At 41.4% G+C, this 118,405-nt stretch overlaps 4 protein-coding genes and 5 non-coding genes across 9 annotated transcripts; 2 read left to right on the top strand and 7 right to left on the bottom strand.

Moving 5' to 3' along the window:
* The first annotated feature begins 12,892 nt into the window (after positions 1 to 12,892).
* LOC128738327 (coiled-coil domain-containing protein 102A) lies at positions 12,893 to 27,385 on the top strand. The gene is made up of 6 exons (XM_053833376.1): positions 12,893 to 13,392; positions 17,031 to 17,141; positions 23,599 to 24,381; positions 24,442 to 24,651; positions 24,718 to 24,992; positions 26,632 to 27,385. Exons 1-6 carry the CDS (start codon positions 13,297 to 13,299, stop codon positions 26,693 to 26,695), a joined length of 1,539 nt encoding a protein of 512 aa, XP_053689351.1. The 5' UTR covers positions 12,893 to 13,296; the 3' UTR covers positions 26,696 to 27,385.
* LOC128738328 (lysozyme-like) lies at positions 15,394 to 16,310 on the bottom strand. Its single transcript, XM_053833377.1, has 2 exons — positions 16,001 to 16,310; positions 15,394 to 15,929 (listed from the first exon to the last, which is right to left on the bottom strand). The coding sequence occupies exons 1-2, from the start codon at positions 16,308 to 16,310 to the stop codon at positions 15,799 to 15,801; spliced, it is 441 nt and encodes a 146-aa protein (XP_053689352.1). The 3' UTR covers positions 15,394 to 15,798.
* A 94-nt stretch (positions 27,386 to 27,479) lies between the features above and the next one.
* On the bottom strand, positions 27,480 to 38,853 carry LOC128738326 (collagen alpha-1(III) chain). Its single transcript, XM_053833375.1, has 11 exons — positions 38,770 to 38,853; positions 38,233 to 38,582; positions 33,427 to 33,527; positions 33,252 to 33,352; positions 33,096 to 33,197; positions 29,934 to 33,038; positions 29,227 to 29,885; positions 28,971 to 29,170; positions 28,785 to 28,910; positions 28,558 to 28,631; positions 27,480 to 28,496 (listed from the first exon to the last, which is right to left on the bottom strand). Exons 2-11 carry the CDS (start codon positions 38,308 to 38,310, stop codon positions 27,730 to 27,732), a joined length of 5,313 nt encoding a protein of 1,770 aa, XP_053689350.1. The 5' UTR covers positions 38,311 to 38,582; positions 38,770 to 38,853; the 3' UTR covers positions 27,480 to 27,729.
* Positions 38,082 to 38,154, bottom strand: Trnav-aac (transfer RNA valine (anticodon AAC)). The gene has a single exon. It is a non-coding gene; the product is annotated as a tRNA-Val (tRNA).
* An 8,027-nt stretch (positions 38,854 to 46,880) lies between the features above and the next one.
* On the top strand, positions 46,881 to 46,953 carry Trnav-uac (transfer RNA valine (anticodon UAC)). The gene has a single exon. It is a non-coding gene; the product is annotated as a tRNA-Val (tRNA).
* Positions 46,954 to 53,165: 6,212 nt separating this feature from the next.
* Positions 53,166 to 53,238, bottom strand: Trnav-uac (transfer RNA valine (anticodon UAC)). Its single transcript has one exon. It is a non-coding gene; the product is annotated as a tRNA-Val (tRNA).
* A 5,537-nt stretch (positions 53,239 to 58,775) lies between these two features.
* On the bottom strand, positions 58,776 to 58,894 carry LOC128738990 (5S ribosomal RNA). The gene has a single exon (XR_008412137.1). It is a non-coding gene; the product is annotated as a 5S ribosomal RNA (ribosomal RNA).
* Positions 58,895 to 60,172: 1,278 nt separating this feature from the next.
* On the bottom strand, positions 60,173 to 96,826 carry LOC128736538 (oocyte zinc finger protein XlCOF22). Its single transcript, XM_053831021.1, has 5 exons — positions 96,778 to 96,826; positions 61,602 to 62,657; positions 61,369 to 61,541; positions 60,450 to 61,073; positions 60,173 to 60,198 (listed from the first exon to the last, which is right to left on the bottom strand). Exons 2-5 carry the CDS (start codon positions 62,633 to 62,635, stop codon positions 60,173 to 60,175), a joined length of 1,857 nt encoding a protein of 618 aa, XP_053686996.1. The 5' UTR covers positions 62,636 to 62,657; positions 96,778 to 96,826.
* Positions 96,827 to 102,748: 5,922 nt separating this feature from the next.
* Trnav-uac (transfer RNA valine (anticodon UAC)) lies at positions 102,749 to 102,821 on the bottom strand. The gene has a single exon. It is a non-coding gene; the product is annotated as a tRNA-Val (tRNA).
* Between the last annotated feature and the right edge of the window lie 15,584 nt (positions 102,822 to 118,405).

Below are 118,405 nucleotides of genomic sequence, written 5' to 3'. Positions count from 1 at the left end.
CACCCCGGGTCATGCTGTTTCAAGCAGTCGTCTCCATTCAACTCCATCTTGGGCCACTCGTCGCCAATTTCACAGTCTCAGAAGTCGCAAATCATTTTCGACCTGGTCGACCCATCTTGCACTTTGAGCCTCCCTGTTCCTGACACTGGTGCAGTTGTTAAAGAGAACTGTTTTCGTCGCACTGTAGCCTACTGACTTTCACCACCTGAAAATGGCAATCTCTCCAAATAGGGCTTGCAGCCCATGATTCATAGTCTCCGCCACTCTTCGCTTTTAGTTGGTACACCGCCATATATCGTCCGCAGTACTTTCCCGCTCGAACATGGCAAGGGCGCGTACCGTCCGCGGGAAGCACACGCTTGTTTCCTTTGAGGCTCTTTCTTTCATGTATTTTGTCTTCAACGCATTTATGTTTAACCCACTCCTCTTAGACGTCGCTTTCATCGGATCACACTCTCTAGTTGGATGCCGTCATATTGTCTCAACCTTCACCGTGTCTGAATGGAATTCGAAAGTATCGCCGAGATGCACACGAAACACATCACTCGATCCAAAGCTCTGATCAGTTGTAGAAAATCGTGTTCGTGCATTATCTGCCATAGCTGGTCTTGATCGACTGTATAGTATGTTGCTTTGAAATCAATAAAGATGTGATGCGTGAACACGTTGTACTCTCAACATTTCTGCAAAATCTGTGGGATGTTAACATCTGGACCGTAATTGCGGGGGCTCTCATGAAACCCGCCTGGTATTTCCCTACAAAACGTTGTACTATCGGTGACAGCCGGAGTAACAAGATGAATGAAATTTTTTTTGGAAGGCACCCCCTAGGCCCCCTCCAGGGAAATTTCCTAGCTACGCCAATGCCAGTGAAACTTTTTATTTTATTAGGCCAGTGAAAAAAAAAGAATCAATCCAAAGTTTTAATCGCCGTCATCATAACTCCATACCGTACGGACTACAGGAAGCACCATTTGTGCTTTAGGTAAAGAAATAGAAAAATCATCTTTTATTATCTTCAAATACACCATAATAACTCTTTTTAGGACCAGCAATGAACTCCATTAGGACTGTTTCAAACGGTTGAGGCTAATATGTTGTTTTCCAGGTATAGTGTTTTACTGGATATTTCAGCAAAAAAAACAGAAGTAAATACGTTTCGACAGAGGAAAGCGGCAATATAGTAGACCGACAGGAATCAAAAGTTAGTACATATTTTTCCTGACCGGTAGAGTGGCAGGTGCGGAACAAGCGTAGCATCCAGATGATCAGACAAACCAGTTCGAACATCCTGCCACACGTACAAACAAAAAGCAGGTTCTGGAACTGCCAACGATGGCTGATTCGTGTCGGGAATTGAGGATTACACTTTCGGTACCTTCAGTCGAATAATTCAAAATGACATCCTATGTAACACCAGCTAGACCAGTGATGGCCAAACTGCGGCTCTTGAATTTGGCCTTTGCGGCCCGCGAACTGGTTTGATAGATGGCGGACGGATACTATAGGTTGAATTTATTAATGTCAGAAGTCATTTAGGGCCGCGGATCTATTGGGGAGATCTGATTTAGCCCGCAATATGCTTGTACCGTGGCCACCACTGAGCTAGACCATCGTCAAACTATTTCCGTCAGCACACACTGGAGCACAATAGACTTCTAAAACCGATCAGAGTCACAATTAGCAACTCCGAGACTTTGAAATATTTCAATCGTAAAATCTACTTCTACCAGCAGTTATGACGTCCTACTTGATCGGAAGATTTCGGCCGGCCTTTAAACTACCCCGAAACTACGGCATATCCAACGAACGAACGAAGTGAGTATTTAATTTTTGTCGTATTTCAATGTTTATTCAATTTTGTTCATTTCAGTCGTCTGTTATTCAAGTTGCTGACACACTACGAACGGACATAACGAAAACATCGCTCACAGTCGATGGTATTTATTATGTGGTTAATCCAGGATTTGTTGAGCAAAAAGTCTTCATCTCAAAAACTAGAATGGAACGTAACACGCTTCCGATGCTGGTTCCAAAAATTTAGCGTACCGATTTGACCACAATGATATTTCAGCTGGGAATTAACGATTTCCTGCAGTTTGATTTTATGGATGCTCCGCTAGTTGAATTACTGTTGCCTGCTTCAGACCTATTGCACTCTTTATCTGCATTAGACAACGAAAGACAGCCGGCATGATTAGATTGCCGTATGACAGACTTTCCCTTAGAACCGAACATATATAAAATGCTAATTATGTCGGTTGTACCAACCTGTTCTGATGAAATTGATCAGAAACCAATTGTTAAATCACTTGACGGAGATCACCTTTGCTTGCCGTTTATAACAGTTGAAATAACAATATTTTCAATGCATGGTGCACGGTGGAGAATCTTATCCTGTAGTTAATTGGCATCATGGATAGGCTTAAGTTAGACGTGTTGTCTGCAGTCAAGAATACGGCATATGTCCAGAAAACTATTTCCAGGATTATCGATTTTCCCATCCGTACAGGATTCTGCTGCATAATGCCCCCGGGAGATGTTTCCAATTTATTCGAAGTCCCAATAACCGATGATCGTCATTGGATGTGCCATCATGATAAGGATTTTTAGAGTAGTGGCTACACGGGCTCGACAACTTTGAGGTAAATATTGGTATGTGTTAGTTTAGCACACGTCTAAAACCGCTTCTCATCCCAAATAGGATAACGTGAAGTCTATGCCACACTCGATTAATGTTCAGGCAGTTCAAACTAATAGGTAGCCAGTGGTTTCACTTCAGTATATTCCAGCTAAATATGCCAGATCTGACCGGCTCTGCTGCAGGCTGAACATCGCAAATTGTGGTTTTAGCCGCGGATGAATCTATACTCGGAATGCAGGTAACCACAGTCAGCAAACCTACACTGCAGAGCCACACCAAAAACGTACGTAAAATTCCTGTTAAAATTATAGTAATCTACGATATATATGTATAGACATAACCGATTGTTTGTTATTTGGATTGTGAAATAATGAGAAATCCGTCTAATTTATTTATATATTACCGTTCACATTATGCTTACTTCGAAAGAATCATATGAATCTTTTGCAATAATTGAATGTGGTGCATCTGCAAGTATACTTGAAAGTTTCTCTGCAAGTATACCTGCAGGTGCACCACATTCATTTATTGCAAAAGATTCGTTTGATTCATTCGGAGTAAGTATAACGTGAATGATCATAAAAACTATAAAATTTATAGTTGAGATGACTACGTTCATGGTTATTTCAACAATAGTTAATAACGTCATTTTTACCACGAAATTGTCACGACAACCAACTCGTCCCGCTCATTGCGTGTTTAAGATGACTATTTTCTTGTCAGCAATATCATACAAAACCTGGTCATGATAACAAAACCATTGTCATGATGACAATTGTATAGTTTTAAATTATAGTTGTCCCAACCATACATGGTCATTTTTACCATAAAATTGTCACTGCAACCAGCTAGTTCCGTTTATTTTTTTGTCCAGGATGACTATTTTTTTGTCAGTAAAACTATACAAAAAGTGGTTAAGATAACTAAAGCATTGTAATGATGACAATTTTATGGTATACAGATTATAGTTATACCTACTACGCGTGGTCAACCGTACCATGCGTCCATTGTTCAAGCTTATAGTCGAAATAACCATGAAAATGTTGTCTAGACCAGTTTTCCCAGTCTGTTGAAAACCACCATACTTTTCTGGTCAAGCTTACCCCTAAAATGGTAGAATTTACCATGAAATTTTTCTGTGTGTATGAAAAACCGCACCACAGCTGTTCACGCTCGACTGAATCGTACGCTGCCCCGGAATCCACAAAAATATGATAGGTTGTACTCCCGACACATCTAGATGACATGCCAAAGAGTAAAAATTTGATCCGTAGTAGCACGGGCCTTCAAAAGCCCACCTGGTACTACCCTACGAACTCTCCAGCCACCGGGGATAGACGACGTAACAAAATCTGTTGGTGGTTTTGACCAGCGTTATGCTGCGGGAATTACAGCAATCTATCCGATCGCCCTTTCTGTAGATGGGACAAACCACACCCTCAATCCACTCATCCGGCAGCTCTCTCCCAAACTCCTGAAACCATCCAGTGATGTGTCGTTGCTGGCGGTTCTTGGCCATTCCTGCAGAGTTCCACCGGGAGTTGCTCCTTTCCGGTTCTAGCTCTGCTCGATCTCTGTCCCACCTCTGCCACTTTCACCGCTATTATGGCGCGTAAAAAGCTGGAAAGTCTTTGTTAATGCCTTCAACGCCCAATACTACTCTATGTGCTCTCTGGTCAGTTTTGAATTGCTGAAAATCGCATATCGTACGCACTTACTGTTCAATAAGCGTTAAACATGTAAGTGACATTGTTCAAGGTTTTACCTAAGAGTCAATTCCAAGGCGTCGGACATTCAGCACATTGTGCCATGGCACTTCAAAGATATCAAGCGGCACATCTCCGGTTCAATTTTACATATGAAATGGGAGCACCGCCAGGTGTCAAAATCATCTCGCACGGTTGCCAGATCGATAAGATTATAACGAATTTAACAAATCTTGCAGTTCGGCACTTGTACCGAAATCGGCATAGTTCGGCTCGTTTCAAGTCGTCTAACATAAAAACGGCTGTGCCGAGGTCATCTATCTATACCTATAAAGAAGGATTTCTGTCTGTCTGTCTGTATGTTCCTTATAGAATCGAAAACTACTGAACCAATCGGCATGAAAGTATGCATCTAGAGGTTTTTTGGGGCCAGGAAAGGTTTTAGTGATGGTTAGAAACCCCTCCCCCCACTAAGAGGGGGGGCTCCCATACAAATGAAACACAAATTTCTGTATAACTCGACAACTAATCAAGCAAATAGAACAAAATTTGGCATGAGGGTGTTTTCGGTGACAAGAATTTATTCTATGGTAAATTGAGACCCCTGCCCTCTTTATAAGGGGAATTATAATTCCTCTCCTCTTTAAAAGGGGGGGCTTCCATACAAATTTCCTCATAACTCGAGAACTAAAAAATGAAACCAGATTTGGCAGGTGAAAGTTTTCTAGGGCAAGAATATTTTCTATAGTACATTAGGACCCCTCCTCACTTTAAGAGGGGGGGCTCCTGTACCAAAGAAACACAATTTTCTTCATAACTCGAGAAGTAATTAAGCAAATGGAACCAAATTTGGCATGTGGGTGTTTTTGGAGACAAAAATTTTTTCTATGATGAATTGGGACCCCTCCCCGTTTTAGGAGGGGGGGATCCTATACAAATGAAATACAAATTTCCTCATAACTGAAGAACTAATCAAGCAAATGGAACAAAGTTTGGCATGTGAAAGTTTTTGAGGGCAAGAATATTTTCTATGGTGAATAAGGACCCCTCCCCACTTTAAGAGGGGGGGCTCCTATACAAACGAAATACAAATTTCCTCATAACTCTAGAACTAATCAAGCAAATGGAACCAAATTTATCATGTGGGTGTTTTTGTAGGCAAGAATATTTTCTATGGTATATTTTCTATGGATTTCCCCACTTTAAGAGGGGGGGGGGGCTCCTATACAAATGAAAAACAAATTTCCTCATAACTCGAGAGCTAATCAAGCAAATGGAACCAAATTTGACATTTAAGTGGTTTTGGACGCAAGATTTTTTTCTATGGTGAATTGAGACCCCTCTCTTCTTTAGAAAGCGAGTTATGGCCCATCTCCTCTTTAAGAGGGTGGGCTTCCATACAAATGAAATGCAAATTTCCTCTTATCTCGGGAACTAATCAATCAAATGGAACCAAATTTGGCATGTGGGAGATTTTGGAGTCTTGAATTTATTTTACGATAGTTAGAGACCTCACCCCTGTGGTAGGGGGATATGGACTCTCATACAAATAAAACAGAAATTTTTGCGAAACTCAAAAACTAATCGAACTCGAGAAATTCGAGACTCTTCCATAAAACATTAGTCAATACAAGACCACAAAAACTATCTATAGTAACACTAGATCATTCAGGACAAGACGGTCGCGAGTGTTGCCGGTGACCCGCCGTCGGAAGCGCCTTCCACTGGGGGGCTTGCAAAACTCGAGATTGTGACAAAGATCATCCGAGATTCATGATTTATGTACAGCACAGGTTAATTTGTGGCAATACGAAGTTTGTCGGGTCAGCTAGTTTCCAATAAAGTAAATTTGAGAATTAAGCTTAGTAGTTACCTGAAAAGAAAACAGCACGAGAAAAAACCCTAAAAAATTGTTTTTTTGAGCCTTTGCTGGCCTAGTTTTAGTCTATATTTTTTCAGCTGCATATCCCGCTTTATCAAAACAGTATCGGGATGAAATTATCGATTTATCATAATATCGACGTCGTAAGTATCGATGAAATATATCGAAATATCGGCCTTCGAGTATCGATATCGCGGGTATCGATACGGTATCGCCCAATCCTATTTTGCTCATGCTTACCGCTAGATGGACACTAAAGCCCCACGTGGCATATTTAGAGTAAACTCTAAGGCTGATACAGATTACACGTCATAATTTCTTGCCCGTTGTTGTTGACGGTTGATAACGGTTAATCTGAATCGGCCTTTTTGGGTGGACCGATCAGATTGCAATGCAGTTTGATCGTCGAGTGTGTTTAACACAAGGGGTCGGACACTCAGCACATTGTACCGGGGCACTCCAGAGATATCAAGCGGCACACCTTTTATTCAAGTTTACATATGAAATGGGAGCACTGCCAGTTGTCAAAATCATCTCGCACGGTTGCCAGATCTATCAGATTATAACGAATTTAACAAAACTTGCAGTTCGGCACTTTCGGTACAGCATCGGCACAGTTCGGCTCGTTTCAAGTCGACTAACATAAAAAAGGCTGCGCCGAGTGACTGACCTCTTGGCACGAGCACGGTTTTCCGGACAAAGCTGGAATCACACGGACCATCGGCAACGGCGAACATCGGCAACGTATCGTAACGGAACGTCAGTGATGGTCGCTTGCATTTTCCGCCCCATCGACAGACAACCATACTTTTGCAGCCAACATCTCTTACTTACTTACTTATTCAGCCGAGAGCCGGAGTGGGTCTTGCCGTATCAAGAATTCCTCTCCATTGTACTCGGTCCTGGGCTACTCGCCGCCAATTCGTTGTGTCTCGACACACGCAAGTCGGCTTCAACCTGGTTGAGCCATCGTGCACGTTGAGCCCCTCTATTCCTGGCGCCGGTGGGATTTTTGAAGAGAACGGATTTCACTACACAGTCGACCGGCATCCTTGCGACGTGGCCGGTCCACCGTAGTCTCCGAACTTTCGCCAGGTGTATGATGGGAAACTCTCCAGGCAGGTTCTGCCTGTAGCTCGTGATTCATATGTCTCCGCCACTCTCCGCTTTCCGTTTGCACTCCGCTAAAAATAGTCCGCAACACCTTTCGTTCAAAAACGGCAAGTGCACGTATGTCTTCCGTAAGCAAAGTTACTGTTTCAAGTCCTTAGAGGACTACCGGTTTTATTAGCGTTTTGTATACCGTCAGCTTTGTGCGGCGGCGTATGCTCCTAGATCGAAACGTCTTGCGGAGGGAAAAGTAGGCTCGATTTCCAGCTTGAATGCGTCGTTGGATCTCCTCACTCGTATTATTGTCGGCGGTGACCAGAGATCCCAAATATGCGCACTCATCAACCACTTCCAGTTCATCGCCTTAATAAGTCACTGTCCGTAGGAGGTAAACGTTACTTTCTCGGGAGCCTCTTCCTACCATATATTTGGTTTTCGACGCATTAATTTGTAACCCTATCCCCCAAGCCTCCTGTCGTGAACCGAAACGACTGACTTGCGTTCATCCGCCAGTGCTCTTACTGCTGCTAACCAGTGAGCGGAAGGGTCCGCGCCGCTGGTGGGTATCAGCCACCTTTTACTGCGGTGCTTTCGAAACCTTCGGTATTGCTACCGGTTGTCCTTTCTGCTACTAGTGGATCTCCGCTCCTGTTGCTGCGGCAGTACCTTTCAGTCCGAAAGGCGTTCATCTGCCCAGCTATCGGTTTAGCTACCGATTCTCCTTTCAGCCATATGGTCCAAGGTGGGATGAGCCTCCAGATGTTATCTCTCCAAAGTTCGTCACAAGAATGAGCATTCATATGGATGACGTCCGTTTATATAGCATCGTCTCCTGCTGCTATATCGCCGTTGAGGTGCTCATCGAAGAACTGCTTCCACCTGTCGAGCACCTCGAGCTCGTTTGTGATTAGATCCCCTCCCTCCCCAGATAACACAAAATCGTAATAGAAAGTTCATAATAAATCGTTTTCATGTCAATTTCACATTGGAATTGTATAATAATTAGAGTATGTCAAATCGAAGTGAACAATAAGTTGTTTTGCAGTCGTGCGTGCCTTCATATACAATTCATGACTGTGAGTTATAAAGCAGTATAGACGATTGCAATATTTGATTATATCTTAATCATATATTCAGGAGTATTTAGCTGCGTGTTATAAAAACTACGCAAAAAAGAATTACAAATAATTGTCAAAGCTTTCGCACGTATATCGCCTCCACTTTGGTATATATATGTTCTTATATGGCGTGAAATATAACTTTTTCGTTCAGATATGATTTCGCATATCTCAGTTGCAATCGAGATATACAAACCAAATGGTTTACTGGGTCGTCCCTACACATGTCAGGTTTTGGTGTGTGGGCCTTGCGAGTTTGGTTCACCTTCTCGTAAAACTTGCGGGTGTCATTAGCCCGGAATAGTTGTTCCAGCTCCTCACGATCTCTGTCTTCCTTCTGGCGCTTTTTCCTCCTCAGGATCGCGGTCAACTCATTCCTCGCTCGTCGACACTTGGCCATTCATCCAGCTTCATCCAGTATGAGCGCGTAGTTTTCGGCAGTTCGTGGGTTGTCTAGTTGTCGAATGTTTAGCCGAGGAGGACGACTTTGTCGCGAGGTATAAACCGTCGACAGTTTTAAGCGCAGCACCTTAGCGTGAGCGAAAATAAAATAGCATTTCATCACTTCGTGTCACTCGACTGCCAGCAGCTTGATTTGGGCCCGCTGTCATATTTTGAGCCCACCCAGTAAACCATTTGGTTTGTATATCTCAATTACAACTGAGATATTCGAAATCATATCTGAATGAAAAAGTTATATTTCACGCCATATGAGAACATATATGTACCAAAGTGGAGGCCATATACATGCGAAAATTTTGACAACTATTTGTAATTCTATTTTGCGTAGTTTTTATAACACGCAACTAAATACTCCTGAATATATGATTAAGATACAATCAAATATTGCAATCGTCTATACTGCTTTATAATTCACAGTAATGAATTGTATTTGAAGACACGCAAGGCTGCAAAACAACTTATTGTTCACTTCGGTTTGACATACTCTAATCATTATACAATTCCAATGTGAAATTGACATGAAAACGATTTAATGTGCACTTTCTATTACGATTTTGTGTTATCTGGCAGGGCATGCTGTCGCTGACGTCCACTGCAGCTCGATATAGGGATGTCGATGGGGTGGAATTTTCAATGTGATGCGCATTCAGACGCGTCCGGAACGTCCCATCACGGAACGTCAAGGCACTCGTGTGAATGCGCTCATTGAAAATCACCAAATATATGTCGACTAACATTTGAAAAGGGCGAATAAGCCAACTGTCAAACTGGACGAATGAAAGATCATTTTCCTATGCTGCTCCAGCAAAAAATAACGCTCGCTCGGTCTGTTTGACGTTTAGCTTATCCGCTTATTTATTAGCTTATTATTAGCTATTATTAGCTTATGTTGGTCGACATACTATATTAACAATACTTGACAATAGTTCACTTCGCAAAATCCCATATATATGGGATAACACCCTCCTGCGGACGCAAAAGTAACACCCTCTTGCGGACAAAAAGGTGACTAAAAGCTTTTGTCGAAAGTTGAAGAAAAAGCCTTTTTTGAAGAAAAAGGTGCGGCCCAGATAACACAAGATCGTAATAGAAAGTTCACATTAAATTGTATGCATGTCAATTTTACGTTGGAATTGCATAATGATTAGAGTAAACAAAAAATTGCTTTGCAGTCGTGCGTGTCCTCATATACAACTCATGACTGTTAATTATAAAGCAGTACAGATGATTGCAATATTAAGTTATATCTTAATCATATATTCAGGAGTATTAAGTTGCGTGTTACAAAAACCGCTGTATAAAATGCAAGACAGAATTACAAATAATTGTAAAAAATTTCGGACGTATATTGCCTCCACTTTGGTACGTATACGTTCTTATGCGGTGTGATATAACTTCTTCGTTCAGATATTGTCAATTGCAAGGAAAATTGCACCATCCAAAGTGCGATATCGTTCATAAAAGTGCTATTTTGCATTAAATCGTTTCGGTATCTTCGGCGCACTCTTTCGTTATCTTCCAAGCAATAAGTGCGCCGAAGATACCGAAACGATTTAATGCAAAATAGCGCTTTTATGAGCGATATCGCACTTTGGATGGTACAATTTTCCTTGCAATTGACAATATTGCTGATTGCAAGGAAAATTGTACCATTCAAAGTGCGATATCGCTCATAAAAGTGCTATTTTACCACAGACAAACAGACGAGACACTCGCGATAATTCCATCGTCCAATCAAAAACCACTCATTTTTCAAAAAAGCATGTTTCGCAACATGGCCACACCGCGCCGCGCGATTGTTGCTTTGAGTTTTCCGTATAAAAACCATTCAAATGTACAAAACCCTACAGCATAAAACCCTGCAAATGCAAGCTACTCCGCAACATGCATAACAGAGGGTGCTAGTCTGCAAGCAAAATGTGCAGGACGATGGATTTTAAAGGATTTTCTTCTAAGTGTCATGTCAGTTCGTCAGTGATTTTACTTTAAATCGTTTGGGTATCTTCGGCGCACTTTTTCGTTACATTCCAAGCAATAAGTGCGCCGAAGAGACCGAAACGATTTAAGTTAAAATAGCACTTTTAACAGCGATTTCGCACAAATGAATTAGAGGGTCTAATGCTGACCAATATACCCTATTTGTGGATATTATTGTATAGAGCTTGCTAATCTGCAGTTGTGTTGGTGGTTTGTTTTCCCCCAGTTTGAAAAACGTCATGGAAAAACCAACAGCAGCAGCAACAAATCGCGTGTACGTATACGCGGGATAGTGTGCGTACGGTAGCTGTCAGCAATCTCAATGAAGTATTCCACCACGCACACATATAAAGATTTTTTGACATTAGCTGAGGCCCTCGCTGAGGCTGTTTGCAGTAGGAGTAATATCAACAACATCAAATTCCAAACTCCCGGATCCTCTCCTCCACTCTTTGCTCCCCTCTCACTCCTACATAAGCGATCCTCAGCAAATGTCATTCTCGTTGGTGACGAAACCGCAAATTACTTCATTTGTGGAAAAAGGTTGTGGATCCTGAATGCGCAAACGCCATCACTTCGTGAAGCATCTAGGATTGGGCAAAATTCCCGAAAGTATCGATAATTGAATATCAATATCAAATCCGCCGCTTTATCGATACCGTCGATATATCGCTCGTGAAGCATCGATATTAGATTTATCGATACTATTTAAGGCGGCATTCTGGGATTAGGAAATGCTACTCAAAAAAAGGGATTCATAAAAATTAATCAATAAAAAACATGTTGAGCAAAGAGAGGGCCCCCAAAACACGCACGCAACACATCACTCGCTCCAGAACAACTCTATTTCGGACACGTCGCTTTGTACGGAAAACCGCACCACAGCTGTTCACGCCCGACTGAATCGTATGCTGCCCCGGAATCCACAAAAATATGATGGGTTGTACTCCCGACACATCTAGATGACATGCTGAAGAGTAAAAATTTGATCCGTATTAGCACGGGCCTTCAAAAGCCAACCTGGTACTACCCTACGAACTCTCCAGCCACCGGGGATAGATGACGTAACAAAATCTGTTGGTGACTTTGACCAGCGTTATGCTGCGGTAATTGCAGCAATCTATCCGATCCCCCTTTCTGTAGATGGGACAAACCACACCCTCAATCCACTCATCCGGCAGCTCTCTCCCAAACCCCTGAAACCATCCAGTGATGTGTCGTTGCTGGCGGTTCTTGGCCATTCCTGCAGAGTTCCGCCGGGAGTTGCTCCTTTCCAGTTCTAGCTCTGCTCGATCTCTGTCCCACCTTTGCCACTTTCACCGCTATTATGGCGCGTAAAAAACTGGAAAATCTTTATGCCTTCAACGCCCAATACTACTCTATGTGCTCTCTGGTCAGTTTTGAATTGCTGAAAATCGCATATCGTACGCACTTACTGTTCAATAAGCGTTAAACACGTAAGTGACATTGTTCAAGGTTTTGCATAAGAGTCAATTCCAAGGGGTCGGACACTCAGCACATTGCACAGCACGGTTGCCAGATCGATAAGATTATAACGAATTTAACAAATCTTGCAGTTCGGCACTTGTACCGAAATCGACACAGTTCGGCTCGTTTCTAGTCGTCTAACATAAAAACGGCTGTGTCGAGGTCATTTCTAATAAAGTAAATTTGAGAATTAAGCTTAGAAGCTACCCGAAAAGAAAACAGTGCGAGAAAAAATCCTAAAAATTTTGTTTTTTTGAGCATTTCCTGACCTAGTTTTAGTCTATATTTTTTCAGCTGCATATCCCGCTTTATCAGAACAGTATCGGGATGAAATTATCGATTTAGCATAATATCGACGTCGTAAGCATCGATGAAATATATCGAAATTTCGGCCTTCGAGTATCGATATCGCGGGTATCGATACGGTATCGCCCAATCCTAGAAGCATCAGAAAAAAGGAAACGTCAAAACTCAAAACAAAATTCAATTCACGCAAAAATGGCAGCTTTTCGTGTTGTAGAATGAAACGGTAAATTTGTTCGCTTTATTAAGAGTTGTTTTCGAATATTTCCTCAACTGAACGGTACCGAATCGGGGTTAAATCGTGCGTGTGCAATTGTGGCAATCAATATCTGTGAAAAATTGTGGTTCATACTGTCTGGCTAGTTTGTGGTTCTAAATTTAGTTGGTGCGTATTGGGTGCAGCAACAAACAGCAAGCAACAATCTTTCCGCAGACTCCGGAAGCATTGAAGATCTCTTGTGCAAAGAAATATGAATAAAAATCGATAAAAATTACACGGTTTTATTGCTCGTCAGAAACTAAGCTTATGCACAGTTATGAGATATGAATGTGAAATAAAGTGATTTATGTGTTAGCTGTTAGGATTGAAGTGTAGCGATTAACAGAATGTCTCAAAGCGCTCCAAGAAGACATCCACCAGCCGGTGGCAATCCAGAAGTGATGTCGGCGAAGTTCGGTGACACCGAGTGGGAAGCTCGAGAGGTAAGATATGTGATTTCTATAGTGTTTGTAAAATGATTGATATTTTACCTTCATTATGTCGTCGTCGGTAATTAGAGTAATAAAACGAATCTTTTTGCACGAGAATAAAACTACCTTGCAGGCGGCACATATCGCATAGATAATTACGCTCTTCGATATAGTTTACGTTCTCCTTGTCTTGAACACTATTTCTATTTGCACTTAAACAGCATAAGGATTGTACTATCTTTGTCAACCTTTTCCACATTCGATTGCATTAGTTTGCATACCAAAGTTACCGATTCGCTTCGTGTTCAACCGACAGGCAAAAACTATCCGGTTTCAACTTTTTTATCTTTCAAACTGCCAGAGGAAATTTGCTTTTAGCCGTAACATTCATTCTTTCGATTCTCAAAAATATAAATGTTCACATCATCAGTTGAAATATACATCGAATATTTTCCTGCGGCAAGGTCTCCCACCGCGCGCATCCCATGTGTTCACTGACCACGCGAGGCTCAAAAGAAGCAGCAAACGATCATGATTATATTTCCGAGTTTATTTGCTGTTTTTGTCAATAGACTTTTAGTGTCATTTTTATTGTTACGAATACCGACTGTTAGGTACCTACGGAAAAACGACACACCAGAGACGGATGAACCGCGGGTCGGTAATTGCTTGTGACAATCGATGGTAGAGAGCATCCCTGTCCGTTGGTTTATTCATTGTACATTTTTGAGACAACTCTAAAAACTATCTTTTTAAGCAATACTGATCGAAATTGGGTGAGTTCATATTTTTCTCTTGTGATTACCGAATAAATAAGCTTCATAGTTTGCACTTTGACAAATCCGGTAGCGGTTTACCGTCGCACTTGTTGATCCATCCGTACCAAGCACGGAAACCGTGACGTTTGAAGATCTTTTTAGCACATCCGGCTGCCTTCGTTATGTTGTCCGTTATAAGTGCTACAAATTTAGAAAGTTTTTTTTATTACAAACAAACTGTTGCAATAAAAATTGTTTTAAACTTACCCGAGCAATTTATCTTGCACTCGTTAGTACTACTCTTGTTTTTATCCTGTGGATCGCACCAGTAGCGGTCGTTAATCTGAAACAAACCCCAGTCGGTCGAACCGTTCCGGTTGTGGTTCCTCTTGGAGGTGTTCATTGCGCTTTCATTTTGAATCAGACAAACCCCTGATAAATTTCACAGATAAAATTAATAGAGGGGTAATTTTCTGCTTGTCTGAATAAACGTACAATTTACCAAATCCTCCTTGCTGAAGCCCTGATCCAGTAGTGCCTTCGCCAATGAACAAGTATCAAACTTTTTCGCTTCGGTTGGGCCCATAAAGTTCATTACAGTCGCAATCAGGACGAAAACAGTAACTCTACTAATGCACTTCATGGCTATGGATCTAAGCTTCTGCTCGGCTAACGGTGAACTGCTTCCGTAGAAAGCACTTCGGGCGAGTTATATGCGATTTCTTATCTATCTATGCGCTGAGCGAGCGAGTCCTTTAGGCAAGTCGGTGATTTTTCTTGGCATGCGCAGGGTGAAAGCATCGATTGTCGATCTATTACGAGCTTTTAAACTACTTTTATTTAGCTGATTAAACTAGATTCAAATTATTCAAAACGTTTTCACTTTTAAAGTAAATGATGTTAGTTAATTTGGATCAAACTAATGAAATTTGACGTATTGGCAGAACATATTCCTTCCACCCTACCAACGAGCGTGCAAGCTCCAAACGAACTGTGCCGGCAGGTGATTCCCCTTTCACATCGCTATGCCAAGGCATTAATCGGAGTTTTTTTTTCTTTTTGGGGCTGGTTTGCTTGCTGCTTTGATGAGCGAACAACAAGGGAAACCCTGTCAGCTAGTAGGTCTGCAATCTCAGTCTGGCAGGCCAGGCCAGCCCGCTACTACGAGACGAAAAGAAATGTAAACGAGGGCACTGTACAATGGGACACACACGAGGAAAGTTGCTCTTTCTTTTTCGGAAAGGTAAACATGCAAACCCGATAAGCGTTCTGGCGTTTGACTAGTAAAACGGAAGTTTATTGAAAAACTAAGTTGATTCGTCATTCTTAAATTGTGCATTATTTTTAGAAAAGCGTTTGCCATACCGAATACTACCGAATTTCGATATTTTAAAAAACTTATTCATTGGAAACAATAAAATTTTGCCTTGATTTGCGCTTTTATACCGGTAAAATGCATGGAACATGAACAAATATGATCTACCGATTATATTAAAATTTTAAAGCGATTAGCTCGGCTAAAACACGCATTTTAATTTATTCCGCTTTGGCATTCATCCATGATATACACAAAAAAAATTAACCTGGAAAATACAGTTGAATTATAAGATGTAAAATGGATTGTTTATGGACAACTGATGAAAAAAAAACGAATTTTTTTTTAACACGACCAAAGATCCTTGACTCCACTCTGGCATTTGGCCTTCCATCCATACCAGGCCGAGTATCCATGTCGGGCGAAGATCTTTTTGGCGCAGTTTACCGCCGCGGTAATATCGTCGGTCATCAGAGCTGCAAGCAAAACATTCTCTTGTCAATTGGACTACGATCTATCAACTAGAGCCATCAAGAACAATTCTCACCGGAGCAAGCGACGCCGCAATCGTTCGAGGCCGATTTGTACCCGGGAGTACTGCACCAGTATTTGTTGTTGATCTGGAACAGACCATAATCTCGGGAACCATTGGTGTTCAGATTGGTGGCGGTAGTGCTCAGCGAACTTTCGGCCTTGGCCAGACAAACGAAGTTGTTCACCTTTGCCTTGTCGAAACCATACTTAGTACGCAGCAAGCGTGCCAGCTCACATTCGCCGAAGACCTTGGCGTGTGTCTGGGCGGGAAACATAACGGCCAGGGCGGCAATAATGGCTGCTAAAGTGATGAACCTACTCATGGTGAATGATCCTACGCGGGTTAACAGCACGTACTGATTTGCTTGGTAGAGATTCGGTACTTTTAAAGGAGTTCACAGGAAAGGTGTTCTACGACAGCTGTATTTGATCAATTGTCCATGGTTTCACGGGTGGTTTTTGAGTTTCATTGGAATTTTATCATACGAACTCACAGGACGTGTTGCAGTTATGTTCTACACAATCTACTGATATATTTACAAGTATATTTATGTGTCATGTGCTTTATTGATTCACCTGTTTTTTCTTGTTAATTATTTTAGTAAGCTGTTTGTTACGATAATAGGTTCAAATGTCAACTCAAGTGTTGTTTTCTGTTTTGTTTACAAGGTACAGCAATATCCGTTAGATAACAAACTTTCCAAAAAATACAATTGATCAAAATAAGTCAGGTCAAAGACAACTAGAAATCTACGCAAATAGGCAATCGCTTGATGTATTGCGGAGTTTCCACCTATTTAGAGTCCCACGCGAAAATTATTAGCGTGGTTATTTTCTACGTTTATCACACATGTTTGCAATTTAGCAATTTGAACCATCAGTTTTTCGTTATTGCCTCCCCACTGCACCCCTCCTTGCTTGACAAGCATAGTTTCAGTGTATTTAGTAGGTACAGGATAATTATTATTAAAAAACGTATTTGCGTAGGACTCGTAAAATTGCTGCAAGGTACAATATTTATTTTTGTTGTTTTCTCATTTCAGTCACAGCGCTTACGCGAGCTTGAGGAGGCTCGTGCCCGAGCTGCTCAAATGGAGAAGACTATGAAATGGTGGTCGGATTGCACTGCAAACTGGAGAGAAAAGTGGAGCAAGGTAAGTAGGATCATAAAATGTTAAAACATTATTAGCATGACCATAGGGCTGAATGGCATCGCCGTGATTGATCTGAGCTGTGCAGTTGTTAAAGAGCGCCACACAGCGGATATCGTTTTGGGATAATCGCTCATTATCAATGTCCAGTAATGTACTAGTTTCGGCTTCGAATAAATCAATATTGGGACTCAGCGTATCCAATGCAACCTACGTTCATGGGGGACACCCTGTTTGATTCATGTGGCCATCTCCATCACCCACCTTCACAATGAACGAAGTTGAAAGAAAAAACTCAAAACAGCCGCTAAATGTTTAAATGACGTAATTTTCAATTCGTTTGTGATTATCACCACTTTTGACTATAGCGCTGTCGGATGACCTTGTAACTTTTTCCACCTTCCAGTGAAATTGTAGAAGAACAACGTTTTCTTGACACATGGCCTAAATGGCCATAGCAGCCATGGCGAGCTCCAAATAATTGACTTTTGTAGAGAACATGCTATCCACGCTCTTTCACCTCTCACAGGTTACAATCAGCGTCGTCTCGACCGAATTTTCATGAAGCCTTTCAAAAATTCTTACCATGAACACTGGAATGTTCGGATATGAAAAAATGTAGGAATACAGCCTACAGATTACGACCTAACTACAGGATTTAGACAAAATGATCGGGACAGGCAAAATTTTGACGAAATTGAAACGGCCATAACTTCTACCAAATAAGACATTTTTAGATGAAACCAATTACATTCGACGGGGAAATTTTTCTAAAAAAGTTTCAAGATTCGCAGTAGCCAGGTCGGACAGGAAACCGTCGGTGTCTTGTGCACGTGTAGGCATAAAATAGACCCTACAGTGGTTCATAGCCTCTTATTCAGCAACTCCTATTCCTACCTCCTCGTGGTACCAGCCGGGATTCGAGCAACTTTGGTGGAGATCGGGTAACCAACCCCGGTGGAAGCAAAGGTGGTATGCTGACAGGAAAGGAGGGCTCTTTCGAGCTTCGTTGACCCTCCGGTGAAACAGGGGTTGGTGTAGCAGGCTTTGCAAGCCGTTACCACGAAAAAAACTAAAGCACGGAACGAAGAACAAATAAATTCTTACTGGAACAATCGGAATAAACCCACGCGACGAAAAAGGACTATGGATTGGAAACTCGAGACGTGAAACTACCGATCTCTCAACTTCTAAGGGAGCACTCGAGTGCTTTCCGACATATTGAAGAGCCGCAAGTTCGACGTCGTGCGTTGCAGAAGGTGTGCTGGAAGAGCTCAATGGTACGTACGTTCAGAGATGGACATAGCATCTACCAGAGCTGCGGCAACACACACGATCTGGATACAGCTTTCATAGTGATGGGCGAGATGCGACAACGGGTGATTGGTTTGCGGCCAATCCTCGAACGCCAACCTCCAATCAATCCTCGAATGTGCAGGTTGAGAATCAAGGCCGATTCTTCAATATAAGCATCGTCAACGTGCACTGCCCTCACCTCAGAAGTACCGATAACGACAAGGATGAATTCTTCGACAAGGATGCGCAATTGATGAGTGAATACGACCGCTGCCTAAAACATGATATCAAGATCGTCATCGGGGATTTCAATGCTCAGGTCGGCTAACAGGAGGAATACAAACCGGTGATTGGAAGGTTCAGTGCACACCAGCGGACCAATGAAATGGGCCTCAGACTTATCGACTTGGCCGCCTCCAAGAACATAGCGGTACGTAGTACCTTTTTCCAGCACAGAATCCACCACAAGTACACCTGGTCACCAAATCAGACAGAATCACAGATCGACCACGTTTTGATCGACAGTCGACGCTTCTCAGACATTATCGACGTCAGATCCTATCGAAGCGCTAACTTTGACTCGGACCACTACCTAGTGATGGTTAAGATGCGTCCAAGATATTCCGTTGTGAACAAAATTCGGTACCGACGTCAGCCTCGGTTAGATCTCGTGCGGCTGAAGCAGCCAGCCGTCGCAGCTAACTACGCGCATTCACTCGAAGCTGCGCTGCCGGAAGAAGACGAGCTGGACGAAGCCCCTCTCGAGGACTGTTGGAACACTTTCAAAACAGCCATCAGCAGTGTAGCGGAGAGCTCCATCGGGCATGTGGCCCGGAATCAGTGGAACGATTGGTTTGACGATGAATGCAGGAGGGTGATGGATGAGCAGCAGCCGGCCAAGATGCGCAGTGCCACACATCAGAACGTGGAAAGACACAAACAGAAGAAGATGCAGCGAAACCAAATCTTTCGGGTGAAAAAGCACTATCGTTCTCAGGAAACGCGAAAGTTCTACCAGAAACTGAACGGATCCCGCAAAGGCTTTGTGCCGCGAGCCGAAATGTGTCGGGATAAGACTAGCAGTATTCTGACGGACGATCGTGAGGTGACCGATAGGTGGAAGCAGCACTTCGACGAACACCTGAATGGCGCCCAGGCGGAGAACCATGGCAGCGGGGAAAGCGATTTCGACGGTGCAACCACCGGGGAAGAGGTGGCAGCCCCAACAACGATAGGCGAAGTTAAGGAGGCCATCATGCAGCTAAAGAACAACAAGTCAGCTGGAAAAGATGGCATCGGAGCGGAGCTTATTAAAATAGGACCAGAAAAGCTGGCCGTTTGTCTGCACCGACTAATTGTTAGAATTTGGGATACGGAACAGCTACCGGAGGAGTGGAAAGATGGGGTTATCTGCCCCATCAAGTTGGCGACAAGTTGGACTGTGAGAACTATCGAGCGATCACCGTTCTCAATGCCGCCTATAAAGTGCTATCCCAAATCATTTTCCGCGGTAAATCCTCAAATATTTACACTGCGGCAAATCCTCCAAAAGGGCCGTGAATACAGAGTTTCAACGCATCATTTGTTCGTTGACTTTAAGGCCGCATATGATACCATCGACCGGAAAGAGCTATGGAAAATCATGGATGTGAACAGCTACCCCAGGAAGCTCATCAAACTGATTAAATCTACGATGGATGGTACACAGTGCTGTGTTTGGATTTCGGGTGGATTGTCAAATTCATTCGAATCACACAGAGGGCTTCGATCAAGGTGATGGTCTTTTATGCCTGCTGTGTTCAACATAGCGCTACAAGGTGTTATGAACCGAGCGGATATCAATACGCGGGGCACGATATTCAACAAATCTAATCAATTCGTCTGCTTTGCCGATGACATGGATATTATCGGCAGAACATCTGTGGCGGTGGCTGAACAGTACACCGGACTAAAGCGCAAAGCAGAAAAGATTGGGTTAAAGGTAAATACGTCTAAAACAAAGTACATGCTGGCCAGCGGAATCGAGGCTGAACGACACCGCTTGGGCAGTAGTATATTGATCGACGGCGATGAGTTTGAGGTAGTCGATGAATTTGTCTACCTTGGCTCACTGGTAACGGCGAACAATAATACCAGCCGTGAGATTCGGAGGCGTATTATCAGCGGAAGTCGTGCTTACTATGGGCTTCACAAGCAATTGCGGTCGAGCAGACTAAGTCCCCGTACAAAGTGCCCCCTGTACAAGACGCTTATTAGACCGGTTGTTCTCTACGGGCATGAAACATGGACATGGGCATGAAACATGGAGTTTTCGAACGACGAGCGCTAAGAAGAATCCTCGGCGGCGTACATGAAAACGGAGTATGGAGGCGAAGGATGAACCATGAACTCGCACAGCTCTATGGCGAACCCAGTATCCAGAAGGTGGCTATAGCTGGACGAATACGATGGGCAGGGCATGTTGCAAGAATGCCGGACAACTACACTGCAAAGATGGTGTTCGCCTCAAATCCGGTAGGAACAAGACGACCAGAAGCGCAGCGAGCAAGATGGTGAAACCAGGTGGAACGAGATCTGGCGGAGAGTACTCGGTGTTCGAGGAATTGGATAGCGGTAGCCCTCAACCGAGTTACATGGAGAAACTTTGTTCAACAGGCTTTGTCCTAGGACGGCAAGCCACCTAATGACGGACAACTACCCTGCAAAGATGGTGTTTGTTTTAAATCGGGTAGAAACTAGTCGACCTGGAGCGCAGCGAGCAAAATGATTAAGTGAAGCGAGATCTGGCGGAGAGCACTCGGTGTCCAAGGAATTAGAGAGAGGTAACCCACAATCGAGTTAACTGAAAAAACCTGGTTCAACAGGCTTTGACTAAGGACGGCAAGCCACGTAACTAACTAGTCACTGTCTGTGGGAGGCAGACGTTGTTTTCTCTGGAGCCTCTTCGTACCATATATTTAGTTTTTGACGAATCAATAGTAATGATGTCATGGTCATCAACGAAGGCTAGGAGTTGGATACTTTTTCTGGAGATCGTTCCTCTCGCTTCAATGCTCGCTCACCGGATTACACCTTTAATAGTTGGTGTTGAATAACATATAGGACAGTCCATCCCGTTACCGCAACGCTTTGCGCGATTTGAAAGGACCCCAAGGTGCCCGCAAAACATGCACATAGCACATCCCTCGCCCCAGGGCTGCTTTGATCAGCCGTGTTAGTTTGTTCGAAAATGCCGTCTTCGTGCAAGCTCTGCCATAGCTGTTTGCGCTCGACTGTATCGTATGTTGCTCTGAAATCCCCGAAAATTGACGCGTGCGCACGTTATATTCCCGACATTTCTGAAGGATGGAAAGAGGAGTCGAAGAGTAAAAATTGGATGCGTAGTAACACGGGCCCCGGACCCCACAACGCCCGCCTGATGCTGCCCCCACGAAATCTCTTGCTATTGTGGATAGACGATGTAGCAAGATCTAGGATAAAACCTTGTAGCCGGCGCTGATCAGCGTAATGCCGCGATAATTATAGCAATCGAGCCAATTGCCTTTTTTATAGATGGGATAAACCACACCTCCACCCATTCCGCTGGTAGCTTCTTCTTCTGTGCCCAAATAATTAAAATTGACTAGTGAAGTACCGAAGTTAGTGGTTCATTGCCATTTTTGTAGAGTTCTGGCGGGACTCGGTCCTTCCCGGCGATTTTATTGTTCTTCAGATGACCGATTTCTCGCCGGATCTATTCCCGGAGCTGCTAAGTTGAGTCCGATTCAACGTACCACCAAAGCATACTCGATGAGCTGATTTCTTTAGGCTTCCATTGCACCGCCTCAGTTCGCTCAAACCAATCCGATTGACGTATGTTGTCGTGTATTTAATGCTGTTTTTGATGATTATAATTTTAATGTTACTCGGACTACTTTCAAACTAATTCAAGAATAAGTAATTATTAAGAACTGTCTGTACGAAATTTCAAAGACTAGTATATCTTCTATATAAAGATCGGGAGCCGGGGACTGTTATCGATTGGTCGGTTAAACGATAAGGCTCCTCCAGCGCAACGTTAATATAGTTTTTCAAAACATTTTTGATCTCTAAATAATTGACAGGTAGAATCTTGAAATTGATTGTAAATAGTAAAAAGTAAATTCTTGATGATACTTGCCGTTTTCGCAGCCGGCTGTAAATGTACAAGACAATTGTTTGAACATACGTAACCTTTAGGTCAACTTAAATGATATTGAGGGTTAATGATGTCATCGCCTCAAGGGCAATTATCTACTGAAAGGCGACGCTTTGAGTCGCTCTTCAGCTGTTATTCCTTCTCTGTCTTTTTTTACCATTTCGGAATTCTGATACGATTTAAATTCTATATAATTATCACAGGAAATGCTTCTGAAGCAATATTAGCCCTGGTCAAATGTTCGTTCATAATAAATTATCTTGTATTTTATCATATCTTCTTCAATGTTTAATTGCACTTGTTTGGTATTGTCTCAGCTATTATCAATAAAAATAAAAGGGCAACCGTACCTAGATAATATTACGAAAAAATAACTTCCAGGCTAAAAAAAATCACATTGGCCTAACAATTATTATTTACTAAAGCAGAACGGATTTCGTGTTTCATGTGGGCAACTGTTGCGCCCAACTGGTATCACCGGGTACTCGTACGGTGCGGTTGTCCCGTATGAATCAGTCTCATGCGGACCAAGCGACAGTGAACTCATACCTAATCTTAACGTGGTGCACTGAAACCATCAGTTTCGCAATCAGTATTGATTTAATAACAATGCGTAGCTGCTTCGAAAGAGTTCTCCAAGAGCTGGAAAAGGACACGGAAGACCTGCTGGCTGCGTTGGAGGTATGGCGACAGTTTTGACAATAAATGTACTGCCACAGTATCGTTGTGTTTATATTTAAAAGCAGTTTCAAGCTTTACCCGTGGCATTGGGTCTTGGCAAAGTTAAAATTTCACGTAAATCTACTTCACTTTATGTGTGATGATTGACCAAATAGTTAAAACCATATTAAAATAAATTGACTAAAATAAACTCTAAAGAAAGTTAAGTGATTTACCATTAAATTCTGTTCAATTAACTAGTATTATTGCTTTGAAGTTGACAAAGATTAGCCATCTAAAGATTCTTTAAATTCTGTCTGACTCCAGGTCCGCACCGAGCGCAATAAAGCCCGCGAGGAATCGAAACAGCTGCGCAGCAGCCTCGAGGCCGCCATAAAAGAGTCTAACTCATACAAGCGAGAAAAATGCGAGCTGGAAATTCAAATCAGCCAGCTGAAGAAGGAGATGGAAAAGGTTCACATGCTAATGATGAAGCACGCCGGTCAGTTCAACAAGGCCAGCTTGGACGCGGCGGACGAACCGGAGCGGGACGGTCGGGATAACAATTGCTCACCGGATATTTCCTCCGATGGGTTGAAAAATGTCAACAGCGAGGATGGACTGGTTACGAAAATGGGCAGTAACAATCAGCAGGATGATAGCGGACAGGATGATTTGGACGTCGAAGAGTACATTTTGCAGGGAGGTGCCATGCCAAAACATTCCGTAGAGTTTAAGGACAAGGGCGACCCGCACGCCGAGGAGAGAAGACTGATCCAGCAGCTGTCGAAGGATGACTACGATGAAGATTATCTGCTGCAAAAGATCTCTATGCTGCAGCTGCGGCTGGATGATGCCCAAAAGACTATTCAGATTGAGCGCGAGGAGAAAAACAGTATTCACAAGAATTTCGAAAAATTTAGACAGGATATGCAAGAGCTCAGGGATAAGTGCGAGGAGTTGCGTGCCGCCAAGCAGGATGCCGTCAGGGAACTGCTTACGCTGCAGGAACAGCATCGGGTTGAGATGAGAATTACCAACAATTCACTGCAGGAGGAGGTAGCCGCCCGGGAAACCCTTGAAAGGCGACTGTGTGAGTTGCGAACAGAGGTACGTTTATTTACCTACGTTTCATTTAGGGTCAACTTTGTAAAATTGAGATTGTTTCAGCTGGAACGTATGCAAGCGGAAAATGCAGCCGAATGGGGTAAGCGTGAACGGCTCGAAACCGAAAAGCTCAATCTCGAGCGCGAAAATAAGAAACTTCGAGCAGAATGTAATGATTTACAGGAACGTTTGGAAAGAAAAGGACGCCCCCCGATGAGCAACAGTGATACAGAGTTTCGAGCCATGCAGCAAGAACTGCTGGATAAAAATAAGGTATTCTAATCGGTGGTTAATAGTCGTTTGTTTCTTTATCTTTGATGGAGAATATTTGATATTTAGGAAATTAGTGACATTCGCCACTCGCATAGTAAGATGAAGAAAATGCTCTCTGAAGCCAACACGGAGCTTGGCCATGCCGTTCGCCGTGCCGAGCAATACGAAACTGAAGTTAAGCGGCTTCGATCACGTGTTGAAGAACTGAAGCGCGAGCTAGCTGGTGCCGAGGATGAACTTGACTCCGCATGCAATCATGTTCGACGGTTGCAACGTACCAATGAAGAGCTTACCGGACAAACGGAAGGGCTTCAGGTGCAAATACAGCATTTACAGACCAGGTGAGTGATGTTTTCTTTTCGAGCAAGACTAACCTAGCTTATGTGCGCGGGGTAATGTTTTACATAATTGAGTTACTAATTAAAACACACTACGCATTGGACGCTGCTGATGTGCACCAACTAACCGCTCCTAACTAGTCCGAAAAACCTGCAAGATCTAAACAACTACAAAGCTTCTAACAAAACCAACTACTCCTCCAACTCCAACAACTACAAGCCAAACATCAACGATCTGAAGCAGCTGTTCGATAACTCGCGTCACTACAATGAACGTCAGCTGCAATACAGCAAGGCTCGGTCGGCGACCGAAACCCAACCTTCCTTTCTGTCGGGATCCTACTACGATGCCAAACCAAGCTACATTGCGGCCGATTCTCCGTTCGATGTAAAAGATAAATCTCTGAACAATATGTTCGATTTCGAACGTGCCAAGCAAAAGTTCGATAACATTTCCCGTTCCGCTGGACCGACATCGAACGGTTCCAAGCGATCCTCTTCCGGTGGTCAAAAACAGTCCAATAGTTCCGTCGCCAGTGGCGGAGTCAGCTCCGGTATTCCCAAGAGACAAACCGGTTCCCTAGCGGCTACCGGCGGAGCATTGAGCTTCGAGTGTAACAATTTCACTGACATCGGACCGACGGTTCGATCCGATCCGGATGGAATTCCTCCGGCGCTGAGCGGTAAACAGGCGAGTATCGTCAACGAAACGATTCAGTTCTTCGATGGTGATGTTGGCTCAGGGGGTTGTGCAGGTGGAGGTGGTGCTCCATCCGGTAATGGTGGTGGTGGTGGTGGTAGCGGAGGGCACAAGTTGAATATCACCAAGATTAACAATGTCAACCTGGACGGGCTGAAAGTGTCCGAGGATGATGAGGTAGGTGGGCATGTGAGAGTAGGTAGTATACGGAACGCTTGTTGATTTGGTTTTGATCTATTGCTTCGATCAGGTATCGGTTTGCACGGTGTTTTATACTGCGTGTCAAATATATTTTGATAGTTTTGTTTTTGTAAAATTCTTACTGGCATGGATTCTGAATAGTACAGATCAATTATTCTGATGTTTAGTCTTAAATCACAGCTTTTTTTGATTTTTAAACTTATTACATTCCCATAGTCTCCATAGACTCGATTTTTCGAACGTAAAAAATGTTTTACTATTTTCATAAGCTGGGCGATCCACAGAACAAACCAAGCTATTATAGCTATTATAAAAGGAACGTTATACAAACTTAATAAGCGTTGTTTCGCAACAACATGTTTGACAACTTGCCTATGTTGATTCTGTTAAGGGTTTATATACAGTTAGATTTTTCGAAAAATATTCATGTTTACTCTTGTATCCCTTTCCGACCGGCACGTTTAGAACATGTATTCATAAAACACTATTTTACTAGATATTTACTCTTTAATTTAAATTGCTTGTATTTTAGAATGGTTATCGGACATTTTTTTCATTTCATTTTTACTATGTTTATTATTTTAATTTCACTTATTATCAAACGCTAACACAAAACTGCAATATGATGTATCAGCATGAAGGAATGTTAGAATGTTGGGTGAATCTTTAATTTAGGGTAAGGAAAGGAAACTTAAATAGTTTCTAAACATTGCCTCTGTTTTTTTACACTTTCATTCGCAGACTCCGTAATTACGGATCGACCAGTCTTCTGTCAGCAAACGATGACAACAGTGACAATGACTGATCGAGTAGAATTCGAGCAATCTCGACCGATGTACAATCGATACATGTTAAAACTGTCGAATTATGTATTGCGTCAAATTTCGGACAAAGTGTAAACTAAATATTCTTTAAGTAGATTTTATTCTACCGACACAAAAAAGAACACTTTTCTGCTGCTTTTATTTTTTATGCATTTATACTACATTATGCATATCCATATGAAGTGTATTATAGTCAATAGTTCGTAGCATTTATTCGTGTTTCGGTAGTCGTGATTCGTATTACACAATATATTGAAGTACCACATTATTTTTAGCGGTCTCATTGCCCGCCACACTTGCATCACTTCCATTCATGGTATTAAATAATAATAGAAAACCAGAACAGGCTTTGCATAATGTTTACAAACAAGGGTACGTGTAAGAAACCAGGTTCAGGATAATCGAAACATTAACCAGTTTCCAGTGATAAGTATTATCTCATCAACCATAATAAGCGAGCAACATTCAAACATGTGAACGAAAGTCAAAATCAAACGCACCAGAGAAAGTTATTAATCAGACTTGCACACGGAAATCCGGATCGAAAACCGCGACAGTCACCACTGTACCAGTTTTGATTTTTTAAAAATTTGTTGATTGTTTCGAGAGTTTAGAGAGTGAAAGTTTATCTATTCAAAAAACCTAACAATGATAAGGATGAGCAAAAAAAAAGGAACAAATGCTGGAAAGTACGGTTTCGATGGGACATTCTTTAATCCGAAAGCTCCGAAGTTGGAATTGGAAAATATCTTTATTTCACTATTTTTGTAAGGCACTAACTTAGTAGTTTTGGTACAGAGAAACATTTAGAACACGTGGCTTGACTATTGCTTACTAATCTGACTAACGGCGTGCAGCACTGACATGTACAAATGTTTGGGACGCTTTGGCGTGTGATTATTGGCAGTTGTTAAAGTTTCTGTTCAGTTAAAACAGCTTATTTAAAATGGCAGTTATATTGGGTGTTTTCTTGGTTTTTTCGCTTAGACTCTACGGTATTAAGTAATTAGTTAGTCTAACATTTACCATTCGTAGGTGGTTTCGGCCTGCAGATTTTGCTGCGCCCGGTCGCTCCGTAGACAATATTACAGGAGAAGGTAAAGTAACCACAGGTTGACGACTTGGTGTAGTAGGTTGATTCGTAATTTTTGCCTGGTATGGCTGGTACTTTACTATTTTCATCGATGCCGGTAACCTGCTTGGTTACAGAAATATAACTATCGGGATTGGGTTGCTCACTTTCCTGTGTTAGTCGATTTCCTGTAGAATCCGCATGTTTCGAGGGCAGGTAGCGGGTGTGATACTTTGGCGTAGAAGTCGTTACTTGTGCGCTTTGCGTTGTCAACTCGCTAGCGCCGTTCGACTTTTGACCGATTATATTGTTGAAACCCTCCGGAGGTTTCTCACCAGGTGTTGCGTGGACGGTTGTCTTTCCGTTCTGCGTCTGTACGAGACGGAACTTGTCTAAATTTTGCACGGCAGCCACCTGCTTCTGGCCTGGTGTGTTCTGCGAGAACGTTTTTCCATTGCCGTTGTTGATGTTGTAGTTTCGATTTGGCCGAAGAGTTGTAGTTACCGTTGAAGATGGAACCGTCGGTGGTGGCATTTCTACGATGGTGGTTTTCTTATCATCATCATCGCTGGATGTCTTCCGTGACTTCGCCTCGATTCCCGGAGGAACTGACTCAGTAGTTTCATAATCTTCCTCCTCGTATTCCTCGTCCTCTTCTTCATATTCGATTTCCTCTTCTGGCTTAGGAAGTATATTGTGGAAGTCGGTAACTGAAAGAGTTCGAGTAATCTAATATCATTTCAGTTATCAATAAAATTCGTTGTAAGTTACCTTGACTCTGTTGGGAAGTTCTTAATCGCAAACCATTCTGATCCAAAACATCTGATTCTCGTCTTACCGCAACTCTGAGCGTTTGTATCGCATTGTGATGTGTATGTGTGCAACGGAGAAGGAGAGAAATATTTGATTTTTATGTTTATATGAGTGCTATGTTAGAGTCATGCATGTTAATGTATCCTAAATGTTATAAATCTCCAACGCGAGACTAATACTCGTACCCGTTGTTGGTTTTTCCGAACAATCCAATTGATTGGAACAGTTGTTTGCCCTTCTCTCGATAGCGAGACACTTGCTCCTTGGTGCCCGAAGCAGATTGGGCCGCTCCGTGATAAGAGATCCCGAACCTAAAGAGATCACAAATTATTTTATACTTTTGAAGGCAGGTAGAACATTAGGAATCCTACTTGAAGTTTCCGCTGATTTGCGATTGACTTTGACCAGAATGTGTCCCAGATTGCGCAGACGCCTGACCGCCTCCGTTGAATATGTTCAGCTGGGTGTTGTCTTCACTCTGTGGACGGAATCCGATTTGCGCTTGTGAGGATGTCTGACCTGGACCACTCGACTGGGCATCGGCCAATCCACCCTTTTCGTTTGCTACGACCTGCAATTATATGTAGGTGTTTTATTAACAGTCCAGTTATTTCCTCTAGCCCTTACCTCGGATTGACTTTCATGACCTAGTCCTCCACTTTGTGATGTAGCTGAAGTTCCTCCCGTTTTCGAATTGACCTGAACTTGCGATTGAGATTTGCCAATTCCACCGGTACCTTGGGCGGAGCTAAGAGCACCTTCTTTGCCGCCGGACACTTGTGCCTGAGCCGATCGATCACTATCACTGGTTTGAGCGCTTGCACTAAACGATCCTGTTCCGGTGTATGTGCCGGAAACTTGAGTCTGCGCTGTGCCTCCATTTTTACGCCCTTGGGCGCTGGCAATCACTTCGCCGTTGGTCACTGACGATTCAGCTTGGGAAAAGGAATCATCGTCTTCTTCCGCTACCCGAATACTTGCTGGTTCCAATACTCCTGTTGTCCCATCGACAACCCCCCCTCCTTGTGCTATTGTGCTGGGATATTGATCAACTGTAACCGGCCGCTGTCCTGGAGGATAATATTGCCCCGTTCCTGCTCCAGTTACGCCGGATCCGCTAGGGTATTGTCCCGTACTCACCCCACCAGTTCCTACTCCTGGATATTGGCCTCCTTCAGTGCTACCTGGATAATGAGTACCATGTGGATATTGTCCTCCACTAACACTTCCAGTACCTGTTGGCAGATGTCCTGTGCTGGATGGATACTGGCCACTACCTGTCGCTGCTGGGTATTTTCCTTCGCCGACTCCTTGATACTGTCCAGTACCGGCACCTGGATATTGTCCAACACCGGTTTCTGCTGGATACTGACCAGCACCTGTTCCTCCTAAAGGTTGTCCAGTTCCAACACCTCCGGGATACTGTCCTGCACCTGCTCCAACCCCTCCTGGATATTGGCCAGCACTGGCTCCTCCGGGATATTGACCAGTGCCAGTTACTCCTGTATGCTGTCCAACGCCTACAGCTCCTGGATGCTGCACGCCACCTGTTCCTGGAGTTTGGCCAGTACCGGCTCCTGCTGGATATTGTCCAGTACCAACTGCTCCTGGATATTGACCAGCCCCTGCTCCTCCTGGATATTGTCCAACGCCTGTTCCAGCTGGATACTGTCCAGCACCGGCTCCAGGATACTGCCCGGCACCCGCCCCTGGATATCGTCCAACGCCTGTTCCTGCTGGATATTGTCCAACGCCTGTTCCTGCTGGATATTGTCCAGTACCGGCTCCGGGATACTGTCCGGCACCAGCCCCTGGAACTTGTCCAGCGCCAGCCCCTGCTGGATATTGTCCAGTACCGGCTCCTCCTGGATACTGTCCAGTGCCGGTCCCTCCCGGATATTGCCCAGCACCGGCGCCTGTTGGATATTGTCCAGCACCTGCTCCTCCTGGATATTGTCCAGTGCCAATTCCTTCTGGATACTGTCCGGCACCAGCGCCTCCTGGATACTGTCCACCACCGGCGCCACCTGGATACTGTCCAGCGCCGGCCCCTCCTGGATACTGTCCAGCACCAGCTCCTGGATATTGTCCAGCACCGGCACCTCCTGGGTACTGTCCAGCACCGACGCCTCCTAGATACTGTCCAGTGCCGGCCCCTCCTGGATATTGCCCAGTACCGGTCGCTCCTGGATATTGTCCAGTACCAGCTCCTGGATATTGCCCAGTACCGGCGCCTCCTGGATACTGTCCAGCGCCGGCCCCTCCTGGATATTGTCCAGCACCTACGCCTCCTGGATACTGTCCAGCACCTGCCCCCCCAGGGTACTGACCCACACCTGCTCCTCCTAGAGCTTGACCAGCACCTGGTCGGCCAGGAAGTTGACCTGTACCAGGACCTCCGGGATACTGCGCAACACCTGTGCCTCCTGGATACTGACCAGCAGCTATTCCTCCGGTAGATGGTCCAGGACCCACTGCTCCTGGATACTGGCCAGTGCCTACTCCGCCTGGATATTGTCCTTGGACGCCTGGCAATTGACCCGTTACTGTTCCTCCTGGATACCGACCAGTTCCAATGCCGGCAGGTATTTGATATTGACCTGGTCCAGCCGCCCCTGGTTGTTGACTAGTTCCCACTGGATATCTAACTTCCCCCGCACCACTTGGATACGGTCTACCATCAACGCTTCCAGTTTGTGCCACTCCGGTTTGTCCGCCAGTCCATTGTCCGACACCACCGGGTACACCAATTTGTCCTGGTTGTCCGGGAAATCCTGGCCCCAGTTGTGGGAAATATTGTTGGCCAACCCCTGCCGTATGGATTTGTTGTGGAACGCCAGCTGCGCCGGAAACCGGTAAATGATGAACTGTTTGGTGTGGCCCTCCCGTGCCTACCAGTACGGTCAATCCACCAGGATGAGCATACACCGTTTGCTTTGGTGGTCCAGTTCCATCCGGTGGTCCTGGAATAATTTGAACAGGTCCGCGACCATCTAGCCTACTGTCCGATCCAATCACCGTTTGTTTCGGGCTTCCGGTACCAACTAAAACGGTAAGTCCTCCGGTAGGGTTAACTACAGTGTGGTCATGCCCGGGAAGGGTTACCGAATGACCGCCGGTATGATAGATGGTTGATTGTGCTGTTCCAGGACCAAAGCTGCTCAGTGGGGGACCAACCACGTGTGGTTGCGGTCCCCCTGTTGTGTGCCCAGGTCCATAATAAGCTGTACCCGGGAAACCTGGTGCTCCTGGTACTCCGGGTGTGTCACCAGGTCTACCTCCGCCGTTAATCTCGCGGTCCCGCTCTAACCCAGGTCTACCGGCAACCGCTGGGACACCAGGTCCCCCAATATGACCTGGAAGGCCACCAGGTCTTCCACCTGCATCACCATTGCCACCTGGACCTCCTTGTAGCCCTGGTTTGGCAATAGTTCCGGGTACGCTAGCTGGGCCAATTCCTCCAGGCCTTCCAGTATCTGGTCCACGAATATGGCCGTTACTTGTTCCAGGTGCACTCACTCCTGGAACACCAGGTCCTTCAAAGCCACCAGGAGCTCCTGGTGTTCCTGGTACATAACGACCGTCACTCGTCCCAGGTACACCAATTCCTGGAACAGTTGGTCTTCCAAAAGTGTCCTGAGCTCCTGGTGTTCCGGGTACATAACGACCATCACTTGTTCCAGGCACAATTCCTGGAACAGAAGGTCTTCCAGGAGTACCTGTAACGCCTGGTGTACCTGGTGCATACCGTCCATCATATCCAGGTCGACCATCAGGACCAATCGGTCTGCCAAGTGAATCTACCTGTCCAGGCTGGCTAGGCCCCGTTGCTGGTCTGCCATTGATGCCTTGGTCGACGATTGGTCGACCATATAAATCGGTAGTTCTATCATGAGTATCAGTTGGTCTGCCACCTGGACCTAATGGTCGCCCAAAAGAATCAAATTTGCCTGGTACATAGTCAGTAGGTCTGCCATCTACGCCCAGTGGTCTTCCGTACGCATCTACTGCGCCAGTTGGTTGCATACCACCTCCTTCAACAGGTCGTCCATCGCCAGGTCTACCGCCATACTCTTCTCTAGCTCTTCCTGCGCCAGGTCTACCATAAGAATCACCAGGTCCCGTAAATGTATCACCAGGACGACCGGTTGGTCCCGTTCCAGGCCGGCTAGATGTATCTGCTCCTCCTCCCCTACCGCCAGCATCACCAGGTATTTGACCAATACCTCCAGCAGGGCGTAGTACTCCCGGTTGTCCAAATTTATCGAACCTATCACTGCCTGGTCTAAACCCATCCGTTCCAGGACGATAATCCCTACCTACGTCAGATGCACCGGTACCCGGTACCCGACCGTCGTAACCATCAGGAAGCCGCAATCTATCACCAGGATGCTGACCACCGCCACCGTCGGGTGCTCTTAATGGGTCAGGTCGAGAATCTACCAATAGTTTAGCCCTTATTATAGTTTCAGAAAATAACCTTATATCAAGCTTACCATATACATAACTTCCACCGTCAATCCCGCCCACTCCTATGCAGGACGTACAGTCTCCTCCCATAGATTGACTTTGTGCCTGACCCATGCCATTAGTACCCACTAAAATATGATGCTGTAATATTTGACACTGAAGTTACAACAGTTAATTCTTACCGACAATAGCTCTGGACCCATGCTGGGTCGCTTCAGCTTCCGCTTTACCATCCTGACTATCCCCGAAATGTAAATACTGTGATTGTGTTTGACCACGAAACCTAAAAAAAGAATTGATTAGTTGTTTACTACTGCGATGATGAAGTCCCGCCCAGCCGATGAAGGAAAAACTTACGTTCCTCGCAGACCGTTGTTTCTCTTAACCCTACTAAGTGGACTATCTTGTAGCGTTACATCCGAATCCGGTACCGCCACGTTATCTGCTACTGGATCAATCTGGAAAATACAATTGATAATCATTGTGATTTCTTGTTCGTGCGGAAAATGGGATGCATTTTTTGAAATTTAATATTCCCTATTAAGTTTGGAATAAGAACTATTATTAGTTTGACATTTTTAAAATATTTGTACGAGTTTTTGGCCTACCGGCCCCAGAATTCCAGGAAACGTGAAACGGCGACGAAAATTCGTGGAAATTTTTTTGAAAAACTTTTGCGTACTGATATTTTTCTAGATTGCTGACAGTTGCTGTTCTTGCATTTTCTTAACAAAATTTTTGTTCTACAATAATTGGTTCAAGAGTTAAGAACTTATGAAATAAGCGATGTCCAAGAAAATGCTGATCATGGAAATTTTTAAATATATTTTTCATTGATTGATTCTATAAACTATGCTTGTATACAAAATTCCATGAAGTTCTGTGACAGCTCAAACCTGTGCGACAATTTTGAAAAATCATCGTTTCTATTAATTCAATGGATAACGTAGAGAAGCATTTTGTGCATACTAAAACGAACATATTAACATACTATTGATGAATGCCTTCTAACTGCAAAAAATTATCATTTTGTTAGGACTCTTGAATTGAAATGAAAACATGTCAAATCCAATCTCCTCGGGTGTTCCCCAAGGGTCATATTTTGGACCTTAATTATTTCTTCATTTCATATGTACACGATTTTTTTATTCTCAATAGAAAAGTATCAATCTATGCGGACGACGTAACGATACTTAAAATTGAAAAATGAACAAGATTCCAAGTATTGTCAAACTCTAAATAAAATTGAAAGTTATGTAAATGGTGGCGATTGGAGGAACTTGTTTGTTCGCTGAATATCAGTATTCAGTAAATTCATGAAAAATGGTTAAAATGCTCAAATTTTATTTAAATTACAAATTCAATACTTTTTTTTCAGAAAATTTTAAATCCGTTTTTTTTTATTTGGCGCTCAGGTGTCCGAGAACGTGAGATACGGTTCCATCGAAGCGCGTGCCGAGCAAAATAGCTAAGTCGTTCGACCCGCTCAGTTAATAATGCAACGATTGTGGCAGAATTCTGCTTATAAGCAGCTTAGCTGGTATGACTCGTTTCTCATGGGAGCTCGAGATCTGGAGCAAACTGGGAAGTGAATTATGTGAAATTACTGCATAATATGAGGAGACGTGCCGCATTGAGTGACCTGGTCACGTTCAAGTTGCATGGCTTATCGGGTCTGTCTCGACGAGCCTGTGGACGCTGTATCGGCAAATCGAGGGTTGCGCCATTGAAGGAGTTGAGTGTAGAAGAGTCTCCGGTCCGGAGATGACGACTCCGATACTTGAGCTGTGTGCTGCAGATTTGTAAGCAGCGCAATTTGAAATAGGGCGCGAAGCCTTGCGAAGATTCTTAAATCGATCCCGGGCATCAAATGCATATTGGTAGAAAGCCACAAGCTCCGTCCAGGGGTGTTCAACCAGTAAAATAAACTATGGTGAAACGGTTCTGTGTTGAAATCCGATTTTGACTGTGCGATTTGTGGACGTCTCGGACGGAATTTGTGTTGTCATCTATTTCATAATTACAAATGAAATATGAAATGAAATATGAATAATGAAAAGAATGAAAAGACTTTCTGATGAAATTTTACCTAAACTCTAAATCGATGCATTCAACTTGATTGATCAAGATTGCCGAGACCGGTCTTACGATAATAGAAATGATATTAGAAAATATAAAAAATTAACGAGCTTGTCAGGTTTGTGCAATGCGCTGACTAAACTATGCGCAGCTGACAATTTAGTTGGATCTCACGCGGCAAGTAACTCACCAGTGATGATAACTTTTTTCGCTAATGTTCAAAAAGCCTTTTTATATCTCGTCAGTGGATCTTCAACCGATGGCAACTTCTAATCAATAAATTACGAGTTTCTCTAACGAACCACAGCGACACAAGGTCAAACAAGGAACAGATCAATAACGAAACGGTCTTTGGTGAATGGTCTTAATGAAAAAAAAAATAATTTTCAACCTCATTTATCGTTTGCATTTGTGCGATCAAATTTTATTTGTAGTTAATAAAGTCATCCTAGGGGTTCAAAAACATAATATGAAAATCTACCTGACTCACAAACTAATATAAGGACTGTTATCAACATTACTAGCAATACGAGAAGATATTATTGATACAGTTACCTCCGTGGCTAAAGGTGTTTACTCTGCAATATTGGAATCGACGACCACTTTCTCGAAATAAAACAGCAGTAGCAGAAACGATTTGCGGACGAAATGAAGAAAGTTGCTGCAAATTGTCGTAAAATATTCAGTAGACGTCGATGGAACCGAACTTACATCTGAGTTGTAAGTATTTCAGTCCTAGATTCCGCTGCATCTAATCGACATTGAAATAGCAACGATTAGCGACGTATTGATGTATGTTCTGTTCAGTATTATTCGCTAGCCAACTAAAAATCATCAAACATTATTTACAATCAGCTATACGACAGAATGTGGCTGATTCAGTACACGAACGATTAATTTCAATAGTTAAATAGCATTATTGTATTGGAAACGCTGCTCAAATATGCAAGCGCAGTTCAAGGGATTTCTCGAAACGGTTGGTCTGATGAAAGTCCTGGTCACACACATGTTTGGTGCTACGTTCTGAATTTTAGGTCGAGCTTCGATGTTGAGTTTTGTTGATGCAAACCTCAAGTATTTACGAATGGAGATTTTTTTAAAAAATTGTTCCCATCACAAAAATCTTATTGTGAAAACAAGATGGTATGGAAAAATCTCTTACCAACATATTTGGTAATTTTGGTGATACGCCGAAAAGAGACTACGTGGATCCTGTTTTGACTCTAGTCGAAATCTGATCGTCGGCAAATTTTCCTACTGAGATGCTTTACTGTAGCAAACAGCCGGAATCTTACAAGTACATCGATTTTTTTTCGTCCCGACCCCAAAAATTTAAAGCATGTATTGTAAATATATTAGTTAAATTACTGTTATGGGAATATTGCCGAATGGAATCCGAGATCCGGCTATTTCAACTCCAAGCAATCCCTTATTCGTTTGAATCTAAATCATGTTGATGTCCTGAAAGTAAACAATCTTGATCATTGTAACCTACTCATCATTCTAGTATCAACTTGAACTAAATGTTCTAAAAGCAAACTGTTATAGCGAAGTATGTGACCAGATTATGCCATAATAATTTGTTTGAAACTGAAATTTTTTTTTGTGTTCGATGGACTATTCGTGTGACGTGTGATGAAAATTCTCAAATTGAAGAATCGTTCATGTCCAAAGTCTAGCAACGGTCTTATGCAAAAATTAATATTGGGTGTTTAGTTTGCTGCTTGCAGTTCTTTATTTACTTTCGATTATACTACTTCGGCCAACAGAAAAGCAGAGCAGCTAGAAAACTAGCAAGATGGAGAACACGCTTGGTAATTGATGAGCTTTCAACGGGCATAATTTTTTTTACTGGCTGTCCACATATTAGTTGAAAGACAATTATAATTTTAAATCAATCTGTCACAATATCATGAAAAAATCTTCGATATGTGATCTCACTGTCAATTGCCAGAGCATGTGTAATTATAGCCTGATGGTCCAACCAAAACAATAGTACTAAATATTCATAAGAAGTTTAATTGCATGAAAACAAACGAACCAAAATTATAACATTTTCTTTCCCTATCAGTATATTTACACTGCTTATGCAATACCAGTTGGTTGACGTAGTTTCATGTTCTCTGCTAATGCTTGCTTTAAAAACTGTGCATTCTTGAGAGAAACTTTTCGCAATTTTCTGGTGCACCTCCGTTCAATCAATCATTAAAAAGTAAGCTCAAAATAATTTTGTAGTGTTTTAATATTCATCTCAGCTTGGCTAGGTTATTTTGGTTAAAGACAACAATCACCCGCGTAGCAGAGAAGAAAAAACTCGTCAGTTCAAACAATTCTTCAATTTCCGAATCTCGCGTTTACTTTTGCACTGTAAATTTAGCATTCCAAGTGCAGCCGGTTGGTTCGACAAATAACATCGATTACTGTCCGGGAGATAATCCAACTTTCATAAATAAAAATAAATTTCATGGTCATTTCCAAAATTTTTCCTTTCCACCTTTCTTTTCTTCCACAGCCATCGATCACAAACGTGTGCGGGCTTGAAACACAAACATCCGTGCGGCCGAAGTCAAGTCGCTTCCGTGACCTATTTTATGCGCGAAATACTGTGTAAATTCATTCTAATCCACGCTCGCTCGACCAGCAGCGAACGTGTAATCTGTGCAGCCTTTCCGGCTTATCATGTTCATTCCCAATTTGTGATTTGTAGAAAGGAGTGCGCCAATCAGACGAGCGAAGCACGCCGTTCTGCAACACACTCTAGTTTCGCATCACCGAAACGAGGCTATAGGGTAATGGAGTAGAAATTCTTCTTCGTCACTTTACTATTTATTTAGAAAAAGTCTTTCAAATATTCAATGAAAAGAACCTCTTATCACGGTTTAAAAAGGAATTTTTGCATCTAACTTTAAAACTATAAGCTAAAAAAAGTATTCTGTTTCCGCCCGGGATCGAACCGGGGGCCTTCCGCGTGTTAGGCGGATGTGATAACCACTACACCACGGAAACAGCGATGGTTAACGTGAGATTTTTGATTAAGTGTTCATTAGAGTTGTAACATAAACCACCTGCTGGAAAAGGACTTACATTTTTGAAATCCGCTCTTCTAACCGTCACGCACAGTGCAACGAAAAGCGCCCATTTGGCGGGCTGCATTTTCAACATTTTTCTCCACCGGCAGCGCAAATAGAAAAAGTTTTCCGTCTACGATTGACTCCGCTCAAGATCCGCCAGCACTTGAAACAATTTTTTGTACTTTATTTATTTGCTTATATAACATCCATCTTTCCGTGTCATAGCTCGTTTTATTCCAGTCAACTATCACAATTTTCAGCACTTCTAGAGTGGATCGGTTTTCCTTTACACTCAGTAACTTCATTCATCTATTATTGCACCCTTTTTCATATCCATCCTGCACTCGACTGCAACCGAAAACACTTGAACAGAGCAAAAAAAAACTTGAAACGTCAGTTGTTTTCCGACCCCAAAGAAGCGGGCTTCCGAACACACGGGCACGATCGAAATCCACTTCTATCGGATGGGGCAGATAGTGGTTTAGCACTCAAAGTTCTACGCTTAATCTGACTTCCCCTCCGGAAAGATTTGTCAGCACCGCAATCGTACCCCGCACTGATGTTGGTGACCACCGCCGTCGCCGCCGCGCACGCCGTCACTGGACTCTCGAGAGCTCCGGAAAACGCAACCGTTCCGGGGAACAGTTCAACCGCAAGTGACGGATGATCTTTGATGTTGCGAATCGAATACTCTACAGCCGCCCTGGTCTTCGTCGTCATCTGGTCCTGTCAGGGAGAACCAGCAGCAGCAGCAAGCTCGATTCGGCTCTGTCGCACGGAGAACTCGAGAGAATTGCCGAGAATGGGGGATGGCGAGTAAATGTTATTAATTGATTGGCGAGATGCTTTTTTTTATTACGCGTGGAAACCGTACAGGAAAAATGTTGAAATAGTTGATTTGATATTTAACCATAGCAGTTATGTGAATTTTTAACAACAAAACCCATTTTCAAGTACCATAAAACCGATGCGTTGCTAAAATCATGATCCTGATAATGAAATTTTGTTCAATAATAATGATTGCTCAAATACTGGTTTTCTCCCATTCATGCAATCACCATAAACCGTGCAGGTGTAACCCGATCGACGGTTTTTCCAACGAGACATCGAATCAATAGATGGCATGACAATTGCAAGGAAAGGTTGTTTATTTTTATCTGAGAGTTCCATGATTGAATTCGTTCAATTGCAGCATCGTGTGTCCATCATTAGATGCTTCGTTTTGAATCTACAATGTGTCTTCAAAACTAGATCGTTTTAGAATATTTAAAAAAATAAGTAGCTAGTAGTTGTCAATTGTACCTTGATGGCGGCTATCTTGCTCGGACCTTTTAAACAATTTGGTGGTTCGTTGTGAATCTACAATGTGTCTTCAAAACTAGGTCGTTTTAGAATGTTTGTTGCAGGGAGGGCTTAACTTGAAATTTCGAATTCCCGTTATTTTTCCGTCTTTGCGGGTTTATAAAGCAAATTTTCCGCTCGAATTTTGTTTTTCAACTGATCGAATGATTTTAAAATTGTTTGATAAGCATTTTTTTGAAAACGTCACAAAGATAATTACTCTATTTTGATAAATATATTCAATGAAAGGAATTTGAACATGCGCATTAAGCAGCACTAGCCACACAATTGTTCTGTACTCTAACAAAGTCGCAAAGTCTGTCGTATAAAAACAGATCAAATTTCGATATCGGAATGTAGCACCTAGACTTTGCTTTGATAAAATTAAAGTAATCAGATTATTCCTAAATTAATACCGGATATATTGGATAGCAATAAAAAGAAAATCGGTTCTCTAATGCATGGCAAATTTATTTGGAGGAGCTAAACTCAAAATTACATTGTTTTCAACGTCTTTGCTTGTCTTTAGATGTAATAGCAACCGATGCTGTGTAGAAGCAGAGAGTTTCGTATCTCCTGTGACCCTTTAATGCCCAAGCTTTTGACGTAGGAATACGTCTTTGTTTACGATACTGGGTAGCACATCGTGAAAACGAATATAGAAGTCTAACGTTTGAATGAAAGATTTACAATGCTAATAACTACTATACTACTGTAACATAACTGTTAATATGTCGTTGGATAGATACAATATTCAGCAATTTTATAGTAACATATTTATACTAATCTTTTATGCACTGTAAAGTTTCAAGGTCAACTTTCGCCAGGTGTTGTGTACGATGGGAATTCTTCATGCAGAGTCTGCAGCTTGTCGTTCATATGCCTACGCCACTCTCCGCTTTCCGTTTGTACTCCGCCAAAAATAATCCGCAGCAGCTTTCGTTCAAGTACGACAGGTGTACATATGTCTTCCGTAAGGAAAGCTACAGTCTCAAGTTCGCAGAGGACTGCCGGACCATTTATGCATCGTCAGCTTTGTGCGGCGGCGTATGCTCCATGATTGAAGCCTCTTGAAGTAGGTCCAACTTCCAGCTTGAATGCGTCGTTGGATCTACTTATGACTTGTATTATTGTCGGCGGTAATTAGAGAACCCAAATATATGAACTCATCTATCACATCCAGTTCATCGTTATTAACAGTCAGTCACTGTCCGTAGGAGCCGAACGTCTTTTCCTACCATATATTTGGTTTTCGACGCATTGATTTGAATCCGATCCTCTGCTTCTGTTTTTAGTCTACGAATTCTTTCGCTATTGGCGATAGATGACGTAACGAAATCTGGGACGGCGTTGATCAGCGTAATGCCGGGGTAATTATAACAATCGAGCCGATCGCCCTTATTATAGATGGGACAAACCACACCTATCAATTACTCCGTCGGTAGCTTTTCCTCCTTTCAAATCCTTGAAATTACGGCTAAATACGGCGGGAAAGTCACGGGTCCGGAAACTGTACACCCACATGCTGACGAAGCCTCATTGTCTCATCATGGATGATGAGACTTACCTCAATGCGGACTTCCGGCAGCTCCCGGGGCTACTGTTCTTCACCGCCCAGCACAGGTTTGATGTTCTGGAGGAAATAAGGAAGCAGAAACTTTCAAAGTTTACCAAGAAATACATGATTTGGCAAGCGATCTGCTCATGTGGCAAACGGAGTGCGTCGTTCGTGACTACCCGCACTTTAACCGGGCAGATTTATTTTAAGGAGTGTCTACAGAAGCGTCTGCTTCCTCGGCTGGTTTGATCTAGCTTCGTGTCACTATTCAAAGGACGTCCTGGAGTGGTACGAAGCCAACGGGGTCACTTTCGTACCCAAGGATATGAACACCCCAAACGCTTAGGCTCATCGAAAAATACTGGGCTATTATGCAGCAGGCAGTGTGGAAGCCTCCCAAGGAGGTCAAATCTGAAGAAGACATGAAGAAAAAGTGAGTTTCCGTACAGACGAAGCCGCAGCTAGATGTTGTACAGAATCTTATGAGTGGAGTTTTATTTGTATTTTGGTCGATTCATCTGACAATTCTACATGGATTTTCTACATGAATATGAAACTTAAATCTAGAACCAAACTATTGCAGCATCCTAGACCGTTGTCAGTCAGTAGATCAGTAGACGCGTCAGTAGATGCGTGAAGAAACGTCTCCAAAGTCAAAAAATTCTTCGACCAGCGTGAAGGTGCGGATGCATGACGTCAGTGATTCATAAAACCCGTACATAGTCCGATGGAATCTGGTTGTCAGTGAATTCGATGGGCGATGCTGTCTACGTGAAGCACGAAAATCAATACGGGACAGCAGAGCCGGGGCATCTATTTCATTGGTAAGCAGCTTGGCCACAAAAGTTGCTTGGTGAATCCTTCGACGACTCTCTAATGTCTACAAATCCAAAAGCTGGTATCGGTATACGTAGCGGGGAAGATTGTGAAGTAGACACCAGGGTAGATGTCTCAGGACGATACGAACAAATCTTCGTTGAAAACGTTCTATTCTGGCTTTCCAACACAGGTTATGATGATTCCAGGGGACTCAGACATTCTCAAGTGTTGGCCAGACCAACGCGCAGTACAATGCCTTGTGATGAACCCAAGTTGTTGCGAAGCTCTAGAGATGACAGCATTATAATGTTGGTTGAACATAAGCTTGTTATTCAACATAACTCCAAGATCGCTGATCTGATCGACGCGTCCGAGAATAGCTCCGTTTATCCGGTAATCAAATGAGATGGACGTATTACATCGGTGGAATGTTATAACCACACATTTTGCAATGCTTATTGTGAGCTTGTTTCTATTACACCAATCAGCTAAGGTGTCCAACAGCGCTTGCAATAGGTAGCAATCAACGATAGATTTCACAACGAAGTAGATCTTTAGATCGTCGGCATATATCAGTGTGCACCCAGAACCAAGCAGAATGTCAATGTCGTAAAGTACAAGGCGAATAGCCAAGGCCCCAGGTTACTGCCTTGCGGAACACCAGAAGTATTACTGAATGCACGTAAAACTGTGGAATCCAGCTTGACACGTAAAGTACGGTTTGTTAGCTATGAGCTCAACCATGAAGTCAATCTGTCAGATACACCGGGTTTAGAGAACTTGTGCAAGAGTATTCGATGATCTACTGTGTCGAAAGCGGCCTTAATATCTATGTACACAGCGTCAATTTAAGTTCCAACTTCTATCTGTGAGTTGCAGGTACTAGTGAAATCCATCAAGTTCGTCGCTACAGAACGACCTGGCATAAAACCATGCTGGTCGACTGATATATAGTTTTCCGTTGCCCAAACGATTCGGTGAAAAGTCGACTTAGAGGCACGGCAAGAGCAGTAGCACAGCGACAGAAAATAATAGCCAGAACTCCATCGGATCCAGGTGAGTAGGAGCTCTTCAATTTCTTTGCACCAGAAATGACCATGTCGGGAGTGATGTCAAAAACGTCCAGATCAACAGCGCCATCGGGGACGCCTGACGCAGCTATTTCAGACTGCGTGGTACATCCCCTGGCGAATACAGAAGAAAAATGATCAGCAAACAATTCGCAAGATACAGTAACAGTTGATGATTCCGTTCCGCCCAAGAACACACTAGAAGGAATAGAAGATCCTTTCCTCTTAGAGTGTACGAATGTCCGAAAACGTTAGGTGCGAGCACACGGTTATGGTATTGGAGTTGAATAAAATAAATGTGCCAAAAGCTTACTAATGGGTTATATTTTAATGTCTGACAGTTTGAAAAGAACCAGTCAACATAGTAATTTTCTACAGCGGTTTTTTCGTGATACAATTTGATGTGGGATACCCTTTGGTAAAGGTGTTAAAGAATTTTAGAATGTATTAAGGAATAAAATAAAATTGTAATGAAAACCATCGAGCAATAAAAGTTTTGTTGTCACTTCTAGGTGAAGGCAAATCGAAGTGGCAAAGTTTAAACTCTCGCCGTCTAGCCATCAAGAACTTACTCTAGACAGAGCTAGAGAATATTTCTCTCCATTAATTAATCGTAGAGTGTAGAGACACCGGTTAGGACAATTGAGAATCTTTCGAAAAGTATCTCTCTTCTTCGGAGTCTAATTGGTGAGTCCAATTGATGATCTGATTGAAACAAATCAATTCCAAAAACTTCAACGCAAATTGATGGTCACATTGTAATTCCCCAAAAAAACACAGACAGTTCAAAATCGGGTCGTACGAACCGTGCCAGCGAGATCAAACCCTCTCGGTTTCGTCATCGATGATTCGTCGGAAAACGCAAAGAGGGACAGTCGAACTTGGGCGAATCACAATCCGTTTATTGCGATACTCCAGTAGGTTTGTGCGTATTTCTTTCAAAAATTTGAATGACAGTGAAGCACACATGCAGCCCGTGTTATCAATTTGCGCCACGCCAGTCATTCAGCGCGCTTTTTTTTCTGTGCTCGAGAATGACAGACGACATTGACCTTTCGGGGGACCGTTTGTCCCGTCTCAACTCGTGGACAGATCAGAATGTTTGAAATTCATTAGTATGATCGGATTTCATTTGATTGTTTTTAGTGAGTATTTGGACATATTTGCTTGCTGCACATGTGAAGCAATTTTCGTTGTTTTTTATTTCCTGCGGGACGGGCTTTAAATCAAAATTGACGATTTGAATTAATCAAACTGTCGCTATGATAGCAAACAGGTAAACAGAAACTTTTTGAGTATGTAATGGACGATCAAAACTTACACACAAATCACTGTTAAACAGAATTTCGGACAAATTTCATCAAACATACGCAAGTTCTCAGCATAATCTGTTGGCACGTCGTAAAGGCTCAATGGATCTCAACATGTGGTTTTTTTCGTAAGATTTCGTAACAACCGAACCGACAGCTGCTTGTTTCAACTGCCAACGTCAGGCTCCCATCATCCATCAGGGCCAGCCATTAATTTAATAATTGATATGAACTAATTAAAACCCATCAATAAAACAAACAGTATTAATTTTCTCACTCTCCGGCGACTGGTTTGCCACGGAACAGTCAACGGCGCAGAAAAGTTCCCGTGCCGCAGCAAAAGCGGGCGGTTCTGGGTACACAATCGAAACCTATGTTCCTTTGGAGGACGACGCAGTGTGTGTGGCGCGTTGTGGGCGGAACGGGGCAATCCATAAAACGATCGTTTTTCACTTCCATATTTAGAGCACTTTTTCCACCAATAATAATTCGACCGGAATGTGTTGGCAGTTGGCACTGATGCTGCCGCCGCGGCTGCTCTGCCTCTATTTGGCATCGGATCGGATGGCGCGGCCCTGGTGGATTTTTAAACCAGACTACGGCCGACCGACAGTGTGCGACGTATGATGGCTGATGGATCTAATCCAATTAAGGGAACTATTACTAAGATCGGGACGTGATTATGTTTTTTTTTGTTTCAATGCTGAACTATGTAGACCCATTGCGTTTTCCAGGCTAAGTGATCGACGGTGACCGCGAGGGGAAACAGAACGATGATCTGAGCAGAGAATTTTTAAGTAAGGGGTGCTTACTTGTGAATGGTTACTTCGGCACTTCGGGGCAATCGGAATTAGTAGCTCATCAACGCTACGATCTGCTTATTGGGTGTCCGTTTTCACACATGTAGATCACTTGAATTGATGCCGATACAAACATAGTGATATATTGGAGTGAAGATTTTTTTATTTACTATATTTTTAAACTTTATAATAATATGTCAGTACTGAAAAAAGTTACTTTACCGAAACTCAAATTAACTGACGTTTAGCTAATTCTAATCTAATCTCATACTAACACAACCAACATGAATTCCAAGGAATCAAGTGGAACCTGAAATAATACCTAATTCCATTCAACTCTGAAATTAAAGGAAAAAAGATAGCGTAGACCTCCCGTATCAAACGCTTACTACATATTTTCAATTTTCAATCGTTGGAAGTATCTTTGCTACTAAAGTTAAGGCCCAGATACAATGCATATGGATTTTACTACGTTGCGGCAATTTGACAGCTATTCCATGGGTTTTCTGTCAAATTGCCGCAACGTAGTAAAATCCGTATCTGGACCTACAGAGTCGTGTGGTTAAACGTTACTGCGAAACTCTGAGTGTCGAACGGAAAGAAAAATGCGGTCAAAATGGATGTTCTATTAGTGATCAGGATCACAAGCGTATCGTGAAAGCGTTTAGGCGGAATACCAATACTTTAATCGGAGATGTGGCCAAAAAGTTGAATCTGTCACGGGCCCGGAAACTGTACACCCAGATGCTGACGAAGCCTCATTGTCTCATCATGCATAATGAGACCTGTCTCAAGGCAGACTTCCGGCAGCTTCAGGGGCTACTGTTCATCGCGTAGCACAAGTTTGATGTTTCGGAGGAAATAAGGAAGCAGAAACTTTCAAAGTTTGCCAAGAAATACATGATTTAGCAAGCGATCTGAGCATGCACCGTCCACGTCCACTGAGAGTGCACCGTTCGTGACTACCGGGACTGTAAACGGGCAAATCTACCTCAAGGAGTGTCTACAGAAGCGTCTGCTTCTTTTGTTGAAGCAACACGAGCGCCCTACAATCTTTTGACCAGATCTAGCTACGTGCCGCTATTCAAAGGATGTCGAAGTCAATGGGGTTATTTTTGTATCCAAGGACATGACCCCCCCCCCCCCCCAAAGCACCGGAACTAAGGCCCATCGAAAAATACTGGGTTATTATGAAGCAGACACTACGGAAGGCTCCCAAGGAGGTCAAATCTGGAAAGGGCATGAAGAAAAAGTGGTTTCCGTACAGAAGAAGCTGCATCCGGATGTTGTACAGAACCCTATGCGTAAGGTGCGAGCATAAGGTTATGGTATTGAATTTGAATGAAATAAATATGCCAAAAACTCACTAATGAGTTATATTTTATTGTCTGGAAGTTTGAAAAGGATTGATCATTTAGGTAATTTTCTACAGCGTTTCTTCCATGGTGCAATTTGATGCGAGACACCCTTTACTTAGAAATTTTCATTCCTGTACCGCATTGAAAGCAAAATTAATTGTATAAAATCCAACAACGACTAACTATAGCACTTTTTAAAGTCATTATTAAGACAAATAATGTATCAATTATTTCGAAATCTTTCAATTAATTCCAAATCGTCCGTATGCTACAAAGACTTCCTTATCTTGACTTACCTATCTGTTAACTATTTCTTGAACAACCGCTACCTTTTGGAAATTATTGAAAAATATAATTTCTAACCTCAAGTCGCCCGTTGCAATACAGACTGCTCGAATGTCAGCAGGTTCCATAGTGTAGCGGTTATCACGTCTGCTTTACACGCAGAAGGTCTCCAGTTCGATCCTGGATGGAACCACTTTTTTGGACGTGCACACATGTTTACTACACAGCTACACTTATGTTTGTCATGTTATGTCAACCCAACATTGCCCTAGCATTGTTTTGGTATATCCAAACATTGGAATGAGTCAAGTTGTGCTTCCACCTATCAGTAAATCGATATCGAATAACATCAATTATTTCGTTCATGAATTGTTATTGAAATGATGGCACTTTACTTCGTCAGTGGTTACATCGCAATACATCGTATCAACCCGATATTTCCGGCAAAAATAGGATGACGGAGGTATTCCATGGGATACAGTATAATTTTTCCGTGTCAGCGCTGTTCCGTTTGGCCGTTTCACGAATTCAGTAAAAAATTGAATTGGCAAGCAGTTGACAAATAACTTTAATCAAACAAAAAACAATATAAGCAACACAGCTCTCTATGCCTATAAAAATGGATTTCTGTCTGTCTGTCCGTATGTTCCTTATAGACTCGGAAACTATTGAACCGAACGGCGTGAAAACTTGCATGCAGGGGTTTTTGGGACCTGGGAAGGATCTTATGATAGTTAGAGTCCCCTTCCCCTTAAAAGCGGAGGCTCCCATACAAATAAAACACAAATTTCTGCATAACTCGAGAACTAATCAAGCAAATGGAACCAAATTTGGCATGTGGGGGTTTTAGGAGGCAGGATTTTTTTCTATGGTGAATTATGACCCCTTCCCCCTTTAAGAGGTGGGGCTTTCGTACAAATGAAATACAAATTTTCTCATACCTCGAGGACTAATCCAGTAAATGGATCCAAATTTGGCATGTGGGTATTTTTGGAGGTAAGAATTTGTTTATTGTGTACTGAGATCCCTTCTCCTTCTAAGGGAAGTTACCTGGTGCTAAAAACCACTCAAAAATCTACGAAATGTGTTATCACCGCCAATCACCAAAGGATGTGTGATTGTGACTTGCTGGTTTAATTTTTTATAGAACTACAAATTAGAAGAAACTGATACACAAGATGCAGGAAGTTGGAAAGTATCTCGATCTCATCTCAGAGACTGTAGATTACAGAGGTGCCGACACACCCAAAATCCGCTAAATTTTGAACCAAAACGGAGAGTTACCTTTATTTATGATGGTACTCCCCGTTTTGTTTCAAAATTTAGCGGATTTTGAGTGTATCGGCACCTCTGTAATCTACAGTCTCTGTAGCTTAGCTGCGCGAATATAATGGAGCCCTAACTAGATCAATGGAAGCCAAATCTGCTATCTAGGGTCAGTTTTGGTCATATCTGGACATATTTGATGGACTCCGGGACCCCTAGGAAAGTCAATAATACAATGTGTTATATGTTTGATAATGAAACCAAGTCCGGAGTTGGTCATTATGGTTCTAGGTACTCAGTTTGGCTTACTTTATTATTTATTTAGGTGGCTTGCCGTCCTAAGACAAAGCCTGCTGAACAAAGTTTCTCGATGTAACTCGGTTGAGGGCTACCGCTCTCCAATTCCTCGGACACCGAGTACTCTCCGTCAGATCTCGCTCCACCTGGTCTAACCATCTTGCTCGCTGCGCTCCTGGTCGTCTTGTTCCTACCAGATTTGAGGCGAACACCATCTTTGCAGGGTAGTTATCCGGCATTCTTGCAACATGTCCTGCCCATCGTATCCGTCCAGCTTTAGCCACCTTCTGGATACTGGGTTCGCCATAAAGCTGTGCGAGTTCATGGTTCATCCTCTGCCTCCATACTCCGTTCTCCTGTATACCGCCGAAGATCGTTCTTAGCACTTAGCATGTTTCATGCCCGTAGAGATCAACCGGTCTAATACGCGTTTTGTACTGGGTGTACTTTGTACGGGGACTTAGTCTGCTCGACCGCAATTGCTTGTGGAGCCCATAGTAAGCACGACTTCCGCTGATACGCCTCCGAATCTCACGGCTGGTATCATTGTCCGCCGTTACCAGTGAGCCAAGGTGGACAAATTCATCAACTTCCTCAAACTCGTCGATCGATATACTACTGCCCAAGCGGTGTCGTTCGGCCTCGGTTCCGCTGGCCAGCATGTACTTTGTTTTAGACGTATTTACCTTTAACCCAATCTTTTCTGCTTCGCGCTTTAGTCTGGTGTACTGTTCAGCCACCGCCACAGATGTTCTGCCGATAATATCCATGTCATCGGCAAAGCAGACGAATTGACTAGATTTGTTGAATATCGTGCCCCGCGTGTTGATATCCGCTCGGTTCATAACACCTTGTAGCGCTATGTTGAACAGCAGGCATGAAAGACCATCACCTTGACGAAGCCCTCTGTGTGATTCGAATGAACTTGACAATCCACCCGAAATCCGAACACAGCACTGTGTACCATCCATCGTAGATTTAATCAGTTTGATGAGCTTCCTGGGGAAGCTACTCTCGTCCATGATTTTCCATAGCTCTTTCCGGTCGATGGTATCATATGCGGCTTTGAAGTCAACGAATAAATGATGCGTGGGAACTCTGTATTCATGGCCCTTTTGGAGGATTTGCCGCAGTGTAAATATTTGATGCATTGTAGGCCGACCTTCGACGAAGCCGGCTTGATAAGTTCCCACAAATCTATTCGCAATTGGTGATAGACGGCGGAAAATGATTTGGGACAGCACTTTATAGGCGGCATTGAAAACGGTGATCGCTCGATAGTTCTCACAGTCCAACTTGTCGCCCTTTTTATAGATCGGGTAGATAACCCCATCTTTCCACTCCTCCGGTAGCTGTTCCGTATCCCAAATTCTAACAATTAGTCGGTGTATATAAACGGCCAGCTTTTCTGGTCTCATTTTAATAGGCTCCGCTCCGATGCCATCTTTTCCAGCTGACTTGCTGTTCTTTAGCTGCATGATGGCCTCCTTAACTTCGCCTATCGTTGGGGTTGGCAGCTCTTCCCCGTTTGCTGCACCGTCGAAATCGCTTTCCCTGCCGCCATGGTTTTCCGCCTAAGCGCCATTCAGGTGTTCGTCGAAGTGCTGCTTCCACCTATCGGTCACCTCACGATCGACCGTCAGAATACTGCCAGTCTTATCCCGACACATTTCGGCCTTTGCGGGATCCGTTCAGTTTCTGGTAGAACTTTCGCGAAAGATTTGGTTCCGCTGCATCGTCTTCTGTTTGTGTCTTTCCACGTTTTGACGCGTGACACTGCGCATCTTGGCCGTCCGCGCAGCGTTCTCCTCATCCATCACCCTCCTACATTAATCGTCAAACCAATCGTTCCGCTGATTCCGGGCCACACGCCCGATGGAGCTCTCCGCTACTCTGCTGATGGCTGTTTTGATAGTGTTCCAACAGTTCTAGAGAGGGGCTTCGTCCAGCTTGTCCTCTTTCGGCAGCGCAGCTTCGAGTGAATGCGCGTAGTTTGCGGCGACGTCTAGCTGCTTCAGCCGCGCGAGATCTAACCGAGGCTAGCGTCGGTACCGAATGTTGTTCACAACGGAGAGTCTTCGGCGCATCTTAACCATCACTAGGTAGTGGTCCGAGTCAACGTTAGCGCGTCGATAGGGTCTGACGTCGATAATGTCTGAGAACTGCCGACTGTCGATCAAAACATGGTCGATCTGTGATTCTGTCTGATTTGGTGACCTCCAGGTGTACTTGTGATGGATTCTGTGCTGGAAAAAGGTACTACGTGCGGCCATATTCTAGGAGGCGGCGAAGTCGATAAGTCTTAGGCCCATTTCATTGGTCCGCTGGTGTGTACTGAACCTTCCAATCACCGGTTTGTATTCCTCCTCCTAGCCGACCTGAGCATTGAAATTCCCGATGACGATCTTGATATCATGTTTTGGGCAACGGTCGTATTCACTCTCCAACTGCGCGTAGAATTCATCCTTGTCGTCATCGGTACTTCTGAAGTGAGGACTGTGCACGTTGATGAAGCTTATATTGAAGAATCGGCCCTTGATTCTCAATCTGCACATTCGAGGATTGATTGGCCACCACCCAACCACCCGTTTCCGCATCTCGCCTATCACTGTGAAACCTGTACCCAGCTCGTGTGTGTTGCCGCAGCTCTGGTATGTCCATCTCTGAACGTACGTACCGTTGAGCTCTTCCAGCACACCTTCTGCAGCGCTACGACGTCCAACTTGCGGCTCTTCAATACGTCGCAGAGCACTCGAGTGCTCCCTTGAAAGTTGAGATATCGGCAGTTCCACGTCCCGAGTTTCCAATCCATAGTCCTTTTTCGTCGTGTGGGTCTATTCCGATTGTTCCAGTAAGAATTTATTTGTTCTTCGTTCCGTGCTTTAGTATTTTACGTGGTGACGGCTTGCAAAGCCTGCTACACCAACCCCCTGTTTCGCCGGATGGCCAACGAAGCTCGAAAGCATACGACCTTGGCTTCCAGCGGGGTTGGTTACCCGATCTCCACCAAAGTTGCTCGTATCCCAGCTGGTACCACGAGGAGGTAGGAATAGGAGTTGTTGAATAAGATGTTTACCAGCCAGTTTGGTTTACATAGAGCTATTTTAAAAGTTTTAGTGTGATGAGTTTTTATTCATCTTCGAAACTGGTTATTTCCTAGGAGTTCCCGGGGTCCCTCATATAGGTCCAGATATGACCAAACCTGACCCTAGATAGCAAATTTGGCTTCCATTGATCTAGTTGCTGAATTCTGGTGTGATTTAAGGTGTCGCATGATAAGTTTTTGTTCGTCGACTAAACTCCATCCCCGCCGTGATTAACCGTTGCTTTAAGATTTTTTACATTTAGTTCTTCGTTTGGCTTTCTCCATACAAAACGACGACCATCTGAGCCAAACATCTTCCCAATAAGATATTATTTTTGCAGATGAGTCCCAATGTAACAGCTTTGACTCAGATGATCGTCGATGGTAAGGGGGTAGATCTATGCTAAAGATGCTGGCAGTTTAGTCTTCATAGATGGCATAATGGATCCAAATGTCTGTTTGAACATTTTAAAGCAAAACTTGAAGTCAAGTGCCAACAAAATGGGATTTAGTCAAAGGTTCAAGTTTTATCAAGACAGTGACTCAAAGCACAAAGCTCTTAAGGCACAAACATGGTTACTTTACAACTGCTCAAAAGTTATTGATACTCCACCACAATCTCGAGACATCAATCCCATTGGAAACCTTTGGGTATATCTCGACAAAAAAATTAGAATTTATTAGATTTCTAACAAAAGCGATCTTAGAAAGCACTTGATGGACGAATGGGACCAAATTTCCACCGAATACACGAAAAAAATCGTAGACAGCATTCAAAACGACTAAAGGCAGTTGCAATGACCAAGGGATACTATACTCAATACTAATACTTGAAATTAAGCCACACCTGCGAAATTAAAACTGTTAATTCGAATCCTGTATGAATATGAATTTGAGTACATTTTTTCCTGCGCTAATTTATAATTTTTTTTCTGGTAAATAAAAACCATTTTTCCAAAACCAGATATCATACCTTAATATTTACTTGTGACATTATGATTTTACACCAATAACAAGTCCCTAAAATTTCTGTTTAACTTTCAAATGTAGAAAGACGAAATCTCCATGTTGGTGTACGAATTCGAGTTTGGATCACTGTATCTTAAGCGTTCGAAGTTTGAATCAGAACGGTATCGGTACGATGATATGTATGGAAGTATGCAAAATATACACGGAAATTTATGCAGCGCAGGAAGAACATGAATTATCGTGTAACAAAAAATATATCACCCATCAGCTTTTACGCAATGTCAATCAACCTGCAATAAATCATCTCGTCAATCAACCCGAAACCTTCTATATGTCAAAAGCGGCAAATGAGCGTTTCATGTTAATTACAAACAACAACAATGTTGCAACGTACATAACAGTTTAGTTACAGACAATTGTCGTCTTATGTCGTAGGAAAAACGATCAAATTAATTTCCATATAATAATGTTTTATGACAAATGAAGGCTACCTGGTGCAGCAGTATCAGCACCAGAAAGGTCAGGAAAATCTTGTCTATCAAGACGCGGTCTATCGTGGATAACATCGCCATCGTCACGATTGATATCGTCACAAAAACAGCTCAATTGTTCGCGTACGTGTACGGAGCTTACCAATAAACAAATGACAATCTAATGTTAGTTTAACCGTTGAATGATCACCGGTAACAAAGAAAAAATCATAAATTATGCTGTATTGTGGTGGGAAAATGTTTTCGTTCAATCGACTGTTCAGATGAAATGATACACAACAAAACAAAAAAAATATTTGGTTCCATCCAGGATCGAACTGGAGACCTTCTGCGTGTAAAGCAGACGTGATAACCGCTACACTATGGAACCCGACGCGAGTGGTAGGCTCTAGAAGCGTACTGTTCGTGCATCATTCAAGTAGCGGCAAACGGTAGAAACTATAAATAGCTCGATAAAGCGCATGCGCACAAAACAAGCACGAACGTCGGTATGTTGATGTTATGCTTGTGTGCGGATCGTAACGTATGTTGGAATAAAGCTACATCTGCTGAGTTCGCTTTACATTCAATTTGCGCTTGATGGCTGTGTTACTATGTGTTACGTGCGCCGAACGGGTGTACAGTGATTTCAGGTTTCTTTGTGAAATGGAAACAGCACGTGTCTTTTTAACTTTCATCAATTATAACCCCTTAATTATATAGGTAGGTACAGTAAGAATCTTCTACAAATCGATTTTCATTTTATTTCATAATCGTAGGGTACAAATATTTAAGTACCTATACACATAGTACAAAATGCCATTCCGTCAAATATTTACGAAGTTACAGTGGTTACACGCACATTTGAGAGCGTGTCAGAGGGGTTGAAGAAAACACGTGAAATTTTGAACGCCTTTATCTCAAAACTGTGTTTATAAAGTCGATGACCAAGATTTCTCGAAAACGGCTAAACCAATCCGCTTCAAGTTTTTACACAAGTTTTCTAAGAATATTTTCAGGAAATTAATCGTAGGTTTTTGTGAACAGATTAATATGTTTTTATTTTATAGCTAATTTAAGACCAAAATTTATGGCAAAAATCTATTTTCTGTATTTGAGAAGCCGCCGTTTTGTCAAAAATTATTATTTCGTCAATTCCTTCTATCAATCTATAGATAATATATCATATTAGGTAACGATTTCGTTTTGATTTTATAATAGACCTCGTTGTGGTCTACAGCCTTTTATCTAACGATTCTTATTCCTACCTCCTCGTGGTACCAGTCCGGTATACAAGCAACTTAAGGGGACATGAACGACTAAAAATTTAGTCGAACCTACACAACGTATTGGAACAAACTTTTTTTTATTTTGTTGGTAGAAGTTTGGCAAAGACTTTTATAACTTTTGAGGTTTGTAAACGAAACACAGCCAGAGAAAAAAGAAACAGAAGACAAAATTTTATTTTTTCAGGCATCTATTTTTCTTTTTTTTCGTTTTTCTTTGGCTGTGTTTCGTTTACAAACCTGAAAAGTTATAAAAGTCTTTGCCAAGCTTCTACCAACAAAATAAAAAAAGTTTGTTCCCATACGTTGTGTAGTTTCTGAGAAAAAGGTACATAAGGTTTGAAAATCGTGGTTTTCTAGGAGCGGCGTTTTATTCCGCCGAAGTTGTTCCACGTCGCACTGGAATGCTTATGTGTATGATCGTTTTTCGGCCACTTCCCGTGGTCGGATTATTACAAATTTAGTATCAAAATAAACGGAAAAGATTGCGGAATCCAAATCTGAAATAAAAAAATTATGATTTTTTCAAAATTTTTAGTCGTTTATGTCCCCTTAATTGAAGATCAGGTAACCAATCCCGTTGGAAACTAAGGTCCTATGCCGACAGCAAAGGACGCACTCATACTTTCACTGAGTGTTGGCTAATAAAGGAATAACTTTGCCAGTCGTGAGCGCTAGGGGTGGACTGGCCCACTGGACATATGCCCGGTGGGCACCCAGTAAACATTTCGTTGTTACACAAAATGAGCTTTTCCAAAATTTTTATTTCAGTTAAACTCTTTCTACGACTCACGAATATTCAATTGCTGGGGCCCCATGATTTATGAAATCATCCGATTTGATGATTGAAAGTTTAGCTTCAACTGCGACTGTTGGGGCCCCGAATTTTAAGCCAAAATTTCTATTTAAATTTAACTTTTTCTACGACTCACGAATGTTCATTTGCTGGAGCCCATGATTCATGAAATCATCTGATTTGATAATTGAAAATTCAGCTTCAAATGGGACTGTTGGGGCCCCGAATTTAAATTTCTGTTTAAATTTAGCTTTTTCTACGACTCACGAATGTTCAATTGCTGGGGCCCATCCGATTTGATGACTGAAAATTCAAATGTAGTTTCTCATATATAAATTCAATTCTCTTTGCAGCTTTATTTTGGACTTGTGATCCAAAACTCCGAAAAATACTTGTTGGAGTCTGCAAATTTAAACCTAAGTTTCCAAGTTAATAATAAACTCATGTCATGTAGCTTGAATGCCTACAAATAGAATTGCCCAAATTGCCAAATTGCTTGGATGAAATGACTCCAAAAAACTAAGCAATTCCTTAGAATTATGAAAGTAAAAATTCTACTTCATGCGAAGTCGCCCTATTGTTTATAAATATTAACTTTTTGGGACCCAAGCTTTATAGAATATTATATGAGCAGGTTGAATACTTGCAAATTTAGGAAAAATTACGGTTTTAGTGGAACTCTTTCTACTGCTTATAAATATTGAATTATTGGGACCCCGTGATTAGAGAAATCATTTTAGTTGAACTGTGGTCCAAGCTCCGAAAATACTTATATAAGCAGCTTAAATTCTGAGAATTTAAAAGTAGAATTTGTATTTCATCCGCAGTTATTTTACTATTCATAAATATTGAACTGTCGGCTTAAGCCTCATACTTAGATTACTTCAGTGGCGATGGTCCGTTATCGATCCAGCGTCGAATGAATTATGGTCCTCCAGTATTTAATCCTGGGCTACCATTCTCCAAACCCCTCGAACACCAACTGAACGTGCATCATCCTCGATAGCGCACATTTCTCAGTTGCGGGGTCTACTCCGAAGTCTACGGCCTCTTCGCCATTCTCTGCTTAAAATAATTTTGGTTACTTACATGTGTCTGCGCTACACTCCATTTTCCATTTTACAAAATTTTACGTTAAAAACCCTAAGTACTCGTCGATTAGCTTCCTTTAACGTCCATGATTCATGTCTGTAAAGGGCCACTGAGAGGATTAGTGTTCTCTAGAGCACCAGTTTTATGCGATTTTGCAAGCTACGGGACTTCAGCTACAAAACGTAATACGTTGAAAGCCTAATTCGCAACAGTAATTAGTCGTTCTATTTTGCGACTTATATCGTCACCTGTCATGAGCTTACCAAAATATCTGAATTCATCTACAATTTCATATCGTTCCCCATTTAGTTCCTCTTCGGCACCAGCACCATTTGGGCTTCCACGCTCCTTGCTTGCCATATACTTCGTTTTGGCAGTGTTAATGGTAAGCCCCAATTTCCCAATTAAATGTCTTAAAGGCTTCTTTCCCTGCTCTACTGCTGATTTCGGTGATATCGACGTCATCCGCAAAATCAAAAAGCATGTAAGGTCCCATCCGCTATTCTGACTCATAATTTTTACTCATCCAGCGTCACACGAATCAACGTCACTAGTTCTGTAGGAAAACCATGTCCTAGCGTTAACTGCCACAGCTCATTTCGTTTGACTGAATCGTATGCCGCTTTAAAATCAACAAAAAGATAATGAGTCTGCTAGTTGTACTCCCGAAACTCGTCAGTTACTAAACGCAGGGTAAATAGCTGATCCATCGTGGACCGACCCTTATGAAAACCAGCTTAGTACTCGCCGACGAAGAACTCCGCTAACGATCTCAGTCTACAACACAGGATAGGAAGAGCACTTTATAGGCAGAATTGAGAAATGTAATTCCTTGATAGGTTTTACTCTCGAGTCGATGTCCGTTTTTAAAATTATGGGAAATGAGGCCAATCAACTCCTCCTCCGATATTTATTTTCCACCCATATCCTGACAATGATGCGGCGAATTGTTTCGAACAGCTGCTCGCTCCTTGCTTTTAAAAGTTCAACCAGGACACCATTCTTTCCAGCAACCTTACCGTTTTTCAGCTCATAGATTGCCTTCATAGCCTCCTCCTGTGTTGGTGGCTCCACAGCTCGGCCGTCGCTCATAATTCTTATCCTGTACCTGCTGATCTTCGTGTTTACTTCTCTATTCAACAGCGTCTGGAAATACTCTTCCACCTGGCTGCTACCGTCGTTTTGTCGGTAAGCAGGTTGTCAGCACTATCATTGCACATCTCAGTCATGGCAAAATTCTTGCACCTGACCGTTTTGTAGAAACTCCGTATGTCGTTGCTGGCGTTCCTCTCCTCTGGACCGGTGAGCACGTGCTCTTCGTACTGGCGTTTTTAGACGGTGGGTTCTTTTTTCCACAGCTCTACCAGGACGAACCAAAAAGATTCATAGAGTCTCTTGGATACCTTGTTTATAGAAGCAGGATTTTTAGAGGAACGTGCTGCTCGAGCCAAAGATGCTGATACCTGAGGATTTTTATAGGAGAATCCAAGAGATGAATCCCAGGGAAAGCTATAACTCGGTACGGGAATCGCCTGCACTATGAAATAAGAACCCTCTGGATTCTAAAAGCAGAAATCCTGGTCTCTCGATTCTTTTCTCTGTTCTGACGTGTAGGCGCAGTAAGCTACACATATATGTTGAACTGTTGAGATCGTATCATTTATGAAATCAGCTTATTTGATACTTGCAATTTTGTAGGTAATTAACCCTTAGAATCTGGGGGTTCGCTGAAGGATGGTCAGTAAAGAATCAAATATTCACGCTGCGGCAGATCCTCCAAAAAGTCCATGAATACAGAATTCAACGCACTATCATTTCATTGATTTCAAAGTTGTGTATGATACCATCGACCGTAAAATCATGACCATTCTAACCTCGCAGGGGACTTTGTCAACGTGATGGTCCCTCATGTGGGCTGTACAACATGCCGCTACAGGATGTTATGAACGAAGTAACACACAGGCACAATCTTCAACAAATCTAGTTTGTTCGTCTGCTTTGCCGATGAACAACATCTGTAGTGGTGGCTGAACAAACTAAAACTCAAAGTAGTGAAGATTGGGTAGAAGAAAAATGCGTCAAGGTTGCACGACATGACTTCCAAAATAGAGCCCATAATTATTCGATGTACTGTCCTTGTAACGCGGATGTCTTTTGAGCAGCTAAAGACCGCCGTTTTTTGTATTAATTTACTGTCATGAGAATACAGCAGACTGGGCCCTTAATCTCAAAGGCCCGGTGGGCCCTTTGGCTCCCAGTCCGCTCTTACCCAGGTTAGCAGCGAGTCATGGCGGTGATTTCACTGCACGGTGGATCGTTGTTTCCTTACCTTAAAAAATAGAAATATTTATTCGCAAGATTTACCTTGAGATTTACGTCAAAAGTAATTCAACACGAATCAAACTGACAACACTGAACACTCTTAACTTTTCAAACGAGTGCTGAATTCAAAATAAGCTTTTCGGTGTGATGATGCCCTCTAGAAAAGCTTCATAAAAATATCCCTTGTTGTCAAATGGAAAGGACTCTGTGAGAAAGTAATGGCATTCAAAATGATTCAAAAGGAAAAATAATCGTTATCCGTGGAACGGTGAATAAAATTTAGAACAGTTTTTGCTGTCTAAATGTATAAATCACAATACAGTTATAATACTGGTTATTGTCATGTCGCTCAATTTCTTACCTTAACCTTAAAAAAAGATTAAAAATAGCCATGGCTTTTTATGTGAAAAAAAATGTGAAATGTGAAAAAAAGGCCAACGACACATGGCGTTCCCAAGCGGTCACCCATCTAAGTACTAACCATGCCCGACGTTGCTTAACTTCGGTGATCGGACGAGAACCGGTGCTTTCAACGTGGTATGGTCGTTGACGAAAGACAGTGGTTTGATTTGTGAATATAAAGTATTTTTATCGATTTTTCCAATACCGTTATAGATAATCGGACTCTTGATTTTGCATATGACTGCAACAGTAAACAGCCTGTGGAAAGTTCTTTTTTCTCAGTAGCGATTTGTTCTCTTTGAGTGCAAAGGCAAAATCTGTATCTTTTGCGCAAAAAATCGGTTCACTGATGACTTTAAATACAAAATCAGTCACTTATTAGGGTAACTCTGATTTGTAACTAAAGTTTTCGTTAGAAATTTTAATGAATTCTGTTAGTAGTCCCAAACTTAAAATTTTATTTCGTTTTAGTTCTTTTCCCTCGCATAAGTTATTTCGAAGAATACAGAAATGCATAATACAGTACAATATTCGTTCGTCATTAACGTAAAATCTTTATTTTAATAAGTCTTGTCAAGTTATATTCTAGTCTACATACAAAATTACACAGTACATTCGGTAGTTAAGTACATTGAAAAATACTCTGCCAATTGCTTTACTACGCTCTTTTGATTGCACTTTTCCCGACCATTGTTGTTCAATAAGAACGGGCGATTCAAATGAATGAACTTATCCTCCCTTTCACTGACACTCTATCGCTACACTCTGCTAACTAACTAAGCTATCGTTATGGCACCATCGTTATCAGCTTGAGAATCTCTCGTCAAGAAGTACACTTAAAACGAAAAAAACTAAAATAAATCAAACTTAAATAGCTACAAAAATGCGTAAAAATGATTAGATTAACTCATTGGTTGGTCTCCGTGGCACAAAAAAGACAATGAAGTAAAATAAGCTAGCCTAAAATGATAACTAAACTACAAACTAAAGTAAAAATTAAAAGACTAGAACGTTCTCGTCCTTTGTAAAATAGAAAAACCTAAAACATAACACGAAAATGAAAAGTTAAACTAAACATTGAAAAATGCTGTTTTCGTCGCCGTTTACAGAAAAACGTTCACTGACTGACACAAAAAGCATCGAAAGCGCTCGAAAAATGTACAGGAAAAAAGCGTTTCCGGATGCTTTCCGCTCGACAAATTTACCTCGCGGAAAAGATTTCCTCTTCTTTTAATTTTTGGTTCAGCTAGCTGTCTTGCAGCTGCTGTGCTGCATTTGAACCTAAACATGGTTGCTCATGCCAGAGTTCTTACAAAATTTACACCTAATACTAAAATACATTTTAAACGATTGATAAATATTTACAGTTTTCGTTCGAGCACCAACACTTTCAAAGCTTCAAAGACAAAAGTAAGGCACATGAGAATTCACAGTTCACAGTCTCGTGTCTTGCCTACAAATCAGACAAAAAACAAGTACTCAAATACTTGCGCGCAGGTGTACCTACACGAGAGTTGCGTGGGACAAATTTTTCCTAAACCTACAAAAGTGTACGTACGGTACAAATGCTTCGATTTGCTCTCGGATTGGCAACCGATTAAGCTCCAATAAATACACCAAATGACAAAAAACAAAAGTTACGGCGGGACTAAGGCATCGAAGAAAGGCTACGCAATGATGGCGTAATTTCTCGAGAACTCAAACCCGCTACTGCTGCAGCCACTGCCTTCACTGCCGGATGATCACTGCCGGATGAGCCCAGCTGGACGCGAGGGTCCTGATGGGGGAGACGATCTTCCGGCCGGCCGTAGTAGCTTTCGTGCGTGCTGGCCGTTGTTCGGATAACGCTGATTCGGTTGTCGGTGGCTGCCTTCTGTTGGGCTGCTGATTTCTTGCAGTTGTCTTCCAAAACTTCCCGTATCTTTGCTCGTACGGCATCCTTCTTCAGCTGCAGCTCGGTTTGCAGGGCCAAATCTAGCGGACTCGATAGGTGCTGCTGCTGCTGCTGCTGCTGTTGCTGCTGATGGTGTTGAAGAGGATGTGAACCGTACCCTAGCGCGTACGGACGATTCTCCAAACTACTGAGCGAACGATCCTTTTCGATCTTCCTCCGGATTTTGGCGTGACTCTGCTTGGGATGTTTGTTGGTTTTGTTCTTCATGCAGGACGAATCTTCGTGCTTGTAGAGGTATGACTTGAGGGCGAATGCTTTCCCACAGCGAGAACAGCAGTGCGGTTTCGTGTTCGAGTGAGTTTGGACGTGCGCCCGAAGATTCGACTTGTCGGCAAATGCCTTCTGGCACACGCTACATTTGAACGGCTTTTCACCTGTCGAGTCGATGGCGGCAGCAATGCGATCCAGATGGTTGAAGAAAAGCAAAAAAAATCAGAGAAGAAAAAAAACATATACATGAGCAGGTTGCTTCTCATTTTCGGCATTTAAATAACGCGGATGATATATATGCACAAGGAAAGTCGGGTGATATTTTTAGATCTCAAAAATATCGGCCAAAAATATTCGCATCACCGTCGCCGTCGTCGTCGTCGTCTGCCGGTCGTCAACACTTCAGCAGAGCAGCGGTTCAGTGTACGCATTTTAAAGCCAAGTGGCGGGCCAACCTACCTGTGTGGGTTCGAATGTGACCTTGCAGCAGCCAAGGACGGGAGAAGCACTTGCCGCAGGTCGGACACTGGCAGCCCTGGTTGTGCGTGCGGACGTGCATGGAGTAGGCCGGCATCGAGACGTACACTTTCGAGCAGTGCGGGCAACGACGAGCTTTCTTGTCCTGCAGCGATCTACAACGGGAAAAATTTCGTTAAAAGAACTAAAACTCATACTATTTGACTGCAACTTACCGATGAGTTTGTCGATGCCTGGCCAAATTGGACGAAGTCGAATACTTTTTACCGCACTCGGGACAACTGTGTACATCGTCTCCGGCCGAACCGATTTCATCGCAGCTGCTGCCGCTGCGTCCACCGCAATCGACCAGGTCGAGATACTCTCGTCCATTAATTCGGCCATGCTCCGCCTGGCAGCTTTCTCTACTGCTGCCTAAACGGTGCCCACCTTCTGCATGATTTCTTTCGAAGCTGCTTCCACTGTTCCACGAGAGGGTTCGTGACTTTTTCCGATCAAACACTTTGTGCGAATAAGAGTAGCTGGAATCTTCCGATTCCTCGGAGGCACATGAGTTTCTTCTGGCCGGAGGCTGTTCCTCGTTCGAAGCTTTATCACAACTGCTGTTCGTACTACTGCTGCTGCTGGTGGTACTGCTGCTACTGTCAGGTCTTGGGGGACTCGTTCCGACACCCACACCATCCAGCGTTCTTATCGTCGATGAGGTGTAATACGTGCGGCCATTCGCTTCGTACGAGTCATCGTCGTAATTTGATTTCTCATTTGCATCTCTTATCTTGTTGATACGCTGTTGCTGTTGCAATTTCAAATTTCGGTTGATCTCCCAATTTGTCTTCCATTTTTTCTTTGTAGCCGAGTATGACTGAGCCGGAATCGGGGACGGAGGCGATAGCATCGGCGGGTTATCTAGATTAGAATTTCGCCCTTCGTCACTATCACCTCGTAGCTGGGTACATTGATAAGAAACTGCGTGCTGATAGTATTCCGCAGTCGGATGATAAGCAGCTGACTCATGTTGTTGCTGGTGCTGCTGCTGCTGCTGTTGCTGATGTTGGTGTTGTAGACTGTAATATTTGATGGCACCAAAATGAACCGGATAGTGACTGGTGTGAAAGTGGTACTGCGGCGACTGATGCTCTGGCGATATTTGTGCTGCCGTGTTCAGCTTACCGGCCGCAATAGACACCTCCGCCAGCTGGGTGAGGTTGTAAAGTTCCTCCGGAACGCTGCTAGGCATTTCCTGAACCATGGCGACCAACAAAACGATCCCCCTAGAACAGAACAAAAATAAGAGAAAAAAATTATAAGCAATTGAAACAGCGTAAAAGCAGATCAACACACGAAGCTCGCCAACGTAAACGATCACGCTGCTTGTGCTGCCGCGGGTTGAGTCGCATCCCGGAACTAGAAGACGACCGTAAACTAATCACCCTCCTTCGCAGCTTACCGTGTAGCCGACGAAGACGTCGACGACGACCGTAAGCTAGCTGGGATGGAATTGCTTTTAGAGGTGAAAATCATCAAAGAAAATTTATGGGTTTCATCTGGCGGCAACCGTTGTCTCTGGCGTTGGCTTTTCCCCCTCTGCACGACGTGTCGTCGGTTGGGTTGCAGTCACGGTTGTATCAACTTATTATTTATAGACTTTCATAAACAACCACTCGCTTGCTCTCTATTCGGGAGAGGTGATTGCTCGACACGGTAGTAGGTAAAAATGGTATTCTAAAAATCAGGAAATGCAACTTTGTTCAAAACTGAACCGAACCAGAATATATGGACTGCAGTCGGTGTACCTATGAATTTTCCACAATTTACAACAGTATTTAATTCGAAAGATAAATTTCGAATAGCAGCTTAAGTGTTTTGGCAAAGCGCAAAAAACACTTGGAACGAATAATTTCTGCTTATTTATAAATGCTGCCGCCGTAAACCTTGCAACAAATTCGAAGTATGTGTTTTAATGATTCCGGTGTTTTCTTGGTTATTATATCGTATTTCATGGGTAGGTTTTATTTCATTCACGTGATATTTTTAATTTGTCACGAAATGATGCATTTTACAATCTCCTGGGCCAAGACCACTGTTGTTGGCGAACAATCTAACATAAAAATGTGAATATTTGTATGTTTCTAATATTTTTTTGAAACGATGGTTCTACAATTGAAGAAGGGACGGTAGGGGAAAGAAATGAAAATTTTGGTGAAGGAGCGGAAGAGCGGAAAGGAAAGGAGGGGGGGGGGTATTAGTAGCTACGCTTGACAAGTAGTCATTTTGACTCCTACCTTTTGTCCAATGCTGGAAGGTACATAAGTCGAAGCAAGCTATAATCTGAGATTATAACCGGATTCGAACCCACAACACCCGCCAGGGCATGTGGTTCGCTGGTGCTTGTACGCTGGTCAAGCTCCTCTATGGTTCAAAGGTACAAGTACCAGTGGGTTCAAATCCGGTTATAATCTCAGATTATAGCTTGTAGAATCATTGTTTCAAAAAAATATTAATATATATGTATGACCGCATTTCAAGGTTAAGACTAAAAACTTGAGATTAGTCTGTATGTTTCTATTTAGGATCTGTGCTCTGGATTTTTTAGATTAGAACATTTTATTGAATCAAGTGGCACCAATTCGATTTATAGTGTATCCCAAAAATTCCAGCAGTCTTTCGACCACAAAACTGGGGTGACATTGCGATTCTCGTTTCGAGTGATTTTGGTTCGTTTCGACCACGTTAAACGAATGGGCGAAACGAACCAAAATCACTCGAAACGAGAATTGCAATGTCACCCCTGATTTTAGTATATTGTAAGAACCCATCATAAGCTTGTTAAAAATCAAAAATCAACTACATTAATCGAAAGTAAACTGAGAAAATACAGTGGGCGTGGACCACCACGCATCGCATTATTCGGGGGACCACTGTATTTTATAACAATTTTCCTAAAAATATTTCTGTTTTTTTAATAATTGAACATCAAAACCATCTGTTCGTCCACTAGAACTTAATCAGGCTGAAGAAATAGAAGTAATTGCTCTATGAGCTGGAAATAGGTTTTCTGCCATACACCCAAAATAATTTTTACATCGAAATTATGGAAAAAGTTATGTGACTATTTTCCATCTAACTTTTCCCGTACTATTTATGTGAATTCATATATACTAATGCGTTTTCGTGAAAATCAGATAGATGTTATTGTATTTTCCAATCATGTTCAACTAAAAGTCACTTAACTCCCTGTAGAGAAATTTACGTGATTTTTCACGTAGAAAGGACGTGTGAATTATTTTGCGTGTGTATTTCTGTGTAAAATCCAGCGATGCGATCAAGCGCCCGTTTTTCAGACAACTTCAACCCACTAAATCGCTAGATAAGATATTTTATCCTAATTTTCTTTTTGCATAGCGATTTCAACGTCCGAATCTTGAATAAAAAATCCCATTAACCAATAGAATTATGAAGAAAATTCCGATTTAATCCACCTGTCGGTGAAAGGAACCTTTGTTATACACATGTCGTTTTTTACACGGGGGTTGCGTGGCGCGTTAAAAGAAAACAGCTTAATGAAACCGCCTTAATTCGAAAAATCTTGAAAAATAAATCACTTTAATTAAGAAAAATCGTCATAAAAATAAACCGGGTTAATTAAAAAATTGTCGCAGAAGCCCGCTTTAATTCAAATTCATCGAAAAAGCTATTTAAAATCCAGATTCACATTATTGCTTATAACTTTTAAACGAAACGGCGAACCGTATAATAATACAATAGTGATTTACAAGGTGATAACCACAGACAAATAGATCTAACACTATCTGTCCCGTCCTTCGCACGGTGTAAGAATCATTTCAAATTAATTGTTGGTTGGTAAAAGGCGCTTTTTAACGAAAGTTTTTGTTGATTTTTTTTCCCAAGAGTTATGTCTATATGATAACTGTAGCCGCAGGTCAAGTCTTTCGGATTATTGGGAACAGTATTCGCGATGAGGAGTTTGAAGATAAGTATATTGGACCGAAAGAAGTAGCGAAAAGATACACCGGTGTGATCTGCTATGCAATATATTTGTTACTAAGCTGCCGACTGCTGAGTGCAGTGGGCTTTTATCGATGGATATGCAAGGAGAAAAGCTACCTGAAGTCATTAATCGATTCGCGCGATCGGTTCTGATAATTATTAATTGAGACGGGAAAGCTGATTTTATGCATTCGTGCAGTTGGTCGTCCCTAAATTACGATATGCTTTAACAATAACCTTCTAACACTGACGAACTGACACGACACTTAGAAGAAAATCCTTTAAAAACCATCGTCCTGCACATTTTGCTTGCACACTAGCACCCTCTGTTATGCATGTAGCGGAGTAGCTTGCATTTGCAGGGTTTTATGTTGTAGGGTTTTGTACATTTGAATGGTTTTATACTAAAAACTCAAAGCAACACTTGCGCGCCGCGGTGTGGTCATGTTGCGAAAAATGCTTTTTTGAAAAATGAGTGGTTTTTGATTGGCCGATGGAATTATCGCGAGTGTCTCGTCGGTTTGTCTGTGCTTTTAATAAGCGTAATAACGAGCAAATCGCAAAGTTCATCTCCGAGACACAGAGGTGTCACACACACACACACACACACACACACACACACACACACACACACACACACACACACACACACACACACACACACACACACACACACACACACACACACACACACACACACACACACACACACACACACACACACACACACACACACACACACACACACACACACACACACACACACACACACACACACACACACACACACACACACACACACACACACACACACACACACACACACACACACACACACACACACACACACACACACACACACACACACACACACACACACACACACACACACACGAATTCCTCTCGATAACGGCAATTGGGTAACGGATATAGTAGGTATGGCGGCGGTACATGTTATGGGCAAGTTACAGGATACAGGAGTTAGTGTCCAACACGTGTGAAGGTTTTGTGATCGCTAAAATTAACGCGATCTTCACATGCAGCTGTTATACACCTCCCAGATGCAAGCACCAAGCAATTTCACCAAATGCAGGATGAACTTACCGCGGCGCTGGCTGGACGTGGTTCGATCATAATAATTGGTGAAGACTTCAACGCTTGGTCAGTCGAAGTAACAATGCAAGAGGGCGTAGCTCAGTATTTTTCGCAAAGACGGACGAGGATATATTATTGACGTAACCTTTTGCAGTCCGCAGAGATTGGTGGCATAAAAGAACTGGAGAGTTTGCGAGGCCTATACCCATAGCGATCATCAGGCGATTCGATATAGCATTGGCCAACCAAACTCAACGGCAATCAGGCGGTCACAAACTTGGGACTTGGGATCTTCCACAAAAGTGGAAGATAAAAGTCTTTAAGAAGGATCTCTTCGTGGAAGCACTACGAAGTACGAACAGTTAGTGGTTCTGCAGTGCTGAACGCGGACGAATTGACAGAGTTGTTAGCGAGGGCATGAGACATTACCATGCCCAGAGAACTGCAACAAAGAAACAATTGGTGTCCTGCTTACTGGTGGAACGTTACGATTAGCACGCTCCGTGCAAGCTGTCTTAGAGCCAGAAGGCTCGTCCAGAGACCAAGAACAGACGAAGACAGAGAAGCCACGCAAAGAAGTGTTCCGAATTGCTAGAGCTGCGCTGAAGCGGGAAATAAAACGCAGCAAATCCCGGTGTGCCCGGACAAGCAAAAAGTAATTGTTGAGGTACTTTTTCCGGAGCATCCACCAACGGTCTGGCCACCCACGCCATACAATGAAGAGGATTTCGTTGGTACTCTTGTCTCCAATGTAGAGCTTTTATCAGTGGCAACAGAGCCAAAGTTCAATAAACCGCCCGAAACGGATGGAATCCCCAATATAACCTTGAACGCGGCAATCCAGTCTTTTCCTGACACGTTCAGAGTGGTGATGCAGAAATATCTGAATGAAAGGATAGATGAAAGATACAAAACCTTTTGTTGATACCAAAATCAGGTAAACCCGCGGGAGATCCAACATCGTATAAGTTTATCTGGTTGTTGGATGCGCTCGGGAAATTTCTGATCAATTTTGAGAGTAGCCGTCGAAAGCGCAATTCGGTTTTCGAAGAGGAAAATCAACAGTAGATCGTATGAATAAACGAGTTTGCTTTACTTTTTCCATAAGGTTTACACAGGAAAAGCAAAGCAAACTGTTTTATTCATACGGCCTAGTAGATACAGTTAGGGTAGTGCTCGAGATAGCTGGAAAAGAGAACGGAATCTAAACAGAATCGGAGGGGTAATCACACCATTGTGCCGTGATAACAATAGAACTAAGAATGCCTTTAACAGCGCTAGTTGCGATGCTATCGAATCTCTACACTGAATGAGAGTTACTACGTGTACAGAATCTGAAGCAGCTATTTCCAAAACCGAGTACTGGTTTATGAGACGAGCGTGGGACCCAAATCTATTAAGGTTACAACATGAGTTCCTCAAGGATAAATTCTTGGTCCAACACTATATGGAATGCAATTTACGACGGGGTACTAACGCTAAAGCTTCTAAAAAGTGTGAATGACGTATCCAGACGTATCCAGGCAAACATGCGTATTCAGATAGAATAATATTATAACTGAACTGTAGTTGTAGCGCACTTTTTCAACACAGATATCAAATTCGCTTAGGTTTAATCGTCTCGCCACAAGGAATTTGCGTTCTGTTGGAATAAGCAACTTTTGTCATTTTTTCTGGCACACTTCCTTAACACAGACATCAAATTGGTCTAGGTTTAATCGCGGTCGTTAGAAATTTTGTTGGGACAAGCACCCCTATTCTGTATTTCGAACGATCCTTTATTTCGTTCGACTTGTTTCGAACGAGATGTTTTGCCCATTTGATTTTGCTGGCGAAAATTTCGTTCGAAAAAACTTTCGTTCGAAATACCAATTCGTTCGAAATATAGAATAGCGGTGAAGGAGACTTTATTACTCTTTCTGGCGCGTACTTCCCAAGCAAAGATATCGAATTGGTCTAGGTTCAATCGCGGTGTTTGTTGCGGTTCCAGTTTGACAATGTTTCATTATTTTCAATTTTTCAATAGTGCGCATATCAATCATTAATTTTCTTTATTAGAGTGAATGCGTAGATTCTCCGATCGATTGGCGCAAAAATATTTAAAATCGATCGGGAAACTGCTAAGCTATTAGCGCTCAAAATGTTTCATTTTTTCGTGACGCTCGCATTTTTAGATTTTTGGGAATACCCCCTATACCAGCTACCTTCCTGACAGACGTAGTCCTACGTCAAGACAGAAAAAATGGGCGAAAGAAAAAAGGAAAACGTAGGGGACACAAAAAGAATACGGGAAAAACGAGAAGGAAAGGAGATAAAAATAGTTGAAACACTACGAAAACTGGAAACGAAAAGAAAAGGGTGCGAGAAGCGAAAAGACTGAAAACGGGAAAGAAAATAACAAAATATCAGTGAAAGACATGAGAAAAAGAGGACTAAAACTTAGAAAAACTGGAATAGGAAACGAAGAAAAACGAAAACGGGAATGAAGCAGAAAACACGCAACATAAAAAGCGAAAAATTAGGTGAAAAGAGGAAATACGGATGGAGAGTGGGAGCAAAAACTAAGAAAACCGTACAAAAAAGGAGAAAAAACGAAACAAAAATAGGACTGGAGAAGAGAAAAGACCGAACTGAGTGTACGCAAACAAGGTTAAAAATATGGTGGAAAATAAGGGGCTGGTACCGAACGGCCGAAACACAAATGGCCGAAATTCAAATGGAAGAATTTCAATAGTCACAGTCACAGAAGGTCGAATCACGAAAGGCCGAATCACGAAAGGCCGAAATTTTTCGAAATGCCTAAATAACTACTCAGTAAAAAACCATGAATTGGCAAGTAGTTAACAGATAACAAATAACTTAATCAAACAAAAAACAAACTACTACTATAAAACAAACAAGACATGCTTTACGAACGCCTTAGTTTAGCGCTTAATAAAAGCGCAACTGCGTCAACAAAATTTTTGCTGCTCATTTTGTGAGCTTTAACACATTTCGAGTAGATTTTTTCGTCTATTTCTTGCCGCGAATTCGGAACATCCCCCTGAAGAATTCTAAGGATGTTCCCCTCTATCGCCTTTTGCTCCACCCGCAGCTCTGTGATGATCCTGGTCATTGACAGGTGATTGGAACCAACAATGGTTGTCCATCGTTGGTGCCATGCTTCCAAGCTGTTTGTGGTCCGCGGTAGCTTGTCAATGACAGGCCTAAAATTTGACCACAGAGTGGGGTGAAACAATGGCCTGTTGTTCCGGTTCCTCCCACTTATGTAAGTGTTCCGAAAATATGTAAATTCTTCAGGCATCGTTCCTTCCATCGCGTCGTACGCCTCCTGTATCCGATTTTGCGGTAGAAATGACAAAGCCTAGAATTTTTATTACATTATAAAAACATCAAATAAAAGTACTTTATCAACAAACCTGCAGCCGTTTTACCACCATGAATATGTCTGCGTTGCTCGAGTAATGTTGTTTTAGTCCTATGCTGCTATGTGCGGTCAACAAAGATGGACACGGCGGGATATTGAATGAAATATTTCGGCCGCTTTAGTAATAGGGCGATAAACTTGTAGTTTACTGCATTCACTTCTTTATGAAAATCCATGACAGTAAGAATAAGATTACAATTATAATATAAGCATATATCTACGAAAGATAATTTTTATACTGGTTTTTACTTAATATTTCTTGATTATAAATACATCTTCATTATAAGGTGCGAGACGTATTTACCGTGTTAGTAGCAAATGTTTCCTAGATGATTCAGGGCGAGACGGCCGTAGGCCGCGAGTGTGCGCCGGTAACCCGCCGTCGAAAGCGCCGGCCACTGCGGGAGGGGGGGTCACTACTACTATTTAGGTGCATGCATTTTCCTAAGTTTACTGTCTATTAGGGATTATCCCTTAGTTAAGTCCGAACGAGCGGCAGTGAGTAAGGACAGCATGTACCCAACGTTTGCGCAGGTTGAAGACTATGAATATTTTTGGTCGAATATGACATTCGGCCATTCGTGTTTCGGCCATTTGTGATTCGACCATTCGTGATTCGACCTTTTATGATTCGGCCATTTGATATATTATGCCATTCGTTATTTCGGCCATTCGTGATTCGGCCATTTGTGTTTCGGTCATTCGTAGGTAATCCGAAAATAAGGTGGTAATCGTGCATCTCAGGGAAGGTGAAAAAGAGACAGCAAACGAAAGTCGAACAATTGAAAATGCGAAAGATTTAAGCTCTCTCAGGGAACGATACGTGGATTGAAAATACTACTACAACACCATTACCAGACTATCTGGAACGAAGTTGGAATCTGGAATCTGAAGTTGGGGCAATTTTAAGTCATTCTTTGTAAGGAAAGGTCCTAACGATTTGCAGTCTTCTGCAAAAACGTGTATTTTGAGTCCTTCAATAATCGCCTAGAACCATATATTCCTGTAAAATGCAACCAATATAAGTTAAGTGTGAAAAACTAATTTTTAAAGAATTTCCAAGGAAAATGCTCTATAGCTCTGCACTAGAGATAGAGATAGAAATGTCATTTCTTTGGCAAAGTTGTTTACTTTCATATTTTCCATAACTTTGCCGAAGAAACCATGTGTCTATATACTAACACAAAAAATGGGCGTGTATCGAGCCTTTCGCGAACGCGAAACACATAAAACGTATGCTTGCCGTACTCTCATTTGGGTGGTTAGGGACAAGCGGAACTCATACAAGTTTATAGTACTCGACTTAAGCTATAAGATGAAGCGCTGATTTCATAAATCTGCTTGCCCCATTTTACCCCATAGGCTCGTAAAGCTATGGAAATTTAAAGCTTGAATATGCGATAACTCAGCAAGCAAGGTCCAAGAGATTTATGGTCTTCTGCAAAAACGTGTATTTTGAGAGCTTCGATAATTGCCTAGACGATTGTATTCTTGTAAAATGCAACTAACAAAAGCTAAGTATGAAAAACCAATTTTTGAAGAAGTTTTAAAGAATATGCCCTATAGTTCAGCATTCGATAAATATAGAAATTTTATTTATTCAGAAAAGTTGCTTGTTTTTACAATATTTACAACTTTGCCAAAGAACCTATGTCTATATTTCCTAAAACGAAAAAGTTATTTTTTATTTTCATTATAGTAAGCAATGACGAACTTTTGACAGTTTTAGATTAAGGGGGATATTCATACGAAAAAGTGTTTAAGACCATAAATGATAAAATGAAAGCAAAAGACACTAGGGAAAAAGTTCCGCTTTTCGCCCTTTTGGACCACTGTGCACTGGGGTGTTCTGCCATCTTTGTGGAATTTACTTTAAAAACATTCTTATTGTGCAACCTGAAATTTCGATGTTTTTAATCTAATCGGCCGGTATTTTTGGCGATAAGCAAATTCCAATTTTGGTTGAAATCGCTGATGGCCGATTCCATTTTTTCCGATTTTCTTGCCCACTTGAGATGGAATGCCCCTTATGAAAAGGGGAACGTATGTTTGTATGTTCCGTCATAACTCTAGAACGCCTGGAGGGTTGTTCATCAAACTTGGCACGCATGTTCCTTGACATAAAAGAATCAGCGCAGGGGGGTTGACAAAAGGAGGAGACAATCTCTTACAAGGGGGAAGGAAGGTTTAAATATGTAAAGAGTTGCGTTGTTCTTACTTTTGGAATGATAGCAGTTGTAAAAGTAGCGGGACGACAAGAACGGATTTTTGAAAGGGGGGAACAGGATGGCCGTTAACAAGGTGACGTTTCAAAAACGTAAAAAAAGGCTTTGTCTCCCTTCATAGGGATTACCTAAAAGAAGCCATATACAAGTGGCTGCGGGACAACAGGAGGGGAGCGGACAAAGGGAGTAAACACATTCAAATGAAGAAAAATGGGGTTATTTCTAGCAATATGAGAATTTTCGTTACATTAACAAATACAAGAGTGACAAAGGGGCTTCGAGCAAGATCGGGCAATCAGCTAGTTTCACAGACAATCGGACTTGAGATTGGTTATGAAATTGGGCTTGAAACTGGATTAAATTACTTATCGCAAAAATACCGGGCGAACAAATTAAATTTATCAGACTTCCAGGTTATACCTTAAGAAATTAGTTTATTTTGAAATATATCTTTTAGAGAAAGTAGGGCACGCCAGTGGTAGCCACCGAGTAATTAAAAATGAATTAGTTCAGCTAATTTTCTGTACATCTGTACACGAAAACCAATTTTGGGAAAATATTCTAAAAGGATTTTATGTAAATTTCACCTATGTAATAGTTATTTCAACGAATTAATTAATTTGTGTTGGTTAGACGGTTAGGATTGGTTGCGGAATTGGCATTGCCCAGATACACCTTCCTGTAAACTGACATTTGGGTTCATTAGCATGACACTTAAAAACAGCACGCTCAGCACAGCATCCCGAATCCATCGGAATCCAGTGGGTGCTACTCCGTTCGTCGCCCGAATGAATTCGAAAAGTTGCTCAACATTGCTTGTAAATGTTTCTTGTTAAAATTTCAACGAAATAAAATTATTCTATCATTGCCTAATAAACCGGAGACGAGATGTTTTCAATTCAAACAACACTAACAGAGCGGACAGGGATGTGGCGGGCGTTGATGATTATGATGACGCCGCCGGCGGAGTGGCCGCGCACTAATTCGCCGATGCTGACGGACACGACAACCTGTAGCCATCTGTTTAGTGTGAACATATGAGAAAAGTGCCGGCGTTTCCCGAAATGCTTCGATGCGCGTGTGTATACAAACACGCTGCTTCTCCGCCCGGCTGTCGCACCCCGGAAAATTTCGTCGAATTTCGACAGTGCGCAGTGCAGGCAGGGTGCGCACCGTACTCGTACACACACCCTGCGGCCGGCATGAGAAAGTCGTAAAGTGGAAATTTATTAGATTATGGGTATGGATGTGAGGGTATGTTGCCCCGGAATACCTCATAAGCCCGAGCAGCCTCACAGCATAGCAGTGATCGACTACTGCTTGCTGCATGGCAGCATGCTTGATCTTGTTTATTTTGATTCTGACCCGATGCGTACAGAGAATAATAAAAACACCGAATCGTTGTCAGTGGGTACACCTCTACAGGAAGCTGGCGAGGGAAATGTGGCGTTTAGTCTAAATATGCTGGCTGGATGGTTTTTTGGAAACTAATTGTACCGCTCACATGCGTCTATGGATGACTTATGAGTGCGGGAGCTTACTTCCGAGAAAAAACAGAAACGGAAGCGTCTTGAGATGAAACAGTTCGGCTGTGGTTTCAGTGTTTTACTTTAGATAAATCACCTTCAAGATGTTTGATAACGTAGTGGAACAATCCTAATTCATCAATGTAGAAGTGAAATGCAAACCATGAAACATTTTTGAATAAATCCATTAAAAAAATTGAGAAATATTACAAAGAATAGTTGCTTAAGAAACAATAGGTTTACATCCGGTAATTGTTTCTTTAAGTAATAGTAAATCGCACGTAATCACGGTCTACAATTGCACTGCCGGCCGAACTATCGTCGGTCGGCTTTCTCTCGGGTTACAGCATCAAATTTTATTTTCCATCATGAAATTAATGTTCCTTCCTTCTTCCTGTTGTTATGGCCGTCACAGTATGAAGCATGAAGGTAAAAATAAACCTGACATTTAGCCGTAAAAAGCTTAAAATAGCACTCAAAGCAAACTGTCAATGATATTAATGTAGACATTTTCGAATCACGAAGCGGAATTTTCAAATGATTTTATTTGACGGTTTGTTGCTTGAGACATCAAGTTTTTGCTACACGGTGGTAAAGTCTGTAGGGAAATAAGATAAAATTGTAACGATAGATAAGAAATTTAAAGTCATTAAGTGAATAAATTTACCACAATTTTTCTCATAGGGTCAAGTTTTTTTTAGTAACAAAAAAGTGTGTTTCGTAATTTTCTAAAATAACTAAATTTTGCAGTACTTAGGTATTTCACAATCGCAGAGTTTCAAATTTCATAACCAATTACCAGAATCACAAAAGCTGACTAATACTTCCTCATGGGAAGCAAGCAAGCGGATCGCTAACAGCCGTTTCCACCCCGAAAACCGCATCGACCAGCTGTGAACTCATGATTAATAGCGTATCGATGGTCGAGCATCGCTAATTGCCTCCCCTCGATATCCCGGCGATCGAAAGAAGAACCAACCTTCCCATGATCCCATGATTTTCATCATTTCCGCTACGGAAAAACGACGCGACGGGAAAACTGAGCAGCCAAAAAGAAAAATGCCAACAGTGAAAAATTCGACATTCCGTCTCCCTTCAACAAGTGGATCCGATCCAATATATATGCCACCGATCTCACGTTCTCTCGGGGTATAGGCAAGTTGCAAAGCACGGCGCAGATCGGAGTCGCAGAGGAAATTTTGCGCGTTGTTTTTCGCAGCCAGTCGGTCCATGCCGGTCCGTCCGGTCCGGTAGCGCACGTCAACGCAGGCGGAAAATAAGGCCAGGCGCGCAACGACCGCGGAAAGGTGAACCAACAACCTGCTGCTGCTGCTGCCGCTTGAGATGGTTGTTGATTTTCGGGAATATTAGGAGAGTTTGTTTGAAGATATTTTCGCACACTTGCTGATCGGACGGGTACAGTGCAGTCAGCTGCGTACTTTTTTCCCTCTTCAACCAGAGCAGCTGTGGGACCGGTTAATGCTTTGGGAAAACTATTCAAGTGATTAGTAGGAAGTGCTCTTTCCATCTTCCATAGAGTAAATTTTGTGGTACACCGCAGGAGTGGGTTGATCCGCACGGCTTGGCAACACTGTTGCAGTCTGTTTTCAAACGAACCCACCGAACCGGTCGAAGTGCGTCATCAGCGCTGTTATTTTAGGTTTTTACAAAAATTGAGCACGTATCAAGTCGAAGCAAAAAAAAACGCTACGGTCAGCGGGGGTAAATTCCGGAAAAATTGTTTACAATAGCTTGGATCTAGTCCAAAAAACTAGCGAAACGTAAACTGACGTAACTATCAAATGGCGCAATTTTGAGGGGTCACTGCGTAGGCGCCGGGGCAGCTATCTTTGTTTGCAGTAACTGTGGCCGACTGTGGATTTCGGAAGCAGTTTGTCTGAGCTCGGAAGCATTTAGAAATTCACTCACTGTTGGAGATCGCCCAAACTTTCGGTTGAGTTTGCATCCAAAATAAGCATTTGGCCAGAATGAACCGGCTGCAAAAACACTAACAGAACCAAAACAGATCTTGGGAATAAAGTTGAGATCATATAGTCGGTTGGTTGGTATTAGTATGAGGTAAAGCAATCAAGCAAAAAAAAAACTCAACCCAAATGGTGTTTACCAGCTTGGGCGATGGGAAAACATTCCCCAATCCATTGAGAGATTGATGGACAAATAATCCATCCATCACGCTTTCAATATCCGCCGGTAGACATCAGGATATCTCCTTCAAAGTCTGCCAGATCTACCGGGAAGCGTAGGCCACCCCCGGGGAATAAATGAATAATTCGATGGAGCAGCAGCACGTGGTGGCCCAATATGGAAGCAACGCTCGCGCGGAACATTTCCTCAATTTGCATCAATTGTCCGCTTTGGTGCGCCCGTGAAAGGTTAACATTTTCAACTGTCACTCATCGCTTTGTTTCACACATTTTCGGCTAACGAGGAAAAACCGAGGCGCAACATACATCATCACTCAACTGATCACAAACTATGTATATTGCTCCCATCAACGTAACGTGCTGTAAGGTTACACGAGATTCGCGCCAAGAATTGTTGTCATTCCTCGTTTTTTTTCTGGGTGGGAAAAAGATTGATGTGGTTCATAATTTTAAATCACGCGCGTTCCTTGTCACCAATCAAAAACAAAAAAAATATAAACACAATGTTGTTGTGATAATGTCTCAGTAATCGTGAAAATATTCATATCTCAAATGCCACTTCACGAAAATTGTCGTTGAAGAGTAAAACGAAATGGATAGACATCGTCGTTTGAAAGTGGTGGGTGGCAAGGAAAACTTCGATTTAGAACGGGAAATAAAAACAGTTTTCGATTCAACCACGGGTGGTTACGATCAGCAGTATGTGATCGTTAATTCCTTATAGCTAGCGAAGTTTGGGTTCGGATAAAAAAACAATAAAAGTATTTACAGCCTTCCAGTATTTGTTTTAGGTTTGAGAGCAAATTGTCAGTAAAAGTTTGTTATAGCGAGTAGCGACATCAGTTTCAATATGATTGATTACAGGGTGAGTCGTAATAACTGTCAGTGTTTGTTGGACGTGTTTAAATAAAAAAAGGGGAGCAGATCAGTCTGGACGCAAGATGATCAAAAAACTGGGAATATTAACCATGAAGCAGTAAACCATGAAGAACATTTTAAAAGATGATCTTCGATTGACTCCTTACAAAAATAAAAGGGTGCACAGTTTAACCGAAAAGCAGAAGGTTGCATGAGTCGAAAGATTTCGGTATGGTGATTGTCGAATTCTGTTTTCGGACAGAAAAATGTTTCTGCTACAAGATAACCACAACCAACAAAATGATCGGATACATGCAGCACATCTTTCCGATATTCCTTAGGACAAATTGGCCGTTCAAAGTTTCCAGAATGTTTCCAGGGTGATGGTATGCGGATGTTAAAATTGAAGCAGGTGTTGAAATCAACACTAAATATCACATTGATAACGTTTTCATTCCAGAACCATTTGCTTCAACACTACAGGCATGCACCATACTACTTTCAACAAGATTCTGCACCGTCTCACTAGACGTAAGCTACACAGCCTTGGTATGAGGACAATTATCCGAATTATATTTCTTCGAAAGGGTGGTGGTCTGTTTCTATGCCTGATTTGAATCTACTTGACTGATTTCTATGCATGGGGTTACATGATAGGCAAACTAGGAAGCACCAAAAGATTGACTGTGGATACTTTCAAGCAACATTTAGAAAAGATTTGGGATGAAATGCCTCAAGATATCGTGCCTGTCAGTTTTTCAACAACAATTCCCAAAATTATTAAAACAATGTTTATGTTAAACGGCGATAAAGCCAATAATACACAAAGGATAATTTTTCAAAAAAAAAAAATATGTTCGTAAATTTCAACTAGTGTTGCCAATCTTACGGGAAGCCGAAAACTGTTCTGCTTTTGATTCTACATCAGTAAGGGGAGAGGAGCTGTTCGGCTCAAAACGCTACACGTTTGACCGCACGTTTAGAATTTTTATCAAACATTTTGACATGCCATTCAGAACAGGTTCTCAGTAACGCTTGGGTTTAGTTACAGCAAAATCTAAAGATACAGGAAGTGCAACACTTGATGGTCTGAGATCTATTGAGGTAAAATCTAATAGATGTTTTGGTAAAATCCCTTTGGTTTTGTCTTTGGGGATTTCTAGTTCCCGGTTATGAGTTTTTTTATAATTATTTTTGATGACTGGTTTCTGGCTTTAATTTCTCGTTTTTAATTTTTATTTTTCAGCTTTTAATAATTAATTTTTTAGCTTCTCATATCTAAGTTTTACTTCATAATTCATAATTTATGATTCAGTTATGAAATAAAGAAGGAAAATGAGGAAGCGTCCAACATAGCTCTAAGCACCCCAAGTCTCTACCTAGCGCCTCCACGTGGCCATACTCGGTAATGCTCTATACTACTGTACAGAGAAAGAGCCGAAAAAAGTTTCAATACTACACATGGGTACCAGAATAAAAAATTAAATTAATTTTTGGAAGCATTGTTGGAAACTCAAATGATGCAACACTATACCATTCGAAGGAGTGCTGGTGAGATTGTTCTAATTTTGTTCATATATACTTCATTATTTATTACTAATGTCCTTATTATTATGTGGAACTAGCTGACCCGACAAACTTCGTATTGCAACAAATTAAACTGTGTTGCTCATAAATCGTGAATCTCGGATGACCTTTGTCACAATCTCGAATTTTGCAAGTTTCTGAGGATAAAATAAAGCGGATAGCATTTAAATATTCGCCATAATTATATAACATTTCGCCGCATACCGTTTTACTCGGTTGACCATAACACGGAATATAGAGTTTCGCGGAATACTATTTCGCGCAAAACCTTACCATTGTACCATTTCACGGAAAATGTTTTCGTGGAAAGTACCATTTCGCAGGAGTTATTCTCTCCTTACTTGCTGTCGCTCGTTCGGACCCAACTGAAAGAAAGTAATAGAGGTCAGTAGACCTAGGAAGATAAATAAACCTAATTGATAGTTTTTGGTGATCTTGTTATTGACTAACGTGTTATTGATTAGTTCTCGAGTTATGAGGAAATTTGTTTTTCATTTGTATAGGAGCCCCCCCCCTAAAGTGGGGAAGGGTCCTAATTCACCATAGAAAAAATTCTTGCCTCCTAAAGCCTTCACATTCCAAATTTGGTTTAATTTTGCTTGATTAGTTCTCGAGTTATGAGGAAATTTGTATGGGAGCTCCCCCCCCCTCCTAAAAAGGTAAGGGGTCTCAATTCACCATAGAAAAAATTATTGTCTCCAAAAACACCCACATGTACAATTTTGTACCATTTGCTTGATTAGTTCTCGAGTTATGCAGAAATTTCTGCTTCATTTGTATGGGAGCCCCTCTCTTCGTGGAGGGAGGGGTCTCTAACCATCATAAGAACCTTCCCTGGCCCCAAAAACCCCTATATGCAAATTTTCACGCCGATCGGTTCAATAGTTTTCGATTCTATAAGGAACATTCGGGCAGGCAGACAGAAATCTATTTTTATAGATATAGATTTGTATGGGAGCCCCCCCCCCTCTTAGTGGGAGGAGGGATCTCTAACCATCATAAGAACCTTCCCTGGCACTAAAAACCCCTGCATGCAAATTTTCACTCCGATCGGTTCAGTAGTTTTCGATTCTATAAGGAACATAGGGCAGATAGAAATCCACGACTGTTTACCATATCCTAAGCTGCCCAACAACTAATCGCAAGCAAGGTAGTGGAAGACCAGCCAAAATTATAGACGCAGAAGGACATCGTTCTCTTTCTCGTTTCTTCAACAACAAGCCCTCTGGTTTGGCTATCAATTAAAATACACCAGACGAATGCTTGAAGAAAATTTTGATCCCGTTTCTACAAAAGCATCATGCAGATAGACAGTACGTGTTTTGGCCGGATAGAGCATCATCGCATTACGACAAAAAATACAATCGCTCCTGAATACCCATTCGATCCCATTTTTACCCAAAAACCACGACCCGACACAGCTGTCTCAGTGCGCCCAATCGAATATTTCTTCGGGTTTTTGAGTTTCTTGGTGTACAAAAGTAACTGGAGAGCCACGAATGGCAAACAGTTGATTGATAGAATCAAGAGATGCATTCGCAAAGTGGACATGACGGCCGTACAACGCTCCTGTTTCGACGTCAAACGAAAGCTTCGCCGAACAGCCGATTACGAACCGTTTTCAAATGTACACTTTTTTTTCAACAATGGATAATGTATCTTTAATTTCGGGAAATCAGATCTTCTTTAAGTATTTTTGTCTTTTTTTTGACAGCTTGAGAAAAAAATTCCAAAATGTTAGTTGCCACCCGTTATAAGGAACATAGGGACAGACAGACAGAAATCCATTTTTATAGGTATAGATATGTGATCATATATGTGGAAGGCAGACTGATGGAGTGGATTGCCAACCAGAATCCTTAAGGCCTGAAGCAAATATGCCACGTCCTTCTCACAAACTAATCATCGCGAGGGTTAAAATCGGTACAGCGAAACTGATTATTACATGTAAGGATCCTAATGTTGGAAGGCGATTCTTATAACCCTGGAATGCGCACAAGTACCTCTGCTTGTAGGTCCTCCCAATCCTTTTTGCCCTTACTTTAATAACATTAGTGTGAAATTCATTTGATAATCAAATATGGATCTACTGCAATTCTACCTACATACACTGACAAGCCCTTGAAGTGATGGTGACTTCGCTCTACTACAACTATAATTCATTATATTTATGGCAAGTGCTTTGAAAGTGACACCAAACTCAGAGAAATCAAATCAACCAGCGTTGAATGGAAAACATCTAGACTATTGGGACGCCGGGTTGCTCGAGTGATTACAAGGTTATGGATAGGTCATACAAAAGTTACGCACGGTTATTTAATGAGTCAAAGCGATCCAGAACTTTGTGAATCATGCGGTTTATTCGTTACTGTGAAACATCTTTTATCAGAATGCACTAAATACGAGCTGGAGCGACAAGACAGCGGAATGTCAACTTCTCTTTGCATATCACTGGGAGATAATCTTAACGAACTAGAAAAAACACTAAATTTTTTAAATATGACAAATCTTTATTCCAAAATTTAATGTATATAATGTAAATTGTAAATAGTATGTTGTATCCACAAATTGTGACCCGAATGACTCTAGAGTTAAAGGGTCATAAATGTAAATAAATAAAAATTTTATTTTAATTTCACTTTTAGTATTGGATTTTTGGTTTCGACTTTTATTTTTTGTTTTTATTTTAGTTTTTAGAGTTGTCGATCTTGGATTTTTATTCTTAGTTTTTGCATTTTAATTATTGATTTTTTGTTATTGGTTTGTTTTTTCTAGTTTTCAACGTAAAATTTTTGATTTTCAGTTTTAAGTTTTAAGGCTTTACTGTTGGTATTCAATTATCAATTTTCAGCTTTTAAATTTTAATTATTGACTTTTGGTTTCGAATTTTTAGTATTTAAAACGTGAAACAAATCAAAAGGACCAGACAATATCAGCAAATGTCAAATTCAAAATCTCACTCCTGCTCTATATGGTCTGTTTTACTGCAAAAAATCAGCTCTAAGAAAAATATTCTAGAACATTCAAATCTTCAAAATAAAGTATGAGTGGCATAAAAAAATTAGTCGGTGCTTGTACAGTGCAGGTGGTAAATGGCTTGGTAATGCGTACCATCGGTGCCTTGTGCACTGGGCATAAAATAGACCCCACAGTGGTTCATAGCCTCTTACCTAGCAACTCCTACCCCAACCTCCTCGTGGTACCAGCCGGGATACGAGCAACCTCGGGTGGAGATCGGGTAACCAACCCCGGTGGAAACCAAGGTCGTATGCTGACAGGGGGGGAGGGCTCCTTCGAGCTACGTTGGCCCTCCGGCGATACTGTGGGGTTGGTTGCGGGCTTTGCAAGCCTGAACCACTAAAAAAACCAAAGCAATGGACTCCGTAAGTAATAATAATAACTCTAATCGGAACAATCGGCAAAGACCCAGGCGACGAAAACGGACTAACGATTGGAAATTAGGAACATGGAACTGTCGGTCTCTAAATTTCCTCGGAAGTACCCACGTGCTTTCTAAAGAAGTGAAGAGCCGCAAGTTCGACATCGTAGCGCTGCAGGAGGTATGCTGGAAAGGAACGATGGTACGTACGTATAGAGATGGTCATACCATCTACCAGAGCTGCGGCAATACACACGAGCTGGGCACAGCTTTTATAGTGATGGGCGAGATGCAGAAGCGGGTGATCGGGTGGTGGCCGATCAACCCCCGAATGTGCAGATTAAGAATCAAGGGCCGATTCTTCAATATAAGCATAATTAACGTGCACAGCCCTCACCTCGGAAGTACCGATGATGACAAAGACGAATTCTACGCGCAGTTGGAGCGTGAATACGACCGCTGCCCAAGACATGATGTCAAAATTATCATCGGGGACTGTAATGCTCAGGTTGGTCAGGAGGAGGAATTCAAACCGGTGATTGGACGGTTCAGCGCTCACCCGCAAACGAACGAAAACGGCCTAAGACTTGTCGACTTCGCCGCCTCCAAGAACATGGCCATACGTAGTACCTTCTTCCAGCATAACCTCTACCATCGGTACACCTGGAGATCACCCAACCAAACAGAATCACAAATCGACCACGTTCTGATAGATGGTCGGCACTTTTCAGACATTATCGACGTCAGAACCTATCCGGGCGCTAACATTGATTCGGACCACTACCTAGTGATGGTAAGGATACGTCAAAAACTATCGGTTGTGAACAACATACGATACCGCCGCCCGCCACGGTATAATCTAGCGCGACTGAAGCAACCAGAGGTCGCCGAAAACTACGCGTTATCTCTCGAAACCGCGCTGCCGGAAGAGGGAGAGCTGGATGAAGCCCCTCTTGAAGACTGTTGGAATGCCGTGAAAACAGCCATTAACAGCGTAGCGGAGAACGTCCTAGGCAGTGTGGCACCGAATCGACGTAACGAATGGTTTGACGAGGAATGCCAGCAGATATTGGATGAGAAGAACGCAGTGCGGGTACAAATGCTGCGTAGAGCCACCCGTCAGAATGTGGAGCGATACAAACAGAAGCGGAGGCAGCAAACCCGACTCTTCAAGGAAAAGAAGCGCCACCAAGAGGAGAAGGAGTGCGAAGAACTCGAACAGCTGTACCGCTTTCACGACACACGGAAGTTCTATCAGAAACTCAACGGATCTCGCAAAGGCTTCGTGCCGCGGGCCGAAATGTGCAGAGATAAAGATGGAGGTATCTTGACTGATGACCGTGCGGTGATCGAAAGGTGGAAGCAGCACTACGATGAACACCTGAATGGCGTGCAGGCGGAAGACCATGATAGCGGAGGAAGTGACCACATTGGTGCAGCAAGCGACGAAGATGTGCCACCCCCATCGATAAGGGAAGTTAAAGAAGCCATCCAGCGGCTGAAGAACAACAAAGCAGCGGGAAAGGATGGCATTGGAGCGGAACTTATTAAAATGGGCCCGGACAAGTTGGCCGGCTGTCTGCATCAATTGATTGTCAAGATTTGGGATACGGAACGACTACCGGAGGAGTGGAAAGACGGGGTTATCTGCCCTATCTACAAGAAAGGTGATAAGCTGGATTGTGAGAACTACCGAGCCATCACTATCCTGAATGCCGCCTACAAAGTGCTGTCCCAAGTCCTCTTTCATCGACTATCGCCAATAGCCAATAGATTTGTGGGAAGTTACCAGGCCGGCTTCATGGAGGGTCGGTCTACAACAGACCAAATCTTCACCCTGCGGCAGATCCTCCAGAAGTGCTGCGAATTCCGAGTCCCCACGCACCACCTGTTCATCGATTTCAAAGCCGCATATGATAGCGTAAACCGACAAGAGCTATGGAAAATTTTGGACGAAAACGGCTTTCCGGGTAAGCTTACTAGACTTATCATGGCTACGATGGATGGGATCCAGTGCTGTGTGAGAATCTCGGGTGGATTGTCGGACCCATTCGAATCTCGCAGGGGACTTCGACAAGGAGATGGTCTTTCCTGCCTGCTATTCAACATTGCGCTTGAAGGTGTTATAAGGCGAGCGGCGATCGAAATGCGGGGCACGATTTTCAACAAATCCAGTCAATTTATCTGCTTTGCTGATGACGTGGATGCTGTCGGCAGAACATTTGAGGCGGTGGAAGATCAGTACACCAGACTGAAACGCGAAGCAGAGAAGATTGGATTGCAGATAAATACGTCTAAAACGAAGTATATGCTGGCGGGCGGGACCGAGCGCGACAGGGCTCGCTTGGGCAGCACCGTGGTAATCGACGGGGATGAGTTCGAGGTAGTCGACGAGTTCGTATACCTTGGCTCGCTGGCAACAGAGGACAACAATACCAGCCGTGAGATTAAAAGACGTATTATCAGCGGAAGTCGGGCCTACTACGGACTCCACAAACACTTGCGGTCGAACAATCTGAGCCCCCGTACAAAGTGCACACTGTACAAAACGCTAATTAGACCGGTTGTCCTCTACGGGCACGAAACGTGGACATTGCTAGAAGAGGACCTACGAGCACTCGGAGTTTTCGAACGGCGGGTGCTAAGAACCATCTTTGGCGGAGTGCAAGAGAACGGTGTATGGAGGCGAAGAATGAACCACGAGCTCGCGCGTCTCTACGGCGAACCAAGTATTCAGAAAGTGGTTAAAGCTGGACGGATACGTTGGGCAGGACATGTTGCTAGAATGCCGGACAACTATCCTGCAAAAATGGTTTTCGCATCAAATACGGTAGGAACAAGACGAAGAGGGGCACAGCGAGCGAGGTGGCAAGACCAGGTGGAGCGAGATCTGGCGAGCACCGGGTGCCCGCGGAACTGGAGATCAGTTGCCATGGACCGAAACAGATGGAGAAATTATACTGCGCAGGCCTTGTCATAAGACGTTAGGCCAATTAAGTAAGTAAGTAACAGTGCAGGTGCATTGTCTGTGCTTGGAAAGGTGGGAAATCGTGAAGAAAATGATTCCAAAGATTTGAACTAGACATTCAAAAACCGAAAAAAAACTAATTTACTCTTCAGTGAGCGCAAGTGTGTCTGCAGCTGCACTGACCGCGATCAAATTGATGTCTGTGCTAGCAAAATACCTCATTTTCTTAGCAAATGACAAAAACAAGACATGGGATGACATTTGACAGCGCGTCTAAATCAATAGCTATTGAAGTCGATTTGTAGAAAATTGGAAAATCGACTCGACTGATGCAAAACTATTGAAAATCGGTAAGTTATTAGCACTCAAAGCCTATGTAGTTTTCGTGATTCTCGCATTTCTCAATATTTTTGGATTATACTATACCTTTTCATAAGAAGAGTGCTACGTCTAAAAAGCACCTTTTTGCTTAAAATTCTTTTTTGCCCAATTCGACTATTTGACGGACTAGAAGTAAATCTCTGATACTACAGAAGTAAATCTCTGATATCTTTATACTTCATTCTTATGTTAACATCTATCTTCTATCTATCTATCTTCTATATCCGGAGTGATTTGCGATTGGGGCTCATCTTCCAAATTGTAAACAAATCGTTTTATTACACCATCAGCCTTAAAAAAACTGATAATATCCTTGGCAAGAATCCTTTCTTCTGTTTTAATCGTTAGAATTATTTAAAACAAGTTTTTAGTGATGGGCGATAGAAGTGTTTAATCAAAACAAAAGACAATTTGCAGTTTAGCCTCTTACATTGTTATGAAGTAACAGGCTTATTTGCAAATCGTTTTGTAAACAGGCGATAGTAAAGAGCGAAACTGCGTTGTTTTCAAAACACAGGCGTATTGTAAACAGGCGAAATTAAATAAAAAATCGAAACAAGGCGAAACAGGGCTGGACGAATCTCATTGTCAAAATAATTTGAGGCTCATTCCAAGGGGTTCAACTATAAAACTTAGATTTTGAGCTTGAATGCACAAATTTTATGCAGAATTGTTGTGAAATTATAAGATTGATTTATTCTACACCAATTTATGCCTTTAAACTTGATTTTTGTAACTTTTATTTAAATTATGACTTGAAAATGTACTGGCAAATTATCACAGTGATATTCCTCATTGTTCACACTTTGCTAGTTGCGCCCTTATCGCGAATCACTCCGGATATTATATATAAAAGCCTTGTCTGTAGCCAAAACGAGGGGCGCATCATTCTCTCATTGTTCACTTATTTGCGTAAAAATATTTTAACTTTTAAACGTCGAATTACATCATTTTCGATCAAATACTAAATATCTTCCCATATCCTGGTTGGTTACTCGGTAAACACACCGTGCCATTGTCGACAACTAGTGTCAGCTCTTAGCACCTGATCAATTTTCCAATTTACAACCAGTTCTAGTGCGAACGACAGATCGGCCGCTGGTAAACAACCGCGTTTTGCACCGAGCGTTAGTTAGATTGTTACTCGTTACGGCCAGAGCTTTTCACACGTCAACTCTGACGAAACTGGGCGAGAAAAAATATCTCACTTGTTTTCCCATTTAAATTAACCACCCGGTCTGTTGTCGCTTTCGGCTAAGTAGCGTAACGTATCAATGTCGGTTCTAATGGCCCCACCCGTTAGTGTCCACGGATCGCGGAAATGGTCCTAGCGCTCCTGCTTCGGTACGAGCTGGTGTATTGTTGCGCGCTAAAATCTATCTGCCACCCCTGGCGGGGGAACGGCACGCCTTCTGCCGAGCAAAAATGCTCAAGATTTTCCACTGTGCCGACGAAATGCCACAGTGATTGATTTTGAGTGAACCCCGCAACCCCTGCTTAAAACAGACCACAGGTGGTGGAGTGCGAGTGGTAAATAACCTCTCTATTGCCGCTCCTCTGGCGGTCGTAAAAATATTACGCGTTGGTCCGAAAAATATCGACATTTCGAGGTTCGCTCGCCAAACCGCGGGATTTAAACGAGTCTGCGGTGGCCACGAGAGCGCACTGTTGTGCTATTTTTATCCTCCCGAGGGGTGTATTATTATTAATCTGTTATTTATACCTTTTCCAGTGGTTTCTCAATCGGGTGAGATTTTTAGTATTCATATTGGTTATTTTCGATCACGGCCATACCCACTTAGAGCGAACCGCGAGAAAAAGCAGATTCGCTTTTCCCTCTGGAGTGCAGGGTGGTGCGGTGTGTGGTTTATGGATTTAACGTCTCCGGCGGCGGGTCAAGTGATTACGAACTGCAACCGCCTGGTTAGTGGGAATTCGATCACCGTTCGATGTACGATTGTTCCTCCTTTTAGGACAATGACTACCACCCACTGAACTAGTTGCTAGCGAGTTTTAACTGCGTTTTATCATCGCTGTTTCAGTGTGCATCCATGCATGTGCATCCAGAAAGTGAATTGATTCCGATACTCAAGACCACTTCCACTCTATTTGTTTATGGCACCGGAGGAAACTATTTTCTATATATATTGATGAAGTGCAGACGACTACACGGAAACACTTTAATTGCATTCCGTGGTCTCAATCTCTTCGTTGGTCGAGAAGATGCTGATAGTAGTGAACCAGTTAAGTTTACTCAATAAATGCGTTAGGAATAGTAGTTCGCAGGGTAGGCTTAAATATGACTAATCTCTACCTTTGCGAGAATCTATGAGAATCAGTTAATTTCATGCAGTTTTTCATACAGATCTCTGAATTGTATATTCAAACCATAGGAAATAGAAGATAAGTCGAGACTTTACATTAAGTCTCTGAGAAACGACATTCAAAAAAATATATTTTTCTCCTTTTATGATTTACATAAACCATACAAATTTATGTAAACCATTTACATAAATTTACAGAACCTCAGAACTTTCTAATAACTTGTAGTGTATTGAACTCTGTATTTAAAACCATAAAAACACTGTCAAAAAAACTTACTGGACATATAAAAAATAAAGTTTCGTTTAGCTAAAATCATTCCAGTAATATTTTTTACGTAAACTATCAAATTCAAATGTTCTTATGATCAAATTCTAACAGGTTCTATAACCAGACCAATACATTTGAAGAATAGTTGTTTGTTCGTTTTGTAAATAGTACATTCGTAATTTTGCGAATAACTTCATAAATAAATCAGTCTCGAAAAAATATGCTCACAGGACAATGAACAACTAATGGATTGATAATTTTTTAAATCCAATAGATCTATGTTGTGAAACCCCTCATAACGATTCTAGAGCCAATTGACTTATTCATTTTTATGCCTGTTTTATTGCAGCATTATTCATTACTTACCATAATTTCAAGGATTTGGGAGAAAAAGAAATTTCCGCGGTAGAGGAAAAAAGGAAAGGAGTGGTTTGTCCCATCTAAAAAAACGGCGATCGGCTAGATTACTGTAATTATCGCGTCTTTACACTGGCCAACGGCGCCTGCAAGGTGCTCTCCCAGATTTTGTTACGTCCCCAACAGCAAAAGAATTCGTAGTGCAATATCAGGAGGGCTTTATGGAGGCCAGTACTACTACGGATTCTTCAGAAATGTCGGAAGTACAACGGGCCCACGCTTCATATTTTCGCGGATTTCAGGTCAGCATACGATACAGTTGAGCGCGAACAGCTATGGCAAATAATACTAGTAAGGTTTTCCGGATAAACTCGTAGTCTTCTACGGACTTGAGACAGTAACATTGCTTACGTAAGACATACGTGCACTTGCCGTATTTGACTATTTTTGGCGAGGTACAAATAAATAGCGAAGAGAGGCGTAGGCGTATGTACCACGAATTGCTAGCACTACTTGGAGAGATTCCCATCGTACACCTGGCGTAAGTTGGGAGACATGGTTCGACCCATGCACCTTCCAGCATTGGACAAAAGGTAGGAGTCATAACGACTACTTGTTAAGCGTAGCTACCAAACACCCCCTCCCCCCCCCCACTCACCTTCCCGCTCTTTCCCCTCCACACCAAAAAAAAATTTCATTCCTTTTCCCTACCGCCCCTCTATCAATTGTAGAACCACTGTTTAAAAAAAAAATTAATATTAATGCCTGACCGCATTTCAAGGTCAAAGACTAAAAAACACTAGTTTGGTCTAGACTACGGTGGGCTGGCCACGTCGTAAGGATGCCGGACGACTGTGCAGTTAAATCCGCTCTCTTCAAGAATAAAATTGAGATTTGAATTTTGTTGAAAATTGGACTTAAGATTGACCGGAAATTGAACTTTAATTGGGATTTCAAATTGGACTAAAATTAAACATAGAATAGGACTTGAAATGGGACATGAAATTGGATTTGAAAAAGAACTGAAATTAAAATTGAAATTGAACTTAAAATCGGAATACAATTTGGCCTTTAAAGTTAAAAGTTTAAAGATGAAGAGACAAACATATTCTGATTTGTTAATTGAAAGTCAATAATATGATAGTAGTCAAATATCACATCAAAATGAGAATCAGTCAAAATCAGCAGTTATATGTCAAAAGTTGTAAGTCATAAAATTAAGAACAAAATGTTAAGAGTTAAATGTCAATATTTTCAAATCAAAAATTCACCGTCTGAATTCAAAAGTCAAAAATCAAAAACTAAACGTCAAAATTTACACCGTCAATATTATAAGTCCAAAGTCAAAATACAAACTAAATATCAAAATTCAAATTCAGTCACAGACTAAGAGCAGAAATAAAAGTTGGAAACTGGAATTAAATTGATTTTGAAATTGGACTTCAAACCGGATTTGAAATTGAACATGAAATAGGACGCAAAAGTTTATTCGAAATTAGACATGAAATCGAATTTAAAACATTTTTACCTTTGTTATACTATAACAAAGGTTTTTTTAAATTTTATTTGAAACTGGACTTAAAATTAGAGTTAAAATTTGACTTCAACTCGAACATGAAAATGGACTAAAAATCTGGGTTTAAAGTGGGCCCAAGATATCTATATTAAGATTAAGAAAGTTCAGGTTGAGAATTACGTACCGATCTGTATCCAAAAACCCGATTTAATCCACCTAGTGGTGAAAGGAACCTTTGTTATACGATCTTACTTGCTATTTGAGATAGAAATCGACACGTCTTCGGAACATAATTCATCTATTGGTTATCGTTGCGTAGTGCGTTGGTTTACATAAAATTTTTGAAAATTGAATAAGTTTACAAAATTTGAACAAAATACTTTTAAATTTTGATAGATCCTTTTTTCATGAAATTGCTGAGTAAGGATAAGTAAGTTGTTATTAACCAGAGTAAGTGCAAATAAAAGTAAGTTGTAAGAGGAAATCTTATTCTTTAACATATACATTGTCTAGTAAAGGTCCAGTTTATAGGTTTTTGAGCTATGCATAGTTTCCTGTAATGCCATTCTATTTGAATCACATCAATAGAGTTTTCTTGAATAATTTTCATCAATTTTTATTAACCTTCGGTTACTCACGCTGTTGTATTTTGTACAACACGTGTAGGTTTTTCAACGCCATATTGTTATAAAGTTACAAAACGTTGTTTAACTAACGTATATTCTTAAACAAACTTATTGTGCGCAAAATGTCATAATTATTCAATGCATTAATAATTTAAATTGTTGGAAAAATGTATGCAGCAAAACTATCAGAAAATGTAAAATGTTTAAAATGTATCCGTCTGCTGGTAGTCGAGTAATTCGGAGTCAAAATTAGGGTATTCTTTATAATCAAAGTTCTACAGTTCCTAAACAAGCAAACATACAGGTATACTATTTTCAGCAAAGTTGTGTATTTTTACTATTTGTACAATTTTGTAGTACATGAAAAAGTCATACAACAATTACAAAAAGAGCAAAAATAGAAAAACTGATTTTACAAATTCATATACAATAAATAAGATTTTTCTATCTTCGTTGCAGAGATAGAAGGTTACTGTCTTTCGCAAAATATCTTGTAATAATATGCTCTATAACTTTGCAGAACACATCAATGTGTTATATTGACACTGATGAAAAATATTTTATTTATTTCACTTTTAGGGGGATTAATCAAAATTTGAATTCCACCAAACGATAGAGCTTTCAATTTCAAGAAACTCTTCCAAAGGTTCGATAAACCTAAAACCAAGTTTTCCCAGTCAAAACTCTAGTGCACACGTTTTCTTTGGTTTTGGGCTATTGTGCGCGCGAGTAACCGTGTTACAAAAGTTGGCGCGAGTGTTCGACGGTTAATATATTTTAACCGGTAAAACCAATTCTTATGAAATTTTGCATATATATTCGTAGAGTCAAAACCTCTCGTTTGATATTAAAATAATTGAAATTAGGTTAATTATCTTGGTTAAAATCTGAATTAGTTTTTGTTAATTTTGGTGTGGTGTATACGGTTGCTCGTAACTTTCAAATTAAACATCCAATCAAAAAATCATTCAATAGTGATCTATTAGGATATATTATCTTTCAAATGAGACTAATAGCGCATAAATCGGTTTGGTCATCTCTAAGAAACAGGCGATAATTATTACCTTGTCAAAACAGGTTTTTAAGCATAACTTTTAAACTACTTGTTTGTTTTCAAATAAAAATTTCTGAATAATTTAGCTTTAATAAGGGCTTTCATTTGATACTAAGATCGTTGAAATCGGTCATGTAGTTCTAGAGAAACCCGTGTCACGTATTTTTCACATTTTTGTTTATAACTTTTAAACGAAACGTCGTGTCACGAAGCAACTCAATAGTAATCTACTAGACAATAATACCTTTCAAACAAAAGTAATAGCGAACGATTCGGTTCAGCCATCTCTGAGAAACAGGCGATAGAAAAAATCATTACATACATACACACACACACACACACACACACACACACACACACACACACACACACACACACACACACACACACACACACACACACACACACACACACACACACACACACACACACACACACACACACACACACACACACACACACACACACACACACACACACACACACACACACACACACACACACACACACACACACACACACACACACACACACACACACACACACACACACACACACACACACACACACACACACACACACACACACACACACACACACACACACACACACACACACACACACACACACACACACACACACACACACACACACACACACACACACACACACACACACACACACACACACACACACATTGCTCAAATCGTCGAACCCTATCGATTGGTATATGTGACTTGGCCCTCCGGGCCTCGGATCAATTTCGTGTTTTTCGACCAATTTTTAAACCTTTGTTATAGTATAACAAAGGTAAAAATCGTATTAGATGCGCAAATTTAGCTTATACGTACTGTTTTGGAGGCGATATAAGCGCAGACGAATAATTGTAAACGATTTATTTATATAGCTATTTCTGTACGGTAAGATCTGATTGGAGATGCCCATACAGGGAGGTATTTTGAAACCCGGTTTTTCGGTATTGATAAATGCAATGCCGGTAAAACCGGTAAAAGTTAACTCTTGAAAACTATATTTAAAAATCATATGATTTGAAGAAGATCCTTCCAAAATCAACGATACTCAATTTCTGTCGCATAGTTAATTGACTAGTTCATTGAAAAATAATAATTTAATTTAATATGCGAAAAGAATTTACCGTGTCATCTTTAAAACAAGAACAAATTTCAATGAAAAACTTCCGGAGGCAGAGAATCTTCATTCGGTGTCCACAGAGAAAGGAAGAAGGGGGCAACTCCCCGCAGAAATCACTACTGTCTAGGTTTATTTGTTTTCCTAGGTCTACCTCGGTTTCCTGGAACTAGCGACAGCGAGTAAGGAGAGGATCGCGAAATGGTACTTTCCACGAAAAAGTTTTCCGTGAAATGGTACACTCCGCTTAAGGGTTTTCGCAAAATGATATTCGGCGAAATGTTGTACAATCATACCGAATATTACTATCCGCTTTTTGGTTATGCAATGAGGGGACAGGGGAGTTGTTTTCTACTTTACTGTGAGGAAAAATTGCAAATTTGTATATTAAACTACCCATTCCTGGTAAATAAAATTAGGAAAATGCAATGGATTTGCATGGTGTTTTATATTTGCCTGCGATTTCTATGCCAACAATACCCATTTTATTACAAATAAAAACAAAAACCATGCATCTCCATTGTATTCTCGCCACTTTACAAAAACTGGGAGACTCTTTAGTTGACGACATACCAGGAAAACAGAAAAAAAACTCACTAAAATACTTTTCATTTTGGTATTGAAATCATCTAAATTGGCTCAGAGGTTCAAAAGTTATGCATTTTTAACGAGAGTAAGGTGGACAATAATGGTAATTTTTGAGACCACTCTGCTTCAGAAAAGAGCACCCAAAGTGCCAAATGATAATACAGGTCTTAAATTTACTGCAAAATTTCAATCAAATCGGAGCAATTTTAATTTTTTTTTCATAAAATTGCTGAATTGATATGCATTGTAGCTAATGGCTGATTGAAATGAATAAAATGAGTTCTATGCGTTAAAATCCACTGAAATAATACATAATTGAAGAAAATGATCAATATCAACAATATTTTTCGTACATTTGAATTATTTTAGGTCAATTAGGCCATTACAAATATTTTAAAAAGTTTTTGTCCCTCCGGTGTTGGGCCACTGAAAGGAAGGGGGGGGGGGGTGAAAAAAAACAAAGTGAATTTTTTAATCGAGCAAAAAAAATTTGGATTTTAGGCATTTTTATTTCAAGTTCAAACGTGAAAACCAAATCTATTCTTGCTTTTAATATAACACTCGCGACCGGCTCGTCCTGAATGATCTAGTGTTACTATAGATAGTTTTTGTGGACTTGTTATTGATTAATGTTTTATGGAAGAGTCTCGAATTTCTCGAGTTGGATTAGTTTTTGAGTTTCGCAAAAATTTCTGTTTTATTTGTATGAGAGTCCATATCCCCCTACCACAGGGGTGAGAGGTCTCTAACTATCATAAAATAAATTCAAGACTCAAAAATCTCCTACATGCTAAATTTGGTTCCATTTGCTTGATTAGTACTCAAATTATAAGGAAATTTGTATTTCATTTGTATGGGAGCCCACCCTCTTAAAAGGGAAAGGGGTCGTAATACACCACAGAAAAAAAATTCTGCCATCTAAAACTCTCACATGCCAAATTTGGTTTCATTTGCTTGATTAGTTCTAAAGTTATGAGCAAATTTGTATTTCGTTTGAATGGGAGCCCCCTACTAAAAAGGTAAGAAGTCCTAATTCATCATGGGAAAAATGGTTGCCTCCAAAAACACCCACATGCCAAATATGGTTCCATTTGCTTGATTAGTTCTCGAATTATGAGGAAATTTGTATTTCATTTGTATTGGAGCCCCCCCTCCTAATGTGGGAAGAGGTCCTAATTCATCACAGAAAAAATTCTTGCCTCCAAAAACACCTACACGCCAAATTTGGTTCCATTTGCTGGATTAGTTCTCGAGTTATGAGGAAATTTGTATTTCGTTTGTATAGGACCCCCCCCCCTCCTAAAGTGGGGAGGGGTCCCAATTCATCATTGAAAAAAAATTGTCTCCAAAAACACACACATGCCAAATTTGGTTCTATTTGCTTGATTAGTTCTCGAGTTATGAGGAAATTTGTATTTCATTTATATAGGAGCCCCCCTCCTAAAGTGGGGAGAGGTTCTTATTCATCATAGAAAACATTCTTGCCTCCAAAAACACCTACATGCCAAATTTGGTTCCATTTGCTGGATTAGCGCTCGAGTTATAAGGAAATTTGTATTTCGTTTGTATAGGAGCCCCCCCCCTCTTAAAGTGGGGAGGGGTCCCAATTCATCATAGAAAAAAAATTTGTCTTCAAAAACACACACATGCCAAATCTGGTTCCATTTGCTTGATTAGTTCTCGAGTTATGAGGAAATTGGTATTTCATTTGTACAGGAGCCCCCCCTCTTAAAGTGAGGAGCGGTCCTAATTCAACATAGAAAATTTTCTTGCCCTCGAAAACCTTCACATGCCAAATTTGGTTCCATTTGCTTGATTAGTTCTCGAGTTATGAGGAAATTTGTATGGAAACCCCCCCTCTTAAAGGGGAGAGGAGTTATAATTCCCCTTATAAAGAGGGGAGGGGTCTCAAATTACCCTAGAATAAATTCTTGTCACCGAAAACACCCACATGCCAAATTTGGTTCTATTTGCTTGATTAGTTCTCGAGTTATGCAGAAATTTGTGTTTCATTTGTATGGGAGCCCCCCCCTCTTAGTGGGGGGAGGGGTCTCTAACCATCACTAAAACCTTTCCTGGCCCCAAAAACCTCTACATGCAAATTTTCACACCGATTGGTTCAGTAGTTTTTGATTCTATAAGGAACACAGGACAGACAGACAGACAGACAGAAATCCTTCTTTATAGGTATAGATAGATTAATTTCCATGCAAATCTACGAAAAAAAGACAAAAACAAAAGATAATTTTTTTGGCCGATTTTCGGAAATTCTGCTGTTTGAATTTCCATTTCTGTTTCATGCTAGAAGCGTTAACTCAACTCGTATACTCATTTTTCAAGTTTTTCAGGCTGTAGAGCCCACAGATAATTGATTTTATAAAAAAATTTTCAAGCCGATTTCTAAGGGAGGGGTGACAAAAACTTTTGAAATGATTTGCAATGGCCTTGATTTTTTCCCAAATTTGTCTATATTCCAAATATAGCTATCAAAAATTTTCGGAGGGGCAGATAAAATCGGTAAACCACTGTACTACTAAAACTTAACTATGACTAATGACCTAGTTTTTTAGCTATAATTCAAAAATGTAAAGTAATGCTTTCGGATTTACTTTGATGACTCATAACGAAACTGTCGATATTCTACAACATTTTCATCAGAAAACGTAGATGCGCGCTATTTGAGAACAATTTACTAGTTTTTTTCCGATCGCGATCGCTTCCAAAAACTGCGAAGGCTCTTCCAAATTAACTATTATAAATAAATCTTCCCACCTAGCTAGTTTTCTATTCTGACGAAAACGTCATAGCTTAATTCTCTGGCGTTAAAACCACGTACGTTTTGGTAATGCACACCAGACGGTAATCAACAGTGCAGAATCTTTTTCGGGGTTTAGATATAAATATTAATTTAAAAAATTGATTATAATAGTCGTTATTTCTTAACAAAAACGATGAACGCTTCAAAAAGAAGTTAAAAAAAAGAAGTTAAGTCGGGTTCGAAACGTTGGAATGAAAAGAAGAATATTGCGAACTTAGTGGTATTGGTATTTATTGACTGAACGGCCAAAAACCTAGTCAATTGATATAAAGTACCGGTAGACCAATATCAAATGATAATATCAATCATTATAATATTAATAAACAATGATGACACTGGTACGATTTATTTTATGTTGAAACATGTAGTCGAACCGTCATAATGCGCCTTTTATTATAAGTCCCGTAAAGTAGTAATCAAAATTTGGCAATGAACATATTTTAATGGTGTATGGTATAATTTTTTCAACACATCACACTCATGCATCATCGACGAAAAATTCCATTTTGATGATAGAACATTAGTGCTATTCAACATCAGAAGAAATATTGCATTTCTCATGGTAATTCGGTACGATAAATTACGTTGATAGCACCTCATTGTGAATCTGATGAAATATTTCCTCTGCAACAAACAACCCATAGAAAAAAATCCACACGGAAATCGAACCACCATGATCGGTGTCTGCAGCACAAGTGCGGAACACTTCACAGACGTTATTAATCATATTTTGAATGGTCCAATTTCCCGCTTAAGTCATCCCATATAAATATACATAAATAAAATCCCGTAAACCGCAAGTTCAAGTCCGCTACTGATTTTGTGTTATTCAAACTAATGCGTCACCCCGGTCGTGCGTCCGTCCGCGTACCGTGGTACCAGCACGGAGCAGCTGATTCGTTTACCGAAAAGCAACGTATATTTACGTTCATCTCAAGTTGGCCATCTGCCTCCATCACCATCATCATCATCATCATCACCACCATGAACCAGCAGAACCACCCCGAAATGACGCATTCCGGTCACTCCAAATCAATTAGATTTAAATCGAACTGAATCGAACAATGCTCACCTGTGCTACCGCGCAGTTCGCGCCAATGCTGACCGCCGCCGCCGGCACCAGTTACGATCGTTACGCGCACCGACCAACCCGGCGACAATTAGTATACTCCGGAGAGGCCACGCGGGAGAGCAAAACACGCGAAAACAAATTGCCGGCTTTTCTTTCCTGTCGTAAAAATGTCACTCCTTTCACAGTTCAACACTACACGCTCGGAATAGTACATAAATTTTCCACTTTTACTTTCGATCCCAACCGAACCTGAGAAGGGCGAGGCGGCCGAGAGGCGACCGCCTGACGGACCGGGGCTTGGCACCGAGCGCGTCCAACTGTCCAAACAGGCATGTAAAAAATTACGATGACAACATTTCACCACGAACTCTTCCGTGACTTCCGCTGCGTAGCGGCTGGCACGGGTTCTACGAAACGTTAGGTAACTGTCGCAGCACCAGGAAAATTTGTCCGACGGTTTGACGGTTTCCGTCAAACGATCATAATCCACCACTGGTTTTCGCAGCGCAGTCGTTATTGATGGTAATTTGGACGCTCTGTTAGTGACGGTTTGTTAGGCCCGTGCCGTCGCGTCGAACGATTATATTTGCCCAAAATCAACAAAGAGCTTTGTCGCTGCTGGCGGCCACCTTTCTTGTGCACGTACAACAGTCACAAAGCGCGGCACGATCAGGCGTTTCCCGTGTTTATCGAATTCGATAAACTAGAGCACGAACTAAAACTGTTTCCTTCACAACCGCTTCCAGATTGTGATCGTACCTTTGTTCGCGATTGATCGACGCGCAAAACAAAGTCTCAACCGAACCGGACGATCCTGTCTGGGATGTGATGTTTACTCCTGGCGTCTCCGAAGCGAACTGACTGTTCAGCAGGCGAGTTTTCCACTATGAACCGCGAGGAAAATCTGCCTCGTTTTTCAGTACACCGACCACCACCAACAGCAACACCAGTCAGAACATCGCGATCGTCAGTGTGATGCTGTAAGACGAGGATCCCTTCTTCACAACGCAACGCAACGATGCGATGCAGCGATCTTCGGGAGGTAAAAACCGACGGCGGATAGACAGACAAACAGTCGGGCTGTAGTACCATGCCAGTATGTCCCTCTGTCTGAGCAGGAGCAGCACCAGTGTTTGGATTTGTTTTTCCGTTTTTTTCCTCCCTGTGTCCCACTACCGACTGGCGTGCATGTGTGTAGTCTGCAGAGCGTGTATGGAAGTGTACACAAAGAATGAATGAAAAAACGCACGCTCTCCTTGGAGAGACTCCTGCCACGATGCACGATATTATTACTTTCTTCTTTAGTGTATCGTAACCGCAAGGAGTAGTGTACCGTGTACACAGTGCTTCAAGTTAAGATCGCGCAGCCTGTCGTTGATTGAGCGTACTTTTTTCGCAAGATAAACCACCAACAACGCACAGTGGGTAAACTGAAACGTTGATCAGCATGATTCATGTAGGGAAACACAGAACACAAAAAATGTTCTCAGGAAAAAAATGACAAAAATAGAAAAATGGGTCAGCAAAGGCTTAAACGAGTTGACCGGTCACGATAGCATTTGGCAGGTGTTGTAGTGTAGTTTGTTACCACTGCATATGTTGATTAGCTTAGCTTTAATTTTGGTTTGGTAAAAAACATTTGAATTTATCTACATATCTATCTAAATATGTGATTGATTGGCATTTATGAAATCATATAGGTAATTGCACCTGGAGCCATAATTTTGATACTATCAATCTTCTATATATACAAAAGTGAGCGTGAGTTTGTATGTTCCGCCATAACTCCAGAACGCCTTGACCGTTCCCTATTAAACTTGGCACATATGTTCCTTGACATAAGGGAATCAGCACTGGGAGGTTGACAAAATGGGGAGGGGTCCTTTACAAACGGAGTAGATCTAAATAAATAAAGGGGATTGCGTTTCTCTTGCATTTAGACTGATTGCAGTTGTGCAAGCGACGCTCCACCGAGAAGGGATATATGGAAAAAAATATGAAAAATATGCTAGGGGCCCGAACGAGGGGCTCGTAGGACTACGAATGCGAGTCTACGAAACTTTGAAAATGATTTGCAACGGCCTAAATGCTCTAACACATTCCTATAAATTTGATACAAGAGGACAAGTTTAAATTTTCTAAACACACGTGCTCTGTATATCAGTTTTATCCGTTTCTTAGAGTTTGCAGTTCTACTAAGAGTTTCATCAGGCCACAATCACACTTCTTTCTGGTGATTGGCGACGATATCGAATTTAGAAAATTTTTGTGTGACTTGTAGCACTAGTCAACTTTAGTTAACTGGCTTGACGAATGTTAACTGGCTTAAGGATCTTGCTCAGAACATAAAATATTTGTTATTGGAAGCATAACTTATGGTTGAACGGAAAAGATATATAAATAAACCGGGTTATCATTTACCACTGGTCCACATTCGTCAATTTTCTTGAAAATAGTTGATATATAGCACCATTTATTTTGACAGGTTGATTTGAAATACGGTACATCCGTACATCCCAAGCACAGATTACAAATTAGTATAAGTCTGAACGTCGTAAGGAATCTTCGCGCTGTTGGGACGAGGGGGCTTTATTACTTTTTTTTTCTAAAAGTAAAATAATCGAAATTACAGTAAACAGACTGTAACTTAACTGTCGTCCTTGCCTGTGAAGTAGAGCGGTCACGGAGAAAATGCATGGGGATCTTTGACCTTGAAACTTTTTGTTAATTTTCACTAATTAGTGATCGAAAAAGAAAGTTACATATTATAGAACACATAATCACATAATGGCTACATCTATTATGAGTCTATCGATATCTAAACCATGAAAATCCATTCATAATTGGCAGAGCTATTACCCAAGTAACAATCCAATAGCAAATTGGTCTTATGCATTTCTTATAGTAGTTTTATCAGAGCATTGCAAAATCTATCAGGTTTTATAATGTTTTTCCTCAAGTGAATGTTATCTTATTTGATTAACATTTCTGAAGTATGATTGAAGGAGACTTGAAGAAACACGCATAAAACTGAAATATCAATAAGTGTAATTCACCTTACAAGTGGTTTTAAAAGATACTTGATTTCTGCTCATAAACGACGCTCCTTAAAACCTAGCAATAGTTTTGACAAAAATTGATGACATTCTTCTGCAAGATTGGTTTATCTTAACAATGCTACCATAAAACCGTCTTAAAACCGTATATTCTTGTAAGAGAAATCATACTCTGAAGAAAGAACATTCGAGCGTAAACAACTGATCTGTCAAAATGGGCATCTGAACCGTGAGAAAATTGAACAAATATGGATCTTTCAATCGAAACTTTAGCAGGATTTCATATGAAAAATCAGCGAAATCAAAAAAAAAATTAAGATTTCCAAATGAGCTGAGGAAGGACTATGCCGGTGATGATGCATCAATATTAGATTTGTATGTTATTAGAAAATATGGTTCGATTGTATTCTGACGGAGGCGCTGCCGGTGCCGGTTTGTAGAGTTGTTTGTATTTTTTAAACTGAATATAGAGGTTATTAGCCGGTGTTGGGAAAATGTTCGAAGGGGTTGAAGCATATTTTTTTTAAAGACGGTTGTAACGACAAAGCATATAAAAATTTTGCAGATTAAACTTTACGCATGGAACTGCCGTGCAGCCCTATTTTAATTTTTAAAATCAATTTATATGGGTAATAATAATGACTGCAGTACTTAAAAAATATTAAACTCAATATAAGTAGGTGAACCACCAGCACAAAAAACATCTTACATTGACACTTTGTTGATGTTTTCTTTGTTTATACGAGAATGATTATCTTGCAAAAAACTTGGTAGTAATTCAAACAATTCTTGTTCAAGCACAACTTGTCTTCTTCAAGAATACAATAAGTATAGATGAACTTATCGACCTCTTGGAAAATGTTTCTTTGTCTTGTGCAAGAAATGTTAGCCTAATAAGCGCTTTCGGGTTGATTTAGATAAAACCATTGAAAAAATGGCGAACAGGACTGTTTTGATAAGTTTTGAAATTCTAGCCAATTGCATATCGGCGTTTATAAATATGTTGTTATGCAATACCATAAGTGATCTTATCTTTTTAAATAAATGTTCGGACACTTAAAAGACTTTTTGCCGCACTTTGTTAAAAATTTGGTAGCTGTCAACTTCTTCATGAAATTATTGAATTTTTTTTATTAATTAAATTTTTTAATAATCTAGCGAAAATAACCGGCGCGTTAAAATTTTCTAACTTTCATGTCACAAAACATCGACAAACTGAGCATTACATGAAAAATTTCTCATTGATTGACAACAAAGCAGCTGCTTTTATTTTCAATTTTCATTTATATCCATTTTGGAAAAGCAATGTCCGTGAATGTTTTTTTTCTCTTATAGCTTTTAGTCAATTTAAAAAAATTAAGACTGTGAAAAGTGTATGATGTCTTGCAAGTGTACTTTGAGGCGACAACCATAAAATCATCAACACTTGTGGTGGTTATCTTTTAGTTTCAGCCGACTCTTCGGAAGTCACTATAAATACATATCGATAAGAATTACAAGTTTTAAAAGGACCTTTAGAAATATTCTTGAGAACCTTCTTTAGTGTGGACCATCCCAGATTTGTAAGGGTTTTATGGCTGTTTCATCGCAGATTTGTAGAATTGCAAGTTTTATATTCGGTTTTAAGGAGCAAATGCTGGAAACCTCTTCAAGTGCATCTTAAAATTGAATTTGTTACTTGGGTAGAATTCAAAATCTTTTACATTTTCGAGGCGCTTGCATTTTTTGATTTTTCGGAATGACACCCTATCCCAAACCTTGCCGTAAGACGTAATTCTACATCAAAACCTTTGTTTCATTTCCGTTATAGGGATTTTCATAGCATAATTAGCTACGTGACAGAAGGGGGAGCTGACGGAGGGGGGACGAGGATCACGAGTATGAATGTATGTTGTATGTATGTATGTATGTATATATGTAGCGAATATAGAAACAAGTTTCAAAGATTTTAACGGGTGGAAACTAAAATTTTGGAATTTTTTTCTCAAGCTGTCAAAAAAAGACAAAGATACATGAAGAAGATCTGATTTACCGAAATTAAAGATACATTATCCATTGTCGAAAAAAAATTAGTGTACATTTGAAAACGATCCGTAATCGGCTTTTCGGCGAAGCTTTCGTTTGACATCGAAACAGAAGCGTTATACGGCCGTCATGTCAACTTTGCGAATGCATCTCTTGATTCTACCAATCAACTGTTTGCCATTCGTGGCTCTTCAGTTATTTTTGTACACCAAGGAACTCAAAATCCCGACGAAATCTTCGATTGGACGCACTAAGACAGAATTTTCGGGTCGTTGTTTTTGGGTAAAAATGGGATCGAATGAGTATCCAGGAACGATTGTGTTTTTTTGGCGTAATGCGATGATGCTCTATCCGGCCAAAACACGTACTGTTCATCTGCATGATGTTTTTGTAGAAACGGGATCAAAATTTTCTTCAAACATTCGTCTGGTGCATTTTAATTGATAGTCAAACCAGAGGGCTTGTTGTTGAAGAAACGAGAAAGAGAACGATGTCCTTCTGCGTCCATAATTTTAGCTGGTCTTCCACTACCTTGCTTGCGAATAGTTGTTTTATGCAATATAATAGTTATAATAGTTTTATGCAAAACTGGGCAAGCATAAACAAAACCAAAAATATTAACAAAAAGAAGAGAGAGAGAGCTAACACATACATACTCTTATTTCTCTCTAAGCTCGTTTGTTGTTGAGCATAAGGGCTGCGAAAAAAATCCAAAATTTTAGTTGCCATCGTTATTCTTGCATTGCGATAGTGTAAATAAAATATAAGACAATAAATGCAATAAAACACTTCAAATCATTGTTGAGAGACAAACCACACGCTTTTTGTACGACGTTGGGACATTACATTACAAACATCATGTAGTTAGAATGTGTACACGCCCAAAAAAGTGGTTCCATCCAGGATCGAACTGGAGACCTTCTGCGTGTAAAGCAGACGTGATAACCGCTACACTATGGAACCCGCTGGCATTCGAGCAGTCTCTATTGTAACGGACGAGTTTTAGTTAGAAATAATATTTTTGATTAGATTCCAAAACGAAAACAAAAAGCGAGGTTGCAAAAAAAGATCTTTTCTAAATCTATAGTAATGATTAAAATTGATGGAAATTTGAGAAGATTATTTAGATAAAACCCCAAGTATCAGAAGCGAAACTGAATTCAATGCTATCGGAGAATTCTCTCCCTTAAAAGAATAATAAAAATTGGTGAACAAGAAATAAATAACTTGAAAATTTTTTATGTGGTAGAGCATATGTTTTTCAAGGTTTCTGTGAAGTTTTTCAGAAGACAACGATCTTTTAAATGCTGTTAACTCTGCATTAACTTTGCATGAATTGAAATTTAAGAATCTTTTTGTAGAATATTTTTTCAAAATGCCCATTTTAGTTAAAAATAACACCGTATTGAAACTAATTTTTACCAATATTTTTTCTTATGTTCATTACTCTCCTAACCCCTTTTAATTTTCCTCATCAGGTCCCACCGTGCAATCGATTGCTGTTAGCTTTGTTACATTATCCACATGTATACACAACAATCTTTTTTCCCGCTTAGCACACTATGGTGTACGGTGTTTGGCCCAATGACTGACACTATCGGCATCTCGGCATGTGACATGCGCGAGGCAGGCGCATTCGCAGAATATATACAACTAAGACTTTCAACCCGCTTAAATATTTCTGTGTGTGCGCACGCGGATCAACGCGATCGTTGCTCGATATTGACGCGATCTCCTTTGCGTTCTCCTTTTCTCGCTTCAAACGCTTCAAACACGCGGTAGGTATGCAGGGAGTTCAGCAATGCTCTCGTATTAAGGATTTTTGCTCTCCATCTGGTAACGGACGCATGCTGCGTCCGGGGGAATCTCTCGACAGATGTGCAGTCCCTAATAACGATGAGGGATGGCCGCGATTTTACTGGATGATGATTCAATCACAACACACAACAACTATTCAACAATGATATAAAAATATATCAGAAAACCATACTCTATGTTTAAACAATTTTCATTCGAGCCCGAAATTGTCGGGATCCCTAAGCAATCTTTAATGTTTTTATTACCCTTACTGCATCCTTCTATTCGCCCTCAGTGGTGGTATTACTGAGTAAACCAACTGCTCCCGCGTAGAGCGGTTGATCAGTATAATATACTGATTCTATATTATAGAAGCGATCTGTTTGTGCTACCGAATGCATGTTGCACTTTGCGATTGCAGTGACTGGAAAAACTTACCACTTGCGTTGAAGTTGCCGTTCTTGCCACACTGTAGAGATAGGAACGACGAACGATAATGTTAAGCTGTGGAGGCGTCCGTTCGTTCGGTTGGAAATGTGCTGCACATGCAAAACTTCGAGGTGGCATCCCACACACGCATGCACGCGCGATTCAAACACCTACCCTGCAGAACGACAAGATGAATTTTGTTGACACTTTCCCGGTGCCGTCCGTCGGTTGGTGCAAAATAACGCTCGCTGCACTGCAACGCGATGATGAATGTCGCCCCGAAGCGGCGAAGGGATCGCTTCGTTGCGCCTCCGCCGGTCCGGCGCACGATAATTCGAAGACATAAATTTCGGAACGGGCAGAATGTCTCACCTGTCAGTGCGAAACGGTAAGGTGTCACCGCGGATGCGGACGTTAACTTTGCGCCGCCGCCGCTGACAGGCTTTGATGTTGAACAGATTTTGACGAAAGGTCGTGGGTAGCAGCAATCACACTGTCAGGCCAAATCAATAGCAATGAGGATTACAGTATGATAATGTTTTAGAATTTGATACCTGCAAAAATAGCTGCAGAAACTCTCTTTAGATTATAAACACTTGGCACGTTCTGGTCAGTTTCTTGATTCTCATAGATAACTAGATCAGTAGATGATAAGCAGACAGTCAGCTGTTTCCTTATTGTCAACCAACAGGAACATACTTCTAGAAGTTTATATCGATGCCCTATTCGGCGTGGACATAACCAACCAGGAATTCTGCAGTTCTAATATATTAAGCTGTAGTTCCTTGTCCTTCTTTTGGGGCTTAGTCGCCGTAACCTTATTAGAAAGGTTACGTGATTCGTTGTGCCTTTCAAATAGCGCAACATACTTTTCGAGTGGACCAGTGTCAGTTGCGTCCGGGCCGGAGGAAGTTATCAGCAGAATTGTTATCAAGACGGGAAGATAGCGTGTGATACGATAGGCATCCTACAAGTTCGTAATACGGATGCTGCGTTACTGTGTCTGCTTCGATCTTCTTCTTACCTAACATCTTGAACTCTTGACTCAAGCCTCCGCGAATTCCTTAACGTAAGACCCACTTACTGAATGCTTCACTTGCAAAGGAGAAGATTTACCAGGCCTCAAACATCTTTTACCTTTCTGGACAATCTTCTCGTCGACGTACCAAGCAATGTTTGGTTTACATGAGGGGTCATCGACTCGATTACCGGGAATTTATCGTCGTATAAAGCCCCAAACACAATGCATACGGATTTTACTACGTTGCGGCAAATTGACAGTTTTTACATGGGTTTTCTGTCAAATTTCCGCAACGTAGTAAAATCCGTATGCTTTGTGTCTGGGCCTTAACACTCTTCAGTTCGATATACAAAACTCGCTCTCTCATTCTATTCCACAGACGGAGCACGTTACAGGAATCCTTTTTGGGGAATTTACTTGCTTATTTATTATGTGTCCATGTCCGCCGGATAGGTTCTCGTCTACAGCCCGGATGTCGTTGGCTAGGCTGCGTCGCTATGAGCCTTTGGGGATTCCAGTCAGGGGTTCTCTGCAGATCTCGTTCGCTCCTTTCCTCAAGGTAAGTCCGATCCACTTCCACCTACATTTACGAATTTCTGTTACTATCGGCCGTTAATGACATCGACGATGGAGATCCTCGCAGGAACCGGTTAATAAATACCTGCAGTTTTTGCGTTGTCTCCGCTGAGACGCACCACGTTTCGCAGGCATACAGCAGTGCGGATTTAACGTTTGAATTGAGAATTCGGGTTTTCGTATGTAGAGTGAGTTTGAGCGCCAAATGTTTCGCAGTCCTGCAAAGGCACCCCTGGCCTTCCTGATCCGTGTGGCTATATCAGTCTTGGTACCACCATCGGGCGTTGTCTGGCTACCAAGATATTGAAAGGCATCTACCTGCTCAACTTGTTGTCCCGCTACTGTGAAGTTGGTGAAATTGTCAATGTTCACTACCATAGACTTAGTTTTTGCTACATTGACTGTTAGACCTGCTGCCTGGGAGCTCTCGGAGAGGTCATCTAACTTGCTCTGCATTTCGTTTCGGCGTTGTGCGAACAAGACAATGTCGTCGGCTAGGTCGAGTTCATTTAGCTGCTCCATCGTTACAGAATTCCAAGGCAACCCTCGATTTCGTCTGCTGTCAATTGCTCCAACTAATATCTCATTCATAACGATGAGAAACAGAAGTGGTGATAAAATGCAACCCTGTCTCATGCCAGCAGTAACCCTTATAGGGTCGGACAAAACACCGTTGTGCAAAACCTTGCACGAGAACGCGTCGTACTGAGCCACGATGAGATGGACTAGCTTACCTGGTACTCTTCGACGCCTAAGTGCGCCTAGATGTTTGAGTCGTGGTTGAGACGGTCGAACGCCTTTTCGAAATCAACGAACACCAGCAGAAAATAGTCCTGGCATTCGTTGATCTGCTCCAATATTATGCGGAGCCTTGTGATATGGTCTACACATGATCGTCCAGCACGGAATCCAGCTTGCTGCCGCCGGAGAATAGCGTCAATCTTCTCCAGGATCCGGTTGAGCGTTTACTTTACAGAGTACTTTGAGAGTAGTACAAAGCAATGTGATGCCACGCCAGTTACTGCATTCAGTTAAGTCTCCCTTTTTAGGGACTTTGACCAATATGCCCTGCATCCAGTCCACCGGAAAAGTTGTGGTTTCTCATATATTGCTGAAAAGCTGATGCATCATCTGGGCTAACAAAGATGGGTCAGCTATGACCATCTCGGCTGCAATACAGTCTATTCCTGGCTGGCAGTCTGTTGGATTTCATACTCTTGATGGCTGCTACAATTTCATCCAACGATGGCGCCTCCGAGTTGACGCGATTAATTCGACGAACTATTGGCGTCATACGCTACAGGTTTTGTTGGTCTCTGACATTTAAAAACTCGGAAGAGTTGTTCAAAATGTTCAGTCCATCGCTTCAGCAGTTCTGTACGATCAGTCAGTAGCTGACCAGCTCTGTCCTTCAGCAACATCCACTAAAGCGGCGAGAAATATCGTACAACAAACCAATATCACCATTGACGGCGGCGGTTTCCCCTTGTTCGATTAGGGAGTTAGTCCAGGCTCTCTAGTACCGCCTACAACCTCGTTTAACAACCCTCTCCAATTCGGCGTATCGTTGACGGGCAGCCGTCTTAGCCGATCTGATTCGCGCTCGCTCCGTGCAGGCTTTTGCCTCACTCCGCTCGCCCATATTCCTCCAAGTTGTTTGTTGGTGAATGCCAGAGTGATATTCGAAAGGGACGCTCCACAGCGAACAAAATGTTCGACTAGTTCGGAGAATGCAACATGCAGATTCTTCATTGATTTATAGATTTCAAGGCAGCGTATGACTCAGTAAAGCGAAATGAGTTGGGGCGTATTGTGATTGAATGTGGTTTTCCAACGAAGCTGGTTAGGCTGATACGTGCATCAACGAGGCCGCAACCGCGGTGCTAGCAGTGGAAAGCTCGAGTGCACAAAATGATTGGTTTGACGGGGAATACCAACAAGCGATAGAGAGAAAAAAAGAGCTTGGAAAAACTATCTTAGCATATCCACGAAAGAGGATTTGGCCAAGTATCGACGTGTGCGGAATGATTTGACCACTATCCTGAGGTGGAAAAAGTGCTGAAGGAGGACAGAGATCGTGAGGAGCTGAAATAACTATTCCGGGGTAATGACACGCGCAAGATTTGCGAGAAAGTGAGCCAAACTCGTAAGGGCTACACACCAAAACCTGACATGTGTAGGGACGAGGGAGAAGATCTAATCACAAACGAGCGCGAGGTGGTCGACAGGTGGAAGCAGTATTTCGTTGAACCCCTCAACGGCGATATAGCAGCAGGAGACGCAATGGAAGTTAACCTCGGAGTGCCTACAAACGACAACAGCGTACCGGCTCCCTATCTCGAAGAGATCCGGCAAAAAATTCGTCAGCTGGAGAATAATAGAGCCGCCTGAAAGGACTGACTCCCGGCAGAGCTCTGCAAAAATGGCCAAGAGCCGCTAGCAACGACACTTCATTGGATAATTTCTAGGATTTGGGAGGAGGAAAAACTACCGGAGGGGTGGATGGAAGGTGTAGTCTGTCCATCTTCAAAAAAGGGCGACCGGCTAGATTGCTGTAATTACCACTGCATCACATTGGTCAACGTCGCCTACAAGGTGCACTTTTTTGGTGGATTTCAGGGCAGCATACGATACAGTATACAGTTAAACGAGAACAGCTATGGCAGATAATGCACGAGTTCGGTTTTCCGAACAAACTGACGCGGCTGATCAAAGCTACCCTGGAGCGAGTGGTGTGCTACGTGCGCGTTTCGGGAACACTTTCGAGTCCTTTCGAATCGCGCAGAGGGTTGCGGCAAGGGGACGGACTGGCCTGTATGTTATTCAATATCGCTATTGAAAGTGTGATCCGGCGAGCGGGCATCGAAACGAGAGGAACGATCTTCAGCAAGAGTAGCCAACTCCGAGTCTTCGCAGACGACCTCGACATCATTTCTAGAAATCTTGGGACGGCGGAGGCAATCTACGCCAGACTAAAAACGGAGGCTAGGAGGATAGGGTTACAAATCAAGCCGTGACTATTGACGGCGATGAACTGGAAGTGGTTGATGAGTTCGTATATTTGGGATTTATGGTCACCGCCGACAATAAAACGAGTGAGGAGATCCAACGACGCATTCAAGCTGGAAATCGAGCCCACTTTTCCCTCCGCAAGATGCTTCGATCTGGGAGCATACGCCGCCGCACAAAGCTGACGATGTACAAAACGCTAATTAGACCGGTAGTCATTTACGGAATTGAGACAGTAACTTTGCTTACGGAGGACACACGTGCACTAGCCATATTTAAACGAAAGGTGTTGCGGACTATTTTTGGCGGAGTACAAACGGAAACTGGAGAGTGGCGGAGGCGTATGAATCACGAGCTACAGGCACTGCTTGGAGAGATTCCCGTGGTACACCTGGCGAAAGTTGGGAGACTACGGTGGGACAGCCACGTCGCAAGGATGGTCGTTCGGCATCAGGAAATCTGCAGTGAAATCCGTTCTCTTCAAGAACCCCACCGGCACCAGGAATAGAGGGGCCCAACGTGCTAGACGGCTCGACCAGGTTGAAGCCGACTTGCGTCTGTGGAGACGCGCAATGAATTGGCGACGAGTAGCCCAAGACCGACTACAATGGAGAGGAATTCTTAATACGGAGCCACCCTGGCTCTCATCTGCTAAAGTAAGAAGTATATGACCACTGCCCAATTGGACGGTTAAGCGCGCACCCGACGACCATATACAGGGTGTTAGGTAGCTTTGTGCAAACATTTCAGGGGGTGATGGACGACCACATTTGATGAAAAAAAATCCCTCTACGCATATGGTCAAATTTCAATCATTATAGAGCTATTAAACATTTTTAATTTTCGATTCTGTTTGCCTTAAATTAGCTCTAGTACAAAAGCTATGCTAGCTCCTACTTCATGGAATTTAGTAACTTTTCAGATCCAGATTGATTAACCTCCTGCAGCTAATAGGAAATTTGCTGCATCGAACAGTTTAGTTCCGGATTCTTTGCTGACTACTGAGCTAGTGGCTAGTTGCTGAAAGGCCGAACACTTTTGGTGTTACTGGGCCGAATAAGACCCGCGCGTCCAGCATCCGGTTCCCGCTGCTCGGCCGGTTCTCCATACGCAGTATCCGTCGTTGGAATTGAACATAACTGAAAATATGAAATCATATTAATTTAAGATTTTGTTTTGACGGAGGCCTGCGTCTTTGTTTACTATACTGGGTAACACTTTATGAAAACGAAAACGAAACTGTAACATTTAAATGAAGGATTTTAAACATAAATAAAATTTTTATCACTGCATGGAATTTTATTATAAAAGGACGTTAGATAGAAAAGATGTCCAGCAGCTTTGTTATGTGACGATTGTTACCATTATGTAATTGTCAACAATTATACAACAGTCAAAATTGATTGAACAGTCTAGTTGTTCAATTTTCATTTTTCAAGTAATCCCACGCCAGTACAGTTTTAGCTTGCTTCCCTTGCCGAGACGACGATTGTATACATCTGCGATACCGTTTACTTCGATTTTAGAAAAAAGTAAGTCATTTCAAGCCAGTTGTTAGTTTCTAGTAAGTGTGGACGCCCTAGATGTCCTGGAAGTAAACCGTATCGATCAAGTGCATATCCACTCCGTCTTCACGACCAATTTTGTCGATCAGTCACTAAAAACTAATCAAAACTGACGGCTCGTATGAAAACGTTGGTAAGTTGGTAACAGAATGTTGTATTATTGTATATTTTAACGCAGTTGTTAATTAAATGACCTTGCTACTCCTTTATTTCTACATTGGTTGTAGGCTGCTGGTAATTCTTCGTCTATTTTCATTCATTTAACTATTTACAGAGGGGGCACAGCATTAAGAAAACTTAGAAGATATAGCACGGCACACGAAATTAAATTTCCATTGTTTTCCCGAGCTAAAAACCTCAACCACTCTTGTTTTAGCTTTTGCAACTTTCACACAACACATTCCAAACCTCTCCTGTTGTTGTATGATTCATAATTTGGTCCACAAAGTATGTTAGCAATGTTTGATCAAGAATTCCTGTCCAAATCCACGTTCTTTATGGCCAGCTTCATTATTTCGCATACGGCCTGGATTGGCCGTAGTCCGGATAATGCCAACATCTGTTAAAACTGATCATAAATCCTTTATTTGCCTACGCGCATTTTCACTTAAGCCCGAGCTTTGTGTGTTTTAATGAATGGGACATAATCCACCTTACTTCTATGTCTATCCATCGTTCGGGCAAAAAAATATGACAAACTGATTCGTACGATATTGTGTCTGCTTCTGCTGCTGCTCGCCCGCCCGTTGCATTATGCGGTGGTTTATAATTGGAAGACTAATAAACCAGCCAGTGGCCGGTCATCCCAGCTGTTGGCTATCATAACTGAAGTTCGCGGAAAATGTGCCCTTGATTTCGAACTCGATCGGTGAAAAAAGAAAAAGTAAATCAAGCCGTCTGCAGGCAATCTGGAACGGACACATGTTTCAGCTTTCGGAGGTGTTCGGCTGTGGCGCAAATTTCATTTGGCGCGGATGTCAGCGCTTAAGATTGTCACAACATCCTTCGTCTCGTTTCCCGCCTGCCAAGTTCCTTCGCTTCGGACAGATTTCTTTGTTATATTGAAAGTAGGCTGATTAATGGTAATTTCGACACCAAACCGGAGAGCCGGGCCGGGGGTGATGCTGTCCCAAATTCCTGCCGAACGCTAACAGTCAGCGCCAGATGGCGCTAGAAATAACACATTTTTGGCAGCAAAAAAAATGATGATCATCGATTTTTCGTCGAGCCAAAACCACTTTCTCTCACTTATTTTCACAGCTCCACGATGCTAGGTCAACGATGAGGAAAGTAGCATGCAGTCAGCCCCTGATGACAGAAAATGCAGCCAATGATGCGGAAAATTACGTTTTCCATGTACGCTGCTGGTGCTGCTGGCGCTGTATCGGTTTTTCTCGAATTTCAGGCTATGACCTCACACAGTTGCAAATGTTGACTGACAACCTTTCAGCGCCAGCCAGGCAGCGGTTCGGTCTAGTTCCCCGTGGTTCTGCACTTTGTTACGTTAAAAATGCAACACAAAAAACAAAATATTTGCCTGATATCTCGTTACTGACGTGCCCAGGCTGGGGGTATTTTGGTACTGCCCCACTTTCTCTGTAAAATTTAATATAAAATAAAATTTCGTTTCAAGCCTAATCCAAGCACAATTCCAAGTTCTAATTTCATGCCCAATTTCTACACCGATTTCAAGTCCAATTCTGAGTCTAGTTTAAAGTTCAATTCAAACGCAAATATGAATTCAATTTAAATCCAACTTCACCTTCTACTTTGATTGATTTATTTACTAGTTTAATGGGGCTTTCAACCAATAGTTGGTTCGCCTCGAATTCCTATTTTAAGCCCAACTTTAAATCTAATTTCAAGTCAAGTTGCAAGGCCAATTTAAAATCAATTCATATTCATTTTTAAGTCCAATTTTAAGTTTAGTGATGGAAGAAAACCTATCTTTAAAGGCTAGTAAATTATGTTCTTTTTTATGGAAATTTGTCAATTTCAAATGAAAAAATTTTCATTGTAATATTTTTTGTAGTTCTTGAATTATGGCTGAAACACTCGGTTTTCCGGAATATTTACCTATTTCAAAAAATTATATCTCATAAACCAAACTAGGGTTTATTTCTAATTCCCGTCGTAGTAAGGTAAGCCACTTCAATTTTCATCATTTCTTGGATGGATGTAGGGTATGTTGCTACATCGTCGTAATTGCCTATTCCCGTCCTATCCAACACAAATTATTAAAAATATCAGCATTTTTATGACACACAATGCAAAACTAGATATTCCCTAATATTTTAGTTAGTTGTCTATCATACGCAATCAATCAAAGTGAGCTGAGATCTATTTAAATGCTTTTTATCATTAAAAAAGTCCTACCAGCCAAATTTCCTACGTTTTTTCGTGCGGCGAAGAAGACAATGTCGACTAATCGTGCTAATTTCCGTTATTTATAAATGAAAATAACTCACGCAAGGCATTGTCGTTATTCTACAGCCAGAAAAACTTGCCTGACCTGCAGAAATTTTGTAGAATAACATTTGTCATGCCGTCCTACACAAATACATGCGCGTTAGCTTCGTAAACATTGTTGTGATTTTTAGTTCGGACGATGAAAAATTTTGTTGGACGGATTATAAAACGGTACGACGAATTTTAGCAATAAAGTCAGTTGCGTAATTTCAATATTATGCTTCAATAGTCGCTTTTCACTGATTTCAAAGTTCACGGATCGGAAGGTAAGTGTGTTTTAGTCAAATCAGTACAAGAACTTTTGGAGTATTCACTAAATCCATCCAGCAAATAATGAAAATTAGAATGGCTTTCCTTATTACGACGGGAATTAGAAAAAGACCCTAACGAATAATCCAAAAGTACTTATGCTGATTGTACCCAAACACACTCACCTTCCGATAAATAAACAAAGTGAATTTTTTAATCGAGCAAAAAAAAACATGGATTTTAGGAATTTTTATTCAAGGTTTAAACGTGAAAACCGAATCTTTTCTTGCTTATAATATATACGTTATTATTTTCTATGCAAAAATATACGAAACAAGACAAAAACGAAGGAAAATTTTTTTGGACGATTTTCGGAAATTCCATTGTTCGAATTTCCATTTCTGTTGCGTGCTAGAAGCATTCAACTCGGAGACTCATTTTTCGAGTTTTTCAGACTGTAGAGCCCACAGACAATTGATTTTATAAAAAGAAATTTGAGATTCCTACAAATTATTTTTTTGCCCCCCGCTTTTGCAAGCCAATTTCCAAGGGGGGAGGGGGGGTGACAAAAACTTTAAATATGATTTGCAATGGCCTTAATAAAGCATTTTATTGAAATTAAACAACTGACTGACGGAAATTGAAACGATTAGTTGACATTTTCTTCTTCGTCACACGGAAAAACGTAGAAAATTTGGCTGCTAGGAATTCTTTAATGAAAAAAAGCATTTAAATAGATCTCAGCTCACTTTGATTGATCGCGTATGATAGTCAACTGTACAAACGGGTTAGAAAAAGATGAAAAACGTGAAAGTGAAAAGAATGAAAGATGTCAAGTAATAAAGAAAAACACAAGGATAAACGTGACAAAATGGGAGGCAAAACATGACATAAAAAGAGAGTAAAAAGTGGAAGAGAATACAATGGGAGAGACAGATAGAGAAGAAACAAGGCAAAAATGAGAAAACTGAACAAAAAAGATAAACGGACGAGAAAAGATAAAAAATGAGAGAAAAGAAGAAACATCCTAAACGAAGAAAATGAGGATAAACTGGACAGAAAAAGAGAAAAAGTGGGATAAAAAACGAAAAAGGGGAAATGAAAATGAGAAAATACAGTAAGAGAATTGAGAAACGGGTACATATAAAAAGGAAAAACGAGTCAGAAAATAGAATAAAATGAATACAAGAAAATGAAAACTGAAGACAAATATGAAAAAATGGAAAAGACAAACAGAACGCGACTTAAAAGGACGAAAAGGACATAATAAGAGTAAGAATGTAACAGATGAACGAAAAAAACTTGCGTTGACGAGAAACGAGGTAAAAAAGAAGTTGAAAAGCAAAAAAAACGATAATCGGGACCAAAAAAAGAAAAAAGTCTAAACAGGACAGAAAATTACAAAGAACATGCCAGGCAAAAAAGAAAAACGGACTAAAACCGAGAATAAACGAGACACGAAAAATATAACAGAAGACAATAAAATATGGAGGCGAAAACCTAATCTATTCTTGTTTTTATTATATATGTTATTACTTTCCATGCAAAAATCTACGAAAAAAAGACAAAAACGAAAGAAAAATTTTTTGACCGATTTTCGGAAATTTCACTGTTTGATTTCTCATTTCTATTTCGTGCTAGAAGTGTTAACTCAACTCGTTCACTCATTTTTCGAGTTTTCAGGCTATAGAGCCCATAGACGAATGATTTTATAGAAAAATTCAATTTTTCCCCCGATTTTTCAAGCCAATTTCCAAGGGGGGGGGGGGGGTGACAAAAACTTTGAAAATGATTTGCAATGGCCTAACGTAGGACAAAAAAGAAAACCAGTAGAGAAACGAGAAAAACTGTGAAAGAAATCAAGCGGGATATAACAATGGCTCCAAAAACGGCAAAATGGGGCAGTAAAAGAAGAAACGAACAACAGAAGAAACCAAAAGAACGGAAGAGAAAAAAACGAAAGTTAAACAAAGCGGAAGAAAGACATAAAACTAGTTAAACACTGAAAAAAGACAAAAATACGGAAGATGGGGCATCAAGAAGAGGAAAATGACACAGACGAATACGAAAAACGAGAAAGAAAGGAGATAAAAAGAATTAGAAAAAATACGAAAACTGGAAACGAAAAAAAGAAAAGACAAAAAATGAGCAAGAAAATTACAAAAAATGAGTGAAAACGATGCGGAAAAACAAGACTGAAAATGAGAAATGGAGGGTAATAAAAGGAAAAATGAACAATGAGACAGAAGGAGAAAAACGAAAAAAAGCACGACAAAAACTGGAACTAAACGAAATGAAGAAAAAAAGAGAAGGGAGAAAACAGGAAAAACAGCGCTTAAGAAAATGAAGGAATTAAGAATAAACTGCACAAAAAAGGAGAAAAACCGGGATAGAAAAAAGGGGAAGGTAAACACAAAATATGAAAGCAGGGGCGTAAAGAAACGAGAATCCGAAAAAGGGAAAAACGAGACAGAAAATAAAATAAAATGAAGAGAAGGAAATGAAAACTGAAGACAAAAGCGTTCTCAATGGGAAAAAAAGAAAACAGAAAACAGAAGATGATTGAAAAGGAGCATGAAAATGACTGAAAATGCATGTTATAATGAAAGGGAGAACGAAACAGACGAAAAAAAACGAGCAACGAATGAAAGACAAATGCAAAACCAGAACCAGAAAAAAGAAAATAGGATGAATGGGACAATGACCTTAATGACAACGAACGAAACAGGAAGAGAGGAGAAACGGACATGAAAACAGGGAAGATGGGAGAAAGAAATACGAACAATGGAACAGAAGGATTTTTATGACTCTAGAAAAAGGTGAAAAACGGGACAGCAAACGAATAGAAAAAGAATAGAGAAAGAGGAAACAGCGGGCAGGAAAAACGGGGGAGAAATAGGGCGAAACGAACAACAGAAACCAAAAATGAAAAGTAACAGGAGAGAAAAAGAAAGCCGATAGAGCAAACGAGATAAACGGGAAAAAAGAGGTTAAGCGGGATATAAACGGAGAAAAATGGGACCAAGAACGGGAAAATGGTACAATGGATGAGAAAAAGACAAAAAACGAACGATAAAAAGCAAAACCGCAGGAAAGAGAACAAAGGGAGCCAAAAACAGACTAAAAGGATAAAACAGAATGAAAACTGGGCATAAAAAACGGCACAGTCAAAGATGGAAAACGAGAAGGAAAGGAAATAAAAAGAGGATAAAAAAGAGAAGAGAAAGAGTCTGAAAACGGGAAAGAAAACTACTAAAAATGAGTGAAAAGCATGCGAAAAAACAGGACTGAAAATAAGAAAAAATAGAACAGACAGAAAAACGGAACAATGAAACAAGAACCATGGAACAGAAAAAAAGAAAAACGTGGGAAAGAGAGAGAAAACTGACGGAAAGTTAGAGCAAAAACAAAGAAAACGGTGCAGAAAATGAGAAAAAACTCAATAAAAAGTGGAAATACTGGACTGGAAAAGAAAAAAAGCTGAAGGTATGAGAGAATAGGCCGTATGAATAAAAGAGTTAGCAGTTAGAGCAAATGCTCCCATACGATTTAAACGGGAAAAGCAAAGTAAACTGTTTTATTCATATGGCCTATTAAGACAAAAACTTCAACCTTAATTTCAAGTAAAACTTTATATTTAATTTCGTGTCCATATCTGTGGTTTGAAGTAAAATTTTCAGTTCAAATTAGTCCAAATTCAGGTTTAATTTAATATCCAATGTCAAGTTTAATTTCAAGTTCAATTGCAATTCTAATTTTAAGTCCAATTTCAACTACTGTTTTCAATCCAATTCCAATTTTACAGTCAATTTTAAGTTAAATTTAAACAACGATTTCAAGTCCAATTTCAAGTCTAATTTCAAAAATAAATTCGAGTCTAATCTCAAATCCAAGTTATGTTCATGTACAATATCAGTTAAAATTTTACGTTCAATTTCGATCGATCAAATCAACCTTTGAATCTAATTTCCAATTCAATTTGAAGTAAAACATCAAGCCAAATTACTCCAATTTAAGTCTAATCAAATTTCAAATCTGATTTCAAGTCCAATATCAACTCTTTCAATTTCAGGTCCAAGCTCAACTTTGATTTTATATTCAGTTGCAACCGAAAATCCGGAGTATTCAACTTAATCGGCTGGTAGTTTTATGATAGGCAATAATATCTTCGCTCTCTTGCGTAAAACTTCCATTTTTTCAGGCCAAAACATTCTTCTGAAAGATTGGATACCCCGCCTGTTACCTATGTCTGGGCATGCTAGTGTATCTAATGCACATTAAGAGTAACCAGGTTTGCCAGTAACCAGTAAACCTGTTTGTTTCGAAATTACATCTGTTGGGGTCAAATAATTATATGTATTACGAAGAATTATCTTTCTGTTTAGAGTTAAAAAACACTTAGTGTACAGTAATATTCAAGCTTGCTGAAAAATCACTCACCAGTGCAGCTTGCTTCAAAAGTTTTCTCCCAGAAATTATCAAAATAATTTTATGTCAGGAAACTCAATTCTTGTTTGTAATGTTGATCTGTTTGCAATTTCAGACCAGTCACTTTTCAGATAAAGAGACTTTGACAGCCTCAAGTTTTTAGTTCGGTATTTGTGATTCGATGATGCTGGTCAACAGGCCGCATTTAAAAAATGAATTTGATTTAAAACCGTTTAAATCCTAATGGACGTTCACATTGGGAGTCTGCGCTTTTGATTTATCCCATACGTGTCTGCTTTTTCAGCTGATAAATCTGGAGCAAAACATAATTTTCTTTTTCTACAACAAATTGTAATTCAACAATGTCACAGTAATGTGTAAACAATTAAACTGCTTCCTTGAAACATGCTCCGTTCGACCGACCAGTTCCCCGTCGGGAAATCCCATTTACCACAGTTTTATGCACTCAATAAAACGCCCAAACCACCCATCACATCACGGATGGGAAAACCGCGATTTGAGCATCTTTTGCAACCTTAACGGCCACCGCCGAAATTTGCGCCAGCATTTCACACGACCATTTTACCACTCTATTGCCACGTAATTGAGCATTTTTACGAGTCAGTTATAAATCACTAATAATAACCGGGCCACCATCGCTCGCTGGCTGTGCCCCCCGCAGTCAGTCGAATCTCGCAGATATTCAAAAGTGTAACGATCATGTGGCATATTTAATTTGGCGCGGTTATACGAAGCTGATCTACACACATGATCTTTTCCGTCGCGTCCGATCTCACACTTGCCCTAACGCTTCCCGCAATCCTGAATCAAGCCGATTGCATGCAAGGCAGGAACCTACAGGCAACTCGAACTTCAAAACAGGTGTGATCGCCGTCGGGTGCCAAAAAATTATTCGCCCCTTCGCGCAGTGCAACGCAGAGCAAGACGAGCAGCAAAATACCACTTCACTTGATTTTCGGTAGGCGGAATTACCCGTACCCTTA

The sequence above is a fragment of the Sabethes cyaneus genome, chromosome 2 (genome assembly GCF_943734655.1).
Source record: "Sabethes cyaneus chromosome 2, idSabCyanKW18_F2, whole genome shotgun sequence".
NCBI classification, from domain to species: Eukaryota; Metazoa; Arthropoda; class Insecta; order Diptera; family Culicidae; genus Sabethes; species Sabethes cyaneus.
Note: the sequence above shows the minus strand (reverse complement) of the source record. Positions and strands in the feature narration are given on the sequence as shown.

What these genes read in the sequence shown, in the direction of transcription:
- LOC128738328 (XM_053833377.1), bottom strand. Translation starts at nt 16,310, where the DNA reads ATGAGTAGGTTCATCACTTTAGCAGCCATTATTGCCGCCCTGGCCGTT. An exon ending in TTGCGGCGTCGCTTGCTCCG is followed by an intron (nt 15,930 to 16,000) that starts GTGAGAATTGTT and finishes TTTTGCTTGCAG; the next exon opens with CTCTGATGACCGACGATATT.
- LOC128738326 (XM_053833375.1), bottom strand. Translation starts at nt 38,310, where the DNA reads ATGTTGAAAATGCAGCCCGCCAAATGGGCGCTTTTCGTTGCACTGTGC. An exon ending in CGGTGGAAGTTATGTATATG is followed by an intron (nt 33,039 to 33,095) that starts GTAAGCTTGATA and finishes AACTATTGGTAG; the next exon opens with ATTCTCGACCTGACCCATTA. An exon ending in GTCATGAAAGTCAATCCGAG is followed by an intron (nt 29,171 to 29,226) that starts GTAAGGGCTAGA and finishes ATATAATTGCAG; the next exon opens with GTCGTAGCAAACGAAAAGGG.
- LOC128736538 (XM_053831021.1), bottom strand. Translation starts at nt 62,635, where the DNA reads ATGGTTCAGGAAATGCCTAGCAGCGTTCCGGAGGAACTTTACAACCTC. An exon ending in AGGCATCGACAAACTCATCG is followed by an intron (nt 61,542 to 61,601) that starts GTAAGTTGCAGT and finishes TTCCCGTTGTAG; the next exon opens with ATCGCTGCAGGACAAGAAAG. An exon ending in TCACATTCGAACCCACACAG is followed by an intron (nt 61,074 to 61,368) that starts GTAGGTTGGCCC and finishes TCGACTCGACAG; the next exon opens with GTGAAAAGCCGTTCAAATGT.
- LOC128738327 (XM_053833376.1), top strand. Translation starts at nt 13,297, where the DNA reads ATGTCTCAAAGCGCTCCAAGAAGACATCCACCAGCCGGTGGCAATCCA. An exon ending in CCGAGTGGGAAGCTCGAGAG is followed by an intron (nt 13,393 to 17,030) that starts GTAAGATATGTG and finishes TTCTCATTTCAG; the next exon opens with TCACAGCGCTTACGCGAGCT. An exon ending in AACTGCTGGATAAAAATAAG is followed by an intron (nt 24,652 to 24,717) that starts GTATTCTAATCG and finishes TTTGATATTTAG; the next exon opens with GAAATTAGTGACATTCGCCA.